The following is a 144,179-nucleotide window of genomic DNA, read 5'->3' as shown; positions in this document are numbered from 1 at the left end:
CCTACATTTTCCAGACATGAAGTGTAATCAATTTCTAAAGCAAAACCAGCCTTGCTCAGTTTTAATGGTTTCATGAAATGATATTGCAAATTGTCCTTCACTTATATGTGATTTAAAATCACAATCTCTTTGAAAATCTACTGTAAGACCAAGTCAACAACCTCCAAACTGACATGTAAATTATTCCTTATTTTCTAATAATGAGAATACTAAATAGTACCACTAAAAATACAAGAAGAATTAGTAATCCTGGTTTTCTTAAGGAGTGACTCAGACTTTCAAGACTGTAATTTTTTGTCTCCATGCTTCTGCTGTCTGCCTATTGCTAGCTTCAGAACAGAGCAAGCCTCTGCCCAACTCATCTCTCAGTATTGTTTATAGGCCTCTTGAAACTCATCATTTGCATTCATTTCATCTTTTTCTTAGCCATGCAATATTTAGAACAATGTCTATGCATGAAAAAAACGTACCATATTGTACCATATTGCCCGATGGAAATCCCATCTACTTCATCTGAATATCTGCTTTCTCATTTTAATAACTCATTCATCTTGTATAGTTGGATCTTTGATAGTAGCTGCTCCATGGGGGTGGCAGGGATAACACTAATACCAGAGGAGAAGGAAGTCCTGAAGGACTGCTAGTGTCAAAAAAGTGGAAGTAGTAAGTCTAACCCTCTGTGGCAATGGGTGCTGTAGGACTCGTTGCCAATGTCTGTGACCTCAGAAATCTTTTCTGTCTCAAACAGTTATGGGCCGAGCAATGTGGCATTTAACTGAAGAATTTTCACTGACAGTTTTATTTGACTGAGGTCCCCCAAATCTGATCCTATTTTAATTAATTTCCATCTATAGTTATTTTGATTTACTACTTTTGTCTCCTAAATATAAAGACTTTTATATCACTGATATTTCACTAAAGTGATTAGTTGGAAAGCTGACATTTACTATTGTCATGTACAAAGAAAAAAATGTTTCCAATGTTTTGCAGCAAGAACTGTGAATAATGTAATAAAAGTATATAGTAACTGTTATTGAAAGCTGCACAAAAATTTAAGAGAAGATGACAAAAGAGGAAGGGATATTGGTTTTATTTGCATTCTACCACCTTTGATGCTGCTACTGAAATGGCTACCTGTTTATTTACAGCAAGGTTGTCTGGAGTTGGTCTTTAGCGAAAAATTAGTGCAACACTTGAGTATGCTTCTGGATTTGTAGCAGGAGGCTTTGAGGATTTGATTACTGTACACTTCATTTGCCAACCAGCAACATTCTTCCCCATCCAGAAGAGGTTTTTTTTTTACATTTTCCTCCCACTGTTTGCAGTTTGGTAGCCAATGGGTGGATTGCAATTACCACAGCACATGGAGATGCAGACTGTCTTTTTATCTCTGCATATATGTTATACCAATGCTTCTGAATTCAAACCCATCAAACGTGAGCAGGGAATGACGATACCTTCATTCAGGTTGAAACTTGGGGAAAAAGAGTAGTTATCTTATTGATTCTTGGAGTATCCAGGAGTCCAGGGTTTTACAACAAACACTGGTTCCAAAACATTCAGAAATGCTGAACTCAGTGAACCCAGCCAAGGGCACTACTTCAGTTCTTCATTCTGTTGCAGCTTTTCAACAGCCAGAGAAACCCAGCCTCTAAGAAACACTCCCGTGGGACTCCTGCACCTATAGCTTTTGTTTTCAGTCATATAAGGGACTCTAGCAAGCCCAGCTTCATATTGGTTGATTGGCAAAGCATTGAGGAGAGGAAGAGCCACTGCCCTGATGAAGAGGACATTAATCCTTCCTCTCCCTTCCCGCAGTTCTGGCTGAGATGTACGACCTGTGAAGACTGCTCCCCCCCAAGAAAGCAGTGCCTCCCCTGGCAGGACCCACAGCAGAGGCTGTGATGGGACAATTCCAGTCACTCCTTCTGTTTTCGTTTGTAATAGGAGATGAAAAGAACTGACCATCAGTCAGTATGAAAAACTTTGTTCTGCTGGTGTCATTGCCAGTTTCCACTCCTCCAACACCTTCTGAAGTCACCATCCTACTTAGCCACAACCCCCCAAAATCACCCCATTCCAGACAAGCCATTATTTCAGTTATTCTTGTATCAGGAGCACACAAATGTGTATGGGGCTGAGCTGCAGACATATCTGTCCTGCTTATGTTGATGCTTAACGTGCCTGCTGCTTTGCTAACAGTACAAAACTGCGATGTGGCACTTGGTGCTCTTCAAGCTGTACAGGTGCAGGAGCACTATTCTATGCCTGTTGTCTGTAAAGAGAAATGGAAGTTTATGTATTTAGTTTCCTAACACTATTTCGTGCTCTCCTTTCCCCATCTCTGCAGCAACTGAAATGTCACTCTCCCTCCTTTTGGGAGACCACTGCTTTTCTCACTCTACAAGCCTGCGTTTTCCTTCCTTACTCTAACTACATTTTTACAAGCATGCTGAAACCTCTGTCTTAAGGTTTTTCTATTCTTCCCTTTGGCTTGATCTACCTGATAATGGCGTTTTAGCTTCTACCTCCCAGGCTGCAGGGTCTTGAAGTACCAACTTCATTGCTTCTTTTCAATTGCCCCCCATTTCAGGAGGGATGCGTGAAGAATCTGGCTAGGGAAAAAGGGCATGGTGCAAGCTGTATTTGTAGTTTGAGATGTCCGTCTCCATTTATTTCTGGGCAGGGAAACATAAACTCTTTTCCTCTGAACTTTAATGGGCAGTAATGTATTTTGAGATGTTTTTATACTTTATTGTTGTCTTAAAAAAAGAATAAAAGAATTTCTGGGAATTTATAGGTCCCAATCAGACCAAATTGACCATTTTTGCTTGTTGTATGATAAGATGCCAAAATCTGAAAAGCGTTTTGAGGAAGAAGGCCATCGCATGGTGCTTTTAACCGTTTATGTCTGTGACTTGAGATACTATTAGAAAGAAGGGATTTGACTGCCTGTATTACCTCACTGGCAGATTTGGGAGGGGCAAACTGTATCCATAGTATTCAAGATAGGAAGGTAAGCAAAAACCATAATGTGTTTGAGAATTTTTATTTTTAAATACTTGCCTTGTGGAGCTAGGAGTAGTACAACCCAAGGCTGTGTCTCAATGGAGATGAATACAAGTTCTCCACCATTCTTGCCCATGACAAATTCTGTGATATTTTACAGTTGGATTTTATCTTTTGGCTTATTTCTGTAGTAAGAGTTTTTACTAAAAATTCCCATCCAAGCCTGCTTGGTAGTCCTGGACGTTGACGGATGAGAGAACTTAAAAGTTATCTCTAACTTCACGTTGTACCAGCCTGCGCACGTGATGGGAGACGAAGAACCTTTGGCTCTCCGGCCTTAGCCGTAGCGTCGTGAACTCCCCGCCCGGCTGCCTTCTCATCCTATCGCTCCAGTGGAGAAACGGTCCGAGGAGCACCGTCAGCTCCACGCCGTCCGGTAGCTGCGAGCGGCGTGTGCCGGGGGACGCGCACGGCAGTACTGCGGGGGAAGCGGGTGGCTGGGCAGAAGCACCGGGAAGGGAAGGGAAGGGATGAGGCTGCGACTGCGGACAGACGCGGTCTCCTGGCTGCCCCAGGAGCCGCTCCTGCTGCGGCTGCAGCACCGTGGGCAAGAACCCATCCTGCCTGGCTGGGGCGGCCTCGTCGTCTGGCGCTGGGATGTGACAAGGCAGCGGGGCCCTCCTTGCCGGAGACACCTCTCCGCACGCCGGCACAGCACGGCAGGAGGCTCCGCGCCGCTGTGCGAGAGCTGAAGGAGCCCCCCGCACCCCTCCCCGCACCCCTCCCCGTGGGCAGGCCTGGGCGCAGGGTCTCCTCCTCCTCGGGACAGAGCCGGGAGCCCCCGGGGCTGCCCGAATTGCCCCGCAACCCCCTCCAGAGGGGGGGGACGACGCAGCAGCGACCGCCGCGGCGCGACGGCCCGGCCCTCGGCGGCAGACGGGGCCGGGCAGCGAGCGCGACGGCCCCGGGAGGGGAGGGCGGGAGGCGGGCGGTGCTGGGCGGGCTGGGGTGGGAGGAGGGGGGGGCGGCGGCGGCGGCGGGCCGGGCGGTGGCGGTGGCCGGCGGGGCACCGCGCTGCGGCGCCTCGCCTCTCCCCGGCGCCGCGGAGCAGAAGGGGAGGTGAGCGGCGGCGGGTCGGGACCGGGGCCGGGACCGGGAAGGAGCGGTGCGCGGCGGCGGGAGCCGTGCGGGGTGCGAAGGCACGGGGGACGCGCGGCGGAGCCGGGCGAGCCGGCGCCGGTGGCGGCCGCAGGCGGTGGCACTTGTGCCCGGCGTGGCGGGCTGGGCTCGCCCCGCCCCTGCCGGCGGCGGCGGCGGCGGCGGCGGCACTTAAGGGCGCTGCGGGTGGCGGGGCGGCGCGCGGGGCGCCGCTGCCTCGGGCGCGCTCCCCCGGTGGTGCCCACGTGCTGGCGCGGGCGCGGAGGTCGGCGCTCCGGGCGGCGGCGGCGGCGGCGGCGGCGGCGGCGGCGGCGGCGGCGGCGGCGGCGGCGGCGGCGGCGGGGCGGGGGGAGGTCGGCGGGGCCGGCGCTCCGCCCGGGGAGCCCGCCGGCTGCGCTCCGCTGTAGCGGTCCCGAACGGCAGAAGGAGGTTCGGCTCCGGCGCTGCCGGAGCCTGACCCGGCTCCGTAACTGAGGGACTGCAGCGCCTCTTCGTAACTGAAGCCCGCTCCCCGGTCCGCGCGGGAAGTTTGTGCCGGCAGGAGTGTCCCGGGAGCAGAGATGGGAGATAAAGTAACTTGCAGAATCGGCTTCCGAATAAGGGGGCGTCTGAACGTACAAGTCTGTGCCTCAGTGAGGGAACCGGGGAGTTGGAGGCTTCCGTGTTGGTTAGGTTAAAGCCCTAAAACATGGAATTGTGAGCGGAGGATTACTCGGAAGATGTTAGGACGTTGTTTTGCAAAGAAATGCCTAGCAGTGAGAAGAAAAGTGGGGTGTGATTATCATCTCAAAACATTCCAGTTTGAGTATTTCACTTTTGACTGTGGTTGGGCTGATAAATACTTTCATTCTAGGAGTATGTTGCAAAAACATTTGTTTATATACGTAGTTTAGCCACCAGAATGTCTTGAATGGCTTCTCTGATTATATGAAGCATCATATATTTTATATATTGTATAAGCATATATATATTGTATAGATATATGTATATCTTCTATGGGCAGAGACTATAGAGATGCTGTACGTTATTGTGTAATGCACACAGATAATTGTTTTCTCCTGCGACTGATGGGCTTGAAATACCATGCCATATCATACCAGTCAGAAAACTGGAAAATTAGATTTGTACCACAGACTAATATTATGGAATTTCTGCTTCAAATGTCGTTTGAACAGTGGTATGCCTTTTACAGTGTGTGTATATTTGTTTTTAATCTTGCAGATGCCTTTTGATTGCAAGACCGCTGAAATGTTTTGAGGGCTGCCTCTCCTCTCCTAACCATGAACAGTTCAAAATCACCAGGGCTGGCTGGATTTGGAATCTTGAAAAACACAACCTGCCACACGGAGAAGAAGATTTCCGTTTTCTTTTCAATAATCTTCATGACGGTGGGAATTTTGTCCAACAGCCTTGCAATTGTAATTCTCCTGAAGGCGTATCAGAGATTTAGACAGAAATCGAAAGCCTCCTTTTTGCTTCTTGCTAGTGGTTTGGTCGTCACCGATCTCTTCGGCCACCTCATCAATGGAGCCATTGCAGTGTTTGTGTATGCATCGGATAAAGACTGGATTCGATTTAACCAGTCCAACATTCTTTGCAGTGTTTTTGGCATCTGCATGGTTTTCTTTGGTTTGTGCCCGCTCTTCCTGGGCAGTGTGATGGCTGTTGAACGGTGCATTGGAGTCACTAAGCCAATATTTCACTCTACAAAAATGACTTCTAAACATGTAAAAATGATGTTGACTATGGTATGTCTGTTTGCTGTTCTTATAGCTTTGCTGCCTATTCTTAGGTTTAGAGCCTATCAAATTCAAGCATCGAGGACCTGGTGCTTCTATAAAACAGAACATGTTGAGGACTGGGAAGACAGATTTTATCTCTTACTTTTTTCTTGCCTTGGGTTACTGGCCCTTGCTATTTCATTCTTGTGCAATGCTGTCACAGGAATTACCCTCTTAAAAGTCAAATTTAAGAGTCAACAAAGACAAGGCAGATCTCATCATTTTGAAATGATCATACAGCTCTTGGCTATTATGTGTGTTTCTTGCATTTGCTGGAGTCCATTTCTGGTAAGAGCCTGACGTGTTTGCCAATTTTTAATGCACACCACTGTATAAAAGTTATACTATTTAATCTCCAGGTTTTAAGGCGCTTTAGCTGTGATAACGGCTTCATTCACTCTTCAATATATTAATTTTACAGCATGTTGCCCGTAATGTTTGTACGCGTGCATCTATAACAAAAATGGTAATTATTCTCCATTTCTGACCATAAGAAAAACACATTGAGTAACCTAATATATAGGGACTGTGAGGACTGTCTTTCCTGTGCTATGAAGCAGGCAGTGGTAGCAGAATGGTGGCTAGAATAAATCAGAGCAAATATTGAGCTTGTCCAAAAATTCAGTGAAATCCTCGAGTGGCAAGTCTTTTTAGTCTGTACTGCGGTTCATATAATTTTTTATTTATGGTAGTCTGTTCGTTGTTGTTATTACAGTTTACTGCTACTTGTGAACTGTGTTACGGAAGATAACAGTGAAGAACGTAAAAATCCTCCACTCTATTAGCAGGGTATTAAGGGCTTTGCTTTAGAGTCATGTTAAAAAACAGTAGTTGGCAGTGGGTTAAAATAAAAATTTGGTTTAGACCTAACTAAGCTGGGTTTGTAACCTGGACAGTTGACTAGCAAAGCTGCTCTGAGTGGTTGGTGCGCTTTCTCAGCTGTCCCGGCTCTAAGTTAGGACCGCTTGCTGGTAACGGCTCTGGCTCTTCCAAAGCGGTAAGTGTTGCTCATGCTCGCGTGTGCTCTGTCAAAAGGAAGCGGGATTATGATATGGGAAAGAATTTGACAGCTCCTGTTGTACGATGCCATTATAAAGCTGCTAATAACTGTGACTCTTTTTACTGTAGTAAACCTGACTGAAGAAAATTTATTTTTTTACTAGGGTGAGAGAGGCTAAGTCACAAGTAATATGAAATTTTAGTTTATTTCCTAGAAACAAGGTCTGGTAGTTTTCCATTGATATGAATGAGGAGCAATTTTGGTTTGAGCTTACAAATATAGAAAATTTAAATCTGCGTTCTGAATCAGATCCAGCTATGCCTCATCTACTCACTGCCTATGGCATAGTATAGAATTACCTAAACTAGTTCTGAATTAGATACTGATATTAGCCTAGCTGCAGCAGTTGGATATATCTGGCCGGTAGCACTTAATTAATCCAGTGTCACAGACTTCAGGCCAGAGTCTGGATATAAATCTCAACATCACTGAAATGCACAAAAACTCACTTTTGTTCAATACATACAGAATTTTGCTAGGCTTGCCCTGCAGCATAGTTTAAATTCATGGTGGCTTTTGTCAGTGTCGTGGATGTAGTGTATAGAGCATAAAAAAAGTTGTCAGAACAGTAAAGCAAGCTTTTCTAGTGAACTTACTTCCAGTTATTTCCAGACACGTCATGAAATTTGTCTGGGGCAAGCCACAGAATGGTTTTCAAGGAAAGCAACTCAAATAATGCCTTTACTTTTCATGAAAAAACAGTATATTATGCTCTAGTGACATTTATTTTCAGATAAAATAACTGTCCTTACAGGCTGGAATTAATTTGATTTTTTTAAAAAGCCCTTGGATGTCAAAAGAGCTGTAGAGGTTTTTAATTCAAAAGAGAGACTTCATTTATTCAACATTTGAAGGAACACTAAATTGCAACTACTGTTGTTGTTTTTTCAGTGTTGGTAATTTTGTTATGCCTTTCAATTTTTATTAATTATAAAAACATAATTTTAAAAATCTTGACAATCTTTAATGAAGTCACAGCACTATTTTTGTTGAAAGTATTTAACTTCTTCTAAGTTGTAGTTGACGATGAGTTATTATTCCAGCAGCAAATTTTTTTTCAGAACCTTTTCAGAGTTTGGTGTTTTCTTCAGCTGGTGATACAGACCAGTGAATGACTTCTTGCCTAATTTTGTACTTGGTAGTTTTTGGGACTGTGTTTCAAAGGATGGTGATGCACAAGCAATTCTGGTTCAGCGGGCGGCAAATCTGCCGGTGCTCTCTGTGTATTCTGGGCTCGTGATGCTTTACTTGTGGATCTCTTTTGAAATGAGATTAACCAAACTATCACCAAAATTACCCTGGCAGTTTGGAAAATAGTTCTGCAATGTGGACAAGTTTATGTTAGAAACAAGAAGTTAAAAAGAAGTTAGTGTAAGGTAGGATTTAGTTCTTGAAACAAACTTTCAAGGAAGTAAACAATTAGTGTTTTAGCCGGAGAGTTCGATAGTCTGGGAAATGCAGTAGGGATGGGGTCCTTGGTAGGTATTAACCTGTCTTAGCTGTTAGGATCATGGAGTTTACATTAAAGTTAATTCTCTGAATTACCCAATCTTTGTTTTGATAGCATTCTGTTCACTGAATGCAAACGGAATTATAAGGGCAGTGTTAATTTGGCAGGCTTTATTGGACTGCAGTGGAGCATACAGATGCAGTGGAATAAAGCTTTGCCAGGAGCGTACTGCTAAAGTGCTACAATAAAGAGATCCAGGGTTTATCAAGGCGTATGATTTATGATGAATTGCTGATCCAAATCTTCTTGTCTGATTTATCTAAAACTTCTCAGGGCTTTTAATTTGCGAAATGAGTGGTTTACATTCTGTAATATAATCAGCGTATACCAAAATAAGTACTTCTTGAAATAAATCTGAGTAGGTGTTCATAGGTGAAATTGTTTGGCAAAGTAGCTAAATACATGCTTGTTTTGCAATCATTTGCTTGTTTAATTTTTTTTTCAAAGCTAAATCTAGAAGTTAGTGTTAATCTTTGAATTGTGAATTTTACCCATGCTCTCTATCCCAAAGAGCATACAGAACAAATGTTATGTGAAAGTGAATTGCCTTGGTATAAACCAAAGCGATTAGAAAACAAACAAACCTTTGGAAGAGAAAGTGGAGGAAGGCGATGCAGTTTATGCCACATGTGGTTTGCAGATACAAGAGTTTGGATTTATTTAGTGTGATTCTCTATCTGATGGGGGATTTGGTTTGTTTATTTTTCTTCTGTTTTTAAACTACATCAACTGTCATATGTGCATGGCTACCAAAATCTAGTCTATCCAATATTGTAATCCAACTGGAGATTTACTTCACTATTACATTTTAATTATTTTTTTTTATTTTTTTCCCAAGTGAAGTTATGTATTTGGTCACTGTCCTGTGCTAATATCACCTTTAGGTGACATTAGAGGCACAAGACCCTGGATTGTCCTTTATGGTGTCTGATGTGGAACTGAACTTGACTTCTGCACCTGCTCAGTGGTAGTGAACTTGTTTTGGTGCCTTTATATATGTGTGTAAATGGATATATATCTAAAATTTAATATTATATATAATAATATATAATATTATAATAAATTACCACTTCTATTTAAAGACTCCTGGAGATCTGGAGCATTTTTCAGAAGCAGAGCCCATGGCATGGCTCATGTGGAGCTCTGCCTGGGGCTGTTGGACAGGGTCTTCCTTTTGATTCTTTCCTGAAGCTCCATCTCATCTGTTCCTCAAAAATGAGCAGCTTTTTCAAGTTTTCTGCCACTGTGTGGGAATCTTCCCTTAATGAAGTACCAGAATGAGGGGTAATCCCCGCTTCTTCCCTTATGGGGAATCATTTTTCTCCTTTTGAGGAGCTGAGAGCAGGAGGGAATTCACAAAAAAAGCAACAAGTGAAATTCCTGAATTTTCCAATAATCTTTGTAGGCAATGATTTGCAGAGGCACGTTTGTTTTGACAGCCCAAATAATTTTGCTTTGTGATGGGTAATTCCAGGAAAATATGTTCCGAAAATAGTAACATCAACTTCTCTGTGTAGTAAGTCATCTTTATTCATCCTTGCTAGAGTCTTAGCCCTTTGCTAGGGATATGTGAATTTTGTTGGATAAATTTGGTCCCTAGGGGTTGGATTCCCAAAGCAAATAGTTGGGCTGGAGCATTTTGTGATCAGCATCTCTGATGAAATAGATTGTTATATAAAGCTGGTTTTTGGCTGTGACTTGATATCTGGCCTGTCAAGGAACAGCTTGTTTTTGGAGCTGTGTTCATATGAGCAAGTTCTGACTTCAGTATGTCAAATTCTGTGGGGCTCATGGGATAAACATATTTTAAACTTTGCTTTTGGAGTAGCAAAGTGAACTCCCTGTAATTATGGACAGGAGGGGTTTATTTCAGAGTGAATTTATCTTTGGGAACAAATTATGATATGGAGAAATGTCTAATCTTTTTAATGTGTCGAACACAGTCTTAGCCTGAGACAAATACTTTTACATTCCAATTATTCTTGTTAAGATCTTTTTCCATGCAGTTATCTGATTACTTTCATTGCAGTTTTACCTCCCCTCTACTGCAGAAAATAGCCACTCCTGAATTTTTTGAAAGATCTCAGCCGCTTATTTCATATGATTAAATCAGCTCTTATTCAGTTGCTTTTTTTACTGCCTGGATTAATTTCTATCAGTCTTTTCTCATGTAATCTCTTCCCTTTCCAATTTGTTGTGCTAATTGCATCTCTCTGAACTTGCTCTGACTTCTTCTTGTCCCCAGATTGTCTCATGCAACGAGGTTTGATGGTTTTCGTGCACCTAGGGCTGCATTTAGCTTACAATGTGCTGAATCACTCCAACCTAGAAGCCGCCGGAGCTGGTCTGAGTAGTCCTTTCAGTGAATATGCTGCCAGAGCAGGTGAGAAGGGCACTGGTGCACTAACAGGGAGGCTCTTGGTGGAATACCCTTACCCCAGCCCACCCCACCCTGGTTGCTCCACCAGGTATTTTGGGTGCTGAGGCAGGCTCACAGTCGGTATGTGCTGAAGGAGGCCAGGGGGTTGCAGGTTTTACACTACGTGCTAAGCCACGTAGTTGCATACAGTATAAGGTACTTTGTTGTACAAGGCAATCCTCTGTGCATCTCATTTTAGCGTTTTTGTTATGGGTAGTCATGCATGTACACGCACAGCGACACTTTGCCAGGAGTTCATACCTGTGTTACCCTTGAAGCATCTCCCTCCATTCCTGTTTTCTGTGTTCTTTAATAAGCTGGCAGTTTCAATTTCTATTACACTACCTTACGCTTATATGTGCAATGGGCATCATGTATATGAGCTCGTTGCTCTATTAATGCTGTTTGTATGCCTTCAAATATTGCTGGTTGTGTTGTCCCTACAACAAAATAGTTACTTAAAAATCTGTCCCTTCTCTTGTGCTCTCGTGACTGGTGATTTTCATAATCAGAAAATGCACCTGAGGAGAAGCAGGCACAAGATGTCCCAAGATGCCGGTCCACGCTCTGCCAGTGAGGGCTTTGTCCCCACGTACAGTACGGCCGCCCCACATCTCACGGGTGGCTGCTCTGCAGAAGTGGATTCTCTTACACTAGCAAAACACGTTGCTAGTCAAAGCTGCAGCCTCCGCGAGCTTGTTGTGCCTGCGTAGGCACTGTCAACAAGGAGAGTGATCTTTTCTTTGGAAAAAGAATTAATTAGGCTTTCAATTTCCAGTCATCTGTTTCTGAAGACTGAAGGAGAGAGTCTTAAACATGTTTAGCCAACCTTGCAGCTTTGAATGCTGTTGTAAAAGTGCCTTTCACAGGGGAAAAAACATACTTGGTCTTTTTCAAGATTCAGATTTTAAAGAAGGTAATCAATGATAATGACTACGTTTGTGCTGGCATTGAATTGTTTGCCATGTTTTGCTAGAACGATTGTCTGTTGACACCAGACAAAGACGGGATGTGTTGCCGGAGTAAAGAAGACGTGGTTCGAGTTGGGTCTGGGCTACACTTCGCACCCTGCCCGCGGCAGGCTGGCGGGCACCGAAGTGACCTGCTGCAGGACCTCCACAGGAATGCCCATTGGATGTTGTCATTGCATCTCTTGGGCCGGGGGCAAGCCCATGTGAGTCACCCCCTTCTGCCACAATAGTTTTAATAAATGAATCAGTTTCATAGGGAAAGGGAAAAAGCTTTTTGCTAGCAGAAGGCCTGCTAGATATGCCTCTTTATCTCTAGTCCGAAGCATCGATACAATAATGGTTATTGTCGACTCTAGGTTGTTATTTCTCTTCCAGGCCTTGCTGTGTCAGAAGAGGTAGGATCAGGAGTGGCTGTTTGACTGAATAAAATGCTCTCTGAGCTCCTCTGGAAAGAAAAAAATATCTCATATGAGTTTGCTTGTCATTCAAGCTACGCTAGAAAAAGGGGTCTCACTCTCCCTCATATCATGGCCTTTTAACTGCTTTCTGAGTTTCTCAGTACATCCATTAACACTGTGCAAATTCAATTACTATTCTTGTTTGAGTTCTTCTTAATGAGCTTCTGATACTCCAGGTTAAATTGCTGAAATGTTAGCATCGTTCCTAATATTATGGCTCAAAAGGTATTTTGGAATAAACAGCTGATTTTAGGGGTTAAGAGGAAAGAGGACACTCATTTTGATTGAAGTTTTTGTTATTCTCAAGACAGAAGTGTCTTTTTAGCTTAGTTTCCTGTGGAATAAGGTTTAAACAGCAACTCAGACAATTCGAGCATGCTTTTGTATGTCACCATGAAACTACTCCATGAAAAGATATTCTAGGCGTTTGCAGAGAGAGAATAACACAGTTTAATACAATACATGTAAAAATTCAATCCACCTATTCAGATGTGTTTCTATGATACTAGAAACCCTTGGATAAGGTGTTCATGCCTTTTTTTAGTATTGGTTGTAGAGACCTTTCTTTTATTTTGGATTCTTAAGAGACACAGTGGGAAATTTCCACCTGGTTAGATGAGAAATGGAATGAGCATCATTTTAGATTGGACCCACCTAAAATGATACTGAATTTCAAAGGTACTGATTCAGTGTTCAGAATTGGCCTCTTCCTATTTTCATCTTTTACAGTTTGTAGAGATCTTGTGGGCCTTAGCCTTTCTAAGAAATATGAATCATTTTAAAAAAAATGTTTTTAAGTGTGGGCCAGGGCATAATTTGTCAGAGTGCTTAGGAACTCTATGTTAAATTGTGGCTGTATTTGTAATTCAGGTGTTTACCTCCTTCTCACAGAAGTCAGGGAGTTGAGCAGCTGAGATGATAGTCTCTCAACAGGAAAGAAGTTCTGGGGAAGAAATGGATGGTGGTCAGCATATTGTCCTGCAGTAATAATGTGAACCAGCGAAGGAAGAAGAGCTGAGACTGACAGAATGTCCTTTACCAGAGGCTTTTGGGGAAGCATAATTATAGTTTTTGTTATTTATGTTTACTTGTGCTGTTTGGAAAAACTTAATGTAAAGCCTTTTTCTGAAAGTGCAGTGCCATCAGAATGCAATGAGATTAGTTTTGGAGAGAAAAAGTAGGGAAGGTGTGTTTCCAGTCGTGTGAGAACATTGCATTTTCAAAACAATGGGGTCCTGTTTTTCTTTCAAAATCACTTGCTGCTTGATTTTTAGATTTATATTATATATATGGAATTAAACCATAAAGATCTATAAATTGAAATACAGTGTTTCATTCCAAACGTGACTTTCACAGAAAATTTTAAATTTTTTTTTTCAGTTTTGAAGTTGCCATCTCAAAAAAATCAAATTCAGAAAACTTCAGCCAAATAAATTTGCCATTCATAACCTCCCCTTATTTCTTCAGTTGGTAAAGTTTTTGGATTCTGTGCTTGATATTAAAAAGTAAGTCATTTTGACATACATTCCAATTTTGTTTGATATAGGAAAATTCTTCCTATTTCCTGGATATTACACTCATTTAGACCTTTCTTGCTTGAAAGTATCATACACTGCATAACCATTTTTGGAAAATGTCATGCACAGCATAACCATTTTTGGATGGTTATTTTAGGAAAGCTCTCTTTCCTGACTATCTAAAGACTTTAAATGGTAAACTTGTTGCTGAAAAGTCTCTGGGACAAATACACTCATATGGAACGACTTCAGAAAGTCCTTCATCCTCACCAAGTTTAACATGACAGACATCAGGGTGTGATATACCTTCATCTGTTCTGTGAGATATTTATTAATTCATGATCTCAAGTTTTGCATGGTGATTATAAAGGCGTTCTGGCAGGAGTTACTTGTCTCAGTAGTAGTGTAGAATCAGTTCGTGTCTGAGAGAGTGCATTATTTGGGTTCTCTTCTGGGAAATATGCTGCTTAGGTTTAAAACAGAGCAATAATTCTTATTATGTGTGCCTTTAAGACTTAAATTTTACATTAAAATATTCAGAACTTGCTGAATTGCAATTTGGGTTACAAGGAGGAAGGAGGGTGCCTGTTTACTGTGGGCGTGCGTAGTGCCCGGCAGGACGGAAGCACGAGCCTCTCGTGGGTTCTGCGTATGGGCTTTTGGAAATAGTAACCGTCAGGTAGCAGAATGTTGCTGAAAGGGTTTACACCAGGAGTTACAGTAAAGTTGTAGAAATTGTGACTCATTCTTTTGGATTAATTCTCATATCGGATGAGGCGAAATAGCTGAGTGCCTGAACGAACCTGAGCCGTGTGTAGGTAATGTACCATCTCTTGCTGAAGGATTTCTCATATCTACTCCAGACAGAGCAGGGAATGGAGAGCAGCTCGTTAGCTTGCTCTTAGCTCCTCTTTTTAATGAACCGTTTGAAGACCTCATTCAGAGACACGTGCCGAAGGGCGGGTTGGAATGGCATTGGAGTTGTGTTTCCGCGTGATTTCCCGAAGAAGGCTGAAGATGAGCCTGTGTGTAAGGGATGTCCTGAACTGAGGTTTTTAAGTCAATTAGGCCTCAATACTAAACTCACAGAAACCAAAGATTACTTTGTCATTGGAGAGGTGGAAGTTAATGACTGATCTCCAGCTGGTCCCCCCCTTGCTGACCGGACCTGCGTGCCGCCAGCTGCTCCAGGTGGCTCGAACCCGGCATAAGCTGGCCGTGCGTGGGCTGCACGGCCACCCCAACGTTACGGGAGCGAGGGGCGATGTAATGGATGTAGTGAGTCTGCCCATGAGCAACCGTGTCACCCATGTTATGACCAACACCAGGACATGAGGATGTGGGGAGGAAGACTCTTGTGCTGGCGGGGACGTGGCTAGCTGTGTTCCCATCTGCCTCCCTGCATGGAATGGTGTTAAAACAGAAGGTGAAGCAGGAGGGAGGTGAGGGTCCACGTAAGTGGTAGCAATTTGTTTTAGGATTTACAGTTCATTAGTGAGTTGGAAATAAAATTGAATCCACTTTTTACCAGGAGTGCGTGTTTGCAGAAGTAGTGAGAAATAAATCACTCTTAAATGGAGATTTGATTTTTCTCTTCCCTCCTCCACCTAAAAGGTGGTCCAGCTGCACAGCAGTCCCTTCTAATTTACTTGCCAACATTAAAGAAAAAAAATAATTGCCAATTATATATTCCAGCTTGGTAAATATATTGCTAATTCATTAGCCTTGATATTTCCGTTCATAGCTTCTTAGTATACTTCTCCAGAATAATATATAGAATAAGTCACATTAATAAAGTTGATTTTTTAAAAAAATAACATGAAAGGAACACATCACATCTTCCTTTGCCTCCAGCCAGATTTGTAAATACTGCAAATCAGATAGCACCAAGTGATTAGGTGACTGTGACTCCAATCCATCTTTAAAAAGATTTCCTTTTCCTCCTCTCTATATGTTGCATACATGGTAAACATAAACATACATAAAATGTAATTACAAATTAATATGTTTTTTTCTCCTTAGTTCCCCTCTACACCCATGTAATAAACACCATAATTTCTCAGCTAATTAAACTGAAGGTCTGACTCCATTGGTAGACAATAGAGTAGGTTCTTTACCTTTTTAGACCTGTTGTTACTTGAGGTCTTACAGGCTCAGTCACACATCAAAACCATCTGCATTCCTGAATTCTAGAAGAGGTGAAAAGGCCGCTATATATCATGACTGACTCACTGTGAAATCTTCTCCCTTCTTTTAACACTTCTAATATGTATGGATATCTCTGGATTCGGTGGTATTTGCCCTGAAAGCCTGCATGTATGTGCCATTCCTCTGAAATCGGGGAGTGACTTGCCCAAGGAACCCTTAAAGAATTCAGCTTAATTCTTGGATTCTTAGACAAAAATAACAAATCTGAGAGAATAAAAAAATGGCCAGGTAAAAACTGGTAGATCCTGCATTCCCTATAGAAGAACATTTTCTTGCTCTCAAAGATGTAAGTGGAAGAGTTGCCTCTGGTTGCTGAATCTATAGGATATCTCTCCTCAGCCATGTAAATACAGTGGAGGATGACTTTAGTAATGAAACAGCATGAACGTGGTGATGTTTGAAAAGACAGTTCACTTCTAAGCTATTGATTTGTTCCTGTGCATAACAGTAATTAAATGCTGAATTAATTCTATAATTATGGACCTCGCAGCTCCTTTTTCTTCCAGGTTTTCTGTATATTGTCTCCTTTTTTCTGTATTCAGACAGTTCTCTTTCTCCCCAGTATTATGTGTTACTTGTGATTCTTTCTTTGGGTGTTTGTAGGGTATTAGTGAGAGAAGTTCTGTTGCTCCTAGATCAATGTGAATATTTATTTAACCAAAAAAAAAAGTGATTGTTTTCCAAATGAGTGTGAAATCCTGAAAAAGCAAAGTAGTAAAAGAGAAGTAATAGGCCATTTCCAGGCTTTGAAGCTTTACCCAACTGACCCTAATGGAAGGATAAATGGATCCTGAATACATATAGTCCTTACATCCCTAAATACTTATATATTTGATTCATTTGTGTTTCTCAGAATGGGCCTTGTTATGCAGAATTAGAAATACTCTATTGCTTTCTGGTCCCAAGAGGTCTAGCAGTTGTCCTGTAAAGTTTCTCTCAGCATTGCTGTGTAAAGAATATTTTAATTTTATCTGTCAAATTAATTTTTTTGTACAAGAGGTTTTTGTTACAGGCCTTGTTGTTAGGGAGCAATACGTTCCTCGCTCTGTGGAAGCAGGCTTTCTTGTAACTTTAAAATGTAGCTCAGGAAGCAGGTCATTCATTTGACTTTGGTACGGACACTATGTCTTTTCATTACGCAGTGAGTCGTCTACTGTTTTCAGTGCTAAATTTGCCTCTATCCATATCCATTCTGCTTTCCTTTCAAATGAGTTAATCAGTTAAGCTGTGAGAGTAATTACATTGCCATCTAGTTGAACGAAAGTATTTCTAATTTTGAGGGGGAGGAAAGGAAAGAAGGAAAAAGGAGTGTCAATCCAAAGTAGAAGTCTCTGGATTCTTTCGGAGAAACAAAGAGAAGGGACCTGGAATGCTTAATTCAAGCCCAACCTGAATTTATGTTACTACAAACAGATGCAAATAGGTAGTGTCTAAGGGAAAGTTGGCAGAAAATAAAAGCTTCACTTTCAGTTAATGTTTGTGAGTTTATACACACAAAAAAATCCTTCTGTTTATGAGGCTTACTGCATAATTGCATTCCTGCCTTATACAGAGCATGATAATGCCAAAGGCAGTTAATAAAACATAAGTAGCGAGTATAACATTGTGGCACTTTACATTTTTTTCAGTAATTTTGACAAATTCTTGCATACATAAAAATCTCATTTCAAATGGCGTTTCCAAATGTTTGTTCAGAAAGTGTATTGCCATCCATAAATATTTTGCATAAAGCTGTAAAAACACAGACGGTGAAAAAGTCACACTTGACTCTAATGGCACAGTAATGGAGTGCAATAGACTGTGAGTCCTCTGCAGACCTGAGCCTGCGTGAGGGGAGCAGAAAGCTCAGAACTGAACGGCGTCAGCAAGGAGGGATCATGCGGCGAGGTCAGACGGAGCTGAGCTGCTGGGTGGCAAACACCCCCAGAGCCTTAATTTAATGTCCTGGCTGCAGTGTTCTATATATGCTGCTACACTGCAGTCCTTTCTCTGACAGTCGGTTGATGGGAGATCTGCCCTCCCAATTCAGGGGGGTGCTTGGGCATACTCTTCCAAGCTTTGATTTTGGCAACACGAGAAAAAGGCACATGTATCCTGAATGGTCCTGTGTTCACTAAGCAGCAGCATCGGCTGGTGAGAAATTGCCTAGTCACAGAATCATCTGTGTCTGAGAAAGGAATATTAGAAATTGGTTTAATTTGCTTTATGGAAAATGTTGTGTTTTCCTGTTTTCTCTATACTTTTTTGACTTTTATTGCAGTAGTAGTGCTTTGGGAACACTGCTGAGCTCTGAGTGCCTTTAGCTTTACAATACCTCCAAAAGGTTTATGCAACTCCATTTTAAGGGGGGTAAATATGGAGCAGATGGAGGCTAATTAAACTTGTACAAAATGTTTTTGCAACCTCAGCTACCTCTGGTCATCCGAATCTTTTCTGTCTGTTTCTCATTTGGGTTCTTTGTTTCCCAAGAGAGACTGCGACCCTGATAGGGGAAAGGTCTTTCTCAGACTCCCTGCCTTTAACAGGATAATAAGTGAACTTGCATGTTTAAGGATGCATATCAGGCAGGTAGTAGTTACCATCCTTGATTTACCTGATTTGGACTAGAACTTGATTTTGGGAGGTAGACACAGATTTTTCCCAACTGAATAGTGAGCCAGTGGATCCATTGTTAAGTTTTAGTGGAATAATTATTTTTTCACAGAAATGTACATGAGAGAAAAGAGGCCTCCCTTTTTTTGCTGCTACTTGTCAAAAGCTGATCCTGCAAAACTTTACACATAGAAGTATTACGTATCCCCTTAAAACTAGCCTCTGGACTTTAATGTGGAGTGAAACTTGCTAACGCCTTTTGTCTTCTCCAATTCCTTTTGAAATACACATTTTTTTATAATATCACTGTGCTCAGTTAAAATTTACTTGCTAGGCCAAATGATCATCTGGTATATGAAAGTTGAAGGTATGGTTCGTGTTTTTCTTTTAAAAAGGGTAAGGAAAACATTAGGGGAAAGACGTGTTGCAGATCTATATCATAAAAAGCATTATGTGGCATAAGTAGTATGGTGTGTGTACTAACATTTTGATGGCAGAAGTGGCGCGCTACATATTTTTCTTGGAAGCCCTTGCTTTTAAACTGACTTATATAGAATCACATAAAAAATAAAATGAAGCATACTCAGCTTTGTTGCAACAAATGCTTGGTTTATATACTGCAATACCTATATAGCAATGATACAGGCAATTTGCTGTCAGTGTTTCTTTTCTTACGGCTGTTCTTAGGAGATATAAAATGGTACATAAAACATGAAGATAGATACATTTTGATTTCTCTCTCCCCTCTTTTGCAATTTCTTTTCTTAAAGGTTGTGTTTATAGAGTACTACAAAGTATCGTCATCTATCAGCTCTTGCCTATAGCAGACTGCAGCTTCTTTGTAACACATATGAAGCCTGGAAGTTCCAAAAACTCTGGAAATTCAAAATAATTATGTATTTTTTGTTTCCATGGAGTGGGACTTCATCAGTAGTATACCGCCTTGAGTCCTGTGTGGTTTAGGAGAAGGGGATATGCACCTCTGGATTCGATGCAGGCATCAGTGATGGAATAGTACTCCGCAAATACTGAAAAAACCATGGACTTTCTTCCATGAATGGAAATTCTCAGAACTGCTTGTAATGAAATCCAAAGGAAGAGGAAGAGGTTTGGGAGGCTCTGCAAGGTTCCCACAGGGAAGTGGAGCCTGAAGGCTGAGCTACCGAGGAAGAGAAATGATGGTATTTGTCTGCTCTGCTTTCCATGTCAATCTCTTGGTGACTGGTTTTTATCCAGTTTCCTGAAGTCAAGGATAGAACCTGGATTTAGAGCCTCTGTGCTGAAATACATCAAAGTAGCATTACAGTTTGTCTTATTTCCTAACTAGCTGTGAAGTCTGCTTTTTGTTTTGACTGGCTGTCCTTGAGTACTAACAGGAATGTGACTAAGCAGCACTGCCATTTAGCTTATTAGTTGTTCTCATATAATTGAGATCCAATTGGAAGGGAAATTAAAGTCATGCTGTTTATATTTGGAGAGTGGTGTGAAGCTTTGGAGCAATTTTTTTCGGTTTGTTGCACTGAGCTTTGTCCCTAAGGGAAATGGCAATTCTCTGATGCTATCTGCTAGATGCAAAATTGTAGAAGTCAACAATGTAAAAATGTTTTTAAAACTTTTCCATCAGAGTTTCTGGATCTTGCAAAGTGAGTTTTGGTTTTAGTGAATCCTAAAATTGGACAAAAAGGATGAAGAAGTTTAATGTATGGTGTCAAGTCCTTGCTTGACACAAGTTTGGTTTCTCTCTCTATATTTTAGGGACAGAGAATTCCCAGGTCTTTCCTTAAACCATCAAGGACTAACATGAGTCAGAGTAACTTTGTATCTTACAAGCAGGCAGCCTTGGTTTAAAAAGTCACTTTTACAGTTATGCTTTCATAGTTACTTTCCTAAAGAAAGTTTGAATTCTATTGGTTACATTGTGTGATACTTTCATTTTTTTGCAAATGAAGGAGACATAGTACAGCTGTATTCATATAAACATTGTATAACTCAGGAAGTGCTACTTGGATTTTTACATTTCTAAATATGTTAGAAAATGTCATGAGTTAGGTTTATTATTTACCAGCTGGGGATTAATTTTTTGAGTCATACTGCTGAATCTGCATGAATACTAAATTCAGTTGTGGAGATCAAAGGCAACTAGATATGATGCAGTTGCATTGCCTCTTCCCGCTTCCCCATTTGTGTACTGCTGGCTACAGAGGACAGAATTCCTTCATCATACTAACCTGGTGGACCTAGAGGGAAGGAAAAAAAAAAAGTCAGTCTTTGAACTGGTTTCTTGACTGTGAACTAGTTATTGAACAGTATTAGTCAAATAATAAGAAAAGAAGTGTCCTTCCTGTGCCTGCAGAGGAGGTCCCGCTCTCGGAAGTCAGCTTAGCACTGGGGCAAGCTCTGGCTGCAGATTCTGAGCCAGTGACTTGTGCCAGTTCAGTGACACGACTTTCTTGCACCTAGGGAGCAAGTACAGACTGTGTTTTGCTTCAGTGCAATCCTTTATTAAATAGCTTGTAGCGTATTAGACCTTTTTATCATTTATGATTTCAAACTGACTTTGGAATAGTATTTTAAGAATTTAAATTTAAATATAAAAATTAACCATGAAAACGTGACAGAAATAATAATTTATATTTGCCTCACTCCATTCTACCCCTCTTCAGCTGCAGTTTAGGGTCTTGTTCTAGAAAGCATCAGATGACTTTAGAAAGGCTCCAGTAGCCAGGACATGGTCTCCTCTTTGCCCTGTCTTTGCATGCAGTTGGCTTTAGTCGCTTGCACTTTTCTTACGTGTTTTCTCAGAAGACATGGAAGAGGTCCCAGTACAGCCAGCGCAGGCTTTTTGGAGGAGTGAAAAGCTATCTCGCTTCATACTCAGAGACAATGTGATGGTGACATGTTTGTCACTCCCGCTGCTCTGCCACGAGTGTTTTAGGATAAAAATGCTCATGCTTTGGGTTGGAATGAGATTCTCTGTCTTAGTCCAAGCCTATATGGAAATCTCAGCCTCTCAGCAACTTCAGAAAGTTGGGATATCATTTTATGTTGGTTTTAGTGATACAAGAAAGGAAACATTTTTTAATATCTGCACAATACTCCTAAATAATATAAGTAATATGGCTAAAAGATTCTTACTTTATGAAACAAAATTTTTAGATTTTGTTGTCTTATTTCCAATACAGGGATTCACAGCTGAGTTCCTTAAGCATTTAATTATGTACATAAGCTCTACTTGTGAGTTCAGATACATTATTTTTTGCATGTCCAGTATTCCAAAAAGGTAACTTAAATGTTCTGGATGAAGCTTCTCCAAGTATCAGAATCCATAAAATGATGTATCAGATTTCCTTGCTGTTCTGATTTACTTCATGTAAATCCATAATCCAAACAGAGGTACTTTATGTTGAGCCAGCAAGTTGAACAGCAAATAAATTTACTTAGAGGTGATTACTACTAAATGGAAAGGAATTTCACAAATTTGCTAGGTAATGTGAGAAAATAATACAGTTTTCCAAAATCTGAATGGAGCTGCTTTTCCTAGATGGCAACATCTACTCCTTCCTCTTCTGGGCATGAAACTGCATTGGATTTGGTGTTCATTAACTTTGCAGAATGCGAGAGAAGAACAACAAATGGAATTTTGAAGTACATCAAGAAGCAGATTAGGAAGCTATATGTCTGTATTAAGTCAAGTGTGCAGTGTATCGGATAAGGATGTTGATCTATGAGCTCTGTTGTGCTGTCATTTGCTGCCCAGTCCTACTTGCATGAGTAAGGAGGATTCCGTCTGAGTTTGGCTTGTGGTATTGGACCTCTAATAAATAAAGTGTAGGACTGTCCTGAGAAAACATCCCGTGCAGCAGCCAAAGGACTTGTCCTAGTTTGGGTGGGCTGCTGATGTCAGAGAGGAATGCGCCCAACAGTTGTGGGGTGAAAAGCAGATTCAGGGAACTGACTTGTAAGTGTTTGTGTTGGCTTGGTGCTCAGACATTCCTCCTCCTCCTCGCACCGGTTCCCAGCTGTGCTTCTGCCAATCTCACCAGCTTCCTTTGGAATGTTCCTAGGGGCTCTTTTCATTGCTGCCATAGAAGTCCGTACAGAAATGCTTGATTAAATGCTTAATCAAGCAAGTAAACTCTCCTTTTATGCGTTCACTCTGTTTCACTCAAGTTTATACTCGGATGTGGTGACCTGCAAGCTATAGGTAGGGCCTAGGAATACAGAGAAGCATTGAAAAAGGAGTAAAATAGGTTTGCTGGAATCTTGAGCAGTAGTTTTCTCTCTTCATTCATTATTATTTTTTAGTGGTGGGTTGGTTTTTTTTACAATGTATCTTTGTGAAAATATGACCCTCTGCACTCGGACAGACTGCCCCTAACTCTCATCGCCCAGTAAATCAGTGTACTCATAGCATCAGTTGTCAAATATCCTGTTTCTTAGTTAAATAACTGTATCACTTTAAAGGCTTTGGAACTGAAAGCCTTACAGTGTTTCATCCTTCTACCAAAAAAGTCTTCATGTGCTTTTAACATTAATAATAAAGAGAGATAATTTACCATCCTCTGGCAGATTCCTGGCTTTGCAGAGTCACGCTCTCTTCACCCAGGAACTCAGGTTACAAAACCTCAGTGGCAGAAAGCCTGTAAAGGAGGGCTCCGCAGGGTAGGACCCCCAGCGGCATGTAGTTCACGAGGGCTGGTGCTTCAAAGCGGTTGCAGCTCTGCAGAGTGGGGAGGCCAGCCACAACTTACTGGGCTGGTCTAGCTCTCGGGTATCCTCTGCCAGAAGCAGTCCTGCTGAGCTATGCTGGAAGACTAATGCCTCCACCCATGTGAAACTGTTGGCTCCAGCAGTGTTGTTGCTGGTGGAGGTCTGTCCATGTCCAGCACCTCCACGGGTGAATGAAACCCTCGGTGTCTCCATTGGCAAGAGGAGGGGTATCTATCGGTGGCCTTTGTCACTGTGGCTTAAATTTTCCCGGAAACCTCTAAACCCTTTGGTGTCAATAAATTGTGTTCTGTTGCAGCTTAAAACATGTGAATCTTCTTGTTGAAATCAAGGTGCCGTATTCCTTACGCAAACTTTATTTTGGAAAATGTGAAAAAAATAAATACCTTTCATAAAAATGTTCTGATCTACCAGTGGCCTCTATCTTGAAAAGAATCCATCCCTGGAACAGTCTTTGTTAGCTCAAATTCTGGATAAGTTTTTAGTCCTTGCTCAAATCAGTCCCTGGTTTTGGAGGGTATTCTCTAGCTGATGGCCATTTTCTGCTCAAGGTTCAGCAGAATTAGTTCAGCAGACACACATGTATGTCCTATGTAAAGCATTAGAGGATTTCTAGGATGATAAATGTTACATGCCTGAAGGTATTTACTTTGCAGTTGGGATGCATTGATGCTGTGAGGGTGTGAAGATTAGAGATAATGTTGAAATGATTTCACTCATTTACGTGCTCTCTTGGTGTATTTTTTTTTGATGTATAATTCTAAAATGTTCCATTTTCAGGTGACAATGGCCAGAATTGGGATAAATGAGAGTCATTCAAAGGAGACCTGTGAAACAATACTTTTTGCTCTCCGAATGGCAACGTGGAATCAGATTTTAGATCCCTGGGTGTACATTCTTCTCCGGAAAGCGGTTCTTAAAAACCTGTACAAGATCACAAGGGGATGTTGTGGCGTGCACATCATAAACTTACACATGTGGGAACTCAGCTCCATCAAGAATTCTCTGAAGGTTGCAGCAATATCTGACTCACCAGTAAGTTCCAAACAAATAAACCTACAGCCACTCAGCTCTATGGGGCAATAAAGTTAAACACAGTGTATGAAGAGATGATGGAGGCAACGCTCATACACAGGCAATACCTTAAAATTAATTCCAAGGCTCAGCGGTTTGGCATTTGTTTTAAATTGGGAGTGGTTTGCTCTTATTGCTTACCAGTTTGATATTGCTACTCCAAAAGATGCACTTGAATGTTTTAATTCCCTTTAGAATACATCTCTTCCAAAACTGGTAGTAGAATGATAAATCAGCCTGTATTTCTCCCTTCCAGGTACTAAAGTGAACAGGGTTCCTCATAGTACTCCCCACCAAATTCTTTACCTTAGCAGGCTTCTTAAGAACACATGCAAGTGTGAAAGTGATCTCCAGGGTGATTTGTAGAAGGGGTAGATTTTATCTACCAGCGATATCCTGGAATCCTCTGCAAAGTCACTGCTTCCTAGGTCCACCATCCTTTCCATAAGGGTATTCTTTGCCTCTAGGCATTGAATTTTCCGATTGGATATATAAAAGACATTTTGCTTGTGCCCAGCATATTAAATGATCCAATTTGCTTGGTTCATTGACTTGACCTCTTAATTATTTACTGTTCCGTGAATTTTTTGGGAGAGCTGCAAACTTCATCAGCGTAAGTGTTACTTTCAAATCACTGACAAAACATGAGGTTCCCTCTGGGAGCACAGAAGCAGATCAGCTCAGCTTGCTTACAGTTACATTTTCAGATCTATTGGTGAGTTTTTAGTCGTTTCAACAAATTCTGTTGGAACTAACAGGCATAAAGCTGTGGTTAGTCTGTAAAAAGAGTAGGTTGGGGTTTTTTCCCAAACTGAAGGAAATTTATTGAAATGTTGCCCTAATGCATATACTGAAATGCTCATGAGGTACATCTGCTTTGTTTGTAAAAGGTCACACGTGTCTCATGAAAAATGTGTGTGATCGAATGAGCACCTCTGCAGGGAGCTGCACTGGGAGCGTGGTTTTGTTTGTGAAAGCAAACTGCACGCTCAGTTTTTGCAGGGTCTGTGTCTGAAGAGCTGAGGACATTCAGTATATCTGAAGGTGCCAGAAGGTTTCCAGGACTTTACACAGGAGGCCCTTCACCTTTAATACTGCCAAAAGAAGCTTTGGTTTTTGTGACTGTATTCTGTTCAGAAGCAAAGATGAGAGTTTTAGAGACTTCGTAGCAGAGGGAGTGTTTTAAGATAGATATGTCTATGTTATTTTTACCTACTTAACTTCAAATAACTACATCAGTGAATTGCTGGTATATTTGGACAAAAAAGTTAAAAACTGATTCACCAAGAAGGCAGTCTGAGGGACCAAAACTATTCGCAAACTACAAATTCACAGTGTAAGTGAGAATAGTTTAAGTCAGAAAATAAATACCCAAACGGTTTAAATATTTCTATTTTTTGTTTTAAAAGCTATTTCCTTTTTGTTTTAAAAAGGTTGAAAAATAAGTGGGTTACATAACCCTGTAACAAAATGAAATGGCTTCATTTACCCTAAAGAATTTCTGTATGTGATTTATTTTCTCAGTCACAGAGCTGATAAACCGTGGACAGATTTGATGCTGGTGTAAGCTCCGCCCTGTTGCTTCACGTGGGTTCTGCTGAAATCTGGAAGCGTTCAGTCAGTGCTCAATTTGGCTTTTTCATTTCATAGAATGTGATGTCAGTCTATCCGTTGACATAAATTATTTGTTCTTTATGGAAGATTGTTGTTTTAGCAGCTGCAAAAAAATGTTGGTCCGTAAAGTGTCGAGATAGTTGATCGGTGAATGAAGCTCATCAATGTTCCATTTTGTTATGTGTATAAATGTAGCTTGTGTAGTTCATACTGGTTGACTTGTAAAACAAACAAAAGTTTATATGTATATGTGATTTCTTATATTTTGTGTAATAATACATATTGAATGTAAATTGCAAAGCCTCATTAAAGTTATCAAACTGTATCCTGAGTTATGATATTTTTGCGTAACAAGAGAGATCTGAAGTTGTTAAAACTAATCCTTATGACAAAAAAAACCTCACACTGGATTCAAGCCAGCCACTGCCATTCACGTGTGCAATAGCAGTTGTGAAGGTAGAGAGGAGGACAGCGAGAATTCAAATAGGAGGTGCCAGTGTTTGTACACTTCAGTGTCACTTGAGTAGCCCAGTGCAGTTGGTGGTCTAAGGCAGACAAGGTCAAGTTCTGATGATCCATGCTTAGAAAATGCAAATAAAAGTGAAGCTGAGGGATTTCAGTGTTTGGAATGAAAGTGTTTTTATCCAAGTATCTGCCAACATGTTGCACAGACTCTGGTTACTTTCACATACACTATGAATCCTGAAAAAAATACGAGTTTTGCTCTTAGTATTTTGTCTTGTCCAGTGATGTCTTAGCCTGCAGAGGTAGCTCAGGATACAGTCACCCAAGGATCTGTTACCACTGAAAGTGATTTGATTATCATTGCATTTCATCTCACAGGAGAGCCAGCAATGTGCTGTGTTGTATGATTAGCAAATTATATATTTTATGGGATATGAGATTATGAAAAAAAAGGGGGCAGCTTCATACTAGGATCGGACTATTTCCCAGGCAGGGAGAAAAGGACAGTCTGCTTAGCAACGCGCCGATGATCTCTTTAGAGGCTGGCTAATGATGCGAGCAGTCGTGAGTTGCAGTAATGCTGGGCAGTGATTAGTGTCTCCAGAGCAGGCAGGGGCAATAAGTGTTCTGGTAGGAAGAAACTGAATCTCATTTCTGACTAATGACCAAGAAAGTCCTCAGGGTGGGAGAATATTTTAATCTAATTGGGATCTTAAACAATGGCAGGCTATATAAGGAAGTAAGTTATCCTAAACCAAGCTCCTAGCCTGGGCTGAATCAACCTGCTGAAGCAAAGAAAGCATCAGTAACAAGTTGCTCATCACAGGGATTAGGCAAATACCTGTAGTTTGTTACCTAGATACAAAGATGGAGAGCAAGGTTCAAGGTCTTTTTGATCTAATTCCTGAGGCAAAGTGTCCACTTTGTGTGATTATTTTCAGATATTTGTATATAAGTGTTTTTATTACTTTAGTCTGATGTGTTGGGAATGATTTCAGAAACAGCAATATGGACCAGTTCTGTAGCCATGGTGATCCTTTAGGACAAGATGTTGGGACCGTCCAGCTGCATCTTGCCTGCCGATGCACTCTGCCAGGATGTTACTGGTAACACAGCACACCGCTGATTAACTGCATCGATTGGCATGAGATTTAATTCTCAACACTTGGTTCCTGGGAAAAGCGCTCTAATCCCAAGGGAATTTACAACACCTATCCTGACTTTTGTTACTTCCTAAAAAAGAAACAGATGCTTTTCAATTTAAACTTCTGTGATCTGCCACCATTAAAAATGGCAAAACTGGTCTTTGACTTCAGCAAACAATGACTTTCAATTCAATCTTGCTGCATTATATTGAGGAAAGTATCTACTCCTTTAACAGACAATGCTTTCCTACTAAATGTGAGTTTAATTTTAATACTTACTAGGAAATCTTAAATACTAACACTGTACTGCTGTTCCAAAGTTGAGATAAAAGAGGGGCTACTTGAGATGAGTAGTTGCATGTTCTTGAGATAACCCTGAATTTACTACTTTGTGATGAGGAATAGCTGCAAGGAAAAAAACCCATTATGAGTTCTAGTAGCCCCTGGCCATAAGATAGTATTGAGCGTGTTATCTCAGATGGAAAATATTGCACATTAGTGCTATGTTGATTGGTTCAGTAACAACATGCTTTTTATTTTCATATAAATGGCTTTTCAAAGGTGGGTTGCTCCTTGCCAGTGGACTCAGCAATGTGGGGAGTGGTAGTGACAGGTATTCTGTGTCTCACAGCTTCTCATCTCGGACACTGGAGTTGGGTAAACAATGGGAAAAATACTGTATTTGATTCTCTACATGGAACAACCACTGTCACTGCTCACTTTCCTGTGACCATTAGTGCATCCCGTTGGATGCTTTGGAGAGAGGCCTTTTTCTGTTGTAAATACAACAATTCAGACTGTCAAGTAAAGGATCCCCTCTACACCAAAACATTCTCCAGGTTGCTGTTACATCAGCTTCTTGGGCTGCTGAGGTGCTTTTGGAGCGAGCTGCCCGAACCACAGCTGGGAGGACGAGGTGTCTGGCCATGTGCTCTTGCTCCTGCCTTTGCAGTGGTTTTGGCATTTGAATGCACTGTGAGTTGACTGAACTTGCAAAAATGGAAAAAAAAAAAAAAGAGCGCAGCAAACAAGGGAGTAGCTGTTTACGGGCATAATGAGTCAAATTGCTTTATGTTGCAGTGCCAGGAATTTTGCAAGGGTGAAGCAAGGGGAGCATGGGGGGGGAAGTGCATCAGTGGAGGGAAGGGCAATGAGACCTTCCTCGCAGGGGAGCTGTTAATTTTGCTCAGCTGTTTTGTGAACCCTTGGTGGGAGCAGATCAGGCTGGTGAGCAGGACCTACGCTTGCTTATCATTACAGGATTCTTAAATGTAACTCATAGATTCATTAATTCATACTTTCTTCAGGCTTTTCCAAGCTTTTCTGGTTACTTTAATTAGGTCACAATTTTTTTTGGTGAAGGCAGAAAAAGGCAATGGCTGTTGCAGGTTTTTCTTCATCATCTGTTATTTGGTAAGTAGTAATCCATACTTTTTCTCGTTTTCACTTCACTTCAGTAGAGTTTGGCAAATCAAAACAGATTTGCAGTCTGACCCTTATGTAGCTGGTGCTCTGCTTTTATACAGATAGATACAATATACATCTGTGACCCACCCTTGCTGGGTCAAATATCTGAAACCCTATGGCTGAGTACAAATTCTTATTAGCAGGCTTCCCTTTCTGAGATCTGAGCTAGGGAGTGTGCAGAAAGGATCCAACCCTAGCAGGACAGAGAACATAGGTGTGAGTATTTCCAGCTCTGTTCTCCATGCTCCTTCTGGTACCAAAAGAAAGGTCTTCCTTTTTCCATCTAACTCTCTCTCTCCTTTTTTTAATTATTATTATTTTTTTTTTTAGGAGAGAAGTACCATAGGAAAAAATCCCATCCAGCTCTGGAGAAATGTAGTAGTCTGAGGCGATTTATGTTTAGAAGGGGTAGGCAGTGCAATCAAGAAATATATCTATTGGTGGAAACCTAGGGGTTTGATCAGAGCGCCTGAAAATTGTGCAAAACTTAAAACATTAAGTCTTACTCAGTACAATTTATCCATAAGAAACAAGAAAACAAACAGTATTTGCAGCAAGTTATAGGAAGATTTAGTAACACAAAAATACCAAACATCTAGTCAATCACAGCTATTTGCTATAATGGATGTGACCATCCTTACGTGGGGAAAAAGGCTTCCTGGAAACATTTCAGCAACTCCAAATGATGATTCTTTGAGAACAAATCTGTTTACCTCACTTGCCCCTTTTTTCTACTGTCTCCTGTAAACAAGATGATGTCTGAAGTGATTGGACAACGGTTAAATATTAAAAATATGGTTTCAAATGCAATTTTTTAAAAATGTTTATAATTAGGTTAAGTTAAAGAGTGACATAAATATGCTAAGGACTTTGTTTCTTAGCAACACATTCATGGAGTCTTTAAAAAAAGTCCTGTGGTTGCAGGAATATAAACATTTATCTATCTATCTGTTTAATTTCAGCACCATGGTTGCAAAATAAATACTTGCTACAGAAGTTTGCGAAAAGATAAATCCATTTCACTTTTTTTTTAAATCTACTGCCAGTAGGAGGTTGAGAAGTTAAAATACTTGAGGCAAAAAAATTGTTATCTGTAAAACATAGCTACCAAGTAGCTACCATTCCCAGCAAAATTTTGTGTGAGTGTGTGTTTACTTTCTTCTGAAGCCAGCTGAAGAAAAACACTTTAAATTCCATTATCAGTTATAAATTCAGATATTTGTAATCTGAAACAATTTTTTTTCATTGGATTACACGTTTCAGTCCTATTTTTGCTTCAAACAGAAGCAGAGCTGTGTGGAAGTGAGGGCTCCAGCACAGCCATAGACAGCAGTAGTCCATGCCAAAGCAGCCTGGTAGCATAGAGCAAAACTTTTGCAATAACACTTGGACAAGTGATAAAGCCTAAATTCCATTTCAGGATTCAAATTTTATATTTTTATAATCCCTGATGAGCAGTGACTTCTAGTAATTTCTAGGGTGCTTTAATTTTCATCCATTAAGTTCCCCAGGTGCATGAAACACTACATGCTATCTGCTGCTCCTTCTGGTCTAAGTAACACAGTCATGAGAGAAGATGAAGGCGGCAGAATTTAATCCATGACTGCCTGAAGGAATTCAAGCCTTGCTTCCTAAAACAGTAATTTGACATCTGTTGTCTGTGTTTGCAAAAACCAGTGTGACTGACCCCCCAGCAGGGAAGGAGCATGACTCTGCAATGCGTGTTCAGAGTGTTCACGCCTCAACAGAAAACTGTGCTGAGCCCCGGGGTCCAATTATTGCTTAACTCATGACAACCAAGTCCCTCTGTGAGTATGAGACCTTGAACTTGATGCATTCATCTCGTACGTGGGTGATGTGACCTTCTCTGTTGTTTTCCCTTTTCTTTCTCTGTATTTTTCCATTGCAGTGGCGACAATATCTAAGACCCTTGGCTGTTCCATCTTGGCTGTTACCAGCCCTTCTGTGGTGGGCAAGATTTCCCTTGCTGTGGTGACAAACTCCAGGAAGCTGTACCATCAAGTTTCAGAAGCACAAGGTGACACCCACCTTCAAAGCTTGCCTTGCTCTGAACAGGGGATTCGACATGATGACCTCCAGGATCACTTCCAACCTAAATTATTTCATGTTTCTTGCACAAATTCCCAGCCATGTGTCCCAAGTCAGGCTTGTCATCAGTAGAGCCTATTCTCTCATCTGTATTTGTGGCTGATGAAACAGGATTTCTGGTTGCTGGGCTTAGTCTGTCAACAGACTCGTGCCTTCTGACAAAATATTTGGTGCACTCCTTACTTCTGAAGTTCTTTGTAGTTACCCTTCTTCCACCCATGTTGCCCTCTACTGTGGGAGATCAGCAGTGAACCCCTTTAATTTCAGCTTTAAGCAGTCCAAACCAAATACTCTATTTGATTGCATAACCTGGCTCTTAAAATTTAACAGAGCACATCATTGAAATTGCTCATTTATGGTTTTACATCATGTCCCAGAAGAGGAGTGATTTTTAAGTGAATATGATGGCAATATAAAATTTTACATGACATAAAAAGAAATAACTGCTTCAGATTAATCTCCTCCAAATGCACCCCATGTTATATGATTCTCTGCAGACACATTTAACCAGGAAATAATTTTTACTTCTGTACTACAGTCCATAGAATCAGAAACTTGCAGACTAATAGTACATGGAAGGATAATGGTAAAAGTTTTTGGGGAAAAAGCTGGAATAAAAAAACCCCAACATTTTCTTCTTACTGACAGCTTTGGAAAATAACCATAAAAAATTTTGTCTGAATCTGACAAGATATAAATAACAACTTACTACTTCAGTGATCCTCTGCGTCCCGCTTTTACACAATCATCATGCAAGGCCTCGCATTGTGCAAATGGCAGCGATTCTTGGGAAATGTAGAAAAATCCCCAAGAAAGAAATGCGATCACTTTTAAAGTAAAATTATTTAATTAAAGAATAATTCTAAAATAAACTGCATAAGAGAAAGCACAACTCTTCATTCTCTACTGCTGTCTGATTGAAGACTGCCTAATCAAAGCGTCATAGCTGCAGCTCAGGGGCATGCTTCGTGTGTCATACCAACATCTCCTCTGCTCCTGCTCTTCGGGTGAGCCATCTATTGTGTGTGAGTAGGAGCTAATGGCCAGAAGGAAGGATAGTGCTTTGGATGATTTAGCCTTCAAAGCTGAATAAACTGTTCTCATATATGTAAGAAGTGTTTATATTTTTATACAGAAATGTTGGTCTGTACATATCTTTTCAGTAATCTTCTCTTCCAAGAAACCATTAATCCACTTTAGTGAGAGACTATAATTCTTGCTGTGGTGTTGATTCAGTACAACAGAACCAGTAAAATGATTTTTAAAGTGTTTGCAATGTTTAATACTACATTTTCTTTGGTATGCTTACTGCAAGCCTGTTCCTCTTGAATTCACTGGCAGAGTTCACATTGACTTTAATGTAACAGTTTTCAGTTCTAGAAGATTTGACAGAGCTATAGTAAATCATTCAATGCTTGAAGAAATACTGGTATATTTTTAAATTACTTCCTTCTACCAAAAAACTTGCAACTTGACACAAGTTGATCCCACAAAATATCACTCACTGCTTCATTTCACTCCCAAATAAATGTTGACATTTCACCATGTTTGGCTGGTGTATTTCTGCTCACATGAATGTCTTCTTGGGAAGTAGTTTATTTCCCAACAAAGAGTTTATATGCTTTCAGTAATCTGTAAGGAATGCACTAGGTGATTTGCAAATATATATATAAGAGAACCAGGATTCTCCTGTGAACTTTTGTAGACTATTTGAAATATTTCTGTTTTCAAACAAGGGAAAAGCAATTGTCAAGTGAAAGTTGGCATCATTCATATATAAAAAGCTACTTTCCTTTTTAAAACACTTCAGGTCATCAAGCAGGAACTATGCTTTTTGCTGTAATTAGGCAGGGATGATTTTTTCAACTTGCATACCTATTCTTTATTAAGAATTGTCCAACTCACTGTAACTAATTTAAGAGGATGATATTTTGATAAAGGTTAAAAAAAAAGGCCGAAATGAAGTACTGTAATACTGATATCCCAATAATGGAATATCACCTACTACGTCAATAAATTACACACTCATTTTTGGTCAGCAGTTTGTGCTGTGTATAGTTCGCTAGTGCTAAAGTGTCAGTAGTTCATGAAAACGGACGGGGTTTAGGGTGGTAATGTGTAGAAAAATAACATTCTGAGTCAAAGCCTTGTAAAGGTTATATGTGAGTGCCAGTGGCTCCTGCCACTGTAGTAATTAGTGTTGTGCGGTCATACATACTGCCACGTTTTCCTTAGATTGTTTTGCTTTCTCAGCTATGAAGATTAGAAATGCCACTTTAATTTCAGAGCTGTGGAGTGAATAACAGGGGAGTCAACCCAGTGTGTATGTGTCTGTGCACGGCATGTTTTCCACAGAAACACAGAATTACAATCATTTTGCATTGTAACTGTTCAGCAGTGAAATATAATAAAGCATTAATTTTTAATAGATTATTAGGAGTTGCTGATGATATTTAAAGTTGTTATCTGCATGCATTTTTTATTTTCTTCCATAGAAAAGGCTTGGGAGATGTAGATAAAATCAAGTCAAATCCAAAATGGTGTTAGACTATTGTAAGTATGTGTCTGAGTCTGAGCGCAGTGCAAGGCTTGGATCCTGGATACGTTAATTGTATATGAGATCAGAAAACATCTGGAAAAATCCTGGATGACAAAACCAAGCCAGTATAACTTCATAAAAGGTAAAAATCTCAAGTGTGATGTTGTCTGGTATACTTATTTTCAGGGAAGTTATGCAAAGAACAGATGGGGAAAGTTACAAATGTAGCTTTCTTGGATTTCAAAATAGCTTTTGACAGAGTCCAGTTGCCATGGCCTGAACAGATGAGCTTAGTCCATATCTCCCTAGCTTAATCCATATCCCCAAAGAAGGAGAAAACTTGGCTGGAGACAAGGAAAAGTGTATAAAGTGGGCTAAATGACAATGTCATACACACGCCAGCAGAATCCCAGCCAGAAGAGTCACTCTTTGTGATCGTGCTTTTGCCAGGACACAAGAAGATGCGGCAACGTTTCCCCATCTGTTTTACGCTGCAGGTCACTCCAGAAAGACCCCAGATAAATCCCACTTGTCAGCGCTCCCCACGTTCTTCTGGGCGATGCTCCTGTGGTCGGGATGTGACTCTTCAGCAGTGGCAGCGACCATCCCATGGAAGCCCTTTGGAAGCATGGAACATTGTAGAGCCCAGCTGCCGTGACGTGCAGGCATCCTCGGGAGGCTGGGTGGAGCGGCCGAAAGCCCTGCGAGCCTCCAGCATCACCAGATCCACTACGCCATTTCTGAGGTAGGTGAAATCTGGTATTTATACTCTGGCCAGTACAAGAAAGGTTGGTCTGAAGCCAGGATGGTGAGATGAATATGGATCCTTTTCATTGTGAAAAAGGAGAAAAAAATCAGTCCTGTAGTAGATTATTTTTTATTAATAATAAAACATTTCACCTGAAATACAGTTCTGTGAAAACATGCTACCCAGAGGACGGCTCCAATAAGGCACTCTTCTTGGGACCCTTATTCCTCAGGGAGATTGAGGTCACTTGAGAGCAATAACTAATTATAAATTTTCCCACTTAGCTCAGGCCTTACTGACTATGTGCAGTCAGAGCACATCTCTGGTGGAAAGGAAATCTCTCAAATAAGCCTGAGTGGAAGGTAGGTACAGCTCTCAGGAGCAGAAAGGAATCCCTCATTTGCTTGAGACACTTGGGTTTCCTGCCCTAGACGACTTAATAAAATCAACCTGTGATGTGGTCAGTAATTCCGTGTCAAGGGCTGCACCTAGTGCGTAGCAGTCTCAGAGAGCAGTGAGGGCACAGGAGTAAAAAGTCTAAATAAATTCAAGTGACATTAGCATTTTCTGCGGAAAGCAGTATTGCTACTTTTGTGAATCAGAAGAGAAATCAAAGCAGGGCTGGGTGATTTTTGCTGGTATTTCTGATGTTGTGTTCTGCTACCCAGTATGGGAGAAACTTTGTTTTTCATTTCACGTGATATGAAAGTGGGACTTGTATCTGAGGAGACCCCAGGTTCAGGTTCTATAAATCCCAATATAGTAACAGTGCCCCTTCAAATTCAGATTTATTAAAGTAAAATGGTGTCCACATTGAGACTGAATCAATTATTTTTACTCACGTGGAAAAATAGCTTAATCTGTAATCCTAGCCTACTACAGAAGAATCTATTTGGAAAACAAACCAATAGAGAGAGGAAAAGCTACCCCTAGCACTTTAATCAGCACTTTTATTGCCAAACTCTCCTGTAATTTCTATTTTTCATCTTTCCTCTAGTTTTTCTGCCTCTTTCTTCCCCTTTCTAATTGCTTTGTATTTTCTGTGTCGGTGGTGGCGATTTATGGTAGAAGTAATGAGCTCTTACACTGTTACAATTCTGGTACGCTTTTATATCACAGTTTGTCCCCCCAGCTGTCCGTCTCTGCTGCTTATCTTCGGGACTACAAAATGCTTATCTCCTCCGCTGTTTTGTTCATAAGTAGTTAGCAGCAAAATCAATGTATAATGTCTTTCAGAATAAGAAGTGATGCAAAAATACTGAATTCCAACAGAATAAACAGAGAACTGCTATCAGTCAAATGCATGTGGCAGAGGACTGAGTATAATACAATACACTGTTTTCTTAGTACTGCAAATTCACAGTTGCCGGCCATCCGCTCAGCCTGTCTGCTGTGCAAATCAATGAGTATAAGGACAGGCATTGTAACTGTCACCTTTTTGAGAAAATTTCTGATTGGAGGGCACATGCTGAACAGAATTAACTCCCTGCTGGGGGGGGACATGAACAGCACCTGCAGTCCTCATCCTCTCACCGGGAGGGTCTGCTTGGCCAAGGGAATGAGACCAGCTTTGCTGCGTCTTACCTGTTTTCTCTGCAAGGAACAACAGCGAGAACATGAGGGGAACTGAGGACTGTGCTACTGGTTTCATGACATCTATGAGCTGTGCTTGCTAATTTTTTTTTTTCTTTTCCTTCCCTCCCAATATTAAAAAAATATTTCTTACTGCTTGTAAAGAAAATGAGAAATGATAGTGGTCACTCTCTAAAAGTTGATTCTCTAATGTCTTTTCAGATTGCCATAAACTCTGCTACCAGTTTAGGCTTGTTCTGATTTGGGGATGAGTTATTCTTACCGTGAGCTGCGGTGAATGATTCCACTGCTACTAAGCAGTGGTGATTCATGTTGCAGTTTTTCATGAGTGCAATGTGTCTGCTAGTCCTACTCTAATGCCTCAAGGAAACATGACGGTCCACAGCCACATCGCCTGCCTAACGTAAAAATAGATGAGACTATGGTTAAAACAACGACGGTCAGTAGAGTCACTTGTGCTGAAGACAGTATGTTCAAGTTCTGCCATCGAGAGGAAAGGGGGGTCTGGGTGACTTCTTCGTCTTGCACAAGAGAGGCTTATCCTTACTAGTTGGGAGTCCATTCCAGCTATGGTTATGAGGAAAGTTTCTACTTGTCTGGGGAAGATGAATAAGTAGATCCTTCCCCCCACTCCCGGATATATTAATTTATGCAAAACTCATTCACTGTTAGCTAATAACTCTGTATGTGTAAGGCGATATGTATGAGGCAACATGCCACTATTTGACAAACTATTTACCAAAACAATGTGGGGGTTGCAGGAAAAAATGTTGTCACAGTGCACAGGCTCCACACTTTTCTGGCTGTTTCTTCGTATGCCATTAAAAATGTACATTTGCAGTTTGAAGCTCTGCCTCTTTGTTTGACTTTGCCGAGTTTGTTTGACTGGATAGAACTCAGTTTATGTTTAACAAAATTTTATGTTAAAAAAGTCCTTATAGCCACAAAGACCTGACAAATATTTATCAAAACCTTTGCAGTTACTCTAAATTAATAAGTAAACAAAATCCCTGATGTATTAAAGGACTAACCTGACAAATGTCTTCTTGAGACATTATGACAAAACATAAAAATAGCTACTTAGTTCTTCAAAAATATCCCAAGGCTATAAATTAGCCCATCAGAAAACTTTACTGTCTTTCACCCAATAAAGAAATGCAGATGCATTCTTCAGCGTCAAAACTAGATGTTCTTATGCCAACATCAGACTGCGTATCCTCCCAATTTATTCAAAACTCTTTATGAGATAAAAGTAACTAACTTCAATCATTCTAGTTAAAAGTGTTATGGTGCTCTAAGCAGAACGGAAAAGCTGGGATTGTGGAGTGGTTAGAAAAAGCAAGACAGAATGAAGATTTTTTTAGGCAGCCTTAAGAGAATTTGAAAAATAATGAAAATGAACTTTTTTATTGAAAACCTAACTCTGGTTGTTTTTGAAATATTAGTAATGGGCATAAATTGTTATTGAGTCACAATTGAGTAGTACATAATAAGTTTCTGTGTTCACTAGAGGCTGAAAAAGTTTCATTTATTACTGTTTTTAACAGTCATATAACCTTTTCATTGCATTGCTGTAGTACTCAGGGTAAAATGCAAGAGCAGGACATTCCCTAATATCCACATTGTTTTTAACTTGTGGGATCTTGGGATTCTCAGTAGATGTAGGGTGAGACACAGAGTTCAGAAGGCACTAGTGAGAATTCTTTTGAACTATTTCATTTTACTAACACCTAGTTCTCACTTATTTGTGTTATTTTTTAATAGAAAAAGTTTCCTGAAATAACCTGAAAGGTGTGATAAAGATTTATGTGAAGTCCAACTTCCTGTTACACTTCAGAAGTCAAAGATGGCTGAAATACAGTTAATTTTATCTTTCCATTTATTATTTGGTGTGGAAATTCAAGTGCTGTCCTCTATGTTGATGCCACACTCCCCCCCCCCCCCCCCCCTTTTTTTTTAATGTGCAAAGACTTTTGATTGTCTTGAACGTTCAGGAATACATTTCAGAACTGAAGCCATGGAGATCTTTTTTAATGATGATTACCTCAGCTTAATGTCATTATTCTTGGTGAGAAGATAAGTGGATTTGCTTTCAGTTATATGGCAGTAAACCCACTTATGACAATCTACAGATGTCTAATGGTACAGCAATAAAAATATACAAAGCAGCTCACATGGTTTTCATTTTTTAAATATGATTCAACTCAGCCACAAAAAGCCCTATGAGCTTTTATGGCTGAAGTGCAAAAGCCCTCAGAGAATGGAGGGCTGTATTTTTAAGGCTCTGAAGGCCAGATAACTCCTTTGACATCCAGCTTCCATCAAAGTAAGCTAGCCACCTTGTCACCATCACAAGCTGTGGCAATTGTGTGCTACACAGTAAGTATGTTTGGTGAATAAAGCAATACTTACTTCTCATGCCTTGAAGGTAAAACTGTTGAATATGTTTCAGACCTGTATCTCCATTGCTTAAGTTGTGGTTTGTTGGGAGGGAGAGACCAGTTTGTGTAACAGCAGTTTATAAAGTGCAGAGTCCAAATTGTGAAAACTGTAAGGAGCTAGAAGAGAATCCCTTATCTGGATGTCATTAGCAAAATGCTGTTTGACTGCTGCCAGCAGCGTGCATACACCTGAGCCACCGCTGTGCTTTCCAAAGCATTGACTGATACTTTTTTTATCTGCTTTGAATTAATTTGTGGAAGGCAAGACACTACTTAATTTGAGCTTGTACAATAAAGATAGGTATGTAGATAGGTATTAATATGCTTTTAAATTGCAATTAAAACAAGGGCAGCATGATTAAATCTGCAGAAAGATTCAGTCTTGGATTTGATTCTGTTCTCACAGCGATGGAAATAAAAAGCAGTTAATGGAAAAAGAAAACCACCCCAAACAATTTAAGGATATGCCAACAGTTCATGCTCCAGTGTGCAGTGGAATGATACATTATCTAACGTCAAATAATGTAGCAGGAGCATCAGAAACAGTTTCAGTGCAGCATGAAGCTTTGCAAGGCACACATGCATGTTGTAATGGAATTCAAGAGATGGTCTTGCATTCATTCAGGAAATTGGCTCATAATAAATGCACATGGTTCAAATGAACAGGAAAGCAATAAGTATACAGTGAAATTGGCCAGTTTGGTTCTATATTTTAGTGGAATTAAAATGCTGGAGTTATATGTAATCACACATCAAAGTTGTATCATACAAATGATACACAATCATATTACTTAGTAGTAGATTTAATAATTGCAAGAGAGATAAGATTTGCTCGCAAGTCCTTTTCATGTAATCTAATACAGACGTCTTGTTAGGCTGTGTTATGTGGGGCAGGAGTTTAGATCGTGTTCCTAGCTCAAAAGGCTGAAGAAACCTGCCTGTCTTTGGTTATTAGTTTACTATGAATATGAAACAGTAGTATAACGTTGAATGCTTGACCTGGAAGGAAAGAGTAAGCAGAAATACAGGTTATAAAATAGCAGCAGCCAGGCTTGCTGAGCAGATACATGTATTCTGTCTTGAGATCAGGCACAAACAGGACACTGAGGGACAGGTCAGCACAACTGAATGGCGGTTCATAGCATCTGAGGCAGATCTCAAAATGGGCAGGGAGGGTACTAATCATTCAAGGTGGTGTCAGGAGCAACTGCATGGATCAGGTTCATGCAATGCAATCTCAGTCCTGAAATAACTTTGTGGCCCAAGTATAATGTTCATAATCACCTATCCCATTGCTATCCCTTTGTATGTCAGGGGAGGGTAGGCAAGTTGGGCAACAGCTGGACCCTTTTCTCTTCTAATGAATTCTGTGTCCTTGAATCCTCATGAAGGATGCTCATTGTTTATATACATGTTTGCAAAGAGGTGGCAGCCTTGTCTATGGGACCATCTGTGAGACCCCATGAGAAGTCAAAGTACAACCAGTTGCATTTATTGAAGTTTGAAACATTAACATTTTGCTTGAAAAAGTCATGTTGGATGGCTTCCCGAAGGGAGTCTTTTTGGGAAAAATTCAACTGAAAACAGTTCAGCTGCCTGTGGAGATGGGACTGGGGAATGATAGGTTATTTGGCTCACAGCCAGTGGGAAAAATAGCTAAGGATTGTTTTGTGGTGCATTTGTACATGCAATGTAAACTTTGGCTGCAAAGGGAACACTAATTTAGGTGTTTTCTAACTTCTGAGTGCTTAACTTTGGAACTTATATAACTTTAATGAAGATTTTTATTAGTTGTATATGTGACAGAGAAGCTTGCCTTGACAAAAACCTTGATTAACATAAAATCCCATCAGAAATAAATTGAGAAGGTGTTCACCAGCCAGGAGGTAGATAGCCTTTCTTTGGGCTGTATCCATTCTGAATTTCTCTGGAATTGCAACACATTCATGCCTTTGGTGAAGGGAATGGTCTATGAAGTTCCTGTGAAAGGGACAGGTTGTGGGAGAAAACATGAAGGCGGTGTGTGGGAAATGAGGTGGTGCGGAGCACAGGTTGAAGACCTGCACGCAGGTCCTGGTCCTTGGAGGGCTGCTTGCTGGAAGCCTGAAATTCCAGGCTGTGGTGTAAAAACACCTTTTCTTACAATGCTGAAAAATGGTAGTAGCTAACAGCAGAGCCTCCATCACTGAATTGCTCTACTGATGCAGTTACGATGAAGAGGTAAGCTGGTTTCTATCTTTTAGGAGAAAAAAATTTTGAGTCAAGCGTGTAATTTGGTTTTTGGAAATAAAACTTACTTTTGAGCACAAAAGACTATGAAAACCTCATAAAACATAACTTTTTTTTGTTGGAGAGAAAATATTTATTATCTCTTAAAAAATAACACATTTTCCCAATTCCTCTGTTTCCTACTTCTACAGAATTCAAGTTTAGTTAGATTATGTATATAGAAAAATTTAAGAATATATAGAAACCTTTAATTTTAGAAACAACATTATTTGAAACCAAAAAATCCCTGTAACTTTATCTGCTTTCACATAAGATACCTAGTCTCGTAACTGCTAGCAATAAACTAATCCTAACTGTTTAACTATTTTAGCTGTTCATATTTTTATCACAGAAATATATGTTTGTTTGGGATCATACACCAAACAATAATAATGAATATGCAATATGAAAACATAACAGCAATATTGAAGTAGTGGAGGAGTCAAATTATTTAAACATTATTTTTCTGCTAGGACTACGTCTGTACATAAACAGACGTGCACACACACTAAGTATGTATAACACAGTGTAAACATTTTCATTTATAAGAATTGAAGAAAGCTCCAAGCCTTGTACTTCCCTTTGTAATTATTGGAATGGCTTGTATATCAAGAGAAGGAACAAATTCTATGTGCAACGATTAATTATGTGGAAATAATCTGTGTAAATAAAATACATCTATTCAATATAAAAGTCACACTGGTACTTTTATTGGTGCAGAGGGAACAACACAGCATTCCTATCCTCTGTAAAAAGGATCATTATTTTCATCATTTTAGCCTGACATATTATTATCCACATCTGAAATACTTTTATTACTTATATTATAAGTTTATCTTGGAAGGGTGTTTTAACTCTGCACTGATTTCAATTTACCTAATTCATCATTTAATTGTGTGCAGTATTGACCGTCATATTATTCAGCTATAATTAGGAAGCCACATGGGAAAATGTGATAGTTTACACTTGTTACTACCACACTAATATCATTGCCCATAGTGTCGCAAGGCATGACAGTGTTCCAAGTCAGTTTAAAAACACAGAAAAACATGGTAACATGTTTATTCTTCCCTGCACTCTGATCTTTATTAATTTTGTTATTGTTATTTCTAAAGGAAGTTGTTTTCCATTTTGCTGTTTACTGTCAGAAAAAAAAAAGAGAACCTTAAAATGCTGCAGCTGAAAACACCAAGCCTTTGTCTTATTGGAATTTTGATTAATTTTGAATCATTGTGTGTAATTGTGTAATTCCTTCAGATAAATGTTCTTTTTCAGGTAAGGCCATGTAAAAATAACTTGCACTAGGAGCTGTATTTGAACGTGTGTTGCCTGTTTTTGACATAGGAGGGATCATGATTTCAACTGTTCTTTTCCTGAAAATATTTTATTAAAATTATTGCTTTTTTTTCTTTCTGAATCAGTATTTTCTAACTTGATAAATTTCCATCTACCTCTAATCAGATGGCACTGGTTTGCCATTAAAGTTGTGACAGGTGGCTTCAGACAACACGATCAACTACAGGGCACTGGTGCGTCCGGCTCTTCGCTGTGGGATCCTGAAGGACTTTGAAGGGACTTCACCTGCCAAGGTCAGAGCCTGTACTCAGCCCATCTCTCCTTTAAGCACAGGTGCTTTCCACAGCAGGAAGAAGAGAAAAGGGACTTTTCTTCTGCCAGGCCACTCTTTAGAAGATCAACTTTCCAATCTTTATCCTGACTTTTGAGCAGAGATACTCTTCTAAAATGCAGTGGGAGAAAAGATGGAGCTGCTTTCAAGCTAGGCAGTATTTAATGCATTAGACTATAACTGTTAAATTGCTGAGAGAGCTTTCTTTTGGATATGGAGGACCTAGAATTCATTCTGTGCTTTGTTTGAGAGGCTCCTAACTTTATTCCTCCACCTTCCTGAAGATTACCCATATCACCAGGAAAAATGTTTGGGTCTGCTCAGGCAGAGAAGGGAATGAAGATGGGTTTCCCTCACCTTAGGTGAAGGCTGCATTATGGAGGTGTTTGTGTAATGGAATGTGGCCTAAATGAAGAAGCAGCTCTTCCTTCAAGTTTTATCAAGAGAGTTGAAGCAGCCACTGCTACTTGCATGGTGTTTGATCCCGTACCTCTGTATTGAGCATACTATAAAACTGCATAGGGGATCAGAGAGGGACATGGGTAGAAAAATGCTTGAGCTTTGAAACTTGATCAGCTTCATCCATCAGCTGGAGGCCAAAGAGATCTTTCTGCCAAAGCTGAGATGCTTCTGGGTGTCCCTGGAGTAAAGAGGCGCTTGTGAGGTGAAGGGTGTTTCAGGATTGCAACATTGGATTTGTATGACTGAAATCCTTTTTTGGATCTCTATGTAGTCTTTCAGGAGACTCCTGAAAGTCTTTGCCCCCCTGTAAAGACAAATATGACAGTTTCTGAGAGCAGACAGATGCAGTTCTTGGCCAGGGTTGCAGCCTGCCTAGCAACAGAAAGCAGAGGTGTATAAAACTACTGGCAAATACCACTCTCTTTCCTATCTGCACCATTAAGTTCATGGGCGATACTGATGCTACACGGGCCAGTATTCAGTCTCTGCCCATAGGGCAGAGTGAAATACTTCTCCAAATTATGCAAATACTCTGCAGACAGCCTATGTGTGCTGGCTTCCCTTCCTGTCCTGCCCCAATCAAATGATCCCTGCTCCCATACTGTTTACCATGCAGAGAAGAGTTTTAAACCTAAGCTGCTGCTCTTCTTTCACTCTGCATGTACCTGGGGCTTTTGGGGCTTGGTGTATAATCAAGATCACCAGACAGGATGCTTTGCATCAGACACTTTTGCTTATATGATGGGCTATGCAAGTTTTATTAGTGTTACACTGAAAAATGTATTACAAAGTACATTCCTGAAACGTACTTCATGTTGTGACTGAAATTGGCTTATGCTCATAAGGGTATAGAATTATTAATGATTTTCAGTAGTAGTCTTATTAAAGTTTCTAAAATTATAAGACTCGATCAGTTATTTAAGAGATTTAGTCAGATTTATTAACACATTTTAAAGTTCTGGCTGAGTGAGAAAGTGGGGGTGGAATTCCTATGAGCTAGACATTAACTGAGCTGTCTTAGTAATGGACTTGTCATACTAATAACTAGTTTTCTTTTGTCAATGTCAGAACTTTGTTTATGAAATCTAAAGGATTTTGTCTAAAGACATGAGGAAGCACAGGAAAAAATTATTTAGTGCATATGTTTATGAGAGATGATATCTTTTCGTTGATCTATTTTACTTTATATTTGTTATAGCTTTCATCCACTACTGGCTTACATTATTTTCCCTTTCAAATTCTGCATCGCAAGACTATCATAAGTGGATTACTTCCTTAGCTTTATTTGACCTAGATGGCAATAATTTTGCTATGTCTCTTTGCTTCGGATTTTTTTCTTTTGGGTTTTTTGTTGTGTTGTATTTCAGCCTCCCGGAGATTGTACAGATGAAAAAAACCCCACCCAAAACCCAAAACAATTGAGTATAATTTTCTTTCCCATCTGCATTTACAATCCCGGCAGGAAGAAATTCATAGCTGAACAGATGGAGTCAGTACAAACTAATCACTACATCTGTTAGATTTTGAAATTATGACAGGGTGCTTAAAGCCCAGCTCTGTGCAAGGAAGACACAAGGGCTTATGAAGCAAGAGCCTGACAGATAACTGTAGAGAGGGGGTGGAAACTTGTTACCCACGAAGAAACATGAAATCATGAATCGCCAGTCTTGCGGGGCCATCAGTTCATCTTCTTCGTTTTGCTTCAGTGGTAAAATTCCTCATGTGGAGAGGAGCAGCCAAAGTCTGCCCGGGTGATGCCAGGAACAGCTGGAGATGTGCTCTGTGTCTCAGATATTTAAAAAGAGAAAATCAGCTGCTTTTTCCAAAGTCCCGAAAGGGTCTAGAGCAGAACAAGAAAACAAGCTGTTGGTCATACTTTTCATCTGATCCACAGGTTTAATGTGTAAAACAGGAAAATCCCTCTTGATGAAATTATCCTCGAGTGTGCCTTAAGCACATCATATCATTTTTAGGATGTCTGAAAAGTTCTGAATTAAATAAAGCCAACCAACCACATGTTTATGTAAAACAAAACAGCAAAAAAATATTTGGGCCTGGTTAATGATTCAGAATATTTTACTGGACACTGTGTCAACAAATCAAATGAAAGGAGGTTTGGAAACTTGACATATATGTAAACAGAGCTGTACCAGGGCAGCTCTAAGGAAATACTTTTTTATTCCTTTTTGAAAGAGAATGGGAAAATCCAATGTGAAATTGCTTTGACCTAATTTTAGTTTGGGATTCTTTTGCACAGTCTGGAAGCTATGTATCCAATATAATCTTGTCTTTGTGTAGTATCTGTATAATAATGTTCCTGACAAATACAAAATAGGTAGGGTGTTGGTAGTCATGTAATACCTAAAACTTTGCTGACAGTGTACCTCTTCAAGTTTGACATTTTAAAAGATAATTCCAGTCACAAATATTATTGAGCAAATCTGACTAGGAAATGTCACATGCCTTTTCTTATTTTTGTCTCTATCTCTAATTTCTTGAACGTGTATGTTCTCCGTCATGTGTGAAGTACAGGTGTGTTGGTCCAAAAGCTAGGCATTTGGAAATGCTCTGCAGCTGAATTTCAATGTAATCTCTATAATAATTTGTGAAATAAAGTATAAAAGGTTCCTCTCTGAAGCATATTCAGGTATCCCCTAATAATTGCACATGCAACAGCACCTGGAAATTTTATCACCTGGGAGACACCTGCTTGATTTTGTTCACAAACTAGGCACTTTACACTTTTAAGCATTGAGTTTAAAGGTCAAGGAATATGTTAGTAGATGTATTAGAAAATATTGGGCCAATGTGGTCCATTACATTGATCTGCCAGAGTACATATAATGCTGTACAAATAGCTTTTAATTTCCTAACTTATTAAGTATCTATACATAAGCAACTTTAATTGTTGATGTTCTTAAAAGAAACAGTTTTATCATGGATTTTTAACATAACATCATAAGGGAGGAGAAGAGGGAGCATAAGTTTGAATTTTTTAGTAGCAAAGACAAGACAATAAAAACTGTGATTAATTTCTACCTTAAACCCAATACCTTCTAATGATCAAGTTTCACATATAGTAGCTTTAATTCACTTAATGACAATGAAGAACCAGAATTAAAAGTAAATATGAAACAAAGCAAAGAATGATGATCTCCGTGGATTTCTGTATAATTCATGTGGTATGGGGTCTGACATTTCTGCATATTGGCAATAGGAGTTAAGAAAGACCATGTAGTGTTACTGACTTTCAATATTTTTTCCTCTTTTAAGGATAATGAGGTCCATCAGTAGGTAAGATGTGCGATATGTGTTTGTAAAGCCAATAGTTCACCACAAGCAGAGACATCAAATTTTCTAGTTTGAAGAATATGAAACATATGCCAAAATATTTCACTTGGACCTCCCGAGTGTACTTTTACCCTTCATAACCATTTGTGAATTTGAAGAAGCTCCACAGCATTCAAAGGAATAGTTCCAGACTTCTGTTTCTTTTTTCAAGTGGTATGTATTTTTCTTGCAGATGTTATGGGTAAAAATTCTTCATAGAAGTGTATGTTTTAAAAATTTAGTTTATTTTCCTCTCTTGCACCTTTTCTAATGAGTAATGCTGGTGGATGGTGTTTAGTAGTAACTCAGAAACTGTACGCACTTGCACTGTTTTAGTGTTTTTGCTAGTGTGCATGTTCTCCCACCATAGCCAGCCCCACAGCTCCCTACCAGCAGTTCGTTAAAGGAGTGATTCGTCACGCATCTTTGTTTTCTAGGTATGCATAGTGCTAGCAACAGTTAAAGGCACAATTTCAAATTCTTACAGGCACTCCATTACCTAAATTACCGGTTAATGTACTGTTACAGCCTATGATGCCTTGCCTCGTGGGAGGAACTGTGATGTTCCTGAAACAGCCTCAGAGCTGTCAGGAGAAGATAAATCCACAAATTCTTCTTTTCAGCTGTTTAAGTATCTGTATGTTTGTTCTCATTTGAGATCACCAAATCAGCATCCATTCCTTCGTTCTTTCTCAGTTCTGGGAATAAGACTAATTTTGAGCTGCTTGTGTCTACCTAGACCTTATGCTACCATCTGCGTTGACAGTGTTTGCTATTGTATATCCAATACAGTATTATTAGCTTAAAGTGTGGACCTCCATCATTTGGATTTTAGTTTTGCATTCCTTTTGCTCTGTATTTGCATTTTCTCGGTAATGTGACCAGATTTCTCAAACAGTGCATTCCTGTTTTAAGTTTTCAGTTAAACAAGACTTTAGCCAATGACATTGTTTGCTTTAGGACAAAGCTTTGTAATTTTTGCAGTTTGTAAAGCTGTGTGCTTTAGCACGTTAATAAAGATGGTTCAACTAATTCTGCCAGAGAACTGGAATAACATGTCTCAAATCATACTTTGCTGAAAACTGCTTCAATTCATGCCACTACGTGATGTTGTGCTATCAAATCTGGCAAGTGCTTCATTGTAGTGTCTTCCAGGTTTGAATCTGTTTTTAACTGAGGCTTTAAAGTGGTTTAAAAAACCATTTGCTAGAACGCATTGGTGGACAATTTAATTGTTTATATTTATTGTGCAGGAACAGTATTATGAATTCCAGAAAACCAGAAGTGGTAGAAATGTGCAATGGTCAGCCATGATATGGAAACTTTTTGGCACTTTGGAATATTCCTTTGGCTTGTGCATCTGAGTCCACTTAATGTGAAGCCAAGAATGTATGCCTTTAAATTTAAATGTTGTACTGCCTTTCAGTTGTAGTCCATTTATCTTCTGCTGTAATATTATTCACCAGTTCTCTGAAAAATTAATTGGAATTACTGTTACTCTTGTTATCCTCTCTGTTTATGCTGTGAAAACTCTGTTGATATTTCCAAATTCTTGCAAAGTGATAGAATCCTTTGAAGTTTTTGCATCTTTCCCCAAGTACAGGGGATCGTTTAGTGATATTTTACCCTTCTGTTTTGTTTTACAGTCTTGAAGATCAAAGTTTGCATTTCTGTCTTTATCTCCCAGATTATTTTGAATTTTTTTCTTGTCCTTGGTGTCAGGATACCATTCAGCCTTCAAACTTGACTAACTTTTGCTTGCCAACTATAATTCCTAAGTTTTCTAGTCCTTCTGAAGATCCTATTGTAGACCCAAATGGTAATACAGTCTAAAAGAGCTCAGCTCCACAAAGATTAACTCTTTACTTTTAAAGTAGTCACAGACTCTACTTTCTTTTTATACTTTGTCTAAAATTCCCTTGTAATTTTGAGTGTGGTAGATGTCCTATGTTGGTATACAGTACTGTAGTTACTTGTCTGTCTAACTAGACCAAGGCCTACTGAAAGCTGTTTCGGAAGTAGCAATACCCAGAAATAGAACTATCTTCTGCTTGTCTTCCTTCTTGCTCGCTCCCATTGCTTGCTGATACAATCTCTGCTTTTGCTGTCCCCATATTTCCTGGTACACTAATGATGCTGGGACTTCTTTTTTTTTTTTTTTTTAAAGAAAAGTCTTAGCTTGCTTTTGCCTATTGTGATATGTTTTCCCATAGTTTCACATGGGTCTGGTAGAAGTTTGTTTCAAAAGGTCTTTAAGTACTTGTGTCACTTGAGCAACAGAGTCTTCTTCATAACTGGTCCCGGCTGTCTCATGCCACTTTCTCTTATCAATCTTTATTTAGTAAGTTCTCTAAACAGAGAAGCTGAACATCTGGCTCACCCTTTTAGCAAGATCACATATGCTGTTGTCAAATCTATTGAATGGCATCTCATGTAGAGACGGTCTTTTGATTACGTTAATTTGTGAATATTTATCTAAATAAATGATAATGGTCATTCTGCAGGAAAAGCTAGCTCTCAATTTCCCTTCTCACAGAAGCTTTATGTAAAAGAATTAAAGAAAATACTGCATTCTAATTGCAATCTCTGATAACCAATGCATACTGTATGGTAACTTGTTCAGATGGATCACAAGCTGTCCTTTATTTTTATGAATAAATAAGCAGTTTAAACTGTAAGAAACTAGGTAATGCTCTTTTGCCATGTTTGCTCAGGTCATGACAAGATGAGATCCAATTGCCTGGTGGTCTAGCAGGGGCAGAAGGTTGAGTTTAGTCCTACCTCTGTTTCCAAATCACCATTCTAAGAGGTGAACTTACAACTTCCCTTTCACTTCATTGAACTTCTGCTGCTCAGTGAATGATGAACTATTATTATTGTTCTTTCAGTCTTCTGCTGCTTTCTCCTTCTGCTTTGTTTTCTGCCTGGTTTTGTTTTTGTTCAGTGTGCAGAGGAGATGGGCTGACATGGATTGACAGATGGGGAAAGAACTTGGCTTTTAAGATATGAATTTATACCAACCTTAACATCTGTGAGCACTCCTTGCAAAAAGGAACAAACATTCACCTTAAGCAAGCCATCCTTAGCACAAGTAATCTGCTGTTGAGAAAAGGCGTATAATGGAACTAGAGGAGGTCATCAGACACATCTGTGAAAGTGTTTACATGACAAAATAAATTAGTAAAACCATAACAAGGCAAGCCCAACAGGAAATTACCAAGTTTCTATTTACTTCTTGAGGTTAGAGGAGAAAGGTGGCCTCTAATGCCAAAGGCACGAAACTCAAATTACAAATTTGTGCCATATGTTTTCTGATGCATGAATATAACACTTTAACACATTTGGGTGCGGAGGTTTTACTGCTTAATGAAAAGCTGTCATGGAGATCAGCAGGTTTCTAACAAAATTGAATCATGAGGGTGTGATCAGCAAACTGATGAACAGAACGCAGGTGTTTGGAACAATTGCCCTTTGCTTGTTTTGTTATGGTGATAGGGTTTATATTTTGTGCAGGTATTTTCATAGAACTCTTTTGAGAGCTTCTCTATGCCATCAGTTCCACTGTGTGCCTTTTCTCAATAGCATATTTCACGTGGTCGGTGTGGCTGGTTCTGTAAGCATATTTGCTCCTCTTTGTAAACTAAAACTGGTTACTACATCTTCCAATCAGCTGTGAGCATACTACCCTCCCTCTTCCTCTCCACAGCTTGCATCTCTCTCATTTATGCTAGGGACCAGAATGAAATGATACTGCAGTGATAAAAACATCAAGACAAGCTAATTTTTTCTCTCTGTTTAACTTTCTCTCTTCTCTTATACTCTCCTCTTTCATACTGTTCTCTCTCTCACTTCTTCCCTGCTTCATTTTCATTTCCCCTTCTTCTTAGGTATTACTGTAGAAGGTATGAAGGTATTGTCCTTCAGGACCAAAGGACAGCCACAGAAGAAGGAGGAAAAAGATGCTATAACTCTTATTTTTAGATATGTATTTTATATATTTTAAGTTTTCACTTTTTATATTCTCTTCCCAGGATCAGAGCAGGAGGAAAAAAGAAAAGTAATATACAGAAGATAGAGTGGGCTTTCAGTAGTTTGATACCATATATTTGTGTTTAATACACGCACTCATTGGTCAGATACCGTCTTCCTCATTTAAAGGTGGGAGCTTGATGATCAGTTCTTGCTCTCACTCTGCTCTGATCCAGGTTCATGCATTTCCCTAGGTATTAGTATTTGTTATTTCTAATAGATGTGATGGATAGTTAGAGTGTTTATGGTAATGCTGTAATAGATAATATGGGGCAATATGGTTCTGTGCTCAAATAATGTCCTGAAACAACGCAACACCTGCTTCCTTCTAATTATGAAAAAAAAGCATGAGTTTGTTTTTCAATCTTTTATTTCAATGCTCTGGCCTGGTAGTGATTCAATATGTTACAGTAGATGCTTCTAAAATGAGTGAAAGTTGCTTCAAAACGACTCCAAGAACATGGAGTGATCTTTTCTCTTTGCTATGAATTAAAAAGAATTGGAAGAAATTCAGGATTACATAGATAAAAAAAATTGTTTGGAGAAAATTTCCAGGACTGCCAGCAGTTTACTTGAACTGCCAGTAAGGTAAGTAGGGAGCAAACACAAAACCCAGTATTGGGCATTCTGGTGTCTAACTATTGTAATAATGAAAAATAGAGTAAAATGTGAGAAGAGGAGAAACCTATTAATTGCTGAGAATCACAGGGCATCAAAGGACCCAGTATAAATATAATTGTGTGCTTTTGCCTTGCCAGCTAGTTCTGCTCTTACCAGTTATGAGTTGAGGCAGGGGAAAGGACTAGGGAAGAGAAGAAAGCTGTGTCAAGGCTGTGGTGGGAGGGTAAGGATCGAGAGAGCTCTGGTGCTCTGGCTTCTGCGGTGGCTGTGAGGTGACTGACGTGGGGAGGTGGACAAAGCAAAAGCATTAGGAGGAAGCACAACGTCTATTTGGAACTGAAAAATGACTCTTCTTGGCCCTGGCTACCACACCATCATTTGAATATCTCTTGCTTACTTAGAACCAAAGGAGCAGCCTATTTCCTGTACACAAATCCCTGTATATATAATCTCAAGCTGAATAGAAATTAAATGATATCTCTCGTTCCTTAAAGTCTCTGACAAACAGTGTATCTTAACACCATGAGTCATATCTGATGCCCATTTAAAGTGGGCACTAGTGAATAGTGAATCGTTTCAGAAGGGACATTCAGCTGGAGGACACCATTTTTCACTTTCTGTATGCTCTTCCTCAGGATCAGAGCAGGAGAAAAAGTTAGTAGTTTTAAACAATTTTGGAAAAAACAAGCTATTAATTTATTTGTAAAATAACAGTTTCTGTAGCTGACAGGTTTTTTCTATTACATGTTGGGAAGCAAATTCCTATGCCTTTGCATAACATTGATTTAAGATCATTTATGCAGGAGGAAAATTTAAAAACAGTGGAGTTTCAAGAAGGATTCAAAGGACTTGCGATAAAGAAACTAGGCTCATTTACTGAATTCTATGCTTTATTACTGGCTTGAGAAATGGAAGGTAAGATTTATTATGGCTGGAGACACCTCCACTCTGTCAACAAATTGAGATAACGAGGTTCACGCACCCCATCTCTGAAAGAACTAACTGGATGCAGGTGAAATTAGGCTTTCTGGTACTTCAGACTGTATTCATGAAGCCTGTGTTATACAGCCTTACATATGTGCTTTAAATGGCTGTAAGAAAACACTTTTTTGTATTATTCATTGACTGGAAATTCATTTCATGGAAGTGGTCTATTCAATAATGCCATTAGGATAAACCAGTTTAACACATCAAAACCTAATAAGCAGTAAGGCCAAACCAATTATTCTGTCATTAATTAGTAAGGATTAGACTAAGAGGTGATAAAGTGCTTTTCACCTGCTTATCACAAAGCCCTTTGCAAGTCGGCATCCCTGGTCCACAGAGAGACTCCGATGTGCTGAAGGTCAGTAATAGTAAGTGGGAAATAGGACATGGTTCTACTGGGGCCCAGTCCTGTGCCCTGGGCAGAAATAGCCCAATTACACTGAGATGGTTGACCTTTTCTGGAAACATTACTGAAACTAATATGTATTACTGCTGAAAAACATTCTGACTTAATAAAAAATTCCATTTTGAATTCTTTTTTTACAATCAATAATGTTTTGTTTCCAATTACTGTAAAATTATTCTTCAACCTCGGTCAGAATATTCAGCAGTGGAAAACGATCTTTCATTCATTTCAGAATAGTTTCAAGATGTCATATGTTGACATGGGAAACCCAGATGTTTTTAATTCTGAAAACTGAAAAATAGATTTTGAACAGGAAAGCTATCTTGTTTGATGTGCATCCTCAGGAAGGAGGATAACAGAACATCCCTCAGTTCTCTGCTATGCTGTCATTTATATAAAAAGATGGAGAGGAAACGGTTTCCAGGCATCTGTGCAGAGCCTTAAGAAAATTTTGACAGAATCAAAAGAAAACCAATAACCCCCACAACCCTTGCATCTTCATCAGCTATTAAATCTCCTGTCATACCTCTCAGAGTAAATTTGATAATTTGTATTTTTCTTATCCTTTCTTAAATACATGTAAGGGCAACTGCAAACACAGCTTATCAAAATACGATGTCAAAAATTAACACAATAGAGTCAGGAAATGCTAACTTTAATTTCTGCAAAGATGTCTTTTTAAATATATTTTTTTTTTTTTACCCAGCTATGCCTGCTATGACATACTTGCATGTCCCACTCAGCAAGCAATATGGTAGGATTTCCACACAAGTGCGGAGGAGAGCGCTAAACCTTCAATTTTGGTGGTAGTTGGCTTAATGGTCCGCCTGGGATCTGAAGTGGAAAACTTCCCTGGAGGACAGGCTGTGTGTTGCAACATCTCTCAGTTCTTCTGAAGTCAGTGTGAGGCACTGTGGAAGGCAAAACACAGTGAGAGCTCTCCCCTGCTCTGATGTGACTGTTCCTCTGAAAAAAACACTGTTTACGAAGGAATTGCGTTGTTTTATAATGACTACTTAATTCAAACAAGGTATGTGACATTTGTGTCATAAATTTGAGTAGGAATCTGCTATTTATAAATATGTGTGAATGCATGCACAATTTTTAAGGAACGACTGTTAAAATAGTCTCACTTATGAGTCATACAGTATGGACAGGCACAGATCACTTCTCTCCTGCTCTCTTGGTGACTTCTTTACATCCTCTGTTCAGTAACTGGGCCCAATGGCTAACATGAAATTTTTGAGTGAGTTGACTCTTCGTACTTCACACGGAGCAGCAGTCTATAAATACAGATTCAGCAATAGATAAGGCCTACAGATTCCATCTCTCTCTTTGCATAAAATTCCCTAGGAGTAAGGTGGAAAAAATAACCGGTATGGTACTGGGATTGCCTATTACACTGTCGAAGGATTTGGAATACTCACTGCAATGGAACCAGGGGAGTTCCTATGCTGTAGTTCATATGTTGTGTTCAGGAGCTGATAGCAAGATGTGGCAAAAAGTGTCAGGTACCAAGAGTAAACAAATGTATTGCCATGAACTCTGACCTTAGGATCCTGATGGAGTGGGTTTGATCTGTATTTGTGGTGCGTACATGCTCTCTTTTGCGTGATATTGTGGCCAAACTTCATCTTTAGAAATGGCATATGTAATTTTCCTGCTTTCTAACAGGTGAATGTCTAGAGAACTCATAAGCCAGTGCAGTCTCTCTTGTTACTTGGGTAGGGAATTCCCTTTTAACGTGGAAATGTTTTTAGAAACCTGCTTGAAGTGCATGGTTAAAAGTGGCAGCATTGTAGTATCAGATGATCGTTTGGTTTCATAGTGATGTTTTTATCCTTGGTCAAGGGAAGGCCCTTTGAATTTTCTTCAGTATTCTGTTTTTTCATTCTGAAGGACTCTAGAGTCATGTCAAAGTCATAAGGGATAACTGTAACTTGCTATATTTAGGCAGGTATAAGGACTTCTTTATATTCACTGGGCAAATAGTTGGTGTGACTGGAGACGTTACAGTTCCTCACTCCAAGTGAGCAAACAGAGAATGTGTCTGAGCCCTGGGCAACAACGTGGCATCCAAGTTCAAATCCAAGTTAATCAGGAATTTCAGTTAATAAGGGGTGGGTGGGAGTGAAGGGAGAGAGGGATTTATTTGGCCGACTCTGAAGTCAGGGGTGTGTGCGAGGGGGCTGCAGAAGTGGAGAGCACCCAGCCTCCTCACGCACCTGAGTACGGATCTGCTGTGAGACTCCGTCCTGCCTCGTGGGGAAGATCCAGGGCACAGATCTTGTCCTTGTTTCTGTGTGTTTCATTTTCCATTCTGGTCACTGTAACCAAAAATCAAAGTCATGGAGTTGCTCTTTCTCCCTTTTGGCTGTGATTGCTTCTACTTCATACAGCTGAGGCTTTTACTGTTTCTGGTTCTGCTGCTCAGGTACTTCAGTGCTGGTTTGTTGGAGCCTGAGAGCGCAAGGTGCTGCTGACATCTCTTCTGGACTTTGTGTTGGCAGCGCTATATGATTAGCTTCTAAACATAGCTGTGAGCATTTCCAAACCACAGGATGCTCCAAACAGTTATTGAACCCATTAACCACCTGCTTTCTTTGATTGCAATAATAATGTTACTATGAATCCTTATTGCTGTACCTATTTATTTACAATGAATTATAACTAATATTTACAATCTTTTTTTTTTTTTTTTTTTTTTAATGGCTGGTGTTATTTGCTTGTACTACTTTGGAACCACACTGTTAAGAAGGGATCTTTCCAGAATAGTAATTTGTCTCAAAGAACATTTCAAGTGTGTTCATCTGTTATATTTTCCCAACTCCCTAGTTCCTTATTTAAGGGTTTATTTCATGTTTTGGTATTCATTCTGTTCCAAACGGCTTTTTACCCAGAAGTGCCAGTCCAACAATGATTCTGTGACTGTTGTTAGGCTCAGGCAGGTACTTCAGAAATGTACTACAGCACAGAAAAATAATGAGAAGAGGTCAAGAAACATTCATATTTATTGTCTTTCAGTGACTGCAGTTTACATCTAAACCAAGTTGGGCTTTTTTCTTTGGTCTGTCCTTCAATGTGAGTTCTTAAAATTGATGTATTCTTTTTACCTCTTTCTCAAGCATTGCTGGTGTATGTCTAACAGGTGGCAGGATTTGGTCTTGCAAGGGGCATGATTCCTGTTCATAATCCCATTCCCGCATACTGTTGCTGAGCCAACAGCATTTGCAGGAAGGAGTGGTGCTAAAGGGCTGTTCAAATATATTGGGAGCTGTGATTCTGGATATACTAACATGCCCTGGGAAGGACTTATTTCTCAGCAAACAGAAAAACAGAGGGTGTTGAAGTTACAACTCTCAAGTTCTCTTGTTTGACCGAGCTAATAGAGAGGTAAAAGAGCTGTATTTAACGGACATGCCTTTGAGAGATGTTTGTAATATACTTTTCACTGGTGCAACCATAGTGATTTCCCAGGTACAAGTCAGGTGGTAGAGAAGAAGGTTCAGGCAGTTGATGCAGTGCTATCTCCAGCTTTTCACCTTTTTCACCACAATTTCCTCTTGCCTTGTACTGTACTGTAGAAGCAAACTGATATGCTGCCCTTAGTCTCGCTAGGGATCAAAAGTTTGAAAATATTTCTCGATTGTAAACATCCATCACAGTGTTCAGGAAACTGTGCATATAGTTGTGAATGAAATAAAGTTTTAAAGGCTGAATCCATCTTTCATACATCTCAAGTGTTTTAGCCTTTGCTTCCCTTGCCTTGGTAATAGGATCCTTCATCAGGCTCAGTGTCTGAACACCAAATCTTAGTGACACAGAATGGAGCATGAAAAAATCAGTTTAAACCTTCTAATGAGCCAGGAAATTACTTTGACACAAAAGAGCAAAAGTAGCTTGCCAAAAAAGAAAGGTGAAAGTAAAGTTCTTCTCTCTTTTTTCTTGCATCCTCAGTTCAAGCTTTTTTGTTCCAGAAGAGCTGCATTTCTGTAGAAAAATCCAATTTTCAGCCTGTGTCTGTTATCAGAACTTCCACAATACAATTTAATTTCCCAATTACTGCCAATTGTTTTCTTTCAGTTCACATCTTAAGTCTTAAATAGATTTTTTTTTTTTTTCTTAAGTAAAAATTCTCACTGGCAATTCCTGAAAAAATTTTGCTCTTCTGCTGACAGGTAAAGTTATTTTTAACTATGTGCTTTAGAGCTCAATGTTTCATGCTGGCAACCATTTTAATGTTTTCTGCTTTGAGGCTTGCAAGTGTTGCCCTGTGAAGAAGTGCGTTTTATGGTATTGCTGTTTGTGTACTTGTCAGTGGAAGTGCCAAGTCTGACATATTTGCACCAGAAATTTCCATGCACTTTCCTTACTATTCCCTTGTAAACTTTGAATTTTCAGTTCATCCCTTGAATCATTGCACACACGCTAGTGCTCAGCTAAGAGTGAGAGGTACTTAGTATGTCCTGGTGCTTTCAACTCCACCTGAGTTCAAAGTGTTTGTGATGTACCCTTTAAATGTTTTGCTGTTTGATTGAAACAAAAAGAATGACAACAAAAAAAAAAAAAAAAGGGAAAAAGACGTTAACCCACTCAGATAATCTGAGCATTTCTTTTCTCCATATCTGTGGAAAGGAAAAAAGTAGAACATTCAAACAGCTGTTTTAAAATGCTGGAGAAGCTGGGGGACTTATGTCTGTAAAGCCTGTGCTATCATGTGCCTTGAAAGGTTCACTTGACCAAGTAACTCTTGAGTAACTCTTCAACAAAATATTTTTCAGCTGTTATTTCTGTCTCTTCAATTCAAAATCTTGTTTCTAGCAATATTATTCAACAAATCTGTTGTAGATGCTGTGAAAACCTCTCATGCTCTGCTTCTGCAATTTTTTGTTTTACTTACTGATTTTTTTTTCCAGGGGATCACAGAATGATTTAGATACGAAGAGACCTCAGGAGGTCACTTGATCCTAACCATCAGTCTAAGTAGGTCTAACTTTAGATCAGGTTGCTCAGGGCCTTGCACAGTCAAATTCTGATTATCCTCAAGGATGGAAATTTTAATGTCACTGGTAAAATGCTGTTTGATGACTGTCTGAATGTTGAGTATTATAGTGTTTAGGCTAAAATACATTAGGCCCAAGTCCTGTACCACAGAAATCAAAGTTGGGATTTCTGTGATGAATCTATGGCTTGGGCCAGCCCTCAGAAAAGAGTTGGATTTTCATAGCTATATAGCCTCAAACGGCATGATCAGAAAGCAGTACTCGGGATCCAAATAAGGGATGTTTTCCTGTAAAGGAACAATCAGTATTGAATCCATTCATTACTAATAAATAGTTCACCAGTATTGCTGCTGTGTAGTCCGCTAATACCGGATTATTGTGACAAGCCAGTTTTGAAGTACTTCTCAATACAACCATACATTCTATTTCATGTTTGAACTTTGGTGACTTCAGTTTCAGTGGGATCTTGTTATGACTTTGATTCATTGAAGAGCATCCTAATGTCTCTGTCTTTTTCACTGACAGAAATTAACCTCATAAATAAGGTTAAATGGGTTGAATGGTAAGACAGTGCCATATAATACTTTAAGAGTGAAATACACTAGGATGCAATTTTTCCCCCCTTTTTTTTGTATAATGTATACTGGTTGTGTACATGTCTGTAAAGATTTCAGTGCAGTCATTTTACCTCCTGAAAAAAAGAATCTAGTCCAGCTGAACAGTTTATTCAGAGCTTATTTCTTCTGGCTAAATTTACACATCTAAAACTGTTTTAACACATATTTTAGCTATACAAGTACTAGTGTATATAGAAGCTGCATATAGCTTATAAAAGAACTAAGGCAAATGATTTCACCTTAGAAGTGTTGATACACTGCTTCTATGTTGCCTTAAAGGAAAAGACAACAGAACAACTTCAGACACAGAACTTAATTTAAAAAAAAGTTAATATATAATTTTTGTGATATCTCTATTCTTTCAAACTCACAGAATATACCCGAGGAAAAAAAAAGATGTGAGTTTCAAAGCTAAAACACATAAAATTAGTTTTCTCATATCTGTTTTGGAGTTTTTTTGGTTTTAGATGCTCTTTTAACAGTGGGCAGGGTTCTGTGGAAACAATCTTCTTTCTCCATGTTTTTCCTCCTGGGAGGGTTTTACATCATCAGGGTGCAGTGAGGAATGGGACCGAGCATCTAATATCAGGAAACTCATTCGATTTTATTGTGACCTGTATTGTGGGAAATGTGTAGTCATACTGCTTTCCTAATTTCTCTTTCATGTTGGCTCACTCCCAAACAAGATTTAGGAAGAGCAGATTCATCTGGAAATGTACTTTTTTTTGTTGTTCTTGTTTTTGCCAAATTTTCAATTAAAAGCGTTCAGCAAGCCAAGAAACCTGCCTCTCCGCTCTGCTCCCCCCCTCCTTTTTTTTAGTAAGTTTTTGCTATTTGGAATATTTTTGTATTTATATAGCCTCACTTTACGTGTACACACAAAAATATTTGAGAATGTTTTTCCATGGAAAGGCTTGATAGGAATAGTCCATAATTTTTAGAGAGCAGAGAGAGATGCCAAAGTTCCTCTAATGGGGACAGCTATGTAGTTTATGAAAGAATTAGATTCCAGTCCTAAAGAGCAGAGCAGGCCCTTAAATGTGGATCTCTTCCACTCTATATGAACAAATTACCAGATGGATTATATAAATCTGTTTTATAAGGAATCTCTCTCCTTCAGGAATAGGGATTTGATATCAATAAATCCATAGTGAATGATATTCTTGTCACTGGCCAGCTGTACTTTTTTTCTTTTCTCCTTTCCCCCCACAATTTATTTGGCCCTTCCTAGGAAAATGGGAAAGCTTTCTGAGGTAGTTCAGTTTCACAGTGTTAAGAGCACTGCTCTAAACCTAAAGCATGTAATAACAGCCTCAGTAACAACCTGGCACTGGTGACTTTCCCTGTTAACTGAACAGAGAAAAATGGAATTTTTCACACACAAAAGAAAGCTGCATAAGTTAGAGCCTGTCTGGTACAAGACTCAGTTTGATCACTGAAAAGCTATTCAGGTATTCTGTGATCATTTACTTGTTAGTTTTCGAGGTAGAATTAAGTCATATGAGCCATTGTGCTTCCTGTAAGGAACCAGAGTCTTTTCCAAAGAAAAAGACCTTAATGTGAATGTGACCTATCACCCTTCTTAAATGTTTAAATGAGAAAAAAGAAAAAAGAAGCCATAAACTCCCCTGTCATCTTGAAAATGTTTGGGGCTGAGATGTGCTCATGAAGGACTTCCTCTCTGCACCTTGAGGAGAAAGGGTGAATGGGCTCTTTGTATTATCTCTGAGCAAGAAACTAATAGAATTTAATATAGTGCTAAAATATATACTGAGCAGGGAGGAGGGATGATTTCGCCCCACGTGTGATGGTCGACACATTGGTCAACATCAGGGAACTCACTACAAAAAAGTACAACTAGGAAAATGAAGGTAAAGAGGGAAAACAGCTTGCTGGGACTGGCATTGTAACACTCACTGCTCAGTGCACAAAGGAAAAGCAATGCCTGAAACATCCCATGCAAGTGAGGAATTGCTGCTCTACTTGAACACTCTTCCAAAAGATAGCTTACATGAGGGGTTAGGGCAAAAGCAAGTGGCTTCATCAAAATTTCAACTTACTGTTTTATAGAAATAATTAAAAAAGGGAATAAAACTAAAACAATCCACCCAGAATTAGACAAAGTTGCATTTTAAGCCCTGAGATTTTATGCTATAAATTAAACTTGAATTTTTGTTGAATTGCCCATGCAGCCAGAAAACAGATAGCTTCTGCAAAACAGGTTGCTACCTCTTACGCAGTTGCAGTGCCAGGTGGTAAAAGCAATGTTGGCCCTGGAAGCAAGGTGCCAGCTAGATTGCTCAGGTGTCCAACATTGCTGGGTAAATGTGTAGGTCACACAGTTTAGTTTAAAGGCTTAAGACCTCTGTGTTTAAATAGGTCTATACAGTTGTCTCTTGTTCTAGGTAATAGATAGTTGAATGAGTCTTGTCCAAAGTTCCCCTGAGTTCTCAGTAGGGAAATGCCCTAAAGCCTCTACTTCTGTTCCAAAGACATCTGTTTTCTGTCATGAGAAAATCCACAAATCCTTGAGGAGGTGAGGAGGAACTGGGTCTAAGGCTGCAGTCTATCTAGGCTACCCTTTATAAAAGGTTTGCCATTAGGTAGTTTGGGAAGTTCAGGAAGGAATCTATGGAATTAGCATTTAGTGATATAAATGAAAGTACTTGACAAGAGACTTTGAGAACTTAACAACATTCTGAAATTCTTCATTCCATAAGATATCTGGAAAGTACATGTCTTTGAAAGCAGCAATTGAATAGATGTAATGATGAGCCTTCTTGGGCAGCTATTTAGCTGCGAGGAAAGGTACAACATATACTTGAAAAGTGAGCCAGGAGCAGAGGCATGCGCTTCTCCAAATATTGACCCCAAATATTTCTCTTTAAAACTCTGGTCTCTAACTATAAGGAAGTCAGAACTGGAAATAGCAACTGCATGTTTCAAGCTATTGGATCTTCAACGTGCTTTTTGTTTTGCTGGTGTAATTAAGTCATACTTCTGAACTAGCGAGAAGCTTCCTTTCTAAAGAGGAATCATGCAGTAAAGTGCTGTGCATTTTACTATGAATACCGGATCCCAGCAAAGCAAAACATGGCAGCACTGGGGTTTCCACTAAGCTTTCCTAACATGATTAATAATACTACATCCCCCCCCCCCTTTTTTTTTTTTATTTTTAGTATGCTGTGACTCTCTGATATCTTGTTGAAGTTCAGTTTCTTTCAGTCTTCTTGACTATGAATTTGTTGGACAGAGTAAAAAGCAGTCTGAGACCGAAACTTGTGTTTGGCAAGGGGAATAATTTTTCCATTAATCTTTCCCTGGTTCCTGTCAATTAATCTTTGCCTTCAGTCTTCAGAGATGAGCAAACAGTGCCCTTCTATATAGATAGGTCTCTGGGACCTCACACAACCACATCAAACGGATGTAACACTGGAGATGAGTTTCAAGCATCACGGCTGCAGCCTCACTCTTTTAGTCGCACCAATTCAGAGTATCCAAGGAGTCATCCTAAGCCCACTTTTGGCATGTTTTCTTCACTGCTGAGATTGGGCTGGTTCATCTTCTCACTTCTCAATACTAGCAATCAAAATTGTGTGGTGATATGCAGGGATGCTTTGATTCCCTCAACCGCAATGAAGAAATGCTTGGCATGCCCTAGGAAGACCTGCTGTGATGAAGTAGAGTGTGTTGTCCTTGGACTCTGAGCTCTACAGGGTTTTACTCTCACCTTTCCTGAAGTGCTTGGCAAAGGAAATTGCCCAAGAAGTTTGTTGAATCAAAAATTCACAAAAAAATAGTGCCTTTTATCTAATCATTGTCTAAGGGGAGGCTAAATGGGTTAATGTGAGAACCCTGAGGGTTAGTCTGGAAAGAGAGTAAGGACATTTATTTCAATTTGGGAAGGATATCTTTGATATATTGAAACCAGAGGGTTCCATTCCTCCCATACTTGATCTACATTAAAGACCAATTTCAATCTCAAATGTGTTTGAGGGGTCTATTCAAATTGTATGCCAGGAACTAAGGACAAACATCTTCGGTATATAAATGAAAATATTTATTTTTTTCCTGTAACTGCCAGCCTAGCAAATTCATTTATGGCTCTGGAAGTCAAATCATGTTCTTTACTTCTATTTCATTACCAGTAATAATTTGTCAAATCATGCTCCCAGAAAAGTACGTGATCTATTCTGGTGGCCTGGTAGCGTCAAAGCAGGAGCAAAACTGGTCTGTCACCAGACAGCGTCTCTGACAGCACTGCAGAATAATAGATTTGCTGGAGCAGCAAAAGGCTGATGCTCAGTGAAACAGAAAATGGTGTTAGGGCTACAATGAAGTTGTATGGCTACGATTTTAAGGCACAGATTAGGGAAATAACTGGTAAGTATAGATGCTGCAGGAATATTGAAAAAGAAGATTTTTTTCATAGAGAGATGCAGATATCTCCAAGGTTTTAATTTTGACTCTTCACATGCCATAAGCTCACACTTGGTGCGGGCTTTTTGCACTATCGTTGTCAATATACGATAGTCAAGGGATCCTGACTGTCAGCTCCGAGGGATGGCTGTCTCAAAAGGACGTTTCTGCCGAGCAAGAAAGCCATTTCTGCCGGAGGGTGCTCTGTGTGCTCTGGACCCATCCCGTTCTACCATGGCGTGTTTCCTCCTGCCCTCCCCTGAGCACTGCCTTTCTGGGGCTTAGTGGAGCAAATTGTTTCAACAAGCACCAAAATCTCTCCCCAGTTTTGTTCAAAAGCCTGAAATGGGAGTCTAAGGTCCCCAGCAGTGCCTAAGCTTTGCTTGCTTGCACTACAGGTGCAGAGGAGGCTCTTGTGGCCCCTGTACAGAAGGGTGTAAATTGTGTAGCTGCTGCTGTCAGCTGCTTCCTACAACGGTGCCAAGTGCAGGGGCAGGGTAACCGAGAGCTGCTGCTGGTTTATTTGTTCACAGCATCAAGAAGGATTTCTGTCATGGATGTTGCAGGAATGAAAGCAACTGTTCATTTCCATGGACACAAGCCACAAAGGACCATGACACAAAGCTAGAGTATGAGGATGTGTATATAAATATATATAAACATGCATGTAAGTATATATGTATCTTATGTATATATATATAAAACATTTCTCCGGAGAATTGAATATGGGAACAGCAGTGCAAATAATTTTCAAGGAGAGTTCCCTGAATAGCTAGCCATTTTACAAGACCTGAACTTAAAGATGTTCACAAAGAAGGATTGTTTCAAACTGGCCAATTGGACAAGTAAAATTATGATGTGGATTTTTAAAAGGCAGACTGCAATTTTAACACATTTCAGTGTTTATGAGAAGATGCAATATTTTTCTCAGGAAAATACAACAATCATAGCAGAACAAGGCAATAGTAATTGATGTTATATTTCGACAGGCTCAACTTCACTGAAGTTTAAGTAACTTTCAGTCAAAGTACTCAATTTTCACTCTGATTTTCACCAACTTATGCTAGTTTTTGTTTGCACTTTTATTAATTTTAGTTGCATTACTTTCAATTTGTGCTATCATAAAAGTAAGGAGAGATGGTGTATTAAGAATAACGGATTAGTCCAGAGGTGTTTTCATTTAATGTTGATCAAGGATGAGAAGGTACTATGCTATGCCCTGGTTTCTCCCTATTGACCTGTACTCTGGTGCAGGGCGTACATTCAGGACATTCTCCAGCCTCCTTCCTCTATGATTCTCCCTTGTACTGTGATTCTCTGTTGGTATAGAGACATTCTGTATTGGTATGTATTCTTCTGTCAATAGAAGACCTGTGATAAAAACATCAGCATTACAAGAAATAATCTGCAAAATATTGATGAGTGCAGTCTGACACAGTGTCTCATATCATTCAAGTCATCATGAAAAGGAATTAGTTTCAGTAGCTTCAAGGAAATGTTAGCACTAGCTGTCAGTATTAGACAATCATTTTGGATAACTCATGGTCTTATTTCAGCAGTAGAAGAAAGCTGTGGGAGCTGGGTTGCTGAAAGCTGCTGGCAATGGCAGAGGCTGTCTTACAGATTTCTGGGACTATTTTTTTTTTTAATCAAAGTTCCTGGGAATGGAATTTAATTTATGGTTGAAATGCATGTCTTAAACAGGTTGAAAATCTAATAGGTTCCCTAAAGAAGTTGTTCTTTCAGGTCATCTCACTTTCCCATTGAAAACTGAATCTCACCTTGGATTAAACTGAAGTTTGAAAGTATCTTTTTCTTTTAAAGAAAAAGTAATGGATTTTAAAGAACAGGTGTTTATTTCCTGTTACTGGTAACTTTATGGATACTAGTCTCAAAAAAGCCTGAAGTGATTTAATTGCACCTTTTCTTTCTAAAGCCATGTAAAAATTACTTGGCACCAGTTTTTATTTTTAGCCAATGTTACACTTTTCTGTGGCCTTCTTTGGTTTATCGTCCAGTTTGGGCACTAGACTTCACAGAGATAGTCAGCGAGCCTCATGCTTATATTAATTTTTGTTAAGTACTTTTACATAAAATGATCTTCCTACCCTTATTGCTTAATTTTGCATGCAGAGACCGAGCTCATTTATTTTGCCTCTTAGCAGGTGGCTGGGAAATAATGAAGAGCAGATAAAGCCAAAGTTCTGTCTTTAACACACCTGCCTCTGCAGCCAAGAAACAGAGGCAGTGCAGTGACATAAATTGGTCTGGATATATTTCCCAGTGACTTATTGTGCATAAGAGCAGCAGGGGAGTGTGCAGCAGGCAGAAGTTTTTTTCAGTGACATCCAGACTCCTCTTCTTCATTAGGGAGACTGCAATGTTGCTTCATTGACATAAAAAAAACCCAAACAAACCCAACTGATTTCTACATCCAGTGTATCAATGGTTTGAAGAGTGGAAATGTCTTCCCATGAAGAATGTCATGCTTTTCAGTCTCATTTCTTTGGTCCCATTCTGGGCAGAAGATATACAATCTGATATAAGGTTCTTTTTTTTTTTTTTTCTTTCTTTCATGAATGAGCTGTCAACCAAATTTTCAACATGATGGATGGTTCCCTGGAAAAGCTTCTAAGTATTCATTTCTCTCAGAGGAAAGAAAAATTAATATGAATCTTAAAACTGCTGGACACGCTTTACCTCCTTTCTCCTCCTATCACACCTGGGTTGCCAGAAGCAGTAGGGCCACTTCTGCCCAGCTGCTTCATAGCCTGTCAGCTTCTTGATATGTTACTGTGCAAGGGCTATTCTTGCTGTTCATACCTGAAGCTTTTTCATCTGTGATACCTGTTTTCAAGCTTACATGAAGTCTAACACCAAAGAGTTTTCTAAGTGGTTAGTTCTAGAAAAATCACATAGAGAGCAATGCTAAAAATAGTATTTTATATATCCATAACTGCAAATTACATAAAGCCCATAGAACTTCACAGTAAAGAAAACTTCATCCTCCTCAAGAGGGTGCACCCTCAAGAGGGTGAAGGAAGAGTAAGTGGGGAGCCAATTTTAGAGAAAAATTAATTTAGGGTGGACGAACAGAATGGTGTGTGGGATATAGAAAAAAGAGGATTACAGGGAGCAGTGGGAAAGTGTCATCAATAAATTTTCTTTGCAATAGTGAATAAGCCAGGCTCAGATCTAGATCCAGACATATTTTGCTGACACTGAAATGAACAAATGAAACACAGCTTCTGTAGGGATTTGCTGATTGTTTTTTTGCTTTGAGTTTTGCCCCCTCTGTGGTTTGCATTCAGATGGACCTAAATGCTCAAACTCAGACACTGCCAAACTGAAGACATGAAGCCAGGTTACTGATTGTATGCATATGAGGGTGCTGCATTTCAGTGTACTCTGAGTTCATGCAAACACTCACACAGCTTGACTCATTGTGACATACAAATCCACGCAAGAGCTTCAAGAACTTTTTTTTTTTTTAAAGAAAAACAATGAAAAAACCCGAGGCTAATTTTCAGATTTGTCATGAAATCAAGGGAAATTTCTTTTAGATCCAGATTTCCTAGGAGATTTTGCACTTTATAAATCAATGGCTGCCCTCTGCTTAGGGCTGTGGGAGCCTGCTACTGATGTGTGTGTGTGCTAACTAATTATGCTAAGAGAAATACTCAGCCTTCGGTTTTGAATTCGGTACCAGAAAAGTTCAGTAGGTCCAGTAGCAGCAGTAATAGTGCTGGGAGAGAACTGCAGGAGAGGATGCTTCCTCCCTTCTTCCACCCTTTGCTGGATAGTCACTAACTCAGGGGAAGAATATGGAGCTAAAGTGACTTTGGTTTGATATATGGCTGTTGTTTAACTCTTGTGTCTCTTTTGGTATCCCAAACTCTTTTATAGGACAGAAATTTAAGAGCTGATGTGCCATGAAAATATCATGGATTGGTTCCTCAAAGCTGTACAAATAATTTTATTTTTTTTTCTTAGGGAAGGAGGGAATTAGATTTAATTCCTTATGGAGAACTCTTAATTTGCATTACTGGCATCAGTCAACATCTTCAGCAGTTTAAAGGGGATAGAAAAGTATACTGGTTGCATTAAATGATAACTGTGCTATTTAGCTGGTTTTGGCAGGTTATCTACCTACAAAGAATTATTTCTGTTTTTACAGATCCAAAACTTATTGCTCTTTAATGGAATACAGTGCTTTCCTTTTGTATTCAAATTATGTGTTGGGGTGATAATCAAGAAATAATTGTTTCAGTGTGTCTTCAATGCTTTTGCTAAGTTTTCTGAAACTGCTCAAGGATGCATCTTTCATCCTTTAAAGAACTGCCTTATTATTGGGCCTTTTCTAATCCCTCACATAAGCTTTTCATTGTACTGAATGATACATGATCAGTAATCAGCTACACAGATGTTGCTAAGAAATATATTGCTTAAGATTAGCATTGCTGGCTGAATTATCTGCTCTTTGGTTTGCAAGCACAGATCAGAGGTAAGTGACAGCCTGAAGCTGGAGAGAGTGAAGCTGGCAAGTTTGGCATCCCCAAAACTTCAGCACTCAAGTTCATTTCCCCTGTTAAGCCCTACACATCTAGAAAGGATGGAAAGGCTGCTGGCTTCTTTTCTTGCCATGGGAAACAGAGAAGTCCTAAAGTTTGCCCCCCACAGTGTGGAATTAGAAACAACAAAACATTCTCAACTGAAATTTGCAATGCTTGTTGTCACCATTTTGGAGCACATGGGAAATCCATGGGAAACAGGCATACTTGACTAATATTTGGAGTATAAATTATTGCTGCTCTTTTATTCAAGAGACATTTGAAGTGTGATTGGTACTCTGTCCTGTTCTGGGATAGCCCCATGCTTTACCAAATCAGCATCTCATTGTCATGAAACGATCCCATGCTTTCATGATTTTAGAAAGCCTCTCAGCTGGGCTGAGATGGGGTTGTCCTTCCTCCTGCTGGCACTCCTTGTTGCAGTACTTCCATTTTAAAATTTTGAACATGTTTGGGCAGGAAACTAGAAGATTTCTAGTCAGAAGACTATATAGGTCTTTAATTCCTTGGTCTGCTTTGAATCATCTTGAGCTAAACTTGCAGGAAGTACTCTTATGAAATTCCACAATTCTAACCTGGCATGAGCCTTAGAAGAGAGACACCTGAGCCCCGTCACTACACCTAAAGGCTGCAGAGGGTCCAGTGTAAGCCAGAGACTGAAAGAAATGATTTAGTTTCCTTGCTTGATGTCACTGTGCCTGATTACGGCTACTGGGGAGAAAACACAGGAAATGAAACAATGCCAGGTTGAATATGCCTGCAGAAGGAATACCAAGAATCCTTGAGAAAACAATGACGGGCAGGAGATGCAAAACACTCCGATGGGAGAGGAGGAGGAGATCTGCTCGCCTGGCATCTGCCCTCGCGGTGAGGAAAAGACCTTTCTCCAGATACATGCAACTGACTCTTTCACAGTGGTCACAGGGGTGCAAAAGTTCTGCTGCGGGATGTGTGGCCGTGCGGAGGTTCCAGTGGGCAGTGACAACGTGTGCTCCTGGCTGTGCTGGGGCCAGCGTGCCAGCTCCTGTGCCCTGGGACAGCAGGGCCACGAACAGCCTGAGGCAACGTGACTCCCCCACGGCCGTGATTTAGTTTGAGATGCAGGATTTTTGCTTTGTCTTCTGCTCACAAAAAGTAATAGAGGAGAAATAGACTTTATAATATATATATATATAATATAATATATAATATATATATAATTGAGGTCAGAATACAAGCTATGCATCATAAACAAGGCAAGGATGTTGTATACCATAGCACAGCCAATATACTATGAGGGCCATCTTGTGGTCAGAGAAAGTTTATTCTCTGTGAGCATAGGAAAAAAAATCCCGTAAATTTGTTCTATACCTGAAGATACTGTCAGCTAGATTGTAACTCTTAGAAATTGGTTCTGATCTGTTGTGCAGACTGGAGCCGCTCTGCTGCTGGTCATTAATAGGGTCATTAATCCTCATGTGACTGACAGCAGGGTTATCTGTGATGCTGTGCCAATGAACAAAATAATGTGTTCCACGGGTTGGGAAGGCAGTCACAGACTAGTAACTGGAGTCAGAGTTTTCCCTTGATTGATATTTTATGCCTTTTTGCTTTGGAAATTTCTTTTATCCTCTATATTGTAGAAATGTTCTTTGAAATCCATGGATTAAATACCATCGCAGTGCTAGAGTTAAGAAGACTATTAGCTAATGTCAAATAACAGTTCAAACCAAGAATCAACATCCTTTTCATGGTTATCATCCAGTGAACCCACTCTGTGTGAGATACGTTTCCCAGCTGCACAGCTCTTTAGCTCTATATGCCTGTGTTCTGGGTGAAAGACTAAAAATATTGAATTAAAAGTGAAGCCTGCCCATTCAAATCAAATGTATTCTCCATCACAGATGTGGAAAGTTGAATATGATCTTTTCTGTATCACCTGATCCACAGTCAGAATTACTCCATTTCTCCTTTTTTTGGTGTGTTCCCAGTGAGTCCAGATGCCTCCCGAAGAACCCAGGAACCTTTCTCTACTGCTTCCCTAATGGGAACCATCAGCCAACAGTGCTGGGCAGGCACAGCTTTGCTTAGTTTATAGGACCATGATCCATGGTCGATTAACCGGGCTTTTTTGGTTCTAGAAGAAGTGCGCTTACAAAAACCAGCCCCACCATCTGGTACCATTGGCTGTAGGTCTGCTGTAGATCAGTCACAGTGAACAAATATTTTTCTCATTTGTCAGCCAGCCTTTGTCCACACACAACTGACTTTTCTAATAACATTAAGTGTTCCTTATTGTGCCATTTAACTGCTACTTATGGATTATTTAATTCTTTTAATGGCTCTGCAATGGTTCATTTGCTTTCTAAAATTATTCTTTAAAGTACTTGTGCAGAGGGAGAAAGACAGGGTTGATTCCTCCTGGAAGGAGCTGTTGATAGATTCAGAGATGCTGGCTGCTGAGCACTGCTGTAAATATTCACTATCTCAGCTCTGCAGGCTTCGCTTCTTTGTAGGGTGTTTGGGAATATCTGATAGTGCAGAATATAAAAGCAGAGCAGAGGAGACCTGCCTTCAGCTTCCAAATGAAAATGACTGATTATAAAGCCCGTATTTTAATGGCATTGTCTCTCCCAGGGACCTTTTGAAAGTTAAGCCGGCAAAGTCCAAAGCAAACTTTATGGACCAGGCATATCCATCGGTTGTACAGGCAGGCATCATTCACTGATAGTGTGCGTACTGATACCCAGAGTCACGGTTTTATAGCTCTCCGTCCATCTTCTCAGCAATGCTACCAGCTGCAGGGCCTTGAGAGATGGGGTCTCTGCACTAGTCATGAACCAGCTCATAAGAGATTACACTCGGAAGGAGGTTTCATCAACAGCAGCTATTCCGTAAAGACTCAGTTGGCCTTGTTGGTATGAGTATGGTGTAATAAAACAGCCTGCCTTCTGGATGCCTGCTCAGAGGGGGAACAACTGTCACCTTTCCAGGAGGGGAAATGAGAGAAGCGTCAAGATGGGAGGCACACATGCCCCCTAGGGGGGATGTCCCTTCTCCCTTTCCAGCTCTTTCTTTGCAGGACTGTAGCATATGGTGCTTTCACAGTGCCCTCTGCCGCAGGCTCTTGATTTAAATCACAGCAGTACTCTCCGTCTGCTGTACATCAGTTGGGGAAGTAGGTATTTCTCAATAGGTCAGTCCCCAAGACTGAAGTATGTCTATGTGCAAAGAAATCCTTGACACAGTAAAGGGATTGTGAACTGAGTGAGCTGTGGTGTTAAAGTCTACTTAAGAATTTGTATTTTTGAAAGACAAAAAGATTTCTTACCACCATCTGTCAGAGTATACAAGTTTTAGAATCCTTATTAGAGATATTGGTGAGTTTTCTTGAGAAAACTGAGGCACGCTATTAGAGATGGAATACACAGCCTGGCAGAAAGCATACCAGATATAGGTATATAATTAGTGTACACAGCACACTTTCTTACGTTCTTGAATGGTCTAGTAAGAAATAAATAAAAAAGAAAGTTAAGAAATTCAGATTAGAATCGGTTCAAATCAATAAGACATTTTTCAAACAAAAGCACACACACATACTGATATATGTATGCATATATGCAAGGTGCTATTAATTCCTTGCTTTCCACCTGAAACGATCAAGATCCTTGAATTGCAAAACACCTGGGTCCAAACTTCCTTGGGACTCTGTCAGCATAGGTGCAGGTGAGAACTTAAGGGGGCATTTTGACATACTTCTGCAGCTTTTGGAGGGGTAAAGATACTTGAGTCCAAGGTCAATTTGCAGGACATGGCTTCATGCTGACTTTTGTCTGTCTAGTCAGACTTTTCTTCAGCAGACAGAGGAAACCTGATTTCAGTTTTCTCAGGGAATCTGCGCAGAGCAGTGGAGGAAACAGTGGCCCGGTGTAGGGGAGCGACCACCTCTGAAACCCTTTGGGCATGGAGGGACCCTGGTATGAATGGGCTGCACTGCTTGCTGAGTTTTCCTCTTGGCTAGGACAGAGGCAAGGCAAGAGGCTGAGTCCCCTTTCTGACCGGGCCAACAGGATTATTTACTCCCTTCTGCTTTTTTCGCTTCGCTGGAAGGGTGGCGGAATTTTAGTATTTCTCCCACTTGTTCATTTCCATTTCTGACAGCATTTGTAGTAAGTGGTGAGTGCACCAAATTATAGCTCTTTGGTGGGTGAGAAGGCTGCTTGCTGCAATTGAAATGAGACAATTAGATACTTGACAACAGACTTTCGTGCTTGCATAGAAGAACAGAATAAATGAGACATGTCAGGAATGATTCTGATGCTGTACCCAAAGTTTTGGGTGTGTCTTCCCAGACCTCAGGCTAGATGTTTAACCCTCCCATCTTCTTACGGCATTGCCACTTGTTAATAAAATGTCACCACTTAAAGAAAAACCAAGATTTTTCCACCTGTGTCTGTGCTAAATGCTGTGTCCTGTGCTGAGATATTTCAGAGGGTTTAGTCTGTTCTTTGGAGGGATTGCAGCTGCATTGCCTTCCTCCTTCTAGGGAATAATAGCCCCTTTGCAAAAAAATACAGTCAAGCATCTATCTACTCCACTCTCTAAAAAAAGCCTCAGCATATTTTCATATTATTAACAAAGAACATTGAGCATTGACATGTTCCTTAGTATTAAAATGTTAGCAGAGATAGGAAAAATTAACACTGTCCAATTCATGAACCAGGCCTCATCAAAGTAATTGTTAAGATCTTGTTAATAGTCATTGATACTTTTGACTGTGCCACAGCTGGCTCGTATTTTACATAAGGATATGATCACATATAGTTCAGAAATGGTTAATACAATTGATTAATTATTAATAGTTACTTTGATAAAAGCAGACCATCGTGTTATTTATTACAAATAACATACAGACCATCAAATAGGTATCAATGGTGTATATCTAGTGTTTTCTACTGATTTACTTTTAGCTCTCTGGAACTTAAGACTTTTCATGTGTAAAGCATGCTCTTAACATTTTGATTAATTAGTTTATCTAAACCAGTAATATAAAGCAGGAGCCTGTGGCACCGGTGCTGTCTGGTTTATTATCATCCTGCTACCTTTTTGGCAAACAATGCACAAATTTTGCACTCTAAGAACTCCCCTTGGATTTACTAAGGAGCAAGAGAAAGGGAAAAGAGAAAGGATGTAGAATAAGAATGCTATATTTGCAACTTTTGCTCACATTTTGTCCCCTGTGACAGTGTAAGTTTGATGTAATATTTAAATACAAGCAAAGCAAAGTCATTGATACAATTTTGTTCTTGTGCCATGATCTGTTTAGGCTGAATTCTGTTGACAGCTGAATAACAGTTACCTGCCAGTATGATTACAGCAGTGTCCGCCTTCATTTTCCAATCCAATTTGCATTTAATAAAATGAAAGATGAAAGCAACCTGGCTGAAAGTGCATCATCAGCACTGGCTTACTGAATAATGGATTTGAAAGACTGGAAAGAAGTCACCCAACTAGTTACAATGTTGGAGTGAATCTAGGGCAGGGAAACTTCAGCATGACTTATTGCAAGCTGATGACATAAATCATCCAAGAGAGGCGAGTGAAGACCAGCTACCGAGCTTATTTATTGTAGAAGAGATTGGCATTAATGAGCTGGAGGAGCAGAACACATTCATCTGGGATCAAAATATCGGTGCGTCCTTCAAAGTAATGGTGACGATCCAGAAAACGCAATAGCCAACGTGTCCAGGAAGACCCCTTGCTCCAAAACATGGGAGTGTTTCCTGCTGACACCAATGCCATACCGACATATTACGTTGCCCCTCTGTGCAGCACCGAGAGCTGGAAGAACAAGAAACACGAGAGCTGGAGGTGGGCCAGCTGTGATAGCATGGGCTAATCCATTGCACTGGCAAGGTCGGCAGGCCTGTGTGGGGAGTGGGAACGGGGGGATGGATGCTACAGCTCTTGCTGCTTTTGCAGCTTGGTTTTCCTGGGTTCAGCTGACATTGCCTATTTTGTCCTAATTCTGGCTGCATTTCCATAGGGCTACTGCGGGTGTGAGGGTTGTGGGGGGAAGCTTGCGGCAGTATTACTTACAGATTGTAGTAAACCAAAAATCAATCCCTAGTGAAAAATGCTGGGTATCTCTTGCTGTGATTCTTCTTTGTGGGCATAGGCAGAGAAAATATTTCAGCTTCGGTTCATGCAGGTTGAATTATTGTTGTTTTCTGCCTTTGAGCAGAGAGGATTGAAAGTTTGTGGGTTTGGCACTAGTCTTGATTAAGGCCTTTTTTCTGCTCTGGGGTATAAATATTCAGTACTCAGTTGGACTGGGATATTTTCCAGTGCGCTTCTGTTTTCAGCTGTGATTTCCACTTACCTTCCATTTCTGAATCAAAAACCTTTACAATGATGATTCTGGATGCAAGAAAATGGAAGTAGCTGGGTTGGATTGTGGGGGATTGGATGTAAGACAGCTTCCCTGACAATGTACATATGTTATTTTCTTTCCTTTATCTGCTGTACTTCTAAGGTCTGTTACCTAACTGTCATTTTCCTGGCTGGATTTCTTGTTTTGTGTTCCTGTCCTGGGGTATTTATTTCTCTTCTGTCTACACCTGGCACTCGTAAATGTCTTAATTTTGTTTTTTCTTGACATTCTTCTGTGTTGCTTTATTTTATAAAAGATGACACCTGGCAGGAAAGCCTTGTTTAGCCCATCAGTTCTCAAGAGTGTTTATTGAATCAAAGAACTTCCTGATGTTTCTGAAGGCGTAAATGAGTTCAGCTATATCTAACATTCAGAGTTGTAAGTTATTTTAGTGGTCGTCTTTTGCAGGAAATGAAAATTACACAACAGTAATTTCTTTCAAGTTTTATTATCACATGGATTGCAAGGCATGGGGGAAACTCTTTGGTTTCAAAAATCTATGTATCTTAAAAGGGATATGACTTTGGCTCTAACTGCAGGCATGGTCCCTACAATGCTTGGCATTTTAACAAGCTGAAGTAAATATCTAAAAGTTAAGCTATATAAAACATGCTTCTGAAGCAAGGAAGGAGGACTTGAATATAGCAAAGAAGTAAAGTTGAGCATAAAAGCTGTATAAATCTTACTCTGGGAGCTGATGTAACTGGAACCAGGATGTCAAAACTTTTAAAGGCCTGACAGCTATCAGCAGGACCTTAAGTGGGGGGAAGCTTTTGTTCAGTGGAGCTGATGAACAGCTCATTGATGTTAATAGGATATTTTCCATGTACTTCAAATTTTTGGACTTTGAATCAGGTCTAACATTCTCACTGAATGTGTGATATCACACTCCCTCTGTTGTCATAAGAATGACACCTTCTTCTTCAGAGGAGATTATTTTCTTTTGGAAAGGGAGGGACCCAAAAAGGAAATAATTGATAGTCTTAAAACCTGTACTTTGGAAATTCAAGTTCTTTTTTATAATCCTCACAAAATAGGAAAAATGACTAGCAACTTCACAATACTTAAAGCACACCTGATAATGGAGTAATTATTTTACACAAGAGCACATTCTTATTGCAAAGATGAGCATTTATTCTATCTATACACAGCTTTGTAATAAAGGTAATAATTTCCAGCAGAACATGTACGATTAAGTGAGCAAATCAGTATAGAGTTGTCAATCCTGAATGTTCTGGTAGCGAGGAAAGAACAAGGACACCTTGTCTCTGATTACTGTTATTGGGGTGGGAGTGGGCAGAAAGATCTTATGAATAGTGTCTCAACTCACCTTAGGTGTATCCTTTATATCCACAAAATACTGAATATAACTGAGAATGGGGGGGTAAGGGGAATAAAGAAGCTAAAATGACTGCCTGCTTGCTGCTGAACAAAGCTGTCACTAGGAAAAATTGATCTTGAAGTAGAAGCAAAAGGTGAGGGAAATGCATGATCTGTACCTGAGGAAAAAATATGGAAGTAGAGAGAGGAAAAATTAGCACAATTTAAAGTTTAGGAGAAAAGCATTATCTAAATTAAATTTTTAGTGCATTGAAGACAATAAAAATATTTTAAACTGTAGTTTTCCCCATTTTGAATCTGTTTTTTTTTTTTCCTTTAAATTAGTAAGAATCAGAAAAGCGAAGCTCCAAGTCATTTGCTAAAAGATGCAAGAAACAATGTTATTCTTTCTAATGGTACATATGAGTGGATTACTGTAACTTAAAAAAAAAAATGATTCTATCTTTTACTGCTGCTTAAACTGATAATTGCATTAGTGGTTCATAATCTATTAATGGCAATGTTACTTTTGTGTATTTTGGGTAAAAGACACACTCCAAAAAAGGAAAAAAAAGCATTAGAGAAGTGCAGTACAATCCTCAATGTGCTGGAAAATACTTGAATGGAATATAGTAGAAATTAAAGCAGATTTTTAGGAACAAACAATTGTAATTCACAATTTACATCAATGGTGTGTCCTTGAAGAGCTGTGTATCACAGCAGCAGGAACTACTGAGCCTATTCAAACCATTAACCTGGTAACATCTTTGGAAGGTTTACTTTAGGGTAAGCAGTTATCTTGTGCCAAGTGCTGCACCTATCACCACAATATAGAAAATAAAGAAAGGTCATTTTCTCATCTCTGAGATTTTACATTGCATGGTATGAATTCTGATTAGCTTTTGTTGAATTCCAGACTGTGTTTGCATGAAGGGATGGGGATGTTGCCTTTTGTTTTTTTTTAACTTCTGACTTTCCTGTTATTTCTCACTTCGAACATTAGTTTGGGAAGAAAAAAGAATGTGATCTCTGTTCCCTGAGCCCTGTTACAACAAGAGTTGTTTTATGGGAGCAAAGCACTGACAGAGGACAAGGACAAGGATGTATTTGTTGGTGAGCACGCAACTCTAGCAAAACATCAAGAGCTGTGAGCAGTTTGAATCACAGAATCATAGAATCATTTAGGTTGGAAAAGACCTTTAAGATCATCGAGTCTAACTGTTAACCTAGCACTGCCAAGTCCACACTAAACCATGTCCCTAAGTCCCACATCTCTACATCTTTTAAATACCTCCAGGGATGGTGACTCAACCACTTCCGTGGGCAGCCTGTTCCAATGCCTGACAACCCTTTCAGTGCAGAAATTTTTCCTAATATCCAAACTAAACCTCCTCTGGCACAACTTGAGGCCATTTCCTCTTGTCCTATTGCTTGTTACTTGGGAGAAGAGACCAACACCCACCTCTCTACAACCTCCTTTCAGGTAGTTGTAGAGAGTGATAAAGTCTCCCCTCAGCCTCCTTTCCTCTGGGCTAAACATGTCACATCAGTGTTGAATTTGCCCACTTGCTGATTTGCTACTGTCCAGATGCTGTCCTCTTTGGTGGGAGAGATGGGATCTGAATGGATGGGGCTTTTCTCGCCATCCTCCTGAGGGCCTCTTGACTTTTGAGGTGTTAGTACTTTGCTACCTATGCTTACACAGGTACTTGGAAGTGAGGTGTTAATTAACACATAAAGGAAATATCTGCATTCTGTATCTATTGAGTTATATTTCTCAAGATGTTTCTCAGTACTGGCTGTTCTTAGTGATGCAATTCAAAGTTTTCTTATACAACCTGAGAAGATTTGCTCTGGCACATGGTTGTTGTGGTTTAACCCCAGCCAGCAACTAAGCACCACACAGCCACTCACTCACTCCTCCCCAACCCAGTGGGATGGGGGAGAGAATCAGGAAAAAAATTAAAATTTGTGCGTTGAGAAAAGAACAGTTTAATAGAAGAGAAAAGAAGAAACTAATAATGATAATAATAATAACACTAATATAATAATAATAATAGGATTGGAATATACAAAGTGAAGCACGATGCAATTGCTCACCACCTGCTGACTGACACCCAGTTAGTTCCCAAGTAGTGATTCCCCCCGCCAACTCCCCCCAGTTTATATACTGGGGATGACGTCACATGGTATGGAATATCCCTTTGGCCAGTTTGGGTCAGCTGTCCTGTCTGTGTCCCCTCCCAACTTCTTGTGCCCCTCCAGCCTTCTTGCTGGCTGGACATGAGAAGCTGAAAAATCCTTGACTTTAGACTAAACATTACTTAGCAACAACTGAAAACATCAGTGTTATCAACATTCTTCTCATACAGAACTCAAAACATAGCACTGTACCAGCTACTAGGATGACAACTTAGTCTATCCCAGTCAAAACCAGGACAATGTTTTATTATAAAATGACTGCACAAATAATATTCACCTCTATTTAAAGAACCCAAGCTACACAATAGCATTGTGCCAGTGAAAGAATCCGTACAAACATTCAGTCACCCTCTCATATTTGTGAAGCCTACATATACTGTGAAGGTAGATTCTTACTAGGTTTGAGCTACTGAAACAAGATGTTGCCCTCTGTAACATTTATCGGTTTACCCATCTGGACTGGGCTGTATGTAAACAAATGCATTACCACCCAGCTACCAAACTGTTGAACAGGTTAATGCAACTTTGTTCTTTCTTTGCAACTGGCAACACTGAAAGCCATCTCATTTTGGGAATCTGTTATTAATTCCATTATTTTCTGTCCGTTAGGGCTGCTGGTGGTTTCATTTCTCTATTGAAAGGAAACTTGCAGAACATAGGGAAGTCCATGCCAGACCCCAGCACTCACTAGCTCACTCCTGCTCATTCAAAGGTAGAGGTAAGTGCTATAAAGCTGTGGATTTGGGGTTTAGGGAAATCTAAGCCCCTGCAGTAGAAAAACTACTCTGTGACAGAAATATAAAAACCCAATTGCTTCACAGTCCAAAGCTGCAGACCAGACTGGGAAGGAAGCATCCTTAGACATGTACGGTTTTTTTTGACACAGAGGTGGAAGAAAGCAAGTGACATCCAGAGAAACTTCACAAACCTCTTTCTGAAGAGGATATACTAAATGAAATAGGAACAGTCAGGTATGTGTGAGAGGAAAGCCAAAGTGAGTCCCAGCAAACTCAATGTCCCTAAAAAAGGACAGGATGAACCGTGGCTATATAGACGCTCCATAGATGTGGAAAGGGTTGGGTTTAAATTTCATACTGGTTAAATCCTATTACAAATACACAAGAATGGGCGCTGAACCCTTGAATTCTGTTGGTTCAAAATCTACTTGTATTTTTGAGTGCGTGTGTATGCATAGAATTGGTGATTGGATCCTTAGCGTTACTACTAGGCCCTTTCAACCATCTCAGGGAGGGTTTCCTCTATATCCCATCCTCCGATCAGCTAAAATCTTACTGAAATCCCATCCTTTCTCCAGTGATAATTTTAAGAAGGGATGGGACATCATTAAGCTGATTTTTTTCATTTCCCACTCTGCTCAGACTGGAAAAATACACTTCTTCAGATGCAAATATAGCATGAAGAAACATAATTTTCCAAAGAAATACTCCTCAAAAGGAACATTTTCAAGAAACACATGATGATGCCTATCAATGAGTGGTTGAACTGGATGCTTGTATTTATGAAATCATGTTTGTAGAAGGTATTTACAACACCTATGATGAGCCTGATGTATTTCATTCAAAGCAGAGTTACTGCCTTTTCCTTCATTCAAAATCCCATTTCTATAGGATTGTAGCAGTGCTACCAAATGCATAAGCATACAGAAAGCTGCTCATTTTGCATTGCAACTCTTTACGAGGAACTATTCTTTTGTTTTCTGTAAATTTTTTTCTTAGTGATTTTTTTGTTTTGCTGATCAGTTGATCTTCTACAGTGAGATCACTAAAACTTTGTATAAATTTTTTTAGTGAGAAGGACTGAATGACAAACATGTCTAAAGATCTTTGAGAATAATTTCCTTGGCTTTTCAGGGAACAGTTATAAACCCCTCATTTCAGATAGTGTACCGTGTTCAAAAGAACTTGTGGGTCCCTCTCGTTAAGCATGGGGCTGGCCTGCACCAGTGATCACGGTCTGGTGGTTGTGCCAAAGCATCCCTAAGATATGAATATTTTCATTTTTCATTTGCATACATCCCTAATTGAGCATTTCAGTGTCATGCCAAAGGCATGAGGGGTGGTTAGTGGTAACAAGACTAAGGGGCTGAGTGAAGATGCAGTCATCTTGGTAGCTGCAGGATGAATTTCTGCTCCCAGTATGAGAACTTCTGTTAACTTCAGTGGAGCCTATGTCATCAGTTCAGAGCAATGCTTTCCAATTATTTTTTTTCTCTGAGTGTAACATAAAGAAAACTTCAACAAACAGGGCATGATACTTAGCTATTGGATTTGTCTGTAAATGCATTGAGTTCAGTTTTTTTCTCTTTCTTACAGAGTAATCATTCTCTATAAAAGTGCTCTATGTGTATATATATATATATATATACACATATACCAATACTTATAGCTCATTATCTCTCTTCCTATATAAAATACACATTCTATCACTGAATTCTTTGGAAAAAATAATGTGAAGGTTTAGTATATAAATCCTTTCTAATTTTGCGGTAAAAATCTCTTCCCTTTCTTCTGATGATAGCTTTGTTACATTAATATTTATGTTCAAAATTATAAGTGATCAGAAAATGGAAAGTAAAATTAGGTTCTCTTTTTAACATGTATGTCTCAGTCACCTGACTCAGGCTTTGGAAATGACAGAAGTGTCAGAGATACTGAGCAGACTTTCAGTGCTATAAAAACAGTGGGGTGACATAAGCCACTAACCAGGAGAAAATAACTTTGTTTTCTGAATTCCTTCCTTCGGTGGCATCAACACTCTGAAGTTGCTTACCAGGTACGAAGTTCCTGGTCTGACACTCTTCCACTCAATATACACAGAAGTTCAAAAACATATTCCCGAGTTACAACTGCATGGCTGAGCCGAGAATGTGCCTTCGGAAAGACTTGTTCAGCTATGCACATGCCACACTGTTAGTCCGTGTCCTGTTTTGTCCGTGAGAACCGCAGTGCCAAGTTTCAGATAAAGTTCAGGCACATAACTCGGTGGGGTTATGCGCCAGCGAACATGTTAAGCACAGCCCTCTCTCTCCATCTGCAGGCTAGGTGATGAACTTCCAAGTGACTGTAATGCAAGAAGTTAAAATATTCCCTCAACAGCAGAGAGAATAATTCAGTCTTTGTTTCCAAGTAAAAGCGCAGACACTCGCTCGCCACTGCAACAGAAATTTCAAAACAACAAGTGGTAGGGAGCAGTCCATGGGCTATGGTGAACTACAGTTTTATTGCCTTTTATATCTTTTGTATCATTTTTAATCTGCTGGGATTCAGATTACCCAGGAAATCTTGGAAAGATTCTTTTAAATTATCTGGGACCTAGAGGAGATGATGTATGTATTTGAGGCAAAGTATATGCATTTTGCCACATGATTTATTTTTTAGTATCATTATCAAAATTTTGGCTTATTTACAGGTAGGTGACCTAATGATTCAAAGACATCTTTTGGTAATACAGAATAAGAAATGTGAAAACAGTCTGACACACTAGTCAAGACTTTGCAGTCTAGGCTAGGCATACCTAACCAAAAAAGGACACTAACCTTGTTTGCAGGCTGTTTTTGCATCTGGCTGAACAGCAAAATTTTATTCTGGCAAAGCTGTCAGTGTGGAGAAATGCAAAGGGCGCAAGCAGGGTGTGAAAAAAAAAATATTCAAACAAGAAAACCAACAGCTGGTTTGAGTTGGGTCAACCCTAATACCAGTTTATGACACCCATGCAAAAAGAGGAGAAGGCAAGTTGGTTAGGAAAACGCACAGATGAAATTGATGTGTCTATTAAGAGATGCAATTTGCTGGAATTCCAGAACTTGAGAGGTTTCTGTAGACAATAAAAATGTCAGCAAAACAGTCTGCTTTATGATCAGTCTTTATAGAAACTGTTATTTAAAATATGTCTATAAAAATGTATAAGTAATGCAAAAGATTAGTGAGGACATGGATATAGTTTTGCTTGTGCAGGACTGCCTAGTGCAATGCTTTTTGATGGCCTTTGCTATGCTTAATAGAGACAGAAAAACAGTCACTCCAAAGACGGCAAAGTCCACGAGAGTGTACTGATTTATACTAGTTAAAGATTTGTCTTCTTGTGCTTCTTTTCCTTTATCTGAAAAATGGAGGTAAAAACAATTTTCTTCTACTCTTGTTTGTCTTGTTCTTCCTGACTCTGGGCCTTGACGACAAGAACCATCATTTCTGTTTGGGCAGCTTTCTGACCTCAGTAGCCCTGACCTCAGGCTGGTGTTACCAAGCACCACAGTTAAAACTATAACAATATTAATGTTACCAGTAATAGGCACGGCATCTGACAAGGGAATATATCTGTAAATATTTTTTTTTCACTTTTCCTTTCAAGAGAAAAGAATTATCTCCAAATTACTGGGATGTAATTTTTTATCTCTTCTTTATAAGAGCTGTGTCCATGGTTACCTTGCTGCTGCCAGTCATGCCAAGAGTTATTATCAAGGTCTGACTGTTGCAGTCATACGTAATAAAAGTGATTGTGTTTATGGAGGTTTTATTAGTCAAAATTATATTTCAGTGGGAAGGTTTACTAAAGATGAAATGGAATTTCACTTTTCATTAAACAGGAAAGAGTACGAAGGAAAAAATCCTATTACAATAAGAGGCAATGCACTGTATGCGGGTTTATAAATTTGACCCTAATTTTGAAAGTGGATCTCTAATCTTGCTGTGCAAGCAACGCATGCTGCACAATAATAGCACAGACATAACATCAGGTATTAAAAACTGCACATTCAATGTGGCAGAATTCCTTGGAAATGATCTAACTTTTGTCGACTATGAGTTAAAGGCAGGTTAATGTCAAAAAAACCCGTGTTTATTGTGGAAACTGTGGTGACCTACTTTTAATGTTGCACTACTATATCTCCTGGTTTTGCAAGCGTCTGACATTTCCGCTGAGACAAATTGAGTGGTAGTTAACCCTTGCAACAGCTACTCGTGACTATTGTTCGGCAAGCAACTTATCTTGAGAACTAGCTAAAGTAGACTCATGTTCTCCTAGGAGGTCATCTAGTTGTCTTTGATACTTGAATCTTAGGTACTTCTCCACCCCTATGAAATCCAAGTGCCTTGCAGGTTTAAATGCATCTATGCTCAAACTGCTTCAGTTAGATAGGAAATTGCACAGAGTAAAAGTGAGAGCTAGTTCTCTAAGGAGATACAAGACATTTATGCTTGGAGTCGAGGTATCTAACTCTTGGGTGCCCTGATACCCCATAGGATCAGTAAGGCTCGAGGGTGGGATTTGTGAAAGCTGCTATCCTCACAGCCACTTCAACAGGCCAGGGGGAAATGTCCTTTCCATCCGACAGGCACTTAACTCCGGACTGTAGGCAGAAGGCTTTGTACACCAAAGGTTCCATCCAGGGAGGAGGAATGAGGCAGTGCCTCTTGCATGCTCCCTGATCTTTGGGTGCTGACCTAGAAATGCAGCCTTCCAACAAATCTCATCCCCTTTGTAAGGAGGGTGAAATGTGTTAATAAAGACGAGGGCAGATGAATCATAACATCTTACTGTTCTTTGTCAACTCATCTTTACTCTAAAGTCCTTGAGGATATTTACCCTGAAATCCTTTAGGGTGTTCATTCCTGGGTAGGGGATTCTCAATTTTGCTTTCCTTTTTCTGCAACCTAATTAAATATTACTTGGAACAGTGGGATGATGCCCCAATTAAATGGATGACTGCTGTAATCATGGAACATCTTTGAAATTAAATGGGAGGGACTCCTGCTCCAGGTGCAGGCAGTACCATGGATACCAAGGATATGTACAGTCCCAATTTAGAAATGCATAACAATAGTGAAGCAGCAGTAGTTACACTAATGTTACGGACTATTACATGTAAGTTCTCTCTGCCCCAGGGTATGGTAAGGTAGTTTGTACCAAACTGCTTCAATAAAAGAGAAGAAAGTATGTCTGTACTGTGCCGTGGAGGGGCAGTACAGAGACACATACCTTGTGGCATTCAAGCTGCTGCAGAACTGAAATAATATAGTTGTATCAGCACATTGCAGATCAGGTCTGCCAAGAGGACTGGCATCATTACCTAAACTAGTGATTATGGAGCTTGGCCAAGAGTGATGTATTCTTGGTCCCAGTCTCTATGTCCTTGATTATTTCTGGCTTGTATTTGTTTTTTAATCCAGATGCCATCCAATGTTAGATGTTTGAATGTTCCAGGGAGCAGAAACCGGGTCCTGTGTGTCTTCCACTTGGATCCAGGTTTGTGCTTCTTTGGAGGCTCTGCCTGGCCCAGTCCCTCCTGCGTTTCCCTCAGGAGGTGGAAGCTGTAGTTTCAGCCCTCCTCTGCAGGGAAAAGCCTGGAATCCAGGTCTACCACTTTCTAAGCAAATACTCTACTCGGGTATTATGCAAAATGCCATGGCTGTGAACAAAAACTTGGCATGCATTAAGATTGCTCAAAGCATACCAAATAAATCAGACTCTTCAGGAGGGACAGCTAGTTTGTAAATCCCAAACAGCCTTTGTTGACAGAGAAGTGCTTAGATTGTCAGCTCAGCTTGGATTTTTCAGAAATCTAGTGCAAAATCCCTTTGTGTCTTCGGTTTCATTACCCCCTGAGCTGTGAGGCAGAGTATTCGTGTTCGGCATTCAGGATGAGGTGCATTTCAGCTCTTTGCCTGTCCTGTGCACCTATAGCAGCTGGACCCCAGAACTCCTTTTCTGTACAAGGTTTTGTGCCCAGAGAGCAGGAGCGGAGTGAGAGCAGGAGCGGCGCTAGCACTGTTTGAGGACACAAGCCTGGCAGCATACAGGACCCAGTGAATCAGGATTCAGCACAGGAGGCTGGTGAATGTTTCAACAGGGAAAGTGCAAACAGATCTCCCGTCTGCTTGCATGTTCAAAAGCTGCTTCTGAAAGAAAAGGAGAAAAAAGAGTATAGATAAAATAAAGAAGTTAATTTTAGGAGACCTGTATGAGCACAAATGGGTGGTTTGAGGTCAGCTCTGAAAGGAAAGTCTTTTAATACATACTTGAGCAGTTAACGTCTGAACCTTACTAGTTTCCTGAGAAGTAATGCCTATTGCTTGCAAACTGAGTGCTCAGAGCGACTGTCCAGAGGCTGTGGCCCATACCTAAGCAGCCAGATAACTTAATAAGAAGCAACAGCAAGCTGGTTTGTGCAGCTATGCTGCACTTGGGTAACTGCTCAGGGTGTCCTGGAAAATGATGTCTAATGTCAACAGCGTAGGTGAGACATTTGTGTCTTGGTTCTTATTTCAGAAATGTGAAATTAGAAAGCTTGACATGACTGTCCTGGGTACTGTTCACGTCACGCTACTCAGAAACTTCTTACTACACTGGCATATCTCTTCCTGGACAGCATTAATTCTCCAGTTGAGCTACACAATGGCTTACATATGCTAAATCTATTTATGTGTTCACAGTATAAAGCTTGCCAAGCCTTATTTGCATTTGTGGTTTATAAAACCTGAACATGATTTCCTGAATGCGGGATGGTGCCATATATCGTCTCCTGATATGCTCTGAAAACCAACCTCCTAATGACTTTTAGCCTATTCCTAAGGCTGCTTACATTACTGTAATGTTGTTGAGTTACCTCTAACAGAGCCGGCAGCTCACTACAGAGATTTCATTCCCTTGTGAGATGGCAAAGCAACTCTTTTTCTCAGCTGCATTAGTTGTCTCACTGCAGATAACTCGGCCCAGATTTGCATAGGTGTTGAATGTCACAGCTGCATGTCCCAGTGGCTGCAAAAGGCACTGGGGAGTGCTCAGTGCTTTCTGAAAAATGAGACTATTCAGATTTCAAATTTACCACCGCAAATTAGAGGAGTGGAAAGTATGAGGCAATGAAGGATGGGATTTATTTGCATTCTCCTGATTCCACTATACTGGTGTGACTACTAAATATATTTCGATATCTCCTGAGTCTTTGAGAGCATGTAATATTTTTGTCTTAACAAGGAAAGGAAGAAAATGATGGATGAAATCAGATTGTACAAATTTTATTTAAACACGCTGTCATTGATTTGCATTTTATTTCCTGGTCCAACTGGAGCAGGAAAATCCCGCTTTTTCAGCTCTGCAAGTTCTATGATTACAGGAGAACCCCCTAAAGAGCTGATAAAACAAGTGTGACAACTCAAGATAAATAATTGCTTCTGGCTAATTGTTTCCAAACTACAGATGCAGTCATATAGTCAAAAATCATCATGGCCAGTTCATGGAACAGATGTTTCACATAGAAATGCTGTGATTCATTTTGTGTTCCTGTCCATTATGTGCTCTTGGTGAATTTAGTGCAATTACGTGTAGAAAAAGGTTATTGCTTTTTTTGAGGAAGGCATTGGAAGCTGCCATTTTTCAACAGTGTATTTCTGTGTTGTATTATTCCCCCCAACAGAAAGCAGCCAGAAAGGTGTGTCAGAAAGACAGATTATCTTGAAAAAGCGCATGAAAGGTGGCAGTCTGATTTCAACACAGTTCTGTGTAATTTATAATTGTTTTCTGTCACGCTAACTGTTAACTGTCCTATTTGGTAAAGATGCATGTTGATAGGAAAAAAATCCAAATGAGAAGTGACAGGATATTCTGAAGAAAATTGCTTGAGAGAAATTTTGCTGGGCTGTTCCTCCTATAGCAACAAATAAACAAACTACCACACCAGTAGAAGAGATTCTGTCCAAGTTTGGCTCTCTACCCATGGGAATGTATATGGAACTGAAGCTGCAGTCATCCTGGCTGTTAATTTTCCTGGGTGTTTGCTCTGTTACCTCACTTTCCTCCCTGTAAAATGGGATATTAATCCTTCCTTCTTTCAGAGAACTAGTTAGGTTTTGTACAGTCCTTTGGCACTATTAATGAAGGATTTCCTCTGCAAATTAACTTGCCTCTCCCCCTTCGCATTGATACTCCCCACTACACCAGGAACCTTTCTCTGCAGAGTCAGATTTGCTGTTTTGCATTAGGAGCTGATGAATGTAAAGCTGAGATTTTCCCTGAGAATCTGGAAGAGAAGCTGAAATCGCTTCAGTGAAAAGTGAGCCAGTGTGGTGAATTTTATATCCCTAAATTAGCACTGAAGAGAAGGGGAACACTTAAGAAGTAATTTCACAGTAAAACCTCAGTGTGCTGGTGAGTAGGAAAATAAAGTACTCTTCATCCATGAATCATGCTCACTCCCTGGGAGGAGAGATAGATACTTACTGCTCTTGCCATTTACCCTCTAGCCAGCTGTCTGAAGGAGAGTCATGCACCTATAGCCACATGTTCAAAATATCTTCTCTGCTCTCTCGAGTTGTTATAATGGTTAGAACAGAGAGGAATTGTGAAGGACTTCATTATTCTCACCATTTAATTTTGCAGGATACCCTTTGGTGCTTCTGCTCTGCGGTACAGCAGAGTCATCCTGATTGATGTATACATCTAGTGGACACTAAAATAAGGCTACCACTACTAAGAAATACTGACTTTGATGTCAGGAATTACAAAAAAAAAAAAAAAGAAGTCCATTTTGGAAATATGAAGTAGCAATGCTTATTTATTTAGCGGCTATAGCACAGAAGGAGAACACCAAAAAGCAAATAAAAAACCCCTAAAGTATGGGAGTCCAGTGCTAGCAAGCACCAGTTCAGTCTTATCTCCTATGGATACAGTTGGACGCAGCAGCAGGAGTGTTATTTTCTCCCTGCATGATACGAGTTGCTTCCACAGGAGACAATATGCAATCCTAAGAGCTAAGCACTAGGTGTTTCATATTTGCTGAATCTCTTGCTTTGAGTCATTGATTTCTTCACATCGAATCTCATCTCTGGCCCAGTTAGTGAGCCATTAAGTGAGGAGTCTACTGTGTTGATGAAATAATAATTCTGTTTACAGAGCGCCTTCTCACCAAGGCACTGTAGGTGCAGCACAGTATCTGCTTAATTCACACTCTTTTAATAATTAAAGCTTTTCTACCTAATGCCTCTGTGAAAAACTGAATTCTTGTGCTGTCTTCAACCAGAAGCAATTGCAGAGAGGCTGCCTGGGGAGCAGTTACTAGAAGGTTGCCCATTTGTTTGGCACCAGAGCATCCTTTCCTCTAGAACGAAGAAAACATTTCCTACTTTCGAGGAAGGTGCTCAGGCCATGTACATAAGCACATCAGCTGAGAAGCAGAATGCAGCAGTACTCCATTTCTGTCACACTTTTGTCCCATTAGGGACCACCATACTCCAAAAACATAATTCATGTGACATGTCAAAGTCTTTTTTCCCCTTCCAAAAATTTAAGCTATGCTGAAATTATACATAGCCCTTAAAGAATAAATTGGCTGATGATAGCAGAGAGAGATACCAGAGACTTAGGAAAAGTAAGGGCTAGGATGACTTGCTGCATCCATCCCAATCCAGGATGGCAGGAGTTTACCCGCCCAGCTGAGAATTCCCCTAGAAGGGAGGAAATCTTGTTCATACAGTTTAAGACAATCACCATCTACAACACTCACTCACTTTTTTTTTTTTTTTTAAATTCTTGTGTCTAAGTAGGGAAGGAAGGAGAAAGGAAGGAACTGAGGTGTGCTGGCTAAGCAGCCAATGTGCTGTGTCATCCCCTAATACTTGCACACTGCTGGCTTAAGTATGAACAGTTCCTCAGTGTGTCGCCTAAGAATCCATAGGGGCACTCGTGAAACCTGGCCAGAGTTTTACTTCCCTGCCCCACCAAAGCACATTTTTTGTGTGCTTAATGAAAGGAGAGAACAAAGGTTAGTCACAAAGGCAAAAGAAAATCCTTTAACTGTAAAGGCTTGTTTCTCCTTTTTTTTCAGTCTATGAACATCCACAAAGTTTTTGTAAAAAGACACATTAGGGCTCTGTACATACCTTGTGTAGGTGTAAAAATGACACACATAAAAAAAAAGGATGTAAAGGAACAGATGTCATAATTCTAAAGTGCCATCATTAGTGATTTGCATCTGTAGACCTGCTCTTAGGCTAATACAGAGTAATCGATTAGTTATATTGGCTGGATAGAGCTCTGAAGTGACCATCTGCAGTGGGATGTGAAAAATGAACCTGAGAAACCAGCTATGAAACATGGTGACTCTCATACCTGGCTGACACGTCTTCCCTTTAGCTGTGGGAAGGGCTCCTGGAAGCTAGAGCTCTTGTAGCAGAGTTTAGGCTTTAGGTCACATTACTGGTTTTGTTTGAAATAGGCTTTGAGCAGGAATAAAGACTAGCAGGGAACAGATGATAGTCATGTTGCCAGGAATGAATTAATTTGCCTCTTGCACCCATGTGAACATTGGCTTCAAGAATTATAGAATCATAGAATGGTTTGGGTTGGAAGGGACCGCAAAGATCATCTAGTTCCAACCCCCCTGCCATGGGCAGGGACACCTTCTACCGGACCACATTGCTCAAAGCCCCATCCAACCTGGCCTTGAACACTTCCAGGGATGGGGCAGCCACAAACTCTCTGGGCAACCTGGTCCACTGCCTCAGCACCCTCATAATCAAGAATGTCTTCCTTACATCTAATCTAAATCCACACTCTTTCAGTTTAAGACCATTACCCCTTGTCCTATCCCTATAGACCCTTGTAAAAAGTCCCTCGGGTTTTCTTGTGGGCCCCCTTTAGGTACTGGGAGGCTGCTCTAAGGTCTCCCCGGAGCCTTTGTTTCTCCAGGCTGAACAACACCAAGTCTCTCAGCCTGTCTTCATAGGAGAGGCGGTCCTCTGATCATCTTCGTGGCCCTTCTCTGAACTCGCTCCAACAGGTCCATGTCCATCTTATGTTGGGGGCCCCAGAGCTGAACACAGTGTTCCAGGTGGGGTCTCACGAGAGCAGAGGAGAGGGGAGAATCACCTCCCTCGACCTGCTGGTCACGCTTCTTTTGATGCAGCCCAGGATACAGTTGGCTTTCTGGGCTGTGAGCGCACATTGCTGGGTCATGTTGAGCTTCTCATCAACCAACACCGCCAAGTCCTTCTCCGTGGGGCTGCTCTCAACCCACTCACTGCCCAGCCTGTATTTGTGCTTGGGATTGCCCCGACCCATGTGCAGGAGCTTGCCCTTGGCCTTGTTGAAGTTCCTGAGGCTCGCACAGGCCCACCTCTCAAGCCTGTCGAGGCCCCCCTGGATGGCATCCCTTCCAGGAAGTGCTGTCTGTTCCCACTGCCACGGCATGTCCCTCGATGGCCGTGTCAGGGGACCGCCAGCGTACTCAATATGTTACACTGGTTAAGCTGAAATACCTTGAAAGTGTCCAGCTTTTTCTTAATGTGCTTGTATTTCTGTGCCCTCCCTCCCTCCCTATGTTTGAAGGGTCCCTGGCTAAGGAAGGCTGCAGAGTTAGACAGTCATTTCTGTTCACATTGCATCATCCCAAACACTTTCTCTGAAGGTAATAGGCTGTAGTAGTAGATGAATAGTTCTGGTGGCATTAGCCCACTTCTGAGCAGTCTCTTTCCTGAAAGCCGCCATTGTCATGGTGTCTGGGTGCTGACAGGGCTGGAGCTCGTGGGGGAAGGGTGACCAGACCCACAGGAGAGGTGGTGGCTGAGAGCAAACGGTCATTGGCCAAACTGCACCTAAGCAGCACTATTGCATGAAGGCACGGGAACAACTAAAACTTGCAATCTCCTCAAACAATGCCTTTGAAAATATTTTCCTAAGATTTTTACTTTGCTTCTGTCACAAAAAGCAAGACTGGAAAATAGTTTGAGAGCTCTTTAAGATAAATCCTTTTGTGCCTTTCCTACAGATGCAGGTAATTGCAGAGAGATTTGGGATCTAAGTCAGCTCCTGCCCATTAAAAAATATATCTCAGGGTTGGATTTGACATGCAGTGTTGACATCCTTCTTTCTATAGTAAGGCAGATGATATGTTTAGCAGACAGCTACTTTGACAACTTCCCTTCTGAGGAGCTGAAGGAAAATGCTGAAAATTTCCCGTAGCTTTTGATATTTTATGTGCTTGCTAGGCTAATCTTTATAAAATCCTGACGCTGGGGGGTCACACTAACTGTTACCAGAGGCACATGCAACTCCAGAGACATAGCGGAATTGCATCTCATTGCAGTTATGAAGCTGGACCTCCGTTTGAAGAAATACATGGCCTTGCTTACGTTAAGGGGAGAACAGACTCACTCACCAGCTTCTGAGGCTTGATACCAATTCTGCAGGCTTGTATGACTGCAGGATCTTTCCAAACCTATCATTTCTTTCCATTAGGAAAATCACCTGCACGAACCTTTCAGGGAATTATCAAAAAAATATTATTTCCTCCACGTAGATTAAATGGCACCTTGAGTTATTCCCTAAGCATTTTGTGTGTTCTTTACTTTCCTCCTTTCACTTCGTTACACTAGAAACTACCTTCTGTATCTTACCTTTCTGTATGCTACCTTCTGTAACACTGAATAGCTAAATGCCCATATTATGTGATAATGACTAACTCCAGAAACAGACCCTGAAGCCGTTATAAAGAGCTATTGAACGAGACTTGAACTGCCAATGTGCTTATTCAGAATGAGATGAAAGCCAGACAAGTGCCTTGCAGAGGGAGTCGGTCTAGATGTTTCATTGTATCACCTTCTCCTTTAACAGCAGATTCGCAGAGCGGGTCTTAACAGTTTTCTGGAAACCTTCTGACTGGTTACTGTGAATATATTTTTCAAAATAATTCTTTTGCATAAGGTGAACCACATCTAGTTTGTTTTCACTTGTGTTGGTTTGAATCATACCAAGGTGTATACCAGACTTTTACCTGAATATTTGTGACGAGTGTTTGACTGGCATATTTATACAATTTTGAGAGCCTCATGTAATGAAGTGGCAATGTGTTTTGGCACAGTTGGAACTGTGAATACTTTTAGTGTGTCTGATCTTGGTGTGTCTGGCAGAAGATACCATTACCGTATCTTTTCTGAAGGTACAGTTAGACAAAGAGGCTTCTTCTCACATAATAAACCATAATTAAAATTGATTGTATGTTAACGTAGAGAGATTTCTTTTGTTAAATGCCTTGGTCACGTTTGCCCTCTAGTGGCAGCGAGTTTGCGGAGGACGGACCCCCAGGAGCCAGGCAGAAAGGGCGAGAGCTACAGAGAGCATAGCTAATGGATTTTATTCAACGCTGCTGTTTGACTTACGATTCGGTCTATTTATCAGCCTCTCTCTATATGAGCATATAACTATACAGGGAAGGCTTCTTCCCACCTAGAGGTCAGGGTGAAGCAGGAGTAAGCCTGCTTTCCTGCTGCTCCATTCCCCCAAAGGCAAGTAGAGAAGATCACCAAGACTCTTATCCAGAAGATAAAGGCAGCAGCAGCTGGTAGGAGTGGAGGGGGCTGCCAGTTAGGTTTCCTGGGAGTTTGCTGTAGGAATCTGTTCAGCTTGTTGAGACACACTTGATTTCGTAGCGCCTTCATTACAACCCTGCTTTCTGCTTAACGAGGGAAAAATAAGCCCTACAAATAGCATAATGAACAATTCAGGCAAAGAGAAGAACTTCAAGTAGGAAAGGCCTTTTCATATGAAGGAAATCTTTTGGGGAGGGAAGGGGGTAATGAAACGCAGTAGCTGTGAAATTGCTGTGTGATAACCAAGTAAGCAACCTCTCAGTCTGTCATTCAGAAAAATTATTGCAGTTTTCAGACCTGAGTCATTGGAATAGTATGGCAGACTATGCCACGTATTTTATTTCTCATATACTGTTTTAAAAGAGCTACCAACATTTCTGCAGCAGAAGAAACATTTTTTTTTTTTTCTGGAGTGCATGTTGATGTGGAGAAAATGGTGAGGTTCAATGATTTCAGTGCTGTTAGTGTAACTATTGCGGAAATGACTGAAATTCAAGGATGATGTAATGTGGAAATTATCAGGCATCTTCCTGAGGGGACTGACCGTGGGTCATCCCACTTCATGTGTATTCTAAACACCCACTGACTTGAGGCCGTTAATTTTAAAAAAGTACTGTTTTTACCATATTGATTGTCTTAGGATGAAGTGCTTGTAGAATGGTGGAAGTGTAATGAGACCCTTATTGGATGAACGTCTTCCCAAGCTAAAATATGAGTTTTGGCAGCTTGGCTAAACATACGTTTACAGCTAGCAGTGGTGAAAATCTAATGTTTTCTACAGCACAGAGGTTTTCGGAGGTTATGCAGCTGAAAGCTGTTGTGGCAGTGCAATGCTTGCCTCTTATGCTCGATATGGAGCTGCAGTTAAAAGGGGAGTTGATGTCTGGAACAATGGTGAAGGGGTGGACACAATTACAGAACATATTTATATTGCCATTATATATGAGGCAGTTCATGCATACAGTCCTGATCACCTAATCTCAAAACAAGTCAGTTGCATGTATAAATCATTGAAAAAACCCTTTAATGTGAGACTTTTAAGGAGGAATTGTTGTCCAAAAGGATGCTAATGATAAGGCAATAGTTCAAGAGGAGCAAAAACTTAAACATTTCAGCCACTTTTCAGTGCCATGCTGAAAACATGCAGCAGGTGAGTGATGGTAGCATTCAAATGTTTGTACCATAAAGGATTTAGCCTTAGAGTTGGTGGTGGAGGCTTTGAAAGAAATGAGAAATCCTTCTTATTTATATTTATATTTGCATTTGAATTTGCATTTGCATTTATATTTACTTTATTTATATTTATATTTATATGGACATGTTATAAATCAATACTACAGTCTGAGCTATGACTCTGCCTTGGCCAGGCCAGGATTCTCTCTGTTGATGTTTGTTCATGTAAAGCTGCAGATTTGGTAGGACTGAGTGGCACACAAAGCACAGAACTTTGCCTGTGCTGGTAACCTAAACCTTGACCTTTAATTCAGGTAGTCTGTGCCTAGCCACCAAGAAAAAGCTGGAATTGGATACCAAATGATGTACAAAAAATTAGTGCTTTGGGCTCCAGATCCTTTCATGAATATAAAATAAATAACCTCATCACACCACACCCGAAAAGCTCTTCTGTCGCCCGCACGAGTGGCGAAATTGGGGCAGAGAGCAGCCCGTACATGCTGCAAAAAGGAGCTGCATTTCAGGGGAGTTTCGGGCTGTCACATTCTGTCTCTGTCTGCGCAGGAGGGGGACGTCGGCATCCCGGCATTTCTCATGAGTGGAGCAATCCATTTTGTCGATCCACCAGCTGGCCAAGAGGTGGGGGAAGTGCCAGGTTCCCTGTCTGCCTGGTGCTAACCAGCTGGCCCTGGGCACGCTTAGGAGCCTGCAGAGCCAAGGCGAAGGCAGGAGGCAGCGCGGGGAGCTGGCTGGTTGCTGGACTCGGAGCTGGCAACCTTACCCGGCCCGGGAAGCTGTGTAATCCGTATGGCTGCAGCTGGGGATCTGAGGACTTGGCAAAGGGGGCAACCTGCCTGCCAGATTTATTTTGGTCTGTCAGGCAAGGTCACCAATTAATTCCTCTGGAGCATTTCAGTTTGGTTGCATCAGGATTTTCCAATGTGAAGTTGTAGCGTTATGGAGACTGATGTCTAGCTTCACGAAGTAACAGACTTAGATGCAATGTAGGTGCTCATACTTAAGGCTGAAATCCTTAATACTCCCTCCTATACTTTAAATAGTAGAGTCTATTGTTGCCTAATTTTCACCATCTGTGCAGCTCTCCAGCATCCTGAAGAACAGCCTTGCCTCTGCTCAGAAGTGCTGGAAAAGCCGTGGGGCTCAGCCCCTTCTCACATGTAAGACACGAAAAGCCTCACACAAGATGTTCTTCCCTCTACACCCCTTAATCGCTATCGGTGAGCCCCACAAAAGCACAGTATCTGTGATTATGTTCATTCAATGATACGGCTGTGGTTCCCACCTCTTTTCATACAATGATTTAATGGGTTGAACAGTCACCTGAGATGTGAGACTTCTCCCTCCCCCCACCATCCCCCAGCTGTGTTTCAGAAGGGACAATGTAGCTGCCAGAACCGAGACGATGATTTCAGGTATGGAAACCTGTTCCCAGGGAGCCCAGGGGCCTGGGAAATGGGATGTGTATGATGACCTCTTCAGCATTTCCTATTGTATAGTCTAGGTATCTATCAGGCCGGAGGAGGAAGATACCTTAGATCCCACCTGAAGTGCTTAACTCTCCTTAATATACAGAATTTAGTACATCACTATGGGGAGAAGATTGCACTCTGGCTTCAGACAGAGGTCAAAAAAGTCAGGTCTTGTAATGCAGCGAATCGTAGTATCAGAGACAATGGGGGCACTATGACTCAGGGTGTAGAGATGTCCAAGTTAGTATCAAATGGAAGTGGTATAGGCACATTTCACAAAGGTGAAACACCGTTCAGAGATACCAATGTATCTGCATTGAGCCTGAAGTAATGTAGGCAAGTTAGTGTCACAGTGAGATAAATATTTGACTGCCAGTTCTAGCCCCAGCCTGAGCCCGCATCAATCTCTTATGCCCATAGTGAATCTAATCTGTATATCATCCCCCAAGTCTCATGGTCATGAACAGGTCTTGAATATTGATAGTTTTGTTTTGACCACATAAGCAGGCATCTGAGTAGAATTCTAGCATGTTAGCTTATTCAGCCCCAATTCTTGGCTCTATTTCTTTTGCTATAATTATCTTTTTATCAGCTGGCAAGAAAACAAAGCATCAAAGCAGCTCTAGCTAGATAAATTCTCAACCGCATAAGAGACAGATATGACCACTATTAAACAAGGCACTTCAATATTGTTTCATAGAATGTCTATAAAGAATGTTGCATTTCTACTTGCGAAGGTTAAGACGATGCATGGAGGAAATAATGTAAAAAAATAATGGGGCTAGGTTTGAGGGGAGTTAGTCACAACATTTCATGCATTTGTCACCACTTAATATATTTTGAAATTCATTTCATTACCTATGAGAAGATTTCAAGAGTCATGAAAGTGCCCTGAAGCTTCAGAATGAAAAGAGGCTGTGATCCATTTTCCTAGTGATACAAAACAAAGATGTGGCAAAAGCCTGAGGACTGTTATTTCAGCACCCTAGTTTAGCACTATATTTGTTATAGTGACCCTTGCAGAGTTCATGCAGGACTCGGGGACTTGATGGTGCAAGTCTCCAATTAGTATTTTTCTCCAAAGCACTCACAATTTACCTAAAGGCAAAATCCATTAGAGATGATGGAGAACGTGGCTGTGCAGTAAGAGGACCCACGTTTACTTGGACTAATAGTATGCACAACCTGATGAATCCCAGTTAGCTGCTACTGTAAAGATTTTGATATAATTTTGCCTCTATTATGCAGATAGCAATTGGAGTAGTCCAGGATAATCCATAGAGGTCTTGGCCGTTCAAACTCCTTCTGGGCCCTGAACTCTGACCCTGCCTAACACCAACAACCTGCCTTTACAACAACTACTGGGTCACTCACGGCCCTTAGCCTCTTTATAATCATAGATGAGTGAAAGATACGGCAGAAGAAAAGCACAGTGAGAAGAGAGACAGCAAGTTTGTGAAGCTCCAAAAGCTTCAGCAGGCTGATGTTCTAATGTGGGGTGCAAAGTGAATTTTGAAGCTGCCCGAATAGCTTCTATATGGGGCATGGTGCACAGCTGCAGGGCTGCCTGCTTCCCCTGGGACCTGGGTGAAGGTGCGCTGAGGTGCCCACGTTTGTCCTGCTGAGAGAAGCTGAAGAGGCCAGTGGACACAGATAAATAGGGAAGGGAAACTGGGACATCAGGGAGAAACAGGCTACAGATAATGAAGGGAAGTGCTGTCACCAGAGCTATCTCTATATAATTCCTGCTTCCCAAAACCCATCTGAAAGTAAACTTAATAATATTAGGACATATAAGTGTTCACTGTGAATTACAGCTAAGTGAACTGCAAGGGAAAAAAGAGGGAAAACCAGATATTCTTTTGTACATTAAAGCATTTTCAGGTACCAAAATAACAACCTTCTCAAACTGATTGAGGAAGAACCGTAAGTACTATTTTCAAACAGCTTTGGATTTTCTTAGTAAACTGTTCTTCCAGCCCTGCTTGCAATGTAATTACTGCCTATCCAGCAATAACAGAAATGAGAATGTCTTAGGCAATGTCTTTTTCCTCCAGAGACAATGTGAAATGGTGTTCAGAAAGGTACAGAATTGTAATGTACTTACAGGAAAAAAACACATAGTAATCAAGTGTGGAGGTTAGAGGGAAAAAAACCCACCCCAAACCTTGATTAGAATTTATATAAAACTGCCTGGAATGTATCAGACCTATAAATAAACCTGGAGGAAAAAGATTTAAACCATAGTTAGTAAACAAAAAAGCCAGTAGATGGCATGAGAGACCTTGAGATTCAGCATAAAGCTCAGATGGCTACTAATAGCTACTCTCTTCTGCAACCTCCTGTGCTGTCTCTGGTTTTAGCCCTAACTACTGTATTTGTTAGATTCCCCAGGTTTCTTATTCATCAGCTGCACTTAGATCCACATAGTACATTTATTTTTAGGGACAACTAAAGTTCGTTTAATAACTCATTCAAACATACTGAGTAAAAGCCTATCTCTGTTGAGTTTAACCATTGACTTCAGTGGGGTTAGAATTGTACACGTTATTTTTTGTTAATGCTCATGCTGCGGAGCAGGCATTTCATTTCCAGGAGGGGTCTGATATTAACGGTTTTGTCCTTTCCTATCATGCTGCAGCTCCTTTCTTTGGAGCAGAATGACCATGCTTTCCTGAGAGTCACTGTGTCATTTAAAATTAGTGAATCAAAAGAGCCAGGTCTGATGGACGAAAGGTTTGTTGTCTTTGCCTAGGATACAAAAGACTGTGTCTCCAACAGCCTTGTGCCTATCCCACTGTAATAGCAGGATCCAATTCTAGGCTTTTATGAATAATCCACTAAGGTTTAACCAAAGCTGACCGTGAACAAATTAAGTACATTGTTTTGATTTTTTCCAAATGTATAGTTATTTTACAGTTGGATGAATCTGAAAATGAAAACCTTCAACTTAGCAATAAAATATACTCATGTGGTTAGGAGATCTAGTGGAAAAATTTACTTTTCATCTCTAGAATCACTGAAGAACTTGCAAAAGACATACGGGACTATAAATTCATAAGCATTTCTGACTCCATCAAGTAGGTAAGTAGTCGTATCCTTCTGATGCAGAAAATGAAGCACAGAAATCCCCAGCCTCATGCAAAACTGCATTACAGAGCTGCAAAGGCAAGATTAGGACTCAAGCCTGGCCTATGCTTAGGCCTGCATCTTTTTTCTGACACTCATTTTTTTAAACAATACTGGAGTACTATAATTGCAAGGTCATATTCCTTGATTACTACAGTAAAGCCTGGAGTTCATTAATTCATATCATTGAGAAGCACTAGGAATGAAAAGTAGAGTGCATAAAAGCTCAGACTGTGAAGTACACATTTTAATACTCGGTAGTCTATATAACTTTGGTTTGTTTTATAAGATAGGACAGGATGGTTTCCAAATGAGGTTTAAATCTGGACTGCAGATACCCTCCCAGATGGGTTGGAAATGTCTATGTGGTGCATTAGAAACTCCAGAAGAGCTTTTTTTACACTTGTACTGCTAATGCTCTTAATTTCTTTGGCAAAATGAGCTGGTTCTAAGTGTTTTGCTTTGCCGTGCCCACTGCCAACCTCAGACTTTACGAACTTTCATTATATTTAGATTCTACAGCTGCAACATCAGTGGAGTCTTTCGGTCAGTCAAAGGCATTCAGCTGCCTCAGCAAGAGGGCACTAACTAACAGGAACGGGACAGAAAGGAACGCTGCCCCTTGGAAATGGAAATACGAAGAGTGGTGTCTCACCCTGCCCTGCGCGGAGTAGTGGCAGGACTGGGCCTGGGTTTTGCTGGTGACTGCTTTCCCCTCCGGCTGAGCCTGCGCCCCAGCCTGGGGTTGTGTTACTGGTAGGGTGATGGTGAGTGAATTCCCTGGCCGTGCTCTGGCACTGTGGGGCATTTTCGCCTTTCTTTCCTTGTGTCTGGGATAGTGCGTGAGCTAGGAGTTTCTTTAGGACTTTTGGGCTCAAGCCATCGCATGCAGCTCCGTGCTGTTGGGAGCGTTATTGCCTGCGAACACCACAGCCAGTGGAAAGTGCTAACAGAGGAGCTTATGTTGAGGGAAAAGCATATATGTGTGGTTTTAGCGTGGGCAGGATACATTTTTCCAGGCATGACAATTTAGCAGCAAGAGATGTGGAGCTGTTCTGGTGGCTCCCCTTAATTGGGGCGCTGGAAGTGCCTTCTTGGTGCAGGATCCAAAGTGGGGCTTCAGCAGGCTCAGGCCTGACCTGGCACGCTTATTGTTTTTTAACACTCTACAGTACCCATTATTATTATTATTATATATCGCCATTGTAGAATAAACTAATTTAGGACTGCTGATCAATCTCTGCCTTTAAGTTTTTTCCAATGACTTTAACAATCTGTAAATTGTTTCTGGGAGAAGGCATTTGCCTTTATGAGCTGCTTGTATTTTTTGTACTGTACATCTCAGCTTGATCATTGTTAATTAGTGTCATGCTTCTGTGTAGATGACTGTGTTTTACTGTGAGCAGAATTACTTCTCTTACTAATGGCTCTTTGCTGTTACTAAATTCCTGTTCTAGTAGTTGAGCATGAAAGTTCATTTTTTCTTCTCTCACTACTACCTTTGTCTTATCTGAAGTGGTTGACTGGTGAAAGTTTCTCTTTTGTAAACAAGCGGATTAAAGATAAAGGTGTTGGATTAAAGATGACAGTCTGATCCTACGAAAGTCAATGGCAAATCTCGCATAAGCCACAGTGAGAACAATACCAGGAAAAAAAGGGCTCTCCAGGTGTAATATTAGTGTGATTTTTAAAGGAAAATGGAATGCAATAGTCTTCATCTCCCTTCTTGTTTGGGGCTATCCTTTTTGCAGTGTAGTACTTCTGACGAGTTAGCAAAACACAGCTTTTGTACAGGGAATTTGTGAATGCTTTATTACGAATAAAAACACAGTGCAAGACCTCATGTTACTGGTCTTAGTTTGAACATACTTGCATGAAAAACAGCTGTTGAATAGACCTCTGGCTATCTGCATATAGACCCGCTACATATGAAGGTTCGCAAATACAACATACGGACTACATTAAGGCTGGGTGAAGGGAAGGAGGCAGGTAACCCCTTTTTGCCCTCTGTAGGTTATTCCCGGGAGAGAGGCTTAGGGGCAGAGGCAAACATGCTTGCCACAGGGTATGCACCAGGCTCAGCCTACTGAGCCCTGGTTTGAACAAACTCATAATGACTTACTTTCTTCTGGAAGTAATGAAGTGCAGTACACTGAGAAAGAACCCAATCTTTTCTAACTTCAAGTTGGTAGCAAGCTGCAACTTGAGAGAGAGTGAAAGGAGTGCTATACGTTACTCAAGTTTCTGCTCTGGAAAGAAAATTACTGAGAAATGTTATTCTGTAATTGTTCAGCTATTTAGTCTTCAATTGTCTTTCTGATAGCTCAGTTTTTAGTTAGAAAGATAAGTATTTTCTTTAAAGACAGTTTCCTGGCAGCATTTGGGTTCAGCAGTACCTTGCCCATGCTTAAGGGTTCTCTGGAAGGGCATGCTGGCTGCTATAGCCTGTTATGGAAAATGTATCACGGCTCACTGCACAGCTGATTCATGTACAAGGTGAAGAGATACTGTACTGTTGCTTGGGGTTTGAAGGTGCCACCTATTCCTGGTCTCCTGGGGTAGGAGGGAATTGCCTTTCTGCATGGGCCTAGTGAAAGCTAGCAGATTGACACTTCACTGGTTAAACACAGTCTAACTGTCCTGCTTGTACTTTATTTTAGCTTTATGATGCTATTGATCTTCCATATTTTTCTATATACTACTTTTTTGGAGTATTTGGAATGCTACCTGATGTATTATTGTTCCCTGAAGTTTTTGAAGGCATCATTTTCATAGATATACAATAGGAGATGGTAAACCAAAAAAAAAGTTCCTATTCATACCTTTAGCTCATGAAGCAACAGTACATCCATTGAAATTTAAATGAAAATGGGGACTGTGTCACACACTATAGCTCTCTAGAAAGCTACAGTGGGAGTTTAGCAGTCCAATTCATTCCTTTGTAGAATGTACTAAGGCTAATGGTCTTGCTGGGAGTAAAATGTATTTTTTTGCAGAATGGTTCCAAGAACAGACTTTGCTCTTTACCAGAAAACATAAAAGAAAACAAATGCTTACTGTGTCTTTAGTATGCTAAATATGAAATTCTTTGCACAATGGAATGTTAGCAGTAGCTGTAATGATGTTTTCCTTTCATCACCTACTGAACATAATTTTAAGAGAGGACAGCTGTAATTATATTTCAGATAAAAGGAAGCAGAATTTCTGGATAATATTATAGTTGGTCTGATTGTTTTGTTGATAGGGAAAAATAGAGAGACCACATGAATACTTATTTAATGAACAACATATTTATTAAGCAGTGCAGACTGTACTTAATGCTTTTGACTTTGGATGCAGTGCAGTAGGCTTATTTTCTTCAAGCACATTTTTAAATATTTTACTACAGCTATTACATTCCCTTCTTATCTTTCCAGCTATTCAATTATTTGTATAGTATGTCTATAGCACAACACTAAAGCATTTAGCTTAACTACAGTTGCCAGTGCAGGTACAATCAATGTCAGCATCCACAGACTCCACAACATCCTCAGATGCAGATTTCTTGTCGCTGCTTCTCTGCCATTCCATCAGGCTTACAGCAGTATCTGTCAGAAGAGCAAAGCCATTGTTAACTAGCATCAAGCAAATTAACACATTTCAAGGAAACACTGTTTTGATGGCTGCCAACTCCCTCATCAAGTAAAGAATGAAATCCTGCCCCCACAACTGACATCTTACTGACTCATTGACTTGGAGCAGGATTTTCATCCATGATATAATTACTATAATACTTCCCTAAAACCAAAATGAATAACATTTCATGAAGCACAAAGACAACAGGCAGGCAGCTGTAAAAGTGCTGGAGGTAGCCACCGTCTATGTAAGACCACCACATACCAATACACATCAGCAATCTCTTTTTATGTTAGTGCTGCATATCACTGTGTATTTCAGCTGACTATTTGTCGAAGTTCATTCTGAAGGATAAGCCCTTTGGAGAATTTTCAGAGGTTCATAAACTTCTAATTAAAGTTTCCCATATATTGTGAAATCTGGCAGAGCATTGTCAGTTGCAGTATTAACCTTACCACACTGCTTTATCAACAGCAGCTTGAATAAGCCATATCCCTTAATGCTGAAATAATCTAAATGGAATAATGATATTCATCCTCCCAATAAATATTCTTAGGTAGTTGGAGGTTTATCATTGCATCTGGAAGAATATTAGGACATCCATTCAGATTAAGTTTGTGTAATGAGAATGGGTAAAGCTTTCATAATTTTACCTCCATTTGTTTTATCCCTCAGTTGGACAATACATTTATAACATGCCACCTCTCATCACGGGGAAATCTAGAGAGCACTGTATGGGTTCAGGTTGTTTCAGTCACTTATCTCCTGAAATGCTAACATTCTCTTTGGCTAAATTACTGTCCAACCTGAAGCACAGGTTTTGCATAACAAACAGGATAATAAATATTTCCCAGAAAGGTGCTGGAGATGCTTTTTCAAAATATTTAATATGTTCAAGCTGTGAAATGAGAAATGCTATAAAATGTCTGAGTTCTGTTTTTTATGTACATTAATGCTTGTTATGTCTCTTACTCTTGGACGCACTGTGGGTCTGATCACATTCATATCCGTGTAGGAAGTATATCCCTCGGCAAACTGGATCATGGCTGAGTAACCACAACCCCTATGGGTAGGGCTTGTGGCCTGTTTGAAATGTGAACCACTATGTGGACTTAAACTTGGAGTGACATCTGCCTCAGTCAAGATCCTAAGACTACAGTCTCACTGATTTGAGGACAACAGGGAAAATTGTGCATCCTTGTACTTCATTATATCCTTGCTCCACTGGTGACAGTGATGGGGTCCCTCTCTTCTGAAACAGCAGACTGTCAGATCTGACTTCTCATACAAAGAGCTGAGAAAAGGTCTTTGTTCAGTGTATGCAAATACATGTTCTCAGCTTGAGAAAGATGAGAATTTTGTTTCTGCTTCTTCTCCAAGTCATCGAACAAAGAAAGAAAAAGAACAGTTTTTAAGGGCTGGCCTTGTATTCCTATTGATCCTTAGCCTGAGGAAAAGCAATTGTCTTGCTAAAAAACCATAAATGGCATCTTTTCCCTTCCTCGTCCTCCTCCCCCTCCTCCTCCTTTTTCCCCTCCTCCTTTTTCCCCTCCTCCTCCTTCTCCTCAGGAAAAATAAATAAAAAAGCCCTTGATTAGGAGTGCTGCTAGCAGTCTTCCCAGTCTCTGGTTCAGTAAATGAACCAGAGAAGCCAGCAGTTGCTGTAAAAGCAGCACTGGCTGTGACAACTAACATATCTTTTTTTCTGATTTTCCTCTTTTCTCACACATTTTTGTGAGAGAATGAGACAGCTTTATTATAGCCTAATATTCTGAGGCTGTGAGTGGCCTGGGGTGGTGACATTTCAGAGATACAGACTTGGACACACAAAAGAAATCTGTGAAACATGGATATGACAAGATTTTGGAAGGTTTTTTTGTTGAGGGTGGGTTTTTCTTTTCATAAAAGGATGCATCTCTTCACATCTCAGGGAGCCATCAGAAAACTATTAGCACTCTCTCTGTGCTACTTGTTGAATAGGCAGTTGGAGATGGTTGACTATTATAGACAGATACTTGTTGCAGATATTAATAACATGAGCAAAGTGCAAAGTTCTACATAGGATGTTGTTTAAAATCAGACATAAAATACTCTGTTCCTCTCCAGTATTATTCAACACAGGTCCATTGGCTTCAGCGAAACTACACTGGATTATCCCGGCTAACAATGGATTTGGCCAACAATGGTTAACACGGAGAACAGACCACTTCAGTAGATACTCCCTAACGGTAGGTTTCCCTCTAAGGTATATAGGTACTGTGTAACTCATTAAAAGATTTAGGAAGGAATGCACCAGAAATATCTCAATGTTCCAGGCTGGATTCTCCTCTCATGCTTATATAACTTCCGTGTGAACCTGTGTTAGACAATGCATCACATCCATGACAAATTGGTATAAGTGAAAGGAGAAAAAGGCCCAGTATTTTTAAAAATCTGGGGCATGATTGTGTGTGTATAAAATACCTTCAAAAACAAACCTTTTTTTGGAACAATCTAGAGAACATTTCAGCAACGTGTTTTTTGCTGATGTATTGCACAGTGGCATAGCATGGCAGCCTAATCACAGCAGTCATGTCACACTACTTGACTGACTTTCAACTGCCCGGCTTGCCCTGGTCTTCACAAAATTGCAGGCTGTAATGTGCATAAAAGGACTCACTGTTGCTTATCTCAACTTTATGGAGATCCTGAAAATGTGAAAAAAATTTTATCGATCACTGCTGCCCCTTTTACCACCTCAAATGTTTTTCTCAGATGATGCTACCTGCCATCATCTAAACTAGCTTTTAGCTGGCCAGTACTGTCAGTGGTTATAGCAAATACTAATGGGATTAAAAACAGCAGCTCAGAGAGGAGCCAGAGCAATACAGGTCTGTGCGTGGCTGTGCTGTGTTTTGTTCTTTTGAGTGCTCTGACAGAGCTCCTACAGTACGTGACACAGAGAGAGAAAAATATCGTACCTCTTGGGAAACAGTGGAAGCCAACCTTAACTGAAGTTTTTTCGATTGGAGTACAGTCTTTCATACATTTCAGTACTGGTTCAACAGAGTAGCACGTAGATTCCTCTCCATCAATAGTAGGCTTTCGATTCAGCTTCACGTAACTGCGCTGCAGCTTGCACCCTAAGAGGAAAAGGAAAGGTAGTTAAAATTGTAGAAATAAATCCCAATCGATCCTTGCAATAATAAAGGTCCGTATTTTCTCCTCAGCTTTTATTAAAACACAGGTGCCTGACAAACCGTTTTCACAGTAGCGAGGTTATCGAGATAGGATGATAATAAGTTGGGGGTTAGAGGAAAGAGTCTGAAAGGGGAGCTATTTTAAAAATCTAATTGCACAATATAACCCAAATGGAATCGTGTATACCCAGTTTTTTAGAACTACATAATACACAGAAAATAACCTCTCATGTCTGAAAGCTATTAAGAATAGATACTGGAAGCACAATGGCTACTTCATTGCATTAGGAAAAATGTCAACTGTAGTGAATGGATAAAAAAAAAAGGCAGCATTTATATAATAACATCACGGATAATTTTTGTATTGGATGATTTTTATAATGCGGCAATTATCTCACTAGAAAGGTATAATGTAACTTAACAGGATCCCAGCTATAACTCCGTTTCCTGACACACAGATAAGTACAATTCTGCTGCCACTGAAGTCAAGGAGAAAACAACCATTAACTTCAATAAAGTTATCTCAGGTCCAAGGTAAATGGAGACCTACAAAACAAAACTGTATTGATGTTATGGGAGGCCATCATTATTTTTCCAGCTACGTGTGAGAGGAAGCTCTATTACTTTAGCAGTATTGCTAAATATTTCCCTGAGATTGCACCCTCAGATGGTGCAGAACAAAAATGAAACTTTGTTGTGCACTCTGAAAATTGACATAAACTTAAGATCTGACACTGCATTCATAGTCTGCAACTTGTTTGAGTAAATTAAGGCTGCAGACAACAGCTGAAACGGCTTTGATTCAGTGGTGAAAATCACACTTTTTTCAGTGGGAGCAAGATTAGGCCTAATTTTGTCTCTCCAAGAAAAAAAAGCTACTCAGTGTAAGAAATTATAGTAGAATCAATTATTTAACATTGAACTGCACATGAGACAAAGACTTCTGCTGTAGTATATATTCCCTATATGCACAGGCAGTGTTTTAAACAGTCAGTGGTTAATGAAGTTAAAATGGATATATATCGCTATTGTCTTTTCTAAGTAAAAGATACCTGATGCTTTTAAAAAAAATATTTTCTCGCTATTGGCAGAGGAAAAGTGAAATCATATTCTCCCCAAGCATAAAGTGTTTTCAGAGCTACTCACCACCAGAGCAGGTTTCTTCTAGCAATATCCATGAATGAACAAAAGCAGAACAGCTGTGTGCCAGCTTATGATTTGGCATTAGGAGTTCATTGTGCTTTTCTCTGTCATTATTTCCACAAACTCCACAGGTCTTTCCTCTCATCCATGAAGCTACGGTAACCTATAAAATAGCACATCTTTGTTGTGAATACTGAAGTGTTGGTCTGTTACGCTGCCAAGGTACTAAAGAGAAAGAAAGTAGTAACCTTGAAAGTAAGCACAATACCTTAAGGATCACACCATCAAAAGTCACATTCTTCAGTCCGTGTGTTGGAACTTCCACACTAACTGTTTTTCCATTTTTATAAATTTTAACATTGTCTGTAAAAAGATAGTGAATCATAAGGTAATCTGCTTAATTTCAAATTAATGGAGAAACTGAGTAGCACAAGATACATCATAATGCATTTTCCTTCACAATGGTTATTTTGCTGCTACAGTTGGAATATTTATTTTTTTTTTTTTTGTGGAGAGAGAAAGCAAAAATAGAAGAAATTATCTCTTCATTTGTAAAAATACCCTACTGCTGTTCCCTATGTTGGAATTGACTTTTGTATTCAGTCTCCTAAGTCTCAAAATGATAAGGACATTGGTGGTGCTCCAGCTAAATATCTGAACCAAAGCATCTAACTGTGACTATAACAAGAAATTTTTCTAAACAATCATCAACCTGTATATACCATATTTATAAGAAAGGGCTTTATTTACCTGTCAGTTATGCTGGAGGAAAGTAAGAATGTATATACTATAGGACAGAGGAACATAAGTCAATATAAATCTTAAGAAAGTAAAGTCTCTAGTTTTTCTTTGAATTAATCCCACTTGTGTTTTCTTTACATAGAGATTTTTCTGTGGAATTTATAAAAACATCTTGAAGATATTTACTTTCCAGGTCAGTCCTGGAAAAGTGGGTATCACAGCTTACCTTTTTCATACTCAGAAACCCCACTGTGTGATAGAACTGGTTCTTCATTGCATGCTACAAGGAGAGATGAATTTGCGGCAGGACAGATTGTGATGTTCCTTCAGTAAAAGAAAGAAAGAAAAAGAAGAAACTAGTGGATAATTTAAAATGTGAAAAGTAGAGATATTTGTGACCAAAGCTAGGAAAGAACCAAATTGAAGATCTGAATTTTGAATGAATGAATGAATGTTCTGTTTTCTTTCCAAAGTCCAAAATTCATTGAGACTTTAGGTTTTGAGATTCAACATTTAAAGAAAAGACAGAGTGGGGACTTAATGAGCATGTTATCAGACAATGGTGCCTTGAAGACAAGAGCAACTGAACCAAAGAGTCTTGGATGAGGATTCCTTCTGGAAATCCTGTGTTTCCCCAAATATCTGATTGCAAACCAGTTTCACCTAGGAGCGAGATGTCTCCCATCCCCCAACTAACTCCCTGAAACTTTATACCTAATTCCTGAAACCTCAGGATAAACCACACTTACGCTGAGGTTGTATTTATGTGAACCTCTCTTGAGGAAGACTGAGGATCAACCTTTCTTGTAGTAATGATGAATTTTGGGTGTTCAGTACAGTCTTGGGCCACTATCAGGTTGCAGTTTTTATTGAAGGAATATGTACGGCTCAAGTGATCAAATGTTTTGAAATCTCCCTCTCTGACTTCACATGTGGCTGCAAAACAAAACCAGAAAAGAAACGGCAGATGTGGCAACAGCATACGTGTTGCTGCAAAGTATTGAAAGCCACCTCTATGGGATCGAACTACCCAGCAAACAGGAAAGAAACTTTATCATCTCCTTGGCAGAAGCTTTCAATGCTGCCAGAGTCTGTAAGGACAGGATAGAACTACAGAATAACTACCAGATACAGACTATACTAATATTGATTTTGACTACATGCTAAACACAAAACTCAAGCTAACAAGGACTAAAATGTACCAAATTCTTGAGAAACTAAAAATAGTAACGAACCATTGTAAAAAGTAGTTCACATTGCCCACAGAAGTGCTCGGCACCAACCAGCTAAGACTCACATGACTCTTTTTTGAAGAAAATAAAGAGACCAGAAAAGACATGATCTGTCTTGTACCCACCATCTGATGCCTCTCAATGCAGAGACGGCACCTTCTTAGAAGGGGCAAAAGACAACCTCTAGTCCTTGCAGATAGGAGGGATTCCTGAACTCTGAATATTTACATCAGTTTGAAGTCTCTTCTTTCACCTGCCAGCAAACATGCTTCTAAGTGAAGGAATGAGCTGTTGAGGAAGCGGGGTTAGAGATGCTATACTTCCCCATAAGACCACTACAAGGAAAGGCAAGGCCCAGTCATAGCAGAGGACGGATCTGCAAACATTGCTTATTCATGAGACAAGCATATAAGTAATATTTACATTGATCTTCTTGTGCTATTTGTGAAGCTATTTCAGGAAATAAATTCCAGGCAGTGATATCTCGAGTCTTGTAAGTTGGAGATGGGCCTAAGGGCAGAGTGAATGGTATTCGGAGTGCCTGATAGTAAAGTGTTACCTGAAAAAGCAGAAATGAAAATACATTAAGATAAATTGAACCATATTGCTCAAGATATGACTGCAAACAAAAAAAGACTCTTGGAAAAAAATGTCTTGAAGATGTATTTATATAACTGCCTTTGTGTTAGTCTCCCCAGGATGCACACAAACCTTAAGCTTTTGTGAGGAATCACTGTCTTCTCTTCTAGTCACACTTCTCGACTTTTTTAGAAATTGTTAAGGACATTGGAAAGCAACTGACATAGATGAAGTTTAAGTGATAATTAAGTCACTTCTTAAAAAATAAGGTAACAAGTTAAGTAACTGAGTAAGTTGATGGATGTGTCTGGAAAAGTGAACAGCATCCATTACAAGCTGAAAACTGGCATGATGAACATTGGGGTAAGACGCCTCGCTGTAGCTACAAATTACATTTACCAAGAGAATCAAATTAATGCCTAGTGTGCCTACTTCTTCATTATCATACATTAAAGAGCCTGCAATACTGAAGCACCATGGAAGGTTAAAGACACACTAATTTCTCTGTGTATGAATAGCTAGCTGTTATTAATTTGCCAGAGATCCATAGGGGAAATTTTTCAAAGCAGTGCATAGGGATTTGGTGGACAAGGACCAATTAATCAGTGGGATTCTTCAGATCCAGCCTGTGCAAACTGCTCTGAGAGTGTAACTAACTACTGCAGTTTGGTTAAGGCAGAGTTGTATTTGTGGCTGTCGTAACCTGATGGACCTGTCCCATCAAGCATGGTTGCTGCAGATGTGGGACTTGAGTGCCAACACAGATAGATACTGATCATGGTTGCAATGGAGGGCGAGGTGTTCTCAAGGCCTCCGTTATCTGCTCTGAGACCCCCATACATGCCACAGAACTAGTCACACTGGGTAAAATGAATAAAGGTGTGAGTGCAGAGCAGTCATGCTTGAAACAATTTTGGCCTAAGTGCTGTTCTCAGCATGGAAATAAGGTATTTGACTACAGTCTGATATTCAACTTATTGCACCAAAGCAGCAAAAAATCAAGAGTACTCTTGTATGTATTTCAAGACCCATGTAATTTAGACAGGTATATAGCACCTTCTCTAAAGGGGAATGTTTTGCTTTTTTTTCCCTTTACATTTAGTATCAAAATGTTATTAGTTGAAAATTCATTCAAGGTAAGGAAAAGGAAAATATAAATTGACACGTACCCCAGGAGCTTTAATTACTGTATCAATTGTTCGTGGAGATGTTGCAGCTACCCTTACTATGAATTCATGAGATGGATTTCTCTGATCTGCTTCTGAGAAGCCCAACATGAGTGCTGCACCAGGAACGTATTGCATGAATCTAGATATAAACAAGATGTGACAAACAACTCAGGTAGGTGAGCAAAAGCACTCATGGGAGGATGAGGACTAGTGGCAGTTCTGAAAAATCAGGAAGAACTGAAAAGTCAAAGAAATAATACTTTAGATCAAATTAAATGGTTGATTTTATCCAGAGGAAACACATTGGGTTTATTTTGCTCATTTTAACTGGGTATTTTTTGAGACGGAATAGAAGAGCGTTTCAGAAAAAAAAGGCATTTTGAACTGAAATATCAAATCATTTAATATGGAAAATGAAATTAAGCCTGACAACTTTTTAAATATTTGGGGGATATCTTTTAATATGAAATGTGGAGAAAGTAGAACAGATTCACAAAATACTTTTGTGCCATTGAACTTGTGTTTTCCATCCAAAAATACACCCAAATATGTTTGGGTTGAAAAATTTTCAGTGTTTTTATAAAGCCAACTAGTGTAAGAAAGGCAAATTAACAATTTAAGAAAGAACGAATTACATACGCTGTGCTTGTCTTTTTTATCCAGGATGGAAGATTTCCCCATTGCACCTTCAGCTGCACGGCCGGCTTCCTCGCCAGTTGGCCTGTGGTAGCCGTGGCTGCTATCCTGTAGTCCCGGCACTCCTTGCCCCATCTCAGTCTGGCCTTTATGAACAGGGAAACAGTCACCCGAATTTCAGAAAAGAATCACAGAACCACCCTTGACCATTTCAAAATGCAAGCTTTTCTTCTTTCCTGAAACTTCACATTCATCCTTAATGTTTCCAAGTCTTTCTTTTGCTCTAAATAGGCTCACAGAGAAATTTTTACTACATCTGGAAAAATCTGGGGCATAATAGAAAAAACTTTTGCTAGGCTGTACAGAACTACATGTACATGTTCCTGCCTCCAAGCAGCCCCTGAAACATCAGGTTTGTCACAATTTCCTGAGATATCCTTAGACTTGGTAACTTCATAATCAATATGTATTTTTTTCTAGAAGAAGACTGCACTTTAATTTCTATTAACCTCCCCCAATACCTCTTGATTTGAACCCCACCCTGCTTTTTTCAATACTGAAATATCATGCTGAATTTGTTAATTGCAGCTGTGAAAAGCAGAGGTTTGTAAATTGTTCTGCAAAGATCTCTTGTGTTAAAAGGCACATGGGAAGTGCAGCACAGGGCGACGCAAAAAAAAGAAAAGAAAAGACCTGTTCCTTCATTTATGATGCTCTCTCAGGCATCAATCTATTACACAACTATACTTTTTCCATCTTTTCATATAAATCCTAAGAAATACAACATTTCAAATGCGTTTGAGTTATGAGTCTTTTGAAATTAATTGTATAGAAAAAAACAGCCAGATTTCCAGACAAGAAAACCATGGTAGAGCAAATAACAAATAGGTAGTAAAGAAGCAGTCAATTTTTCAAACATTTTTTATACTTCTACTGGTCATATTTTGACGTATCTTAGAAGTCAATATCTTTTTTTGGCAGATTTTGAGTGGACTTTTTTTATTTTTTATTTTTTTTTTAATTTTATTTTTAATTCAAAAGACTGGCAAAAGATGGGAACATCTTCTGAAATTTCATGAACTTTGTGAAACATTTCAAAATACGTATGTTTTTCCGGTTTAGTTCTCCTAATCAGCAGGTGCTCTGGGCTTTTTAGATGTCTTTCTGGGCAAAGCTGCCTGCGTGCTTACCTGTGCTTTCAGAGGCAGTATTACAGCATCAGCACATGCTTTCCAATTGGTTTCAGCCAGCTGAACCACAACTAGTTGCACATCAACTTTGGCAGCATCAGAACGAACATATGCTGTAGCTTGATAACCTTGATTTCTGTTGTCACTCCTTACTGCCTGTGCCACAATCGTAATGCCAGGTGGAATTACGTCTCCCAGGAAGTTGCGCTGAAAAACAACCCCCAACCATCTGTGCTTAAGTATTTCTGTCTATTCACTGGAGACCTTACAGTCCAGTTTATGTGTGCTGATAGCAGGAAGCAGCCCTCGTCCTTCATCAGTTTAGTTTGCGGTATGTATTTCTATATCCCCAATATTTCAGGATAAATTTGGTTGGAATCTTGATTATTTCATTACTACCAGGAATTTTCAAAGACATGATTGTTTTGATAAGGGATCCAGGACTCTTCCAAACTATCTTTATGCATGTAGTAAGATTTTGTTCATTATTTTAATATTTCAAATAGCTGCCTACAGTATGTACTAGATATCTTCATAGCAGGATACACATTCACAATGTATTTTACTCTACTACAGCTCCTTCATGCCAACTGATTATTTTGAAATCCTTCTTACTAGCAGAGTTCCCATAGACTTTGCCTGCATTTGCAGAGCTATTTGTTCTATTATTATGTAGATACCTTTGCTCAGTACAATTATAGAATACTAAGTGTGTAATAAAGATAAAGATGATCCGTGCTTAATGGGACTTTACATTTACCAACCAGTAATAACCACGAAGAGTCTGATTTTAGTTATACGCTGCGTGCACTCATGACTTCAGGTCTATATCTAAAAGTAATTAGGTGGACTTAAGTTAAAAAAAATCTTTAAATGAAGCCTATTTATTTCCTCCTCATTTTTACCTTAATGCAATTTATTTTGCATTTTGGGCTTTCATAGGGAAAATTCTTTCCCCTTTAACTTAGAACCCCATTCCCTTCAATATTTATAATTTCCAAATCCAGGCTTTCACATACTGCAAACACCTTTAGAAATGAAGGAAAACATATCCAAGAAACCAGCAAACAAAACCCCGAAGCCAAGAGAATTTGGAAAAAAATGTTTTCGGGGGGGGTGGGGGGAATATCTCAGCAGACTTTAGCTTTCCGTTTACAAACTTGACTGTCAGCGTACTTCCTGAGCCTAACCACCTCAGCTGGTTAGCGTGCCACCACACCTACAGTTTCTGCTCCGCAGCACCAAAGCCCGGCTGCTCGTTTATACCATGCGGTCAGTGGTACCTCACGTGTCACCCTGGACCCACGGCTGTGGTGGCTGCTGACTCCTCTGCTCGCGTGGCTCCTCCTTGAGCTGTGGCCAGCATTTTCTCCATGGTGGCGGCAGCTGCTGCTGCTGGTGCTGCTGGTGCTGCTGGTGCTGCCTGGGCGGCTGCTCCTGCTGCTCCTGCCACTGCTGCTCCTGTTGCTGTGGCTGCTTCCCAACTCAGAGGAAGATGACGATGAGCTGCTTGATATCTTACGATCTGGATGCTATGAAACAAAAATAGGTGAAAAAGCTGTGACGTGGCCTCTAGTTTTACAGTGTAGACATCAGTATCAGAGCTATCAGCCTCCCTTTATAGGCAACAGACAGACTTAAACATATCTAGAGTGTTATTTTTATTATCATATGCAGACATGAAACATGTTGGGTAGGAATGTGCCTCGGATCCACCTGGACCTCTCTGCTGACAGGAAGGCCATGTAGACAGTGATTGCAAATGGCAACATCACATTGTCCAGGTCTAATGTTAGGGAAACCAAAAGCTGATGCTTAGTAAGTGGCCAAATATATCCATATTTTTTAGAAATAAAAAAAAGAGATTAAAATTTAATTAAAAACACTGTAAATCATCTTCCTCTTTCACAAGCAGGACATATAATAACTTTACAGGTAACACCTACAAAAGGCACTACATTATCATACTTCTGATATGTACTTTAAATACCTCTGTGCCGTAATGGATACTGAGCCTGGTTTCTGATACAATCCACATACCTGATGATTTTGCCATGATTGCCTAAGAACTGTGGACACAGCTATTCCCATTATAAGATCCTGCTGTTCTATACTTCCCCCACCGTCTTTGTTAACTTAGCCTGGCTGCATTGTACAGCATCTCGCCCAAAGGTGTCCTGACCCAAATTTGAGGATTGCGAGTGCTGCAACAACAGAAGGATGTAGTGTAATAGTATTTTAGCAATAAATCTGCTTGTTTTGGCCATTGTCAATGTTGTTATCAGACAGTATGGAACGCTCAAGTAAAATAAACCAAACAAAGCCCTTCAGTAATATGTTTGATCGTGTCAGCTATAGCCACCATGAGAATGTGCACTTGAATAAGGGACCTACCCAATGGATGCGAGCAGACCTGAAGCGGAGCCGATATACTTTTGGAAGGTGATATTCCTGCAAAATTCCAAAAGAAGTTGTTAACTACAGCTCAGTAAGGATCACCTCCTAGCAGAAGTAAAGCATTAGAAAACCTTACCCATTCTGTAGAAATGTTGTAACTACTGTGACCGTTAAATTGGGACTTGACACGTTTCTTCTCAGCTCGTCTGTCATATTTGCCATGGCGATGGGAAGCACCAGTACTTTCACTGCTGCTGCTGGTGCCACTGCTGGTGCTTCTGCTGCTACTGCTGCTACTCTGTGTTTTATGCTTCTGCTCACCGACACTCCTCTCTCCTTCAGCAGCGCTAGCTTGTGGAAATGGTGTAGTCTTGGACTGCTTCTTAGCCTTAGGCTTTATACCAGATGCTTTGCTACTACTGCTGCTGCTGTTGCTGCTACCTGCACTGCTACTGCTGCTGCCTTTGCTGCTGCTACTACTGCTTCTGCTGCTGCTGCCCTTGCTGCTGCTGCTACTCCTGCTTTTGCTGCTACTACTGCTACTACCACTGCTGCCCTTGCTTTTGCTACTGCTGCTGCTACTACTGCTACTGCTTCTGCTACTGCTACTACTGCTTTTGCTGCTACTGCTACTACTGCTTTTGCTGCTACTACTGCTGCTACTACTGCTGCTACTGCTGCTACTACTACTACTGCTACTACTGCCTTTGCTGCTACTACTGCTGCTTTTGCTGCTACTACTACCACTACTACTGCTACTTCTTTTACTGCTGCTACTGCTGCTGCTCCCACTACTGCTGCTGCTGCTGCTCCCACTACTGCTGCTGCTGCTACTACTACTGTCCCCAAAGGGGTAGAATTTCTTTCCTTTGGCTTTGGACTGTCTCATTTTCAGATTTATCTGGGTGCCTTCCTGTGATGCTCTGTTGTCAGAGTCACTGCTGTAGGGGCTGCTCATTGTACTCTGGGCACTTCTGCTGCTGCTGGCACTGGACGATGAACTTCTGGATTTTCTTGTCCCCTAGTCAATGGTACCATTGGAAAAACAAAATTATTTTTTTTGTGTTCCTGCAGAAGGCTATAAGTAAAATCAGATAGAGAGAGCTATGAATCTCTCTGCTGCCTTAGAAGAGAAGATGTACGCCTGACAGCATTCTTGCAATACAACACAATAACGCAAATTCATAATGTGTTAAACCCACACATAAGTAAAACAATACCCCAAACCCTTTTGTGTTAATGAACATGTGTAGAAATTGTTGATCATACAATTACATGTAACTAAGGTTGGTAGTGACGGTGCTGGAGCTGGGACTATCTCAGGGCAAGTTGTGTAAGTAGGTGAGGTACCTTTTTGCTACAGTTGCAGTAGCTGAAAAGAACAGACTACCTTTTGGGCCTACAACAGGTATTTTGTGTCTTAGAAGAGATTTTCAGAAAAACCTACAAAACCAACCTGCTCTTTCTAATGTCCTTCACCTGCAGAAGAGGTGAATGCAAACATAAGACCTGCAGAAAGACTTGTGTACCTAAAAGCCTGTCTTTTCCAATTTTTGTATACTATCTAAACAAAGGAAGCTACTTAGTAAAAGAAATATAAATAACTAAGCTTTGCATAATGTCTCCCACAAATCTAGAAGTGGATTTTTACAGCAGTACCTGGTCATCAGTATCATCAAGGATTTTCTTCACTCTTTTAATTGCTTCTTTTCTGGAAGATGCTTGTGCCTCTGGATCTTCAAATGTTACTAAACGTACCATTTTTGTAGGAGCTTGGTCTCCTGCTTGAACTGTGACTTGTATTTTTTCAATAGGTGCCTCTGTGTAAACTGAAATTGCCCAAAAATGAGTATTACTGTTAGTATTACCAACTGAATAAAAGAATAAGCCAATTTTTGCTATAATTTGTTTAGCCATTCTTCCCCAAATGAAAATATGCTCATTGATTATTTTTGGAATTGAGCAACTTTGTCAAAAAATTTCTGTAATAGCTAAAGCACATACTGGCACTAACCAAATTTTAAAATATTAGCATGATACTAGATTCTTTTCAAGCCAATAAACAGAATGATCAGCAGATTTAAGTCAAGTGAATTGGATTGTGTAACTAGATAACACTATGGGATAGCGAATTAGGCATTAGAGAGGAATTGAGGCTCAGCTCTTGAATTGTAAAGCATGACCCAATGGTTAGGCCATTGGTTTGATACTAGGAGACCTAGATTCAGTGGCCTGCTGTGCTTTTACTTCTTATGATCATGGATTAAGACATTAAGGACTAAATCCTGGCAGGGTTAATCCATAATTCACTTTAAGAGGTTGGGTTTTTAGAGTGTAGCTACAGGACACTGCATCAGATCTGTTGCCCATGTCCAATTGCTCTGTGCTTGCATCCCAAATCCAATGATTCAGGGATGCATCAGACACACTCTGCAGGCACAGATCAGCTCTGCTTGATGCTGGCCATGCTGAGTGGCATTGCTGGGAGAGGTAGGAAATTGCTGTTCAGACGAGTGGGGGAGAAAGGGATTCCTGCTACAAGCATAGTCTGCTGCCAATACTGGCAGGGCTGGTAGGTCTAACGGTAGTTTTAGTGGTACTTAAGATACAAAAGATATGTATGTACATATACAAATATATATGTGTATATACACACCCCCCTACCCACCCACCCGCCCACCTGTTACTTTTTTTTTTGCGCACAGTTGTATTTACCCGGCTTGAGGCTTATTCTAAGGGCGTGCTCTCCAACTAGGTAATAAAGAGGCATGTTTTTGATAAATGCTGCATGTATGCTTTTCCTCTCAATGCACACTTGCACCCCAAATGTACTTGCATTGGAGCACTTGGACTGAACAAATGGCTCTTTTCGTGAAGAAGAGCGTCCAAAGGAAAAGGAATTTCCCGATGAAACATCTTCTGCAGACTGTCTGCCCTATTAGATAATACACATGTCAAGTTAAACTGGACAACAGTAAGAGGATTACTTGCATGTTATGATTCGGTAATAGTTACACGTATGCTGCAGGAGGAATTAACCAGTTTATTTGAGATAGCAAAGCTGTGACATAGGACAACTTGGTTTTCAATTGGACAAAATTATCAGCTGAATGACTTGATGAGACTATCTAGTGTAAAAAGAGCTTCAGGCTATAAGAATGGAAAACTATATCACAAATTAATACTAAATATTTTATTTTGTTTTCCTGGAGTATTAGACAGTTTAGGTTTTTGATAAATCTGAGTGTGCTCTAGACTGACTGGAGTTCTTTCCTTTGATTTTTGATTGGGTCAAACAACAGAACCTTCATCTGTGCCTATGAAAATTCTGTCTCAGTTGAGGTCTGACATGAATGTGAGACTGTATGAACTAGATGGTCAAAGCATATCAGCTGTTAGAAATTTCCCCTCAAAACTATGTGAATTACATGTGCTAAGCAATGCTTGCAAGAGAACAAATTAAAATTAATTAAAATTAGAATCAAATCCATGAAATGAAAACTATGATTTCCTGGAGCAACGAAGCAAATAGCTAAAGACACATAATCACAAGCTTTCATTTCACATGTAATACAGGTTTGCAATTAATTTTTTACTCAGTTTATCATGTCTCACAAGGTTCTAAACTTGTATGAGCCCCACTGAAAAACTGGAATTTTAACGCTAGTATTTTCTTTCCAAAGGAAATTCTAACGATATTGGGAAATGCTCCAGTGAGTGGAATTTTTCAGTTGCTGTTCATTTAAGAATAGCTGTGGAATGCTGACTTTTCAGGAAGGGCGGCACAGAGGCACAAAGCAGAAGAACTTTGCTTGTTCCAAGATATTGGAAACTGCTCTCACTGCCAGTATGTTTGCCTATTGACTTCTCCATAGGAAAGCGCTGTACTCATCCTCTGTTTGCCTCTTATTTTATCTGAAAACCCTTCAGAGTTGCAGGACAACAAAGAAACCAGAACAGGACAGTGTATTCCTCACCTCTGTCAGTCTTTCACTGAAGGAATTGTCACGATGATGCCTTCACAATGCTGCCCATCAGAGAAAGCCTGTACTGGCTTTTATGGAGAACTGTAGCTCAGGAAGTCCTTTGACTTGACACACAAACTGCCATCCATCCTTGAATCAGGATGCCTATATGCATTAAATTTGGCTCTACAAGTTGAGCAATGGAGCGTCTCGTGGAACATTTGTGGCTGCCCCAGGAATGTGATGCTTGCATAATGGTTGCAAAGTATTTTAAAGATTGTGGACCTATCCTGTAGATGGCAGTGTAAAATTAATTACCAAAGAAAATGCTTTTGCTTTTGAAAAAGTGTGCAAGTCTGATGTATTACACTCCAGATTTTAAAATAATGTTACTATAGGGCTATTTGTGTTATTAGATTGAACCTGACTTATTTTGAGTGAAGCAGCATTGGTCAGAGATGAATTGTACATCTTCCTATGGAGAAAAGAAATGGTGTCCCACTGATTAAAAGACCCAAAAGAATAGTCAGACACTACATAATTTACCCTGATGTTATCAGTCTCGCCTGATGCAGAATCTGCATCGAAGGATATCTTCATTATGTCAGGCACTGCTTCAGGTAGAAGAACTGGAGTCATCTTACTGGCAGCCAAATCCCCAATATTTCGTGTAACAGCAAATGTCTTAGACCTGCAGAATAAACATTAGAGGAAACCTGTATCAGTAAAGCACTGAATAACGCCTTGTAGCACGTACTCAGCAACAAGTATCATACCTTGCAAATTGCTTTACAGATATTTACAGCATCTTTCCTGTTAGTTGTATTTTCAAGGACTGCTAAGAGTGAATAAAGCCATGGACCAATCTCAGGGGAAGATAGCTCAGTTAGGCTTTTAGAATCACATGTACAGGTTAAAAGCGTTGCAGTTGATGGGATCTCTGAATGCCTAACACCTTGAAGAACAGCCCGCTTACTTAGAAGGCTGGCTGTGGATTACATTATTAAATTTTTGAGTCTCCTATTTTGATCTTCTTGAGTTTTAAATTTTTAAACTCATCTTCTGCGTGTTCACTGCTAAACTTAGTTCTCATTTCCTTTGACATTATATTTGGGAAAATACTGTCATAACTTCAGAAAACAACCTGGGACTTGTGGCTACTGAATGGTGTTTCCTATGCAACTTTTGTTAAAGCAGAATTAAAGAAAGGAGCCTGAAATCATCAAAGTAAGTGAATCCAGCTTGACCTGAATTCACTGGTACTCATGGCTTGGCCATGGCTTGGCAAGACATCACAGAGAGATGTGTAGGAAGGTTAAAAGCTTATTTACGTAAATGTGTTCAGTACATTGTTTCCAGTGTTGCAGACTCTAAGAGCATTAGTGAGGATGCAGAATGAGTCACATAAGGTGCTGCATGAGATTGAGACTATCATGGCTAAATATCCTGACCCCCTGGCTCCATACCCCATGTTCTTCATGGGAGTTTTTACAGTGCTGTGGTAAGTATGACTTTTGTTTTGGGTCAGAGAAACATCTTGAATGCTGAACACTTTTGAGAGATGAAAACCTATTTCCCTTAGCTATTAACATTGTGCTAACTCTACCTTATTAGCTGTTTATCAGTGCTAACATCCAGCTTAAAATTTCCACGTGCTGTTTCTCAAGCATGAAGTTGATCTGCTTGCCCTAGGTAGGGCTTTTGTGGTCTGCCAATGGAGGTGGCCTTTGTGGCAGTGAATGGAAAGATGGTCTGCAAAATGGTCTGTATTTTAATATGGTCCACACTGTACTAGCCTGAGCAATTCCAATCTAACCTATTTGAAAGATGAATTTGTATTCATTTGATAGCCCTCTCTTCCTCTTGAAGGCTCCTACTGTGCTGTGTGCGCTGTAAAGCACACAATTGCTCTTCATGTGGAACACCTCAATAAAACGTGTGTCACTTGTGGGCTTTGTTTTCTTTTCCATCTCTCTCTTTTTTTAGATAAGGACATGACAGCAACGCTCCACGCTGGGTGATAGGAGAACCTTGAAGAATGGAATCTGAAATAAAATATTCTCCCTAACAAGCTGAGGGGATAAAAGAAAATACAAATCAACTTGCATTTCAGATGGCTCATCTGGGTAAAGGGACAAAAAGGGAAATGGCTTTTATTTTAATCCCATTCAATAATTCAAATGACCACTGAACTGCAGGCTGGGTCTCCATGCAGAAAGCCCTGGGGTTTCTTTTCCAATTTTTTTTTTAGTATTTTTTATGCCAATAGTCTACTCCTGCCACCTAATGAAAGTGGAGAATCGATTCCTCTCTGTTGAGCACAGAGAGCAGACAAATGTAGCTGCATCACAGGTGACACATGTCAATGTCTGCAGAATCACACGGCACAGTAAAAATAGGCTACAAGAGCCAGCTCTGGTGCTTTAACAAGAAAAACAGTCACAAAGAAGGCCTAAAGCTATGGTATGAAAGAATCTGTTCTCTCTGATCCCACACAAGGGAGAAAAAATAAAAAGGAGATTTTCCAATATGTATTAGTGTATTTTTTGGATGAGAGAAGAAGCTGTGCTATAGTATAAGCCAAATTCACTGCAGGGGTAAGGGACAAGCAATTCAGCTGTGTTGGGCCCACTGATGTTTCAGTGAGTGTGGCCTTATGTACATCCCTAACATGGGGACAGAAGAGCTCAATGTCTGTTTAAAACAAAAAAATTCAACGAAAAACCATTTTCCCAGGTTTTAAAGCACAGCATGACATCGTATCTAAATAAATGAGAAGCAAGAGACAATCCTCCAACCAGATCTTTAGCTCTCCTTCTGCTGTGGTGAAATGAAAATTTCTGCCTTTCCTTTGTATCATCCTTCTGACCTTGGTGCAAAGGTGTTATAAAAAGAGACCTGGACCACCAGCCATTTCCCTTCTCTGTCCCCAAACACGCTGTGCTGCCTTGCGAGCTCACGGCGTACGTTGGCTCTTCTGCATTTTCTGTTACACATGCTGTATACATGTTGTACACAGTGTTGTAATTTCATAATTCATCTTATAAATAAGAAGCCCATGTGAAGCAATTTCTGCTTATCCTACAGTTAAAACAAGCAGAAAAGCCCCATGATACAGGCTCTATTCAAGATTATGTGTATACTTCAGTAGCCTGTCATTATGAATATGTGATATATTTGAATTCTCTGGCAGATTTCCATATTTCTACTTTAATCACAGGGCTCTAATTTTCCCTGAAATTTATTTGATTTTTACTTCTTCCTGTAAATTTTGTTTAAAAGTATGTTTAAGTAGCCATCTGTCGTATACTAAATAATTATGTTAAAAGAGCCTTAAAAATAACTATTATTTTAAATTAAATTTAACTTTGATAGGATTGAATTGAAACACATGCTATATATTCTCTCCATGGTATGATTAATTATTTTGCTCTGATTTTTGCTATAAAGAAAGTTGAGTCTGTAATGTTATGATTTGTCTTGGGAATGCAATCTCTCTGTCACCAAAGTTTTTATTATTTTTTTTCTTCAGTCTGCAATTGCTCACCTGAGTTTCTCTTCGGCTCCTGAAAATTTATATAAATCCCACAGCTGTGACAGGTTATAACCTGTGTGGTGTGTAGGATATAACTGAACTTAATGCTATTGAAGACTGTTTGCTTCCTGCGTCTGGATGTGAGAGATGAAGGGGAAAATAGTATCACATCCTGACTACCTTTAATGACAAGGTACTATAGAAGGTAACCCACTGACCATCAAGACAAAATGCCCAACACTAAAATATTTTGAACAGAGCTCACAAACAAATGAAAGAGCAATAGCTTTCTAAAACCATTTCTTTAAATAGGGAATTTAAAGCTAACAAGGGAATATCTCTGAAATATTGAATTCAATAGGTTCTTTATTCTTTGGTGCATCTATGCAAAAAGAAGAGGAAGTCTATGTTAAACTAAAATTTTTGACTCATTCTATATAGAATATATATGTGTCCTTTCTCTCTCTATCATGCCTGCTTGTTTCTCTTCATACCTTTAAGACTTTACTTTGCTTGGTCTCTGACCTCCTCAGTGATGTGGTTCAATGTTACATTCTCTAGTTATTGCTTTGCCTTCGCTTGTACTCATTGCTGTTTCATTGCTCTGTGTGGTTTCCACTGACCATTTGTTTTGTAACAGTGAACAGGAATGCTTTTTGGAGAAAAATTGATGGTGCTAAAAGTTAGCTAGTGAGTCTTAGCTTTCTCATATACTTGGCATTATAGAGCTATTTCCGAGTGACTACTTCACTTTATAGATGATAATGCTGCAGGGTCTGGAGCAGGGCTTGGGCTGGAACTCATGGACTCCTCCACTGTAATCCTTTGCGTCTGATAGACTTGCTTTATGCTTTCTGGCAATGCATTTAACCCTTTTTGTGTCTGATTTGATTTCCCCTTAAGTCAAAGGAGGAAAATATTTTTTATTTTGCTCTGCAGGGAGGATCCTTCTGCTACCATTTGTTGCTCTGCTTGAGGCTCTAAACTCTGTATCAGTGTCCAATATTCTCAGTTCAGCATCCTTATTGAGTTCATTAATATCCGCCTCATGCTCTCCAACAGTGAGAGCTACTGAGAGCAGGTGCTTGCTGTCCCTGATGACCTTGGGAGCAGACTGTCCTGGTCTTCACAAGAAACTGAACAAAACTTTTGGGCTGTGGTGCCCCAGCAGCTTACACGTAGCTAACTTTCACTCATACTAACTGCTGAAACCCTCCCTCCTCTGCACGGAGAACCTGATTGCAATCACATTTGATGGAGTGGAGGAATCATCTTAGGGAGTAGGATGTGATGTCAAATGCCTGCTAGGATGGTCTGTGAGCATTGAAGGGCAAGAAAGAATAATCATTAGCTTAACTGGTGGCTAAACTGAGGAGACCTGCAGAGCTTCTCTGGGCCAGCAGCCATGAATGCTAATTGCAGCTGGATCAAGCAACTGAGCTCTTTTGTTATGGCTGTATTCCTACAGCAGAAACTTAACATTTCTGTGGATTGTATAATAGCTGATTTCTGTTGTCAGTGATGCTTTTTTCTTTGTGATGAATTTTCGGCTTGTCTTTCTCAGTATTTTTTCACGTGTGTGTGTGAAGGTTTTCTAAGCTTTGGTCTACTGCTTTGATTCCTTGGAAATACTCTTTCTGTTTCCTCCCTCTTCTTGTGCTTGTATTTCCATCTGTTTTCATTTGTTTGGCATCTGGCTACAACAGTTTTCCAGAGTGTATTGTAATTGCATGCACTGATAATAAATCAAGTAGACCTAACAGGTAAGAAAACCAAATGGCAGCCACAGGGAAACAAGGTAAAAACACGGGAAACACCAAATCCGCTATGCTTCAAGGCACCAAATGCAAATATATATGGGTTATCTGTTATAACTGATAGGATTCAGCTGGCTTATATCTTACCTAGTGTCTCCAGTCCAAATATATGTAATGGTATGGAAATTTTATGCCATTTATGTTTCAAACAGCTTATGGGTCTCAACAACTGAAAAATGGTCCTAAAGAGGATTTTCAGGTGAAGACTACAGGAAGTAACGCATATTTTCAAGCAAAGCTTTGGTACATATCACTTCATTTAAAATAAATAAACTACACCAATCATTGCCAGTTACCCAAGGTGTCAGTCAAAGAAAAGATCCCTAAGCAAATGTTCTGTTTTATTTCGAAAGACTCTGCATTGCTACACAGAAAGATAGTAAGTGCCATGTCTTACCTTACAGTAATTATGTTAGTCTCATCTTTACATGGTGGAGTTTCAATTTTGATATTTTTTTCCTTCATAAGGACAGTGGCAACGACATTGACAGGTACATGAGCGTTCATTTTGGTGTGTGCTTCCAGCCCTGCCTGGATCACGTGTGTGTTGATCCCCATTACAAAGGTCATCTCCTTAGCCATGCTGAAAATGTAGAATTAGGGTAAAATGTTCAGACAGTAAACAGCTGTTGAATTTTTATGGCCTCTCTCACTTAGAAATATTATTTTTTTATTTTATAGTAAATATTTACCTTAGACTCATTTTGGATTGCAGCCTAATGTTGGCATTTAGCAACTCAGTCAATCTGAAATCAGACTTTGGAGAAGGTGTAATCTGTGCTTGAACTATTACAAAGAAAGCAAAAAAAGTGTTAAAAATTCCCTCCCCTAATCCTAACAAGCATGTTTGTCTTGGTCAAGACTTGAAATACGTTACCATTTCCTGCCACTTTTGTGACAGAAGAGTAATAGAAGCTGGTCTCCGTTGGGAACCCTGTGCAGGTGGGCACAATACGACGGATCTCAGAGGACAGTAAAGCCTTGGTCCACTGCCTCCCTACACCACTTTGAAGGCTACTGGTTATTCTCCTTATTGAAGGGATTTTTTCGTCAGGTCCATACCATGCCTGCAATTACAGAGTTCAACTTGTCTAAATAAGCAGAACTTGAATATCATGATCCATGTCATTAACAATGCCTCAGGGAAAAGTCTGCCAGCAATGATTATAGCTAATCCTGATCAAAGCTTGACCTTATTTGCCTTGATTAATACTAAAGACAAAAAACCCTCTTGAATTGAAAAGTTAAAAAAAGGTAGAGAATGTGTGAAAGAAACGGTATTTTAAAGATTTTGATGCTTGGGTGGTGGTGTTTTCAAAATGATACCTGCAAAGCATTTTGGATGGCGTTTTTATCAAGTCCACCAAAGAACAACTCTTGGCCAAACATCTTCAAGTAGCCCGATGCAAAAGGTTTGTCACTGGAGAATGCCTTCCAATCAGAGAGCTGTGTGAGAAAAGCAAGAAAGTCTGATTCTTCATAACTTTTGGGGAAGCAATACCTTAGAGATTTTCTTTTCCCTGAGAATTTACCGTTTTCAGGATTTCCTTGAAGTTATAGTCAGTCTCCCAGTCCCTGTCAGGAGAATAACCTTTGGCAAACATCTCCTGCAGTCCTTCAACTGTTATTCCCACCTGTGGGAAGAAGTAAAGTGTAAATGTCAATTGGATGATGGTTGTAAGAAGGGATGAGAGCGGAAACTGTGGGTAGACCAAATTACCTCCAAGGGATCGGCCACTTTTCCAAGGAAATGTGTCCGCAGCTGGGACATTGCCACTGTTGGAATTAAGCTGCCCGCATTATTCAATACCAAATATTTAGCTGCCAGTCCACTCATAAGGAGCTCTGAAGAGAAATAGGCAGTAAAACACAGCACAGTTAGTTTTTAAAGCCACAGTGTGCAGACTGTTATCAATTTACTAATTGCATAATTCAACCGATACAGCATGATATGAGAAAGGCCAGAAAAGCCAGCTATAAAACTGATGTTATAAACCAGTCATAAACAGAATATTCTGCATTTTTGAACTATTAATGGGCAAAATTACAAGACCCCTGCTCATTGCATTGTGGTTATGTTATTTTTCCAATTGCTTCTGCTATATCCTTTATATCCGGTCAGATTCTGTAATGTCAGCTTATGAAATGCTTTTCCGAGACATCATTTAGGGCAACTTGACAAAGGGGATGAGAAATGAAAACAGATTTGCCATCCTTTGCTAATAGTTTAGGGAAAGTGATATAGATGTCCTATAAGGACAGATGGCGAGGTGTAGATTTGTCTCTCAAATGACTCAGAGGCAATTTAATACATCTAGTTCCAAATGTTGCAACTCCTTACATGAAATGCAGTAATTGTTAAATAATTGTTAACTATTGAGTGAACTTTAAGCAAACATAATTTGTGTCTATTTATTTTCTCTGCTTTAGATTTATCATCTATAATGTTCTTAGATACAGATAATCAGTGCAGAGCCCAGTCAAATATTCTTTCCAGTCTTGGCACAGGTCTATACAGTCCTGTTTTCTGAGTTAAAGTAATCCCAAGGCTTTTCTAAGTTTCCCTAGGTTTCAAGAGGAACAAGGCTGACATGATAGGTAGGCATCTCTGTTGTGCTTCCTTTCTTTCAGCCCTCCTCTCTCTTATCTTCCTACAGTAGTTGGAGGACTGGAAACTATTTTAGGAGTCCCTATGTTAAATTTCTGCTATCCTCATGTTAGACATAGGCACCACATACTGATTAAATCCCAGCACCACCAGAAATCAGCTGTGGAAATCCAGTACAGCCAGGATAATTGCAGAGCCTGGAAGATCGAGACCAATAATATCAGTACCTGTACAGAAATTATTGATGAATGGTAGGAAACATATTTTCAAACATTATGAGAGGGAGTGAGTCTTTGACCTCTTTCCAGAAAAGGAGTGCCTAAATTCTCATAAATTACTTAGCCAAAAGTTAAAGAAAAGATTATTGCTTGGTTCACAAATGTGGGGCGTCATGAATACTCATGCCCATATTACTTCTCCAGTGCCACACTCTGTGTTTCATATAACATCTCACTTGCGAGTCAACACTTTCCCATTCTCTTCTGAATCCATACATGCAGACAGGGATTTGGATGGTCCTTTACCTCGTTTACTTCTCACGCTAAGTTGTTTTGTATCAGATTACTGGGACTAATTTTGATTTCTAATTTCTCAGGACAGATTTCAACTTTTCATGTATTTGAGAAACAGTCTGTTGGAAAAGCAATCCACTTGGTCTACTAAGTCTGTATGAACTGGCATTTCACTACATTACCTTCACTGTTTTGTTGTATGAAGCTCCTGTGCTACCCAAAGTGCTAGACACTATCTACCTACAACCTACACGGTTCAGTAGAAGCTCCTACAATCAAAATACAGGTATTTATGCCAGCCAATGGATGGCAGAGGAATCAGTGAAGAACCTTCAGCAGATAGCAAGGAGAGATGACAAAAGCTCACATTTTAATGCTGATCCTATAGAAAATAAAAAGCAAAGGGATGCCACACTGGGACATTACTAATAAGCTGACTTGAGATTGCATGGACTGGAAACTAGAATGAGGCATGGTACTTTTAGTGAATTTGTTAAGGCTCTTTTTTGTGTTCTAACCCACAAAAACTGTTAGTTAAAAAGCCCCATGGTACTTACTGATACTTAATAAGAAGAGTTGCTCTTAAATGGTTAAATGATTATACAGAATTCATTGACTTGAAGGGAGCAGGGATATTTTCCACACCTCAGGCATTACATAGCACTAATGCTCTAAGAAAATATTTCCCAATGGAAAATCCTACTGACATAGTCAGATGATGATGCACTGTAGCCGCTTCACTGTGAGAGTGTGATGGCACCTGCATATATCTGACTAAATGTCTTGCCCCAAGGAAGAGGGAAAGAAAAATCTGTGATCAAAGCAAGCAGTCTTTGGTACCTATGAACATTAGTACACATATTTAATTACATGAATCTGTGCCTATTGAGAGTCAGATTCTGTCAGTCCTCACACTGAGCAGAACCTGAGTCTTCTCTTTGATTTCAGTAGCAGCTTGTAGAGCATGAAGCACTATTTGTGGTGGCCATGTGTGACGGATTCCAGATTAGAGATAGATTCAGCTGGCATTATTGCCTGTCATTAAAAATTCAGCATCTAGCACCACAAAGATCTGTGATGCTGAGGGCACATTTTTGTTTTTATCAAGGAAATAGGTACTGCATTACAGCCGTCACTATGGAAACTCCTCCAGAATGGACTTGCTGAAACACATTTCACCTGTGGCTAGTGGTGACAAACCAAATCAGAAAGCTGGAGGATGGATCCTCCTCCCACAACAGTGTAATAGAGGATTGACTTCATTTAGCTAACTGAGTTATCCAAGTCTAAGATTAGCATGTGTGAGAAAAGGATCTTGTTCCTTATTCTTCAGGATGAGAGGTTTAAATATTACATATGCATGGTAAACAAATTTCTGACACTGGTCTTCACCAAGATGTTACAGCAGTTCACTGATGTGCCTCATTTCTAGGCTACAGCCAGAACAAACTAATCCATTTCACATAGCCTTCTGCCAGGTACTCTCATGCGTACTGTACCCTTCTTTCTCACTATGTGAAAACTCAGATAGCTTCATTTTAAAAGCAAAAATAAGAGAAGAAAATGAGTACCTAAAACTAGAAACATGTATCTGCATATTACTGGAACGTTTCTATCTATCTCCCTGAATGCATTTTAAATGGTACAAAGGTTCACACAGTGCATATTAGTGACTGTATTTCTTTGGGCATTCTCTGTCTCCATCTCTGAGGCAGCAAGCATGCGTCTCATATATCACTGTGGTTGTTGTGGTATGCATTATATTTATTTTTATTGTAGAGCAATTAAATGGTCATGTAAAAACCATGAAACAGGGGCAGGGCAACAATAAGATCTACAAAAGTCTTGTGGATTTCAGATGTTTCAGTCTCTTTTTCTATTGATTACTTTGAAAAGAATCTTTACATCTACCAGTGAATAACAAAAGTGCTAAAAACATCCAAGTCCTCCTAGATAAACAGTATGTGTAAGGAGACTGTGTTTGTAGATATAATCTCCCTAGTCTGCCAGCCACATATGCCAAATCACTGAGGCTGTCATGGTAATTTACATAGGGGAGTTGTTTAAAAAATCTCTACTGAGAAAAATAACATACACGGAAAATAGAAATAGCTACAGTTTGGCCCAGCAAGAGCTCTCTTCTAATCTGGTCCTCCCCATTCTGACTACATTTTTATGTGCAACTCCCATTGATGTAACTGGTCAGCCTCAAGATCCCATACATGGATTTGCTCATTCTAGTAAAGAATCCTGGTAGGAAGGTGCAAGAAAAATCTTTAGACAATAAGCCTGAGTTCGCTGCTCATGGGTGCAATTAATTGTCACATCTGAATGTTTTCAGAGTTTGCTGTTTCACTGGGCACTACTGTTGGGGTGAAGAGTATTTAGCATCACATTTGAATTCAGCAAGAGTTGTAGGTGTTCAGCACTGGTAGAAATTAATCCACTTCAGCCGTAATTTAGGTCCCTTCTGTTTGTTTGGTGCTGAACAATGGTATGAAATTGTTAAGTACCGCTGAGACTACAGCATTTAATACAGGAGCATGTGCCTCACTGGCTAATGAAAATGGAGGGTTAGAGCCCCACAAGCCCTCTGGTAATTTCATGCTGGCAGTGTACAATGCAAAACACACAGGGACCTAAACACTCTCCAAATGCAGAGCCTGAGATTTTTTTTTTTTTTTTTTCACTGAACATAGGAGAATATGGAGGAACAACATGCAGCTAACCAGCTGGCTAGAATAATTGGGTTCTCATACTGTACGATTTTTTTTTCACACACTGACCTGTATATATTTCTCCACAAAATCTTCTGAATCTTACCTTTAAACATACTGAAGCGGAAAACCTTACTGAACTGATATCCAGATCTGTCAAATTTGGGACTTAATACTCTGATAGCCATTCTGCAGGCAGAAGCCCTGAAAAAATTCGGTGAGCACGTTAACAACTCAGTTTGCAACAAGTTTTTCATCTAGGGAAGGGATCCAGATATGCCTTACATCACTTGAAGATCTGGAGCTGTGCTTCTACCCAGGGCCCTCAGGTGAGAGTAGATGAAACTTGCTACTTGCATGCTCGGTTCCTTCAGCACAGCATCAGCTAATGTCATCAGTATTGGAAGGCCCGGTTTGGTTTCAAGCAAAACCACTGCAGCTAACATTCGGACCCGGGGATGAATTTTGTGATTCAGGAAAATCTCAAGGGTAATAGCCTGGACCTGAAAATGATAGATACATTCAAATTTACAGTATGTTTGAGCATTTTGCCAATAACCATTTGTCACAGGTCAATGATCTCTTCATCACTAGTACAGTAAAAATTTGTATTACTTAATTATTATGGCAACAGTGTTCCTGGTTTCATAGTCTGCGGGCTGGAAGGGGCATTATGGTAATGTAGTCTGGCTTCCTACACAATCAAAGCCAAGGAACTTTGCTGGATAACTTCTACATCAAGACTATTATCCCTTTTTGAGCTATAGCAAAATATGTCTGTAGCATAACCACTCTAGGTAAAAGAGATTTCATGGATCCATTACATACCTGAGAAATGGTTTCAGTGATCACTTATCCCTACCCATAAAGGTATGCCTTATTTCAAATCATTTGATCTCCTGGGGCCCTTTCTGCTAAATAATAGAATAAAAATGAAATGAATAAAACCCTGTTTACCACCAGAAATCTCTATGCCATGTAGGCAGCTTAAAACCGAAAGTTTATGCAACAAATGTAATTTCCACAGTACTACTTGTGACCAATGTGTTTGACCTCAGCAATATTCAGTATCAAGACTAATTTTGTACTGGAGCCTTTGACCCCAACTTCAAAATGGATGTGGATGGTGTAACACTGTTCTGGCAGCCCCTCTGCACAGTCCTGTCCTGCCTGGGACAGCGCATGTCCATGCTCTCTAATGACAAGTCTGACCCAGAAAACTTCAACAAACTTTGGAGACACCCTGATTGGTTTTATTAATTTGAATATGTTCATTATCAAATACCAATGGAAAAGTAGTGACAAGGATGCAGTAGCCTCTTTCTAAATGTAATTACCTTTTCAAATTAAACAATGAAAAAGACAGACCATGTATTAAGTCTGTTTAATGCATATATGGGTATGCAGCTAGCTGCAAACCAGGCATTAAACTGGTTTTTGAATAATGAAAAATCCAGTCACAGTCATTAACTTGCTCCAGATCAATTTTCTCTAAAGAAAATGCATAGAAAATGGAACTAAACAGTGGTCTGGATCACATGTAGAAAGCCAGGCCAAAGGGCAGTCAGAGACACAGCATTGTTTTCAAACACCAAGTTGGCTTTTTTTCTTCCGCAGCAGATACCTTAACTCCTACCCTTGCTATTCGCTCCTCCCCTCTGCTTTTCCCCATCTAGCTCCTGCATTCTAGTAAATTGTTTCTTTATTCTTTTGCTTAAAAGCATACCCTGGCAAACTATTGTCTGTGGATCAATATGTGCACTCAAACTGGGAGTCACATGCAAAAAATGAGTATAATGGAAAAAACTGATACAGATTAGTAGGAGAATAGTTAGTGAAAGCTTTTATTTTACTTTCTATATTAAGAGTAGACTTACATAAAACAAAAAAATTTCAATATCAGGAAAAAAAATCTTGAAAATGCAAGGTTTCCTTTTAGAAGCAGATTGCTTTAAGGCAAAAATGATTGTAAAGTGATGTCTGTGGTGGATAACAGTATGCCTGTGTAACCATTGTATGGGATATCTAATCATTATCTCATTCAGGGACAAAAGTCACATTTAGTAAATGTTCTGTTTATTGCTTAAACCCACACAATGTCTGTAAATTTGTAATTAGGATGCAAACCTCTAGTATCTATTTACAATAAGATCTGGTCTTGAATTACGATTAGATGTGACACTCAGTATTAAATGTCAATTCTCTGAAAAGCTTGTTTTGTGGTTCTCTCACATACCAAAGTTGAAGTAGCACTAAGCATGTTTTGGTCAATAATTTAGCTTTCTGTCTAATGTCCTTGGAAAATAAATGTTTGCAATGGAAGTACTGATTTGTCTTCAACAACAGGATAATGAATGTATCCTTTTAATGGGATTTTTGTTGCAGTCTGAAATACTAGAGGTTAATGCCAAAAGGAATAAGACATGCCAACTAAGGAATGGCTAAGTATTTGAAAAAAACCCCAACATATTACACATATGTTTGAAAAAAAAAAGTCTGCTATCCCCTCATCACCCATCACCAATTAGCAGCCTTGTGTTGGGTTATCATAAGTGCAAAGGAGGCAGCTTTGTTTCCTTACCATTTTTGGATCTTTCATGCCTATGTTTCTCAGGGCCATCACAGCAGTCGCATGGACGTTGAGTGGCAAACCTGAGGCACCAGCTGCATATCCTGGCAAAAATTTCTTGATGTGCTTGATGCTGGCTGGATGTCCTACATTCCCAAGGGCTTTCAAAGCCAGGGAAATTTCTTCTGTGTTAGACTTGCTCAATGCCTCTCCTGCAAATCCATGAAGTAGCTGAAAAAAGAAAACAAATCTTCTGTTGAGTTCAATTCCAGCTCTTATCTATATCCCATCCCCCAGCCTATTCTGAGGTTTGACTTTGATAATTTCAGTTTGTTCAATTCACTTATTTTAAATATTTTCAAATTCTTTTTGTCCTCATGAATAGGACATTTTATTCATAGAACAAGCATAGCCAAAGAAGCTGCAATGAACAGCTTCTTCATCACTATGCGTTAAAGTTATCAAGTAAGATTTTTAAAGGTAAAAATAGTGGCTAGGATCTAGTTCCCACTGCCTTTAAGGGAGAGTTGGAAACCCTGCAATAATGCTGTCTGAGTATCTCTTTCTCATGGTTGAAGACAGGTGCAAAAATGCAGATACAGTTAAATCCTTCAGACCCTTAAATAAGATTCCTGAAGATATGGCTAGTGGTGGTGCCCTTAACTTCAGCTATGACAGCCACTTTTTAGTGTGGATTAATAGCTGGCAATGAGATCACCGGGTCATTTTGCAACCTCCGTCATAAGCAACTGGATCACACTTACATTCGCGTGGCAAGATTAGAAGTAGTTGTCTGAAGGCTGAATATGAGAAAAGAACTAAATCCTAATAGATAACTGTTTTCAATGCTAACAAATGGCTCTGAAAAAGAAACTGAGTTGTTTTAGAATAATTTCAATACAGTTCCTGTGCTTTAAAATATTGCATTTGAGATCCATTGATGGTGCAGAAACAGTCCATTTGATATTACTAATCAAATGAGTGGACATTTGAAATGCATTGAACAAGCCTATACAATCATTTGCTTTGGGAAAGAATTTCCACTCCCTGGCATTGTGCTTCTTGGATTTAATTAGCTCAAGAGCATTGGTGGCAATTGTAACACAGGAGTCACATGTAGGAATGTTGCCCATGCCTGTGTACTACACGACAAAAATCATGGTAGGCACACAATGTGCTGGGAACACCCTGCTCTTACTGGGGATGGTGGACTGACCAGTGTCGAAGACTGAAAACACCGATTTCTCTTTCCCTCTCTATCACTGGCTGAGTGGCTGACCTCTGTAAACCATGGCATGCGTCTCTAGAACTAGGAAATGCTATTTACTGCCTATTTAAATTGTTTTCAGGCCCACTGATTAAAAGCAGTGCAGAACAGGGAGGGTATTATTATTATTAAAAGCTTAGAGTCTATGTGGGTGAGTGGGCTCTGCTTCTGGCTGAGAAATGGCTGGACTACATGACTTTGGGCAAAACCCCGGGCTTTTGTGTCACTTAGTTTATTTGTAAGTATATATAAGTACCTATATTTAAAGTATTTCAGAGCAGTGCCATGGGACTTCATTAATAATTGGCAATAAAGCACTCAGAGACACTCAGATAGAAAGTGCTATGAATTATGTGCTTCTTCCTCTCACTCTCTTTTGTGTGTTAATCTGAAGATAAAAATGCTGTATTTAACCAACTGGGGTTCCTTTCCCCAAAGGAAACACTGTAGTGAAGTGAAATACAGGTTTCTGAATAATGAAGAAAGAACTCAAGGCTTAATTTTTCTTTTAAACGATAAATAACAATGTGGTTACCTGGAGACATTCAGAGCAGGAGTCTGATGAAGAGCACTGTTTGTGGCACAGTGACGCATAGCTGAGATGGCAAGCCTTTCCAAGCACAGTACTTGAGCGTGGACAATGTTTTTTCATGATGAGCTGGGAAGAAAGCAGTTGTTCATTACCACCATTAATGAAGAGCAACAATATTAAAAAATATGTTTCTGCCAAATGCAAAGCAAACCCAGGCTTTTGATATTTTTGTACCGATGGATTTATAGTTATAGTTTATAGTTTACAGTAGATACTACTGTACTTGACAACGCAATCGTAAAGTAATTCCAAGTAACATCTGGAAGGCAGATCTGTTGCTTTTATAGTGTTTCAGATTTAAATTTGGCATAGGATATAATCTAAAGGGAGGAAATCACACAGTTATGGAATGGAAAAACACACATTATTCAAGAAACATTCATCATTGTTTTATAATAGCCTCAACTATAGGTACAAAAAATGTGAGATACACTGTGAATGGACCTCAGTACTTTGGGCAGACAGGAATATTTTGTATAAATGTAGGAGCTGACAGGAGGCACCAGCCCACTGCTCCCTTGAGTGGGAAGCAGAGCATTACCACAAAGTAACGGCTGGGCTGTCACGGCTTTTACAGAGGGCAAAACTCTAGTCTGAGATGCGTGGGCTCTACCTAGGGTAGGCAGAGATAACTTCCTGCATTTGAGGCTAGAATTAGACCCTGCAGAAGAGGAAAAAATTGTAAAAATTATTACACTTTCTCCTACATGGGCTCCACATTGGCATATTGCCCTTGATTTTGATAGATCTCTGATTTATACCCATCCTGCTAGGTCAATCAGGACAACTACACGGATATAACAAATATGTATTTCTTACTCCCTAGTCTTTGTAGATACTCAGACATCTAACCTGATGTAACTATAAAGTACATTTGGACAAAGGGAGACTAGAAACCAGTGTTTGCAGGAATAACCTCTGTCCCTGAGGGGTATTCTACTTTTGCTTTCCTGTTTCATTCTGGACTCATTTTTGCCCTTTTGATTTGCATTCCCCTCCCATTAAGACAGTCAGGAATTAAACCCCTTTCAACATCACTAGAGTATATAAAACCTTTATATTTTCAAAGCCTTTGCCATCTTGTCAAAGGAATTAAATACAACAGATGCTAAAATCAGTAAGAAGTGATTTGAGAATGTTTAGGGAATCCTACTGTTGCTTCCTCCATCACGTCCCGAGTTGGTGTGCTTGAGTGCAGAGCCACAAACACCGTTTGAGATGCTTCCCAGTTGGTGAGTTCTTGCTTTTCCATTTTATGCCTCAAGAACCTGAGTGCACGGTGACTGGCAACTGCAGGAATTATATCCAAAATGTAGCGCCTGTCATGGGAAAGACCAGGACCATTTTCCAGATCTGCATTTGAACACAGTCATTCCAAATGGTCTCCAATAGAGTTTATCAGCAGAAGAATCACCACTTATATTGCTCGTACCTGTATGCTGGCCGACTGGAGAACTGCTTCCACACTGACTCGTAATTCTCCTCATTCGCTGCACGGAAGAGGTGCATAAGCTTGAGGGCTTTTGCTGGTGCATCGCTGGGAAGCTGTTCAGATGTGGTCTCTACTAGGTCTTGCAGGCTTTCCTCTATCTGCAGGAAGATTAAAATGCAGGAAGCTCACATGCATTGTTTCCCACACGCACAGATTCCAACATCCAACAAAGAGTCTGTCCAGTGGCTGAACTTTACCTGGCTTTCCACATTTTTTATTCTGAATAAGTGGACAGGAAGCTGAAGCAATTCACTGCCAAACTGGTACTGAAGTGACCCACGATTCTGGAATTCTTTTGGTGGGACCTCTGCCATGTGCTTCTCCACGTCAGTCAAAGCAAGTTTCTGCCTGAAATGGAGACACCCAGGGAGATAACATCACAAGATGCAGGGTACAAACTAAAAACAAAACAGTAATTCTGCCTCCCTGCATTGCAGTGCAACTACAATTGTTTCAAAAGGGTTTTGTTATTGAGGGGCAAAGATATTTACAAACAGATACATTTGGACATGATGCTCAGAACTGTACTCTGAGAAGGTGTGCACTTACACAGCACGGCTCAGATCAGAGCCAGCCTTTGCCTTCCTTTGGGAATAACATGGCTTGAGAATTTAAGGAAGAACTGGGACGTGAGAAGCTGTGGCCTGAAGAAGATCACAGGAAATGTGTGTTTTGTCTTAAGGAGTAAATTAAGGATTATAGACAAATAACTGATGGGAATTTTTTTCAGAAATTATCACTTAATTTAAAGCTTTTAAGAAGTTCATAAAAGCTCTTACGCGTCTGTGCCTCCTGGAAGCTTCAAAAAGAATCAAAAATTGTTAGAGACAATATGAAATCCTACAATCTTTTTACCTGCACTATTACAATTCCTTCACCATTTTGTCTGGCAAGCTGAGTGTCCTGGGGACTGCAGAAGATAAAAGGTTCTCATGAAGTTTCAAACTGGATTTCCCCCCAAAAAGGGCCAGATAAATTCAGGATTAGTCTTTGGAAAAGTACTCAAGTTTTTGGACATTTTTCAAGGAGCACCAAACCTTCATCCTTTCTTATTAAGAATAATTCCAATGAGAGACTGTCTTTGTAAGCATTTGCTATCTTTGCTACATTTTCAGCTAAAGGGATGTATCCTATCCCACCAATTATATTTAAAATCGGTCATTTAGGACACTATAATAAAGTTAGGTATTTGTACTGAACAACTAAAAACATTCCAAAAGCAATATTGCTGTACTACACAGTATCTCAAAATCTCTGTAGAAAATTGGCGTGTTTATTTTGGAATCTCTATGATGATCTTCTGTATCATTTCTATCCACTCCTTCCATATGGATTACAGAGAACTGCTGCAGAAAATAGTGTATAACTGCTTTGCAGACAAGCCACCGGAATTTGAATAGAAATCGCTACAGAATCAGCAGAGATTTTTTTCTCTCTTGAAATTTTATACAATGTTACTGAATGGGCATTTAGGTCAGAAAGTATAACATCAGGTACACTTGGACAGATTTAACTCCCCCTTCCAGAACATGATGAATCTATTATGTCTACATCTTCATCGTTTTGGGAAGAAATATATCTGCCTAGAATACATAGGAAAATGTTATACACTGATGAGAAGAGCAAATTAATACTAAAGATAGGATTAAAATGGTGAAACAATAGTAAAACCTCTCTTGGCTTTGAAAGATGCTGGAAGAGGCTTATGCTGAACAGGTCTGAAAATTCAGCTCCAAATATTTTAAGTCCTTGATGTTAGATTTTCTTTCCTTTTTTTTTTTTTTTTAAACACATAAAGTGCATTGTAGAAATAACTTCTGAATACTTGGGTGACATATCTGCATCTTCCCAGCTGTCTTATATTTGTCCCGTTCTGCTGGGCAATGCAAAGGATCCAGAGAAATTGGGAAAAGTAAAGGCACTACCCTTTCTGAGGGTTCAATACTTGAGGAAGAACAGTAAGGAAGAAAGTGTATGCAGGCTTGCAGAAGAAGAGTTTAAATCAGCAAGAGTCCATTGGCTCCAGACTAATGCTCACTCACAACAACCTATAATTTGATGAAAGCACTATAGTTGTATCTATCTTCACCTTGATTGCATGAGATAGTAAAGCCACTTTCACCTTTACTGTTCTTTTTTTTTGGTTAGCTAAAATGAACATCTTCATCATATTAATGAAGTTAACCAGTGATTTATTGACACGAACTTTCTGATGTTGCAGTTTCCAAAACTGTATATTATACCAATAGATTCTTGCAGAAGCTAATGGAGCAATGCAAGATTACAGCAGCTGAAAAGTGGGATCGAGGTATATCTTCTGTACAGTGACCTTTACACAAAAAGCCTCCCCTTCAGTAGGGCACACCTGTCTACAGAGTCCATCACTAAAGCAGGTAACTAAAAATTTTTTCAATAGATGATTTTGATGCAGATGAAAAAATTTTCAAACACTGAAAGTTTGGGGGCTTGAGCTAAAAATGAGCAGGGGTATAATTTCTTAGACAACCATATTCTCATTTTGCCCCAAACTTGTTTAAGAAATATGCAAAATTTGCTGTGGAAAAGCAAATACATTTTACATGCCTTGTGCCCAATCTTTTTGCAATAAAACCCAATTTTCTATCAAGAAACAGTTTTGATGGGAGATTTGCAAGCAGCCCACTGTACTTAGGAACTATATCGGAATCGAAAGTCCTATCTAGGTTTCTTGTGAACTAGTCTCCAGGGTCTCTTACTGCATTATTATCTTCCAGGGAACTCTCCTTCAGTGAGTAACTGTCTTTCAAAGTATTTTACTGCAAATATATTAGTTCACAATTTTTCAGATGGAATTACATTTGTTTTGGCTTTTATGACATAAATCAAATATCCCTGAGAAATAAAATAGTCAAACCCTGCCAAGTTTAGCTAACAAAATTTGGATAGTGATGTGCATGTTTCAGATTTACAACTAACAGTGAAGGTTGTTTTTATGAACTGTTTGGGATTTTATGTAATTACATACTGGCAAACAATAGGCTGTGGAAGTAAAGGATTTATTTCAGTTATGGAGTTTGACCAGATTACTGAGATGCTGAATTAGTTGCTGAATTAAAGGCATATGTACAGTACCTTGCTTCTACTATAGCATTTCCTCCTGTTATCTCGTTGAAGGGTGCAAACTGGTGGATTTCCTCAACATCAGCTTGTGTAATTACAGCTTCATTACGTGTATATTTAATTTTGTAATTGTAAGTAGCAGTTGCCCGGGAATTCTTGTTTCTCTTTATAATATAAAAAAGCAAAGAAACAAAGAAACTAGAAAGTCATTAAACTTCTAAATTCTGTGACTAGAAGCTATTACATCACCCACTTCAACCCACTTATTTTCCAGGGCTGTTTTGCTCATTGGCCATCTGAGTGGTTTATGTGAATTCTGCATGCACGCTTCCATGGGAGAGGTCAGGCATGCTGCCTGGCTCCGTTACTTTTACTGCTAAGAAGTGTTAGCTGTTTTTTCCCTTTCCCAAATATAAGTAATTGGTTATTCCCTTGAGAAGGAGACACATTTTGTGAGGAGAGCAGCAGTATAAGCCACACGATTTCTTATTTCAAAGACAGGATTATAACAAGATGCAGCAGTAGTTATCTTGAATAGCAGAAACTGGATATCGTGACTATCTTTTCTACTCGACAGAGTAGGTGAATTAACTCATGCTGATAATTAATGGTTTCCAAGCCAGCTAGTTTGAGCTAGTTGAAGTGCGTCTGCAGCACGTGACAGTCTGCAGCGTAGACCTCTGCTGCTCTGTGGATCCGATTTTCATACAGAAAGAAAATGTTGATAACTAGATACAGAAGATTTGACTCTTCTCTCGTTTTAAGTGTTACAAAGCAAGAGATGACACTGATGCCAAATGGCTCTCTGCATAAGAATATAAAATACGTATATGCAATACCGCTCTAATTTACCTGCTGGCAGGTCTGGCACGGATAAGTGTATGCTGAACCTGTGACCATTTGAACTTTCTCTTCACAACTGTTCAGGTCCTTGGATTTGGTCACATAGACTAGGTTTGCTCTCTTGTTTTCCTGAATTGCATATGTTGTGTTACAAATACCTCCAATCCCAGCCTGGCAAAAATGAGAATGTGATCAGAGAAGTTCACTCTTACGCAAAGTTTCATCCATTCCCCACACGGACTTTCCTGTTTGATTCTGTATTTTCAACATTCCTGATAGAAATGAATACCTTTTTATTCATGGTACTATCCAGAAGCAAAATTGGGATGATCGTTACTTTCATCTCTTTTTTACATGTACAGGTTTCCAGTAAGCCAAATCAGAGTTTCACTGAAAGAACTAAAATTCTCAAGAGTTTCACTGAGAGAAGATTTGGAACCTTAGAGAGGGTGAGTTACAATTTCCAGTCAGAGCTGTCGATTATGAAATACTGTTTGAGGAATATTAATAAAAAGTGCCAAAATAATTTGATCAGTCAGAATAAAATCTCAACAGCAAAGTATTTTAAGGTTGGAGATGACATTCTGCCCTTAAAATTTGCTTTTATAGAGAGCTTATAAATGCCTATGGAACAGGCCTTGCAATATCAGATGATCTGTCACGATACGAACGGCAAGAATTAAAAAGAATTTCAGGATAGCAGAGTTTTGATTGTGGGTTTTCTTGAGTTTGCAGTTTTAGCTCAGATCTTCAGTAATATTTCAAGCATATATATTTATAAGAGCTCTTATATCTCCTCAGTCAGTGAGGAGATTTTTGGAGAGGAAAATATTTGATTGCATTTTAGGAGGAAGGGTTATTTTCATTATTTTTTTATTGTTATTGATAGCAGAGCCACTCCAGAGAGCAGCTCTGGGCTATGTCAGAAGAGCAAAATGGTCATGTGGTGGTTAGGAGGCAAGACATACCCACTTCATCTTTAGCTTAACAGTATTCCTGAAGACACTGTGGTTTGGTGAGGGCTAGAAATAAGAATTGCCCAAGCTTTCTGAAAGACTTATACTCTGCAAATACAGGTGTGGGGCTCCTCTGCAGACTGCAGGGTGTGGTAGAGACATCTAGACTTTAAATGGGAATGTCCAGCCCACCAGGCTCAGTGGGATGAAGTAGCCTCCTGCCTAGCTGGACTTTCCAGCTCTGTGCAGTTCACGACTAGCTCAGATACCCTTACCCCACACCCTGCAGGATGTGATGTAGATTTTTCCAGGTTAGTCCTTTAAACCTCTCTGCAGCTCAGATTTTGGGACTAATAACACTTATCTTCCTTTACAGAGTGACCTGAGATTGTCAAGCAAGGGTGCCAATGTTCACTAATCAGTTGCTGTCTGAGAAAAGCAAAGAAAACTTGGAAAGATTCTAGAAGGTGAAGTCACATATATTACTCAGCAGCGAGAGTAGGACATATTGCTAACTGAATTAGAAAGAATGAAGATGTAAAACTAGATATGAGAAAATAGCGCTGCAGAATATGCGACACCACCACCTGGGTTTTTATGTGCAACAAGCAGCGTGAAAATATTAAATCATGTAGTTCCTTTCCCAGAAACAACTCTACTTACATAAAAATAAATTTTTTAAAAATTAAAGTTACTCCAGTCTGCATTTTCAATAAAAATAACATGAAAGTATAATAATTTCAAGGTTTTTGCTGATCCCTGAATTGAATGTAGTCTAATCAATGTAAATACGGTTTCGCAAAAACTAAACACATTGCAATTTCTGTGGTGAATAGTAATATCAGATGATTTACCTTGACTAAAATATTAAAACCTGAAAAACAGTGGAAATTCCAACAGAGCATCAACTGTAACTGTCAAAGCTATTACAGTAATGTCATGGCTTATATACTGTTTTCCTCCGAAAAGAGGAGCTAGAGGAGATTAAAGTATATATGATTGGTAAAAAAGTCAAATTACTGTTATTTTATCTTTAATCTTGTGCTGTATGTTTAAGTTTGTTTTAATACAGTATTCAAATTTTATGTAGGCTTCAGCTTTCACAGGAGTTTACTTTCTCTAGAATCACAAGCCACATTTTCTGAGGATCTAATACTCAAATGCCTTTTCTGAAATACTTTGATCAGGCAGACTAAAAATCTGTTATTCTGTTGTCCTGTTTAGCTACAGCTCCATCAAATGTTGTCCCATAGGAACAACTTAGTCATGATTTCCAAAGCTTCGCTGTTTCTTGTTAGTGAAGTTTATGTCAAGGACGAATTCAGAAAATGTGGTAGAAGAATCTGAAGAGAAGGTTCATTTATTTACAAAGCGAACACCATGGCCAAAACAAAAAGCTCACCTCCTGTAAGCTGTATGAATGCTGCATCTTCTTTATACTTAGTTCCAGCACATTCAGAATCCCTCTGTAGATGTTCAGACCATCATCCGAGACAGAATCAGGAGCCATAAGGTTTCCAACATGGCCATTGCTATACTCAAACTTGATGGGATTACTAAGTTGCCCAGTTAGTACCTGTGTCAGTTTGAGTGATCGAGAGAACGAGCTTGTAGGCCAGACACCATTGTACTCTGCTGCTTCGATTGAGTGAATCTAGAACAAAGGGGGAATAGAATTCCTTTTTCATTTTTTTCAGTTAACTTTTTTCAATGCACAAAAGCATCTAGAGCCTTACTCATGTAAAAAATACACTTTTAAATAACGCAAAGCCTCTTCAAAGGGAAAACTTAAAAGCTGTCATTTAACATAGCTAGTATTGATATACATATTTCCATATATAAAAAGAGAGTAATGCAAATGACTGTGATGATACTTCCACAGTCACTGGACTCTGTTCTGTTTCACAGATAATCTATATTGCCAAAGGTTGACTTGTATGAAGAAATGAGCCAGAGAAGAGCTGCATGAAGCAGGTTGCTACCCAAAAGTAGTATGGAAGATCTGCAGGAAATTGCAGGGGAGAGTTAATGTTGCATAAAGCATCATTAACTCCTGTTGTGAACTTTGTCGCCTCCCTCGCTGGGGTCACAAAGCACAGACAGCAGTCAGAAACTAATAACAACATGGCTGCTGGGCCAGCTGGTCATAATTTGTTTGAGCAGTGGAGAGCAGGTTATAGACATTGTCCTTCCCTACCCATTTTGCTGTGGAACTGAAGGCTCAGGCACTGGCCTGACCCCCGCTATGCACTTCACACTCCAGCCTCAACCTGGGGCACATCCAGGCAAGTAGAAAGTTGTGCTAAACTATGCATAACTCGAAAGATTTCTACCCCGTGGGAATGGGGCATGTTTAGCTTAGTTTCTCAGAGGACCCTTCCCTTCCATGTATTTTGACAATTTAAAGAGACTTTTCTCTGACACCTCAGGCTGGCAATGTGATGCAAGACGCGGATTAATTCCTCAAAAAGCCACACAAACTAAATCCTTATACAGCAAATCGCTGGAGACTGCACTTTCATATTTATTGTTGTTATTGTTGGTGGAGATCACTGCCAACCCGGGTAACTGAAGCTCACGGAGAAGGCTGTTACGGAGCAAATCCCTCATGCTGCCTCTTGGACATGCTTCTGGCATATTGCATACGGGCAGGCTTGGGACTGCTCTGCAGGGTCAGGGCGAGGTAGTTTTCCCCAGCCCTCAGGGCCCAGTCAGGACTTACGCTGTCTGCGAGGTTTTGAACACAGCTGGCAATTCTTACTTGTGGGCTTGTGATGAAAAAATTGTCAGCTGGAAACTGCTCAGGGAGCACAGCTTTTTACTGGGGCTGAATGCGAACTAGTAGGCTACAGATGAAAGATTAATTCCCTGAACCATCCCTCCAAACTCTCTAATTTAAATATAACAGCAGGAACATAAACTTTTCCCAGAGCAGAAGGGAATAAATGTATCATTACCTTTAGCTTAGAACTTGCCCCAAAATCTCATGGTTTTTTTCCTTTTCTTTTCTTGCCTGAAATTATTTCTGTATTTATTTTTGAAACGGAAACTTTTCCCCAAATGCACTAGGGCAGGTGAAATGGTGTTGGAAGGTTTTAGGGAACAGCAGTCAGTTTTTGGGGAAGACTCATCCTAAAACACCAAGAATGATTTCAGCAGGAATGGGGGAGGATGTGGGGTGAGGATGAGACTACTTCTGCCTCCTCTCTGCCAGGGAAGCCATCTACTCACCAGTGCAGACGTGCGGCTCTTATTTCCTTGGGTTTTTTTGCAAAAAAATCCAGCCATTTTCAAAGGTCATGGAAAAGCAATGTTTCCTGTCTAGATCTATTATAATTTGAATTTACAAAAATACCTAGTAACAGAAGGCTAATCCAGGCTGGAAGGCTACAGCATTTACAAGCATTTATCAGAAAGTCACCAGTCTTTTTAATCTGCAGTTTTCAATTTGCCAAATAAAAGCTTTTAAAAAGGTCATTTTTCTTCCACATATACAGAAGACTAAGTGGAGTTTGTGTCAAGCAATCGAGGGGTGCGTTTCAATACACTCATTAGAAGCATGTATAGGCTTCTGTTAAAGGCAAAAGTGTTTTTCACATAATCAAAACTCTTAGTAATTACTCAGCATGCAGTAAAAATATACAATTGAGGATGACAAAGAATGTCATTTGGGACCCTGCAGAAAAAGGAGCCACCAGATGACATTAATTATGCTAAATATTGAATCACATCCAGCTACTGTAGCATGTTTTATTGCTTTTTGTTTGCTGGTTATGAAATCAGTTGATTAAATAATCCTAGGTTGTACAGTTTGGAACAATCGGATTGATCCAGTAATAAATTATTGTGCATTTCAAATTACATTCCATTGTCTCCCTGATCACAAAGCAGAAGAAATCCTTCAAGTCCAAGGTTGGCTTGAGCTGAGAATTACCTGGCAAAGTGCAAATAGAATTTAGGGCACTGCATAAAAAATAATAGTGTTAGTTACATTCTCCCTGAGTAAGCACAATACATGATGAAACTTAATTACTTCCCAAAAGCTTAAAAAGGAAGTCAAGTATGAAGAGAATTTTACCTTTGAAATTGAGTAAATTTTCTTACCCTAATAAGACAAAGTTTTGGCCCAATACCACTAATTTCCACTTTACTTTTTATTCTTATTCCAGCTCTTGCAAGTCCTTTCTCTGGAAGTCCACTGAGAAGCATGCTTTCATAATTAAATGTATAAACCTTGTTTTCACTGAAATCAGGTTCTGCAAAGAAATGGTTCCCATAAAACATTATAGAGACTGTACAGAACATATTAAAGTACCTGTATTAGAATGTATGGAACAAAAAAGATGAATTTGTTCATTTTTGTATTGCACCTGAACAAAATTAGCTGTTGTAAAATTATATTAAACATTGATATACTTTTCAGATTCTATTTTGAATTTCACTCATTATAATTATATTAGCTGATAGGAAAATTACTTACGGTAATTAAGAGGCTGGCTCCCTGAAAGAGAGGGAAAAAAAAGAGTAATGAAATGACAAAGCAAAAAAAAAACCCCCAAAATGTTAATGTATTTTAGTATGAAAGGCTATATCTCATCTTGTACATATGGCATAACTCTTTCTAATTAACTTTATTTCTAGTTCAGCACATAGCCAAAAGCCTTTTTTTCCTAAACAACAAAAAAATTGTCATAAAATAATTGTTTCTGTAAAATGTTAAAGCTCATGTTTGTAAGTGAACTATATTTAGATTTTGAAAACTTTTCCTGAATCTATTATTTTAAATTCATCAAAGCAGATAAGTTACTTACCCACCAGGTTTAAAACCAGGGCTAACATCAAGCCCCTCATGATGGAGATAAAGTAAAGGTAAACAGGCTGGGTTCTCTTTTATAAAGGCCTGTGCTATCACATGTTTCTTTTGGCATGTTAGTTTGACAAATAAGTGTATTTTAGAATGTGTATTGATCAATCAAAAAATAAACATTTCTGAGGTCATGAATGCTGACAATTTCAAATCACCTCATGATTTCAACTAACTCACTTTCTATGTGAAATACAGATTTCATTTTCAAAATATCTTGCTTGCTATTTTTTCCCTGTTTCTCCCCATTGTAGTTATACAGTAAAAAAATAACTAAAATTTAAAATTAAATAAAAATAGTTCTTCAATCATAACTGAAATTATTTAGCTTTTCTCCAATCATGTCTTCAATCTCCTGATAATTTGCTCTTGCTAAGGGTCACAGCTTTGGAGACACACCTTGCTCTGTTACGTT

General features: G+C 39.8%; 2 protein-coding genes across 8 annotated transcripts; one reads left to right on the top strand and one right to left on the bottom strand.

The window, feature by feature from the left end:
- Positions 1–3,370: 3,370 nt before the first annotated feature.
- On the top strand, positions 3,371–26,418 carry PTGFR (prostaglandin F receptor). Of its 7 annotated transcripts, XM_075039163.1 has the most exons (4): positions 3,493–4,128; positions 5,389–6,236; positions 24,192–24,446; positions 26,010–26,418. In XM_075039163.1, exons 2-4 carry the CDS (start codon positions 5,448–5,450, stop codon positions 26,019–26,021), a joined length of 1,056 nt encoding a protein of 351 aa, XP_074895264.1. In that variant the 5' UTR covers positions 3,493–4,128; positions 5,389–5,447; the 3' UTR covers positions 26,022–26,418. The 7 variants fall into 7 exon arrangements, with proteins under 7 accessions (XP_074895263.1, XP_074895265.1, XP_074895261.1 ...); XM_075039162.1 differs by lacking the exon at positions 3,493–4,128 and adding an exon at positions 3,371–3,445 and having other exon boundaries at positions 24,192–26,418; XM_075039164.1 differs by having other exon boundaries at positions 3,487–4,128; positions 5,389–5,915; positions 24,192–26,418.
- Positions 26,419–100,354: 73,936 nt separating this feature from the next.
- On the bottom strand, positions 100,355–143,751 carry LOC142035485 (vitellogenin-1-like). Its single transcript, XM_075037579.1, has 36 exons — positions 143,712–143,751; positions 143,381–143,401; positions 143,005–143,156; positions 140,303–140,554; positions 137,954–138,115; positions 137,114–137,265; positions 134,200–134,350; positions 133,943–134,100; positions 133,664–133,829; positions 132,454–132,576; positions 130,664–130,882; positions 128,368–128,585; positions 128,189–128,286; positions 123,966–124,090; positions 123,778–123,879; positions 123,572–123,691; positions 123,123–123,312; positions 122,938–123,031; positions 122,643–122,828; positions 117,440–117,584; positions 115,644–115,863; positions 114,588–114,757; positions 113,541–113,949; positions 113,065–113,369; positions 112,926–112,982; positions 111,815–112,063; positions 110,532–110,738; positions 109,345–109,487; positions 108,706–108,844; positions 107,381–107,516; positions 106,475–106,661; positions 105,952–106,049; positions 105,253–105,347; positions 104,988–105,147; positions 103,623–103,784; positions 100,355–100,634 (listed from the first exon to the last, which is right to left on the bottom strand). The coding sequence occupies exons 1-36, from the start codon at positions 143,749–143,751 to the stop codon at positions 100,516–100,518; spliced, it is 5,730 nt and encodes a 1,909-aa protein (XP_074893680.1). The 3' UTR covers positions 100,355–100,515.
- Positions 143,752–144,179: the final 428 nt, after the last annotated feature.

The sequence above is a fragment of the Buteo buteo genome, chromosome 10 (assembly GCF_964188355.1).
Source record: "Buteo buteo chromosome 10, bButBut1.hap1.1, whole genome shotgun sequence".
Lineage (NCBI taxonomy): Eukaryota > Metazoa > Chordata > Aves > Accipitriformes > Accipitridae > Buteo > Buteo buteo.
The sequence above is the reverse complement of the archived record's forward strand: the minus strand, read 5'-3'. Positions and strand labels throughout refer to the sequence as shown.

What these genes read in the sequence shown, in the direction of transcription:
- LOC142035485 (XM_075037579.1), bottom strand. Translation starts at nt 143,751, where the DNA reads ATGAGGGGCTTGATGTTAGCCCTGGTTTTAAACCTGGTGG. An exon ending in ACGTGATGGAGGAAGCAACA is followed by an intron (nt 132,577 to 133,663) that starts GTAGGATTCCCT and finishes CTTTCTTCCCAG; the next exon opens with CTCATCATGAAAAAACATTG. An exon ending in GCGAGACTGATAACATCAGG is followed by an intron (nt 115,864 to 117,439) that starts GTAAATTATGTA and finishes ATTATCTAATAG; the next exon opens with GGCAGACAGTCTGCAGAAGA.
- PTGFR (XM_075039162.1), top strand. Translation starts at nt 5,448, where the DNA reads ATGAACAGTTCAAAATCACCAGGGCTGGCTGGATTTGGAATCTTGAAA. An exon ending in TTTGCTGGAGTCCATTTCTG is followed by an intron (nt 6,237 to 24,191) that starts GTAAGAGCCTGA and finishes TTCCATTTTCAG; the next exon opens with GTGACAATGGCCAGAATTGG.